This window comes from Dendronephthya gigantea, unplaced genomic scaffold, assembly GCF_004324835.1.
Source record: "Dendronephthya gigantea isolate DGI-Jeju-01 unplaced genomic scaffold, DenGig_1.0 000121F, whole genome shotgun sequence".
Taxonomy (NCBI): Eukaryota; Metazoa; Cnidaria; class Anthozoa; order Malacalcyonacea; family Nephtheidae; genus Dendronephthya; species Dendronephthya gigantea.
Genome location: NW_021163131.1, coordinates 533,200 through 658,422, shown reverse-complemented (window position 1 = coordinate 658,422; position 125,223 = coordinate 533,200). Strand labels below are relative to the sequence as shown.

Below are 125,223 nucleotides of genomic sequence, written 5' to 3'. Positions count from 1 at the left end.
AAATAGCACCAATAATTAAAACCACGGGTAAGCGCTGGTACATAAGAAAATACAAAAAACGCATTCCTGTGAACAATACTCTCTTGAATATGAATATAACACAGACTGTAATCAGAAAGAAATATTCCTTCGTTTGCAAACAGTTTGCATGTGCCGCTATATTGTGGACATTGTCAGTTATTGGAGGCCAGTATGGTAATCTAGGTTCCCATAAAAACCATCCACGTAGAGATTGAGGTCAATAGATCAAAAATTATATTATTTGACCGAACATGCACAGAGAAAGTTATTTAAATTTAACTGCAGTTCGAGTATAGTGAGTTTTCCGTAACTGGCGGTATATTATTGATTTAAAACAAGAAATAAATTAAGTCATAAGATTGTCGGCAAAAAGCTAACTCCATACCATTACCAGAGATTTGCGACATGATAATTTGCATGTATACTAATTTGCATTTAACTTTCAGCATAATGGCCTTCAACATTTACTATAAAATATATATAGTAAATATACAAAACTTAAAAATGCCGTTGACCTAGACCTTGCCTACTGTTTGCCGACCTCTAGATCGGTCGAGCAGCTGTTTAGAAACGTTTTGGTGGCCGAATTTTTTTGCTTGGGCATTTCTGTAATCTGCCAAATTTAAAAATATATTGCTCAAAGTTTTGTCCGTGTTCTGTCAACGAACTTATAAAATCGCTCACATTGATTCGAATATTTCGATTCAGGTAGTTGATGAATTGACGTGTAATATACCAAAAAAAATTGTTAAAGATATTGTCTTTCGTATTTGCGTATAAACTTTTCTGTACGACTCGGATTTTCACTGCAATCACTTTAAAAAATATTATCAGTCTTATCAGGAACTTGAACAATACGAAGGCTATATACACATTTGTTCACAATCAGTTGGCCGAACGTAGAAATACCTAAGGTAAGTAATTCGATCATTAAAACGTTGGGAAACGGCTGTTCTATTGACCCAGAGGTCGGCAAACAGTGGGCAAGGTCTAGGGCAACGACATTTTAAGGTTTTGTATATTTACTATATGTATTTAATAGTAAAAGTTGAAGGCCATTATGCTGAAAGTTAAATGCAAATTAGTATAAATGCAAATTATCATGTCGCAAATTTCTGGTAATGACCTTATACCAAATTTATAGAAGGTAACTTTTACTTTTGTATGGTACAAAGTACAAACAACTAATGCTGTGCATTACCACAGGCCCCACAGTGCTCATTCATAGAAATACAAATATACATTTGGACTAAAATATTCAAATTTGCATTGTATAATCATAAACTAAGATTGAGTAATCTGATTTCCAATTTTGAAGGCAATTCCACCAAATAATTTTCTAAATGCTGTAAACCAACCGTAGCGTATATATGTCACATAGATTATATATTTGACGGTGTTATAAATTATACCGATATAGAAACAGCATCAATGAAATTGCTGATGGAGAAGCTAAGCGATGTTAAGCCGCTTGACATAATATTGAAGGGACCTCAAACTATATTATAGCTTTTCAATCAATCGAGGCTGATATTAGTCATAATAATGAAATAATCCGGTCTATCATGCAATCGTTTTTTCTTTTTAGTAAGAGGGTTCTTCTCACAGTGGTGGGAAAGTCCAAACGAGACGGTAAGTAGCTAATTATCTTATTGTCATAGTGTATAGAGTCATTTTGTACTTGCGGCTAAAGAAAGGAATCCAGTCTGGGCTGTGATTGTCTGGCTTATCTAGTCTGGGACCGACTGCAGAAATTCTAAAAAGCAAATACATTTAAAAATAACCCTTTCCCACACCGTAAACCCTAAAACTAACAAGAATATATTGTAGATTCAATGATTGCAATGTTGAAAGATGTTTAAAAAATAGAAAAATGTGAAAATAATAAACACAATACTGGAGATCAAACCGGGATATTGCGCACACGGCGCACAGTCATTTGACCACCGGAACGCTGCTGAAATTTTCCGTAGTTTAGCTGTACGTATTTATAGTGCTCAAGAACGAATGATGTTTTCGGGAATATCATCTGATTCAATTGCTACATCATTCTCAAGTAGCTCGATTCCAAAATCATCTATAGTGAAAGTTTTGGGATTGTCGGAATTTGATGAAACGTGTTTTCCCGCACGATATTCTTACGTGTATTCCCAAACGACTTGACTGGATGATGCATGACTGGAAAAGACTGGAATGTTACAGAGTTTCTTTGAGGAATTCCAATGATTTTTTAAAAAAATTACTTTAAAAAGTATACAATTGTTGTCGTTAAATAATTTTTTTAAAACTACAGCCGTTTCGCTGTCTCCATTAAAATAATTAAACCTATAAGTTCATCGTTTGTTCACATAAATAATACATATTTAAAATACACTATACAGCGTGTATAAAACGCGGAGAGGAGGAACTCTTCAAACCTAAGTTGTATAGGAAATGAGTTTCCTTGCAAGTTGTCATTCATGCATGCATGTTTGCATGTTGTGTAAGTCAATTTAAGGAAAACGTTTTTATCGTATTAAATAGCTAAAACGGAAAACGGATGTTCAAATTAAAATATTATACACAAAGCATTCCAAAGTTTACAGGGTGTCTCAAAAAAAACGCAACCACTTAAATATGCAAGACATTAATACAGGTCTAAAGCGCAATAGATAAGCACCTCTGGGAATTGAAAATGGCTCATAATCTTTCATTTAAAATGCTAAAATTCATTTTAGCTAAACTATGGTGCAAACCCGAACAATATAAATATTCTTGCATATAATCTATATTCTTGCGTTTTTTTGAGACACCCTGTACATCTGCCCTTACGAACTGTGTATATGAATTCAAACTAAAATCACGATAAACATAACAAAATAAAATAAAACCATTGTTAATAAACAACCAATAAAGAAGTCATACGGGAAGCTCGTTGCAAATTAACATGTTCTAAATAGCAGGATTTTAAATTATTGACGGAAATAGCAATAATAATTAAAACCACGGGTAAGCGCTGGTACTCGAGAAAATACAAAAGAAACGCATTCCTGTAAACAATACTCTCTTGAATATGAATATAACACAGTCTGTAATATTCCTTCGTTTAAAATATTCCTTCGTTTGGAAACAGTTTGCATGTGACGGTATATTGTGGAAATTGCCAGTTATTGCTTGGTAATCTATGTTTCAATAAAAACCGTCCGCGTAGAGATTGAGGTTAATCGATGGGTAGATTATTTTATCGAGTACAAAGAAAGTTATTTAAATTTAACTGCAGTTCGGGTTCAGTGAGTTTTTCGTAACTGGCGGTATATTATTAATTCAAAACAAGAATTAAATTAAGTCATCAGATTGTCAGCATAAAGATAGCATCATACTTTTTATCCACAGCATAACAAGTACGAAAGAAAATTTAAAGAAGGTAACTTTTACTTTTGTATGGTATTAAGTACAAACAACTATTACTCTGCAAAAAACTTATACCACAGTGCTCATTGATAGAAATACAAATAAATTTAGACTAAAATAGTCAAATTTGCATCGTGTAATCATAAACCGAGGTTGATCATTCCGATTACAAATTTTGAAAGCAATTCTACTAAATTTTCCAAAAGCTGTAAACCAGCCTTAGCGTTATAAGTCACATATATATTTGACGGTCTTATATACAGATATAGCAACAGCTGATTAATGAAATTGCCGATGGAGAAGCTAAGCGATGTTATGCTTGACATAATATTGAAGGGACCCTCAAGCTATTAAAGCTTTTCAATTAATCGAGGCTGACATTAGTTTTAATATAATATAAACCGGTCTTTCAATCGTTTTTCTTTTTAGTAAGAGGGTTCTTGTCACAGTGGGGCGAAAGTCCAAACGAAACGGTTAGTAATTATCTTCTAGCATAGAAGTCCGTGTATAGAATCACTTTGTTAGTCGAGTAAATGCCATTTCTGTTAGTGCTTTGAAATGAATTCGACCAATTGCCAATTTGAGTACTTTATTAATCGATAAGCTATTTGTAGTGGTGACGGCTCTATATATAGGTTGGAAACCGTAATCATTGCGTAAATTTTTTATAACCATTACGTAATTTCCAAAAAGTATAAAATCCAATTCATATTGCGCGATAAACATTAACATTTTGTCTGGGGCGTCCCCCCCGAAAAAAATTTCCGCAAGGACCAAAAGTGCCCTTTTCATATATGTATGCTCACTCACACATGCCTATATAAATCTTTTTGTGGAGCATAAATATACACCACACTATAGTGGCGTCCTTGCAACTTTGGCTATCAAACCGTCTCAATATACATATTTTTACTTGCCCTTTTTATTAACCAAAAGTTGCCAGGAAGCTGCTGTCCCCCAATCTCTGGATGCTTCCTACGCCCCTGTATATTTTGTTACGTATTGTTGTTAACTCCCTATTGTTGGGATGACTACACGACTAAGGACATTATTCACAAAGCATTCACAACTATTTTGTCATAAGATGAAAGTCAAACCCAAAATCACAATCAAAATCGCTCGTGAGTGTTTTTAAAGCCCCATTGCGCACGATATTAGTTTTGGTACTGATTAAATTTGTTCTAGGAAAAATTGAACCATCAATTTCAGGTATTTCAAATGTCATCAATGTCAATTTTATCTGTAGCGAAACTGAAAATGAACATATAAAATTGGTACGAGTGAAATTTTATGCTGTAACTGTAACTATATTTAGCATTTTAAAATGTTATCCGTACATTTTTTTTGTATCCTACCACCACATGTGTGTCAATTAATTTAAACTTTAATCAATAAAACCATTGTCAGTAAATTATCAATATGAGGCTCATACGAAAATGAATCTGAAGAAAAGAACATATTCTGGATGCCAAACTAAATGACCCAACAATTATAAAACCACATGCAGGTAGCTAGTTTGTGTTCGAGAAAATATCGCTACCGATCTACAAAACGATACTCTCTTGAAAATGATTGGCGCTTTGATAAGAGAGAAATATTCCTTCGCTCAGTGCATGCCGTTTGCATGTCAATGTTGTTACTTTGTCATACAGATAATATTGTGATGAACGTTTCGTGTAGCGATGGAAATGCAGTATTTGGCGGTATATTATTCATTCGAAAAACGGATTGAGTAAATCAACTCATCAGGGTGTCAACATATTAATTGTTGCACCATAATTCATATCAAAATCATTTCAAGTGCAAAAGTAAATTTAAAGGAGGTAACTTTATGCATTACTCATGGATGGAAGTATAATAAATTTGGACAAAATATTAAAATTTGCGCTGTACAATCATGCTGCACTCATCACGCAGTTGCAAAATTTTAAATACAACTGTGAAAAAGCATTTTCTAAACATTCTTAGTGTATTAATTTTGTGACATATTATTATTTGACGGTATATAATATATAATAATACAGACAATAGTAGAGCATAACGAAATTGTCGATGGAAGAAGCTAAGCAATGTCATGCTGTCATGCTTCATGTAATATTGAAAGGGTATTATAGCTTTCAATTAGCTGAGACTGGCATTACTCATAATATATTTATTTTAGATGAATTAAAGTGCTCTGGTTATTCGATTCACTAAGACTCACATGCATAATTATCAAACAATTTTTTTAGTGCGACGTTTCTTCTCACAGTGGCCGGGGCGAAATCCAACTGAAACGGTTAGTCGATCATCAGTAGTTATATAATAGCTTTATGTGCATACGACTCGAGGCAGTGCTCGAATTGAAAAGTATTTAGACAACCTTGGGTATTTTCTTGATCAATCAGCCTTTTGTGGTTGAGACAAGGGTTGGGGCGCTTTTCAAGCTGTCAAAATGTTCAAACCGCGTTTTTGTAGGTTCGTATACGCACGTAAAAGTTTAAAATATTGTATATGGTAAATATGTAAGGAACGATTGCATACATGAATAAGGTTGAATTCAGTAGATGATTCGCTGTGTTTTTTTCCAGCAAAATATTAATTATACAACAACTTTTTACGTGCGTGTACGTACGTGCAAAAAACCCCAAGGTGGAAAGCAGCATTTAGTTTTAATATGATTTAACGCCCACCTTGATATCTTCTCTTTTGGTGTGACGTCATACGTGGGATACTAAACAATTATTTAATGGTTTCCGTGTTTTGATGGCTTGATCTAAACACGCACATACACACGAATGTTGCGAGAGTTAAGAAAAGCACGCTAAACAGGATTTTGGAGCTCAGTTTTCTTAACTCGAGGAACATTCCGAATGTTTGGATCAGCCCATCCAAACACGGCAATTGTTTTATACAAATAATAACAACAAGGTAGTACGTGTTTCAAGTTTGTTTTCAATCAGCGAATTAAATTCCCGATTGGATGGCCCGATCCAAACCCGGGCTTCGACAAATCCAATCGAAATAGTGTTTGGAATATAGTTCGACCCAATGCCAGCTTGGGTGGGCAAAATAGTCATGACATGAGTTCGTCCTCAAATGCAACTAGTCAAGCAGAACGAGAGCAAACAGCAGGAATGTTTATTAATCTTATGAGAGAGATAAAACAACTCAAAGATGGTATGCATTCGCAAGATGCGGATGTCGATGGCGAGATGGAAAGAAAGCCTTCTTGACGAGGAGACGGCTTTCAACAATGGTGCCCTCGAGGAAGGCGAGATTCGTGAAGATCACGGAGATAACGAGTCTTTAGATGCTCCTGTATTGAAACTCACAGAAACACAATCAACGTCAGATGTTCTCACCGATATTGCTCTTGATTTGAAGATCAATGAGCTGACGGGTGAGCCTTGTAAATGTTGGCCTACCTGGCATTGTGTAAAGCTTGCTCAAAGAAAAGCCTCGGCGAAAAACTTTGGGCTGTACCCGCAGCCTCGAAATATCGAAAGTCTGAAAACACCTGACGTTAATCCATTGATTTGGTCTGAAAACACCTGACGTTAATCCATTGATTTGGTCACAACTATCTGCCCAATCCAGACACACGATTCAAGAGCACAAAAAACACAAACTGCCCTCGGGGGGTCGATTGCAGCCACAATCAGAGCGACAGATTAAACGTTAAAACAACGACAACCGGACAAGGGACTTGTCGCGGCGTTAATTGACTGATTCAGTTGCCTTGGTTCACACGTTATATACATGTTTTTTTATAAAACTATTTATAATATAACATTTATAGTACGCGCGTGCTGATTGGTGGAGAAGCGTGTTTCTATAACTCCATAGAAACACGGGACTTTTCCCCGCAAACTTGACAAGCGAAGTAAAAATGTAATGAGAATTTGTAACTGAATCGAATTATAATATTTGTACAAAATCTTTTTATTGAGTTATATTATAAAAGAAATAGAAAAAAAAATTTCCTGTGTTTCTATACAGTTATAGAATTGCTTGCGGGAGTTTTGAAGAACTCGAAATAACGTGGAAAAACTTGCTCTACGGGCTCGATCGTTTTCTCACTGAATATTTCTCGTTCTCACAAGCTCCCACGCGTGTTTCTATAACTGTATGGAAAAAAACGGAAAATGTTTTCTATTTATTAATTACTACACGTTATGACGTAATAGCTTGGCGCGTTTTTTCGTAAAGCGTTGGCGATTTGGAATTCGCTCAGCCCAGCTGCCAAACAGTTGTCCTCGATTAAACATTTTAAACATTATCTTAAGAAATATTTCTTAATATATTCCTAAATAGTGCCTAGATTGTAATCTTTCCTGTTAACTATTGCATGTATAATTTATAGTTTTAATTCCTTTTAGAAATCATTTGTAAATTAGTTATAAAAACATTTGTAATTTAGTTATGAAAAGCTCATTTTCGAGAACTAATAAATATGTATGTATGTATTTTACAAGGGGGCTTTACACATGGCTATTAGCTAATCAGAGGCTTTAAACAAATAACCAGTTTCTTTTATTACCACGTTTTAGTCCAGAACCCAAATTGATAGATCAGCTTCATCTGCCCTGTTTTCACAAGCACGAATGAAGTCTTAATGATGTTGATCGATAATAGGAATTCTATATTTTGGTCTTGGACATCTAAATATAACATTGAAATAATTACAGCTTTAGTGGAAGTATTTATTCCCCCTTTATTTTTTTAGAGATGTCTCTTTCAAAGGTCACTCAATTGCTCTTTTGCCTAGCGTTTAATTTAGGTAAGTTGATCATAAACCGCGGCCTTTATAATGGTTAGCTTAACTCATCGATAATTAAACTGAAGTAGTGTACGGTAATCATGCGATGGCGAGTACAATTCTGGATTAATAGTAAGAGCGAGTCATGTTTGAAAATTTTGCAAAAATTGGACGAGCCACCGGAGCGAGTTTGCTCGGAAAAGTTCATGCACACCGATCGCCTCTGTTGCTATGGCAACAATTTCATTAAAACATTTTGTTTCTTGGCACATATCTTCGAAAAGATTTTTATCTATTTTTAATAAAATAATTAAAATTTGACTAATTTCGGCTGCAAAAAGTGAAGGCTAACGGTCCGCCACATCTTGGAAGACTATGTTGCTTGCATGCTATGCATGCTTTATATGCATGATACGTCACAAGTGGGATCACGCAACATTTTTATCTCGACTGCCGATGATGAATTTGCCACGAAAATTACACCAAGATAACTAGACTTTCTTTCAAGATAACTAGAAATAGATTCTATGAACCAAATTTTCATTCTTATTTTATTCACTAGAAGCAATTCCAAAAAGTTAATCGCGCATGTGAGGTGATAAAAACTGTAGATAATGTCGTTCATTACCCATGCATAACCTTTAAGGCGTCTTTTAATGAAAGATTTTAAGTTGGCTGTGTTAATTCAAACGTTCGTTAACATATCAGGGCATGAAAATAACATGGCATTGCGAGGAACTAAGAATAAAGAAATCTGTCCTTATTACGCGATTTCAATTATACATGATAGAAATCAGATATTTTGTTTTCTTCTTTTACAGGCACCACGACGTCAACGAATAATACAGGTAATATATTCTCATTTTTGATCATTTGAAATCATGACGTGATGCATATCAGTAAATACAGAAAATTTGAATACTGAAAATACTTCAGAAAATTTGTAAAGTAATAATTAAAAAGCCAAAAACTCTTTGGTACATATTTTTTTTATCTCAGTGAGCTGGCTATCAGGTCAGTTTTTACAATAGGCAAATTTGCTTTTGAGTGTGCTTCAGACAGAGTCACCCTTTATACAAATGCGACGTGGGCGACTCCAAATCGCTGATACAAAAATACAGGGCCGGGTGTGTAAAATATTAATAACACATGCAAGTAACGAATTTAGGCACAGACCACATAGTCTCGGAAATGTCTTGCGTATATATAATTTTCTGGGATCAAAATAGTAGTAGTAATCCATTCAACTAAAAAGAAGTGGATCGTGCAGAAACTTTTCACGCAAGTATATTATAAAAAGCAAAGATAATAAACGCAAATATCGTAAATTAATGCATTGAATTCGCGATTGATTCACTGTCCTTTTTTTACGAAAAACGAAGGAGTATAGTTCGCGGTGCGTGAATTAATTGCTGAAGGCTATATTAATTTTCTCAATCGTTTTTTAACAAAAAGTTATAGAAGAGGATTAGTTATAGGAATCAATCAAACCGTCGGCGATGATTTCCAACTCCCTTTCATTGTCGCAATAAGAAAAATTATTAAGACGACAAAACTTACGTATTACTAATTTCTTTGTTTTCTTTCGCCCATGTCGTATATCTTATGTGCTTGAAGATCCTCAATATGCTCGTATGAATAATCTTTCCAGATTTTTGTGGAAGAAGTCAACTTTATCCTCCAGGAAATCTCACAAGCCCTCTTTATCCCCTTCCATACCCTAACAACATGGATTGTAGTTGGACCATTTCCAGCACCAATGGAAGAAATATTTTACTGCAGTTTTCGTTTTTCTTGGTAGGTTTCTTTTAATCGATGCCATAAATCTTTGAGCGAAAAGTATAGCTACCTTCAGGACGACTGTATTGTCTTCTCAATGTTAGCAAGCGTAGTGAAAAACTCTTTTTTCGTGAAAAACATAAAAATCTTTCATGCCACAGCCACATTGTAAGTTAACTAAAGTTACTTTTTGTGAAAAAGTTATCGGGAAAAAATGGCTGATTCTAAGTATAACAATTCTCGCTTTTTTCTGTATTTCAAAGCAAACTTTCAAGGCTCCATCGATTAAGAAGTATTTCAGGTGCTTTCTTCAAAATTTTGAAGCCTGGTTAAATCCTAATTTGTTCGTAAATGACTAACTTAATTTTATATGTTATATATTAAATTGTACATTTTATACTTGTTTAAGTTCTCATTCGATGTCTTAGACTTTTACAATGTTGTTTCTGGTATCCTTAAGAAAGGGAAGCTTTCTCATTTTCTAAACTTTTAGCAATGTAGATTTTTTGTAGAATGTCGAAATTTAAGCTGGCTTTTTATCATTATGGCACATTTTATTTAGCAACCCATATAGATATTTATAGCACGCGCTCGACTTTTTTTTCTATAACTGCGGTGCTATTAGCTAGCTACACAACCTTTCCAGTCAAGTTGAATGATAATTTTGTCAATTATTATATCGGTAAAAGTTTATGTAAAAATGGATTTACAAGGAATTCATGTCTATGGCAGTAAGATGATATGCATAGCTAGTTTTAACCTCGGATTGAATTGAAATAAATTATTCGCATGGACGATATTGACAAATGATTTACACAAATTGCATCACGTTTTAGCTGGAAAGTCATTCTAGTTGTTATTTTGACTATTTGGAAGTTTATGATGGAGACTCAGCGACTGCGACGAAATTGGGCAGATTCTGTGGAGACCAATTACCAAGAAGCCTGGTATCATCTGGACTCAAACTCTTCATCGTGTTTCACTCGGATAATAGTGTGCCAGCACCGGGATTTGCTCTGAAATATTCAACCCCTTTAGGTAAGAAATGAGTTTCAAAGCTATATCTGTAAGATTATATTAAAGATTATTAAAGTCGGTTCCATTTTCTGCTTGAAAGAAATTCAGGGTCAGTTAAGAACAATACACACTGACATATGGTTTCAATTTTGTACAAGTGTTCCGCAATGGTGGTTTTCTGGTGATGTGATGTGACCCATAATGTTCAATTCTGCTCCAGAGTCCATCCACTTGGACTCTCAGTCGCTGGTCGTGTACCATTATGGTAATATTGGTATTGTACTCTGATTGCTGTGGTGGTGACGTGTTCGTTGAAACATTTTCTAGCTTCCATGTTTCCTTGTTGAACTTGTAGGAGGCCTTGGGGTTGTCTTCGTGACTGCTTTGACTGTGGTGTTGCTCTAAAAACTGTTTTAAATGATCTGGATTGACAAACAACTGCGAAGTGCCCTTTCTTCTTGCAATGATTGCATGTTGTTCCCCGGGCTTTGCACTTTCCTTTACGTGGTGCTTTTTATAGCCACAGTATATTTTGCATACTTCAATTGTCGATTTTCCGTGATGCTGCTTCCTTGTTGACGTCGGTTCGTCTAGTTGTTGTGGTGTCACTTTTTGATTGAGACTATTACTCTTACAAACTGTTGATCTCTGGTTCTGCAGAGTCCATTGTTGTGTTTTTCATGTAGCGGACTTCCGTTGTGTGAGCTCTAGTGCGCGGGCGCTGTCTATAACTGTCTTTAAATCCATGTCCTTTGCAACGATGTCCCGCTGTAGTTTGTCAGATGGTGTGTGTAGAGTGACTAACAGTTTAATTGCTTGATCTAGCATCGCCAGCCTAGACAGCTTTGCCTTGATGTCATTTTTTTCAAATTCACAGTTTTTGCCTTAAATGCGAGGTCGCCGTGAGCAGAGCCGTTTTTTTTCTTCGATTTTCCTTACCCCTTCAAAATTTAGTAATATAGTTCGAAGTTTTCAAGCCATTCTTTCCAACATCTGTCTAAATTTTTACCCGCGTCTGTTAGTTCCTTTGTATTGACCTTCTGTACGCATGATTTGATGCTCGTTAGCAACGTCGTTGCCATGTTTTAACCGCTATTTCCGCTATTTCCGCAGGTTGTGTAGGCTTCCTTGCATGCAGGAAACCTGCGCAGACTTCCAAACGTGGAAGCTATTCGTCTTGTGTTCTCGTTTACTCTTGCTTCCTCATTGTTCTGTTTGCTATTGTTTTAATCCCGTTCTCGTCGCCTATTGAACTGTCTATATTAGAGTTCGGCCATAGTTGTTTATTTCCCGCCTACCTATATATCTATTTACATGACGTATGGTCCCTAGGACCGGAACCGGATACTACAAGTACAATTCGAGATTAATAGTAAGAGTGATATCAGTTTGAAAATCTAACCAAAATTGGACGAGCCGCCAGGTTTATTCAGAAGTTCGCACCAACCGCCTCTGTTGTTATGGTAACGAACGCATTAAAACATTTGGCTCTTTGCACATGGTTTCGAAAAGAGCGTTATCTACTTGTAACAAAATACAACCAATTTCGTTGTTTTGCAAAAAAATGAAGGCTAACGGTCCGTCACATCTTGAAAGACAACGGATAAGCAAAATACGTCGCAAGTGGGATCCCGCAACATTTTTATATTGACTGCCGATGATGAATATTCCACGAAAATTACGCCAAGATAACTAGGCTTGAATTAAAACTCGTAATCGATTCCATCAACCAAATTTTCATTCTTATTTTATTCACTAGAAGCAATTCTAAAAGGTTAATGGCACATGTGACGTGTAGATCAAAACTGTAGATAATGTAGTTCATTGCCCATGCAAAACCTTCGAGGCGTCTTTTGCTGGAAGATTTTAAGTTGGCTGTTCAAACGTTCGTTAACATATCAGGATATGAAAATAATATGGCATTGCCAGGAAAAAAGAGAAAAGAATTCAGTCCTTATTACGCGTTATCAATTATACATAATGGCAATCGAAAATTTTTGTTTTCCTCTTTTACAGGCACCACGACGTAAACGAATAATACAGGTAATATATTCTCACTTTTGATTATTCGAAATCATCACGTGATGCATATCAGTATTTGTAAAAAATTTGCATCAAATTTGTAAAATGATAATTAAAAAGCCAAAAATTCTTTGGTACATATTTCTTTATGTCAGTGAGCTGGCTATCAGGTCAGTTTTTACAATAGGCAAATTTGTGTTTGAATGTGCTTCAGTCGGAGTCACCCCTTATATAAATGCGACCTGGGCGACTCCAAATCACTATTACAATAATACGGCCTGGACGTATAAAAAAAATGTAATTTAACTTCATCACGCTATTTTACGTGATCCACACAGTCTATAAAATAAATTGTGCACATTCGAATCGATCGGGCTTTTAACTATGTATTGGCATGTTTTGATATACAAATGGACAACAAAAAGCAAATACGAGTATGGTACAAAATATTAATAACAATCGCATTTGGACTGAAGCCATTGAAAACTCTCTTAGGATTATATATATATAGGGTTATATATAAATATATATATATATATATATATATATATATATATATATATATATATATATATAATGTTTTAGGGTTACATTGTTTTCTTTCGTTATAAGTACCTAGTTAAGCACTAGGGTTATATGTGCTTCAAGATCCTAAATACGCTCGTATAAATAATCTTTCCAGATTCATGTGGAAGAAGTCAACTTTATCCACCAGGAAATCTCACAAGTCCTCGTTTTCCTTTTTTATACCCTAACAACATGGATTGCAATTGGACTGTTTCCAGCACCAGTGGAAGGAATATTTTACTGCAGTTTTCGTTTTTCTTGGTAGGTTTCTTTAAACTATCGATGCCATAAATCTTTGAGCAAAAAGTAGCTACCTTCAGGACGACTGTATTGTCTTCTTCAATGATAGCGACTGGAGTAAAAAACGCTTTTTTCGTGAAAAATATAATTTTGATGCCACAGCCACGTTGCGAGTTAAGTTACTTTGGGTGAAAAAAGACTTCGGGAAAAAATGACTGATTCTCGCTTTTTTCGGTGTTTTCAAATTAAACTTACAGGTTCCATCGGTTAAGAAGTTTTTCAGATGTTTTCTTCAAATTTTGAAATCTGGTTAAATCCTAATTTTTTTAGTAAATGACTAACTTAATTTTGTATGTTATATGTTAAATGGTATATTTTTATACCTGTTTAAGACTGTTCACTTATTAACCTTTTGGGATTATTTTGCACATGTTCTTTCGTGAAACCCATTTTTATAAAATATTTTACAAACAGTTTTATCATTATGGTACATTCTATTCAGCGACCTATAGATATTTATGGCACGCGCTATAAGCTAGACAGTCAAGTTGGATAATAATTTTGTCAATTATTATATTGGTACGATTTTATTTAAAAATTGATATTCTAGGAATTCATGTCTATGACAGTAAGATGATATATAACTAGTTTTAACCTCAGATTGAAATGAATTATTCGCATGGAGGATATTGACAAATTATTTACACAAATTGCATCACGTTTTAGCTGGAAAGTCATTCTAGTTGCTATTTTGACTATTTGGACGTTTATGATGGAGAATCAGCGACTGCGACGAAACTGGGCAGATTCTGTGGAAATCAATTACCAAGAAGCCTGGTATCATCTGGACTCAAACTCTTCATCGTGTTTCACTCGGATTTTCTTGTTTCAGCACCGGGATTTGTTCTGAACTATTCAACCCCATTAGGTAAGAAATAAGTTTCAAAAATATATCTGCAAGATGATATTAAAGATTACAAAAGTCCGTTCTATTTTCTCTTGTAAGAAAATTAGGATCATAAAAACAATACACACAGACACTATCGCCTGTATTCTAAAAGCTCACTCTCACTTAAACTCATTGTAGGCGATCTTAATCTTCTCATAGGGTTTCCAAAGAGGTATTTCCATGCAGTCGAATAAACGCTTAATTCTCAGTGTTAGACCTTGAATGTTTCCGGCAATGCATAGTTAAGAAAAAAACTTTTTCATTGATCAGTAAAAGTGAAATTTGTATCTCTTATACTCAATGAGTCTGAGTGTGAGTGAGCTTTTTGTATACAGGCGTATGAGTCTGAGTAACTGCCTGACAGTAAAATTGAAGTATTCTAAAAATGTCTATGTAAAATATTACATTTTAGATGTAAATGAATGTTACCTTGGAACTCACAACTGCAGTATTGGGGCATCATGTGTGAATACCGATGAATCGTTTTACTGCATTTGTAAAAGCGGTTATACGGGAAATGGCGTGACCTGTACAGGTATATATTAATTTTATGTATTTGATAGTATACATTGTGCAAAGAAATTGACGAGGAAAACTGAAAATTCCCATACAATGTAATTTCCTCTGTTTAGTTAATAAAATATAGATTTCAACGTTCAAAATATGTGAATTGATGTATGATATTGTAATATCTTAGATATCAATGAATGTGAACTTGAAATTGATAACTGTCATTCTCAAGCATCATGTCGCAATACCAATGGGACGTTCGACTGTTCTTGCAACTTTGGCTTCAGCGGAGATGGAATAGCATGTAAAATGGCTTCATACCTAATTTGCTAGGATGAAATCTAGTCATACAGGGCCTTTTTTAACATATACAGGGTGTATCAAAAAAATGTCCCAAATGTAAAATTTTCGTTCTTCAGGATATTTTGCAGAATTTGCCAAATTTTTGCGTTCCTAGGGATAGTTAAGACTTATCTGGTATAACTAGGCCAAGTTTGGTTTTTTATTAACAAAATTATGTTACCGGGGGGGTTGTTCCTTTCCACTGATATTGAATGAGCTTGCGCGCGAAAATGTGAAGCTGAAATTGAGATATGATTTAGCTGTTTTAAAGTAGGAAAGCTTTTTAACAAACTGTCAAAGTTTCAGGAAAAATAATGCATACTGGGAGCAACGCGCGACCCCTTAAATTGACAAATATTTCATTGCGCGCAGTGGATTAAATGCATCGTTGATTTTAGCGTGACCGATCTCATGCAGGTTGGGCAAATGAATAAATTAAAGCGAGAAACTGAACAAAAAGACGAAGCGATTTATTAACAAGATTTTTATTCGTGATGTTAATCCTCAATATTTCCACTATTTCTTTCTAAGCAAACTGCGGCTCGTCTGAGCATGGTAAACACTGAACGGCGAACCATTTTGTCTGTCCTGCCTCAAATTCTCCATTTCGTTCGAAATTCTTTCTTGCAAATCGCCTACGCTACCACCGGCAAATCTAGGCGAATGGACAGACAAATGGTTCGCTGTTCAGTGTTTACTATGCTCAGACGAGCTGCAGTTTGCTTAGAATGAAATGGTGGACATGCTGAGGATTAACATCACGAATAAATCCCTTTGTCTTTGTGTTCAGTTTCTCGCTTTAATTTATTCATACAGCCTTGCATGAGATCGGTCACGCTAAAATCAACGATGCATTTAATCCACTGCGCGCAATGAAATATTTGTCAACTTTAGGGGTCGCACGTTGCTCCCAGTATGCATTATTTTTCCTGAAACTTTGACAGTTTATTAAAAAGCTTTCCTACTTTTAGACAGCTAAATCATATCTCAATTTCAGCTTCACATTTTTGCGCGCAAGCCCTCTAGATATCAGTGCAAAGGAACACCCCCCCGGTAACATAATTTTGTTAATGAAAAACCAAACTTGGCCTAGGTATACCAGATAAGTCTTAACTAATCCCTAGGAACACAAAAATTTGCCAAATTCTGCAAAATATCCTAAAAAACGAAAATTTTACATTTGGGACACTTTTTTTGATACACCCTGTAGACTATAGCGGGCTTTAGCGCCATGTTCCCCCCCAGTTAAGCATTTCCCCACCCCCACCGCCACCGCTGGTAAAAATTCTCTGTTTAAAAAACATCGAGCAAAAACATGTCGCGAACTAAAGCAATCTTACTTGTGTTCTGTAACTTTTCATTTTTGTATTCTGCCAACCTTTAAATTTGCTGAATGTAGTTTTACTTATATCATCTGTCGAGTGCGAATACATATTATTTTGCATATTATTTGAATATCACGCGACTGATTTCTTCAAATTAAAATTTTCAAAAGTACATCCTTCGGCCGCGATCAGTATTCATACTCCGTTGCGCCAGTGACAAGTCTTCTTTTGGTATAATCGCTCCCTCACTTGAACGGATTGCTTAAGAGAGGCCCTGTTAAGTAATCAAAAAAACTGAGTTACTTTGTTGCACTCCATTGTCGATTACAATACGCAATATATATTGTTAGTTATATTGGGCACTTTTGAGATTTACCAAAAATATTCAACTTTGCCTGTACGTAAAATTTTAAATTTCCATTTCGTCATGAGGATTACTATTCACTTTGCCCATTGCTGTTCTTATCATGTTTCAGGTAGAGAAGTAGAAACCTGCAACAAAACGATTGATCTTGGATTTTTGTTGGACAGCTCTTGGCGTACCACTGGAAGTAATTTTACGAAAATGAAATCTTTCGTCAAAGATCTTACGGATCGCTTTAATGTGACACAAAATGGGACGAGAGTTTCAGTGATTTCATATGCGTCACAGATAACATTTGATATTCCATTTTCCCGAGTGTTTGAGACCAGAAGAGATCTTCATTCAGCAATAGACAGCGTTTCGTACGCCGGCGGATTTAGCACTTACACAGCTTTTGCATTGCAAGTAGCGTACTATCATATGTTTCATGCAGCAAATGGTGCCCGAATTTCAGGTAATTTTATTAAATTAAATTGTTTGCTTTGGAAATACTAAATCTTAAAGATCGATAATCATTCCTTTAGATTTTAGAGTCAGAATTTAAAGACCCGTTGCCAACGTTCGTCAAAATTAATATTGCAGCAGTTTCATTGTTGTTTGAGACATAATTATTGTCTATTTTTTTATGGATTTTGCATGCATAAGATAAATATGCAGAATATCGAATTTCTATTCTTTTTCCCAAGTGAACAGCAATTTAGTTCCAATTTTTTTAAAGAAGTGAATTACGTAGTATAACCATAAAAGAAAGCTATAGGGAAGCACAGAATCTGCAGGGACCCCGAGCCGGGTGTCCTGCAGGGAAAAGGTAGAAAAAGGATGTAATTTTTAATTAAAAGGATTGTATTGCAATTTATTGATAAGTTCCTGCAGCTCCAACGCTGGAGATGCACCTACAGAATAGTCTCAGGCGCCAAAATCATCTCAATCAAGTGAATCAACATCTGAACACTCCATATGCGAAATTACAAAGTGTCCAATCCCAATATGAGCCCCACCCCAATGCTGAGGTTCTGTAATTAATTACTACTCTTTAGCATATATTAGGAAAGTTTAAAATCATATAGTCAAGAAGTGCTCTCATTTCTTGAAACCTTCTAATTATATTAATTAGTTCAAACGCTGAAAAATATCCATCTCCTCACATACACAATGCGGGATCTTTAGGTGCAAAGCAAATTTTGATAGTACTAACTGCCAGCCAAAGTGTCGGAAATGTTTACCAGCCATCACAGCAACTCAAAAACATTGGAGTCATCATATTCTCTGTTGGAGTTGGTTCAGAAGTTCATGTATCCGAACTGGAAACAATGGCTTCCGCTCCTGCAGAAGATCATGTTTTCCTGCTGGGCAACTTTAGTCAACTTTCGAATTTGACACAAAAAATGGCATCGTCGACGTGCAATGGTATGGTTTTAAATTGAAATGTGTGTTACTCTGTAATTAATTGCAATATTTTTCGCTCTAGACGAACTTATAAAATCAATCACTTTCGGCACAAAATGTTCATGGCAACGGCGATTTCTGGAAGCCAGAAATATCTACTTTTTTCTTTATATTCTCCAGAAATACCTACTTTTTTCTTTATATTCTCTACAGTAAAATTTCATTTACAGTATATGAATGAATGAAATGCAAGAAATGGAGCTTAGGGGGATTTGCCCATAACATGATATGACATTGTTTATAGTTTTATAAATTATGATGATTGCTTCACTTATCATACAATTTTGGATCCTGAAACATTTCTTTGGTCAGAGGTGCATGATTGTCACTAGACTCATAAAAATTCCATAATTTCCATTGGCAACTATAATTAAATAGTATATAATATCAAAGAAAATAGATTGATGAAGAAAAATAATTATAATTTGTTTCTTCACAGCGACTTACAGACCACCGTTTACGACACCAACGCCAGGTAACAGTACTCATTAGTAATTGTTAATTGTGAAAATTTAAAAACAGAGCTTTGGTATTGCGTTTCCATTTTGGCATTGAGGTCCAAATGTTTTGGCCTATTTTTTGATCCAAATTAGCAAGATTTCCTTAAAATTAATGTAGATCAAAATCACTGAAATCTAAACCCCAAAAGATAACTCGATGGTCGCTTCAAGTAGCGGTCACTTTTGGTTTGTGTTGTATTAATTTGGAAATAAAAATATTACCTTACAAATGCAGTGTAATATTAATTATACTACATCTGTAAACAGACTTGCATGATCTAAAATTATATTTCAAGATTCTCGACTTCAATTTAACATGCAATGCGGATTCAAAGCAATATAATCAAGATTTAAACGATGATAAAACTGCCCTGCTAGGTGAAACGTTAAATTATGTCTGTAATAGAATTTAAAGAAAGTATTTTTTGTTAACAATCTGCCATATCTAAAATATACACGCTTCAGAAGTTGAAGCTTCCCTACGTTAATTGAATGTACAGAAAACAATTCCGTATCTAGCTATGCCTGATAACTGCAGCATATTCTTAATCCATCTAGCCAACGTTGATGATGTGACTGGGTTATGAGGACTAACATATGATAAGAACAACTTGTTGTTCTGCTTGATGTCATTAGATCTGAAATCTTTAGTGTTATCCTCATAGCACTTTAGGCAATTAACAGGGCATAAGTCCTTAGTCTTCATCAAACGATGAACCAAAGCTAGACTTTGGAGAGTCTCCTGGTTTAGATGTTTCAGATAAGTCAGGGAGCTTAAAGGACACACCTTCAGCGTGATATACCTGAAATCTTATGTCTTTTTTAGCAAGATCTGAAGATTTATCTGGGGCCGGTTGTATGTAAGCCGGATAGCTCCATCCACCCGATAATGGTTTTCTCAATCGCTTTAAAATCGCCCGTTGATTGCTATAACTTTGATTAAATTTTAGTGTTCATAAATCAAGAGTCCTCTTTAAAAATTGTTAGTCCCAAAGATCAAATTTTATCGCTTTTCGAGCATTTTTAAAACGGTTAAAAATATCACTATCCAGTGGATAGCGCCATGCAGTACAACCGACCCCTGGTGCTATAGAGCCTGTTACGTGACCAACTTGAGAGTTAAAACCTTAAGACTCAACCCTTCATTACTCTCCAAAGATTTAATATAAGCTCAAACTTGTGATACCCTCCAAGTATGTGAGTATTTTGGTTCTGGAGGTCTTAATTTTAAAATCCCTTTTAATAATTGCGATATTAATGGCTGAGCCCCAACCCTGCTAGAGTCAATCTCAGGTAAAACTGTCGACAACGCGGAACGATAAACATTAATTGTTCTAAATGTCTTTCTTTCTTTGAATTGATCTTTAAGAATTTCTAATACAGTATTCAAAGATAGATAGATAGATAGATAATTTTAATAGTTTCTCCCAGAAGGGTTTTTCAGAACCTATTTACAATATTTAAGAAATAATTATATTATACTGGATAATTTACAATTAAAACTAAACTATGTTTAATAGAATGTTAAAAAGCTAATAGTATTTACAATGTCGAAACAGGCTAAAATGACAGTAAATGATCTTTCAAATGAGTTTTAAAAGTCTTAAGTGATGTACATTCCTTCAGTTTACTATCTAGGTTGTTCCAAATCACAGCTCCTCTATACGCAAATGACCGTTGACCTGTACTTGTTTTGAACCGGGGTATTTGTACTAAGTTGCAAGACCTAGTTGACCTATTATGAATAGAAGTTCTCTTCTCGAACATATCACAGAGGTATTTTGGCGCTAAAGTGTTCATACATTTATAAGTCATAACCGCATCACGGAAATAGAGCAATTTGTCGACAGTCAGCCACTCCACATCTTTAAGTAATGGGGTTACATGATCATATTTCTTAGATCCTGTGATTATTTTACTTGCAAAATTTTGAACCGATTGAAGTTTCTTCATGTTAGCATTTGTTGTATTTGACCACACTGTGGAGCAATATAACATTTTATTGATCACTAACGAGGATATTATCATGGTGAGTGTGCTCTTATCGAAGTTGTTTTTAACTCGGTTTATCTGGCACAATTTGTGGAGGCAAGATGATACTACTTTAGAGATATGTTTGTCATAACTTAGGTGTTTGTCCATCAACATTCCTAGATCTTTCGCCCAATCAACAGGTTCTAAAAGTTTTCCCATGAAAGGAACCGAGATATTAACATCGAGCTCTTATCAACTGTCTTGTTCCAAGAATCATAAATTTAGTTTTGTCTGGGTTGACCAGAAGACTGTTTTCGCAGCACCAAGTCGCGATCATATGTAGATCTTGTTCCAAGTTTTTACAGCGTTGTCAACTTCTGATAGAGGAAACGATAACAGTAACTTTGTATCATCTACATATGATTCCAGATTGCCATTGTAGGATGTAGCGGGTAAATCGTTTAAGTATATACAGAAGAGCAGTGGCGATAAAATGGCCCCCTGAGGTACCCCATGAGTTAATAATAGTGGCTCCGATATTGTAGAATCAATACGAGTGACTTGAGAGCGGTCAGTTAGGTAACTTCTAAACCAATTTATTGTGGAATTAGAAGCTCCGACATTGAATAATTTTTGGAGTAGCCTCTGGTGATTTATACTATCGAACGCCTTTGAGAGATCCAGCAACACTAGCGCTGTAAGCTTCTTTTTGTCCATGGCATCTAAGATTGAGTCAGTGGTGAAAATATTTAATGTTTCCGTCGAATGGAGTGTTTTGTTTCCACTTTGGTGGGGAGTTAATCGCTTGTAGTTGATTAAATAGGAATTCAATTGTTCAAGAGCTAATTTTTCACACACTTTCGACGCTACTGCTAGTAGTGACACTGGTCGGTTATTAAAGGGTAGTTCATGATCACCTTCTTTATGTATAGGAATGAGCTCTGCCTTTTTCCATGCCAGTGGAAAGGTAGAAGTTCGGAAAGAACAGTTAATAATATCCGTAAGAGGACCCAAAATGACTGGAAGACAGTCTTTTATTATCTTTGGGTTAATTAAATCTGGGCCGGGAGATTTATTGTTAGGTAAAGATAACACCACTCGACGAACTTCATAACAAGATACCGCCCTAAACGAAAATTGATCGTTTTCCGGTATATAAACTTTTTCATAGGGTTCCTGCAGAGCGATGTTATTAGCAGCTGCTAGATGAATAGATTTCTTTGCAGCATTTTCACCAACTGATGAAAAAAATTGATTGAATTCGTTTGCGATAGATTTGTGATCTTTGGTGTAAATTTGTCTCTCTTGGCTCTTTGATGGTACCAGACGGTTTATTATTTTCCAGATAGACCTCGGGTTATCTTTGTGTTGCTGTACTTCATTAGAATTATGTTCATTTTCTGCCTTCCTGAGAGCTTTTTTAATATTATTTCGGTAGATCTTGTAATTTTCCCAGTCCTTAGCGTCACGCGTAATTAGGAATTGATGGTGTAATCGGTCTCTCTCTTTCATTTGGTTTCTAAGATTTTGTGTGATAAAAGGTCGGTTACGAATCGCTGTTGTTTTAATCGGTGCGTGAACATCTAGTGTTGATTGCACAACATAGTTAAAGCGATCGAGTTTGTTATTTACATCTTCCTCTTCCAAAACGGATAAGAGGGAGTCTGACTTTCTAGCTAGATCGGTGAAGAAGTCATTAGGTACATAGTTTTTGTAGCTACGCGTAGTGATATATCTTGTGGCTTGTCTAGGAGGTTTAAGTTTGAGTTCCGCGTACACTGGCAAATGGTCGCTTATAGATGCGTTTAATACCCCACTTCGGCTAACTAACGACTTCGACGACACTATGATGACATCTAGCAATGAACAAGTTGAATTCGTGATCCTCGTTGCGGTTTCGATGATTTGGGTAAGGTTCATTTCATTTAAAAATTTTTCAAGAGATTTATACTCTGCGCAACCACTCTTCAATACATCACAATTTAGGTCTCCTAGGATCAGGATTGGTTTGTTTAATAATAAAGCTTCCATATAGTTTGGCTTAAGAGCGTCTTCCAAACAGTTCAAGGGACAGTCAGGTGGCCTGTAAGTTACACAGATTAAAAACGATTTGGATTTTTTATACTGAACATTTATCCATTGTTGATGGAAGTTGTCTTCAGAGATAGAAGACAGAGACTTTATGACAGATGCTTTAAGTTCTTTACGAACATACGTGCACACCCCTCACCCTCGTTTGTGAAGGCGGTCTAATCTTAAAAGATTGAAACCTTCTATTTTTACTTCAGCAGACGATACACTTGTATTTAGCCACGTTTCTGATATTGTTAAGATATCAAATTTTTCATTTCGCGTCAGTTCTCTCATTTCGGTGAGATGTACATTGTTCCTAAGCGAGCGGATGTTTAAATGAGCCACTTTAAGCCTGTTGTTTTTTAAGTTATACCTCGAATTCTGGATTCCTGATAAACTTGGTGACTGAGTTTTGGACATAGGAATTGGGATTAGATTATTTAAGTTTCTCTTTTTTGAATGAGTGTAAGATAATATACCAGGGCGTCGTAAAGAAACTATAGGGATTTGCTTGCTGACTTTATTCTGCCGTGTTGATGGGTTAATCAAGTTATTATTTGACTGATGGAAATATTCTTCGGGAGGAATGAGCATATGTGTCGTGTCGGATATTACATTCTGGTTATCTGGCTGACTAATTGCAGGTGTTTGTGCCAATTGTTTGGTCGGTGATTCGAACGGCCTGTCCGAAAATCCCTCTTGTTCGATCGCCAGTGATCATTCGGGGACACAGGGTCGTTAAAAGATACTGAAATGGGATTGATTTTCCGTTCACCACACCAGCAAACCCATTTATTCCAAGCTGAGGCATAAGCGTTGATGGTGTTTCGTCTCCATGGTGCCAACAAAATCTCTCTAGTTTATTTTGAAACTTCAGTTCAGTGTTTGGAGACTGAAATCTTCCAACCAGCTGACCTCTTCCAACCAGCTGACATCTTGTAACCAGCTGACATCTTCCAACCAGCACACTGGAGGTTGTTTGTGGATGCGGTTGGTTGTCCTTTATTAAGAGATTTGTTGACATTGGAAATATCAGAGGATAATCCGTACACAATTGGAGAACTAATGGATACCAAGGTTGAATTAGCCACACTTGAGTTATTAGAACTAGATTTCAAATTTCTGAGATATTATCTGGTGCAAACATCGGCAAATTAAAGCAAATGTTGGGAAGGCATATCCCCGAATGTTCTGCCAATTCATTGTGAATGCATCTGCCTGTATGGCTAGGGGATCTGGCTTCCAACTGACAAACTGAGGGAGTTGGTATGTCAGACGAAATGCAAAAAGATCGACTTCTAGTGATCACCATGTCCTCAAAATTGCTTGAAACAGGCACAGGTTTGGTTTCCAATCGCTTGAATTGGTTAAAACTCTCGATTCTCTGTCTTTTCGTGCGTTTAGTATTCCTGGGAGGTATTGAGCTGATACTGTCAACTGATTCTCGAGGCACCATTCCCACAGGGTAATTGCTAGGTTAGCCAAAGCATTTGAACGAGTACCCCGGCCCTTATCTTGTTTATATATGCAACTGCCGCTGCTTTGTCTATCAGGAGTTTCACATGTGCACATGTTTTGGTCTTTGTAAATGTTTTTATTGCAAAATGTCCCTGCAAGCAGCTCGAGTCAATTAATTTTCTTCCTTCGAGCACCATGGGCCCCCAGTATACTGACCCCCTCCCAATATGGCCCCCAACCTCTTCGAGATGCATCTGTCTCCATTATTAGGTCTACTGGTTGATGGAATAATGCTCTGCCATTCCACCTTTTGAAGTGGTTTCTCCACCACAGGACTTCCTTCTTATTTGCTAGTATCAATAGAGCCTCGTATGAATACTTTGCAGCCACTGTGGCGTTCTTCAATTGTTGAAGATGCCTGTACTGAAGAGGGGCCGGAAAAATGGCCTGAATGGAGGAAGTTAGGAGACCGAGGGATTTTGATGACTCTCGAACAGAAATCTCTGTCATGTCTAAAAGATTTTGGCATTTCTTCTAGGGGTTTGTTTGGGGGAGTGATGCCCTGGACAAAGCATTTTAGGTAATCATCCATAGAAGGTGTATACTGCATTAACATCAGGTCGAGGAGACGTCTTTACTAAACTTTTTCGATCAAATTTACTCAGTGGTTTCTTGGTGCTGTTTCAAGCAGAGCAAACAGTTCTTCACTGGCTTCCCAACGAGAATTGGGTGATAGAATATCACCATCAGCTGTCTCTGTGTCTATGTCTATTTTTATATCGTTTATATTGTTCTCTTTAAGCGCGTCGCCTCGTGCTGGCTTTATTTTCTGGTGAATACGCTTCCACCTCAATTACCTGTGTTGCGCTTCGTTTCCAACTTGTTTGGTCATCAGACACTACAGGGTTTGATGCATTAATATCACCCGTTTGATAATCAGATACTCTGGGATATGACTTCTGAGTTGTACCCGTTTGATCAAAAGATACTGCGGGATTTATCGATTCGGTTTGGGCAGGAATCCCAACAGTTTTGGCACTACTAAAGCTCTCAGCCATGTGTTTGAGTTGTGGGTTAATATTCGTCAAAGTTGGTGTCGAAATCGACGAGATGAAGTCTCGATCGGCCACTGTAGCCTGATTTGAAAGATCGGAACTCATCCCTTAGTCTTTGTCTTTGAGGTTGGATGGTTTTGGATTATTTGTCACTTCCATCGTTGTAAGATCTCTTTTGTCCGCCATCTGTAGGAGTGAAATATAAAGACGTAAGATTGGCGCAGGTAAGCGGTGTTGTTGCAAGATGGAGCAGATTTGACGTACAGTTAAATTTTGTTGTTTTTGAAGCTTTTCACTGTATTTAAGTTTAAAAGAAGTGGAAAATAAAGACAGTGCATTGTTAAATTGAAGTCGAGTGTCTCGAAATATAATTTAATGTTTAAAATACGATCCATTGCATAGTTGTCATGACGTTACGATTTTTTTTAAGAAAAAAAAAACTACGTTGAATTACCATTTCCGTGTTTATTTTGTTGCTTTTTCGAGGTTTTTTTTCTGCTTGTCGTCTTTATTAGAACTTAATTCTAATTAAAATGAGGTAACTCATGTTCTTTATAATTTAGCTGTTGGTGGGCACGTATATATTGTTTAGGTATCTTTTGCTGAACGTTTTGTATTCAGCCGGGTTAGTTCAAAAATTCGTCAACTTTTGGCGATATCTATGTTACGAGACAAGGGGAATTTTGTTTTGGGCCAATCAGCGCATTTGTTTACGTTTTAGCTCTAAGCCAATGAGATCGCGTGAATCGTGATTTTACAACAAATCCATAGCTGAACATAGGGGTTCACTTTCAAGCTTCTCTTGCAAGCGGATTTTTAATATTTTAAAATGAGATTGAAATATGTTATTCTTATAAGGTTTTTCCACGAATTCCTCGCGGCGATTTTTGTTTTTTAGCGTTATTACGAAGTTATCCAGCTTCAAGCTTTGCCGTGCAAAAGCTTAAATAATCATGGGCAGCCCAATGGCGAATGGTTTTATTTGATTTAAAAATGTACACTTTGATTAAATTCACACATATGTCATTTATTTACATGCTAATATACTTAAATCCCCTAACGGCCGACTTGCGTGTCTGACAAGGCAATGTAGGTAGCTATTATATAGCATAATATATCCTAAGGTAGGCAACTTCAATCACAATATTCACATGGACACATGCAAACAATCCGAAAATACGTCAATTTATCCCTAAAACTAAGCTAAAATAACAAAAGAAATGAAATTTACGATAGTTTTACTATACACTGACTATATTTTGATAATGAAAATAAGTTATGGAAGCGAGAAAAATGCGAAACGTTTTTGATATTTTACTCATTTTTTTAATGGGCCGATTTGGCCGATGCTGGACCCGCGCTGTTGACTTTTTAATAACGTTTGAAAATGACGAGTTTTTAATCTGATTGGCTGTCACAACAGCGAGAACAAAAAACAGCCAATGAGATAACAAATTCGTCATTTTCAAACGTTCTCAAAAGTCAACAGCGCGGGTCTAGCATCGGATTTTCGCATTTTTCTCGCTTCCATAACTTACTCTAATTATTAAATTTTTTGTTATTTTAGCTTAGTTTTAGGGATAAATTGAAGTATTTTCGGATTGTTTGCATGTGTCCATGTGAATATTGTGATTGAAGTTGCCTACCTTAGGATATATTATGCTATATAATAGCTACCTACATTGCCTTGTCAGACACGCAAGTCGGCCGTTGTAAGTAATAGGATTTAAGTATAATTTAATACTATAATAATTTATTTATAAAACGTTATAATATATAATATATAATAATTTATTTATAAAACGTTATAAGAATAACATATTTCAATTTCATTATAAAATATTAAAAATCCGCTTGCAGAGAAGCTTGAAAGTGACCCCCTATGTTCAGCTATGGATTTGTTGTAAAATCGCGATTCACGCGATCTGATTGGCTTAGAGCTAAAACGTAAACAAATGCGCTGATTGGCCAAAAATGAAATCTGTAGCTTACGGTAATTGTGTGACTAAGTTTTACAAACTGGGTAAGCCTTTCATAACAACATCCTTTGAAGACACGCATTATATAGATAGCCTTATAGATAGCAAGATAGCATTATATCCTCGAGAAGACGGGAAAACGTCAAGATGTTAGATTTATTTTTGAGAAAAAAATGTTTGTCAGTGCAAGTCTTAAAAGTACTAACCCAAATTTAACAGACATTTTGATTTTCCTTTCAAAATCCTCCAGCTTTATCTTCCAGCTTTATCTGTAAGATCTAATTTGCAAAAATATATCTTCAAAAAAAGATGAAAGATCTGTTCTGCATGAATTTCTGCAAAATACAAAATAAGTGTGATCCGAAAAACATTAATACCGACACAAAACGGCGAAACTACACACCAAGGTTGCCACAATGCTAGGAAGGGCACAACCGCATAACGGCACAACGACACATGCAATGACACGCTGCCACTCTATTACTCTGACACAGTAAAACAACGAGACTCTGACTCAATCACACAATGAAACACTTACACCACTGTGACTCAATCACCATTAATGACTCTATCACGCATTGACACAATGACACTCTCACACACTGTCACTTTGACACAATGGTACAACGGCACAACGGCACAACGGCACAATGGCACAATGGCACAACGGCACAACGACACAACAGTCACTCTATTACTCTGCCATGCCACAATCAAACAATAAGACAATGGGACTCTGACTCAATCACACATTGACACATTGACACACTCACACACTGTCACTTTGACACAATGGCCTAATCACACTCGCACAATGACCCAATGGCACACTGACACCATGGCAAATTGTCACCTGCATACTAAAACAATGACACTATGGGAAGTGGAAGTATTTTAGAATTGTTGGAAAAGCAAGCCCTAAAAAAGCATAATTTTTGAAGAAATATACACATACATTTTTGTAGACATATGCGGAGAAAGTCATCTATATCCTCCTGGTTCACTCCAGAATCCATCCTTCGTCCCCCAATACCCGTACAACATGCACTGCAATTGGACTGTCACTAGCACAAATGGGAGAAATATTCAATTGCAATCTTCATTCTTCAGGGTAAGTTACACTTTCCATTCCCTTAAATTAGTGTTTAATTTCCTTAGTCGTATAGTACATACCTACGATTGATATAACATTCTAGCCAGATTTAATGGAAGAAATTCAACACAGAGGTCGTGTTGAGCAGTAAATTTACTTGTACTGATTGGCAAATAGTTCTGGTTAAATACACACAAAATCACCAATTTAAGCAGTGCCGTGCTAATGAATAGGAGCAATGTTAACACGGCTTATCATAATCGGATCTTACCAACAATAATTAATGTTACACTTGATTATATAATATGCAGTGTTTTATTAGCGAATTATCTCAACAGCTGGGCCGCCCAGAGAATTTTAGGGGCAAGACTAAGAAGCATAACTCTGGTTGGCGGCGCAAAATGCACAGCAAACAAAAATTCTGTTAAGTTAGCCAGACCTAAGGCGAATTGAAGGTCCTTACTTAGAATATGGGCGATTTTGGATTCCGCTATTTTCTGTCATATATCCGGGTGCAATTAGTATACTCGCACGGCGCCCCACGCCGGATCGGGTATAATAAAGAAATAAACATTGAAATTGACAGAAATACGGTAAATACCTGTCTAGGGTTGTGTAATATTTTATTGTCCTATGCATATTAATTTTTGTGACTCTAAAAGTTCAATTATTCAAGCATTCAAAATAATGAAAAAATTATAAACGCAATTCGCCCTAATGGGTGACTTGACACGCACGCTTGCTTTGGTTGAAAACAGTAAACACTTTAACAGATATTTGAATCGAATCGAGGCCTCCGACAGCGGTAATACCGGTGCTCTAATTGGAGAGTACAATAAAAATTATACGGAGTGGTTGTCAGGGCTGTTGCTAGAAGCTAAATTGGGGGGGGGTGCATATTCGTATATGTGATTTTTATATCATGCCTGTCTTGTTGGCTATTGTTTCTACGGTTGTACAAACATCAATATATGAATTCAACAACCACCCATCCCCGATTAAGCTTCGAGCGAAGACCGAGGCGGTTATAGCCATTCAGCTGTTTGTCGGCAACCGATAAACCTTAGAAATAGATGAAATATTTATGTAACTACTGCATGTACACAATCAGGGGCGGATCTAGGGGTTGTCAGATGAGTCACGCGACTAAGTCAAAAAATACACAAGTCCAGGTCGAAATATTTAAACTTCAGTCAACGAAAATAGTCATTTGATAAATTAACATTCCAGTTAAAATTATTAAGCTTCATGCAGTTGCTGGTCACTGACTTTTGAGCCCTCGGAAAAGGAGTCACAATAGCGGATACCCGCTTGAATTTTGCCTTATCGACTTCTGATTCTAGGCATTTGATTGGCTTAGAATGAGTTTGACTCATCTTTGCGGGGGTCTGACTCATCTGCGCAATTTAAGCGTTTCCGATTGGCTGGTGGAGGGCTAATACTGGTTCTTCATTGGCTTGCCTTATCTTTGCGGGGGTCTGACTCATTCGCCAAATTTAAGCTTTCCGATTGGCTGGTGAAAGAAAAATATTGATTTCTTATTGGTTTGCTTTATTTGACTTAAAGGAAAAAATATATCCTTCTCAAGTAAATAAGGAATATTGAAAATTTCTGGATGTTTGACAGCGGATATTTTTAAAAATCTGTTGGATTCTACTGCTCGATCTCGCCATTTATACGAATTCGTATATTTATTTTACAAAATGGCATTTCATCGTCATGATTTGAGGTTCCTGCAAGGCCCGATACAGATCTTTGTTAGGAAGTTCACGCTACAAATAGCGAAAATATCGAATAGCTTTCAGTTGTCGTCTTGCCGAGTAATATGGATAATTCCGTTACCTCGTGTGCTCGTCAAAGTGAGAAATCTACAGAGATAATGTAAAGATTCATGTCGATGTTCATATAAACAATACTCCTATAAGTTCGTATAAACTATAGTCCTATAATTTGCTATGTTAACTGTATATTTGAGCGTGGTTCTGTATTAGCATATATTTGCATTCGCCCGTCGTCGTTCGGTCATAAGGTCGGTTATTGTATTGTTTATTTGTATCAAGTATCAACCAAGATTTACTGTATAAATTTACGTCTAACAAATAGCCAATGCATAATACTAGATCTAGGCGCGTAAAGAAGATTTATATATTTGTGAAATCATGTAATGCATGTTTGTATCAAAAAGTACAACGTAATCATGATTACCCACCAAACCAATATGGCAATTATGAATTATAGCGCATTATAAACAATATTGCCCAACTGTGATATTTACTGTAAAGTGTAAGCGGCTTTCAGCACATACTAATATATTTTTTTGGCATGTAGCATAGCTTGGAGCAATACTAGCTTATGCTGTAACAGTTATCAATATTATTCAGTCAGTCTTACTATGGTCTTACAAAATGACCGCATTCATGTTTTTATTCCATGCCCATAGGTGTAATTTCCTATTATTCCCTGTTATTTCGACTCACGTGTTTCTGCTATTAAAACTGGCTCAATAAACATTTAAACGTTTACATTTTTAAAGTTCTAATAAAGTTTTAAAATAATTTTTGAAATGTCATTATTTCGGGGGGGGGGCAATTAAACCACCTCCCCGTTTTTACATCCGATATTTTGACTAACGTGCGAAAAATCCTAGATCCGCCCCTGTACACAATTCCAATGTTTCGTTTAATAATGATTTATATTTCACCACTGTTTTAGCTGCCATATTCCTCTGGTTGTCTTCTGGATTATTTGGACGTGTATGATGGCGATTCAGAAAGTGCGCCAAGATTAGGGATGTTTTGTGGTCTACAATTATATCCAATAAAACTGCAATCAACTGGACTTAAATTGTTCATCCGTGTTCGTGTAGATAATTTTCAAAGAATACACGGTTTCGCCTTCAATTATTCAACCCTATTTGGTAAGTAAAATAACTCATCAGCCATGAAGAACTCATCAGCAATCATCAGATAACGGAATACTGACAGTAGACCAGATACATTAGACAAGAAACTGTTTTTAACCTCACAAAATAAGCTTACAAAAATGATATTAATAGTAATATTCAAAGTGTCGGAAAGCCTGGAATACTGGTTAGTTTGCAAAAAATACGCACGAAACGGACTTTATCTCATTCTTCATTTCATGATGCAAGGATTCCATTCAACCTTAAAAGAAAACGAATTTACAATATTCTTAGATGTCCATTTTTTCTGACGTCTAACGTTATACTAATAATCTGATTATTACACGAAGAAATTCTGTTGTATTAGTCTAGCAAAGAAATTCTTATGAGCTTGCAACAACAATTGAGACCGTACCCACAGTTCTAATGTTCGTCGATCGGGGAAGGGTCTTGACTTCAGCGACCCTTTCGGCAAATCATGTTGGACGTCTATAACTGATCGGTGGTTAATTATGAACAAACACCAAACACGGTTGCAATGGAGACCAATAGAAGTTAACATAGAGAATGTAGCCTAAATATATAGTTAAAGTTATATTGCCATCCTATCTTTACATAACGAGATCAATGATTAAAAAAATAATGTCACCGGTTCATGATATTCTTAGGAGCTGTTAAGTATAACGGTGAAGTAGAATTTTTGACAAAAAGGATTTATTCTACAAACATTTTCTTTCAGATGTCAATGAATGTGAACTTGGAATTCACAATTGCAGTATTGGAAAATCGTGTATAAATACCAACGGGTCGTTTTATTGCGGTCAGTGTATCATCGGTTATACTGGGATGGGAGAAGAATGCACAGGTATGTATATCTTTATCGCTTATTAGTTTCGTAATACTAATGGGTTTGTGTATACTGAATCCAAAGTTGTCCAAATTCTATGTCATGAACGGTAGACGTTGGATGCATTGGGCGAAATGATTATGAACCAGTAAAAACTGGTAATTAAAAGTTTTCTGATTAGTTTAAGGAGCTAGCCAATCTACTGAAAAAGAGTTTAGGTCGTGTTAACAGAACGAAATGTTTAACATAAATAAGTTTTAATGGAAAATATATAGTGCCTCATGCGGAGTTTATGTTGGGGAACAAACGTTTCAGTTATTTCTAGTTGATAGAAATGGTGGTCATGAATAATATTAATAAGATATAAAGATATTGCAAAATATATATAAATAATTAAGGTGGTATAAATCAGTGATTCAACGTCGTGATATTGTTAAAAAAAGAAGACGAAACATGGCTGTATCGTGCATTCTATTAAACTGAGTTTCCTATGAAATCTGCCGCTAAGTTTTTACTATTTTTTTGTAATTATCTTTCAGATATAAACGAATGTGAACTTTATACTGACAACTGCGATAGTCATGCATCGTGTATTAACACCAATGGTTCCTTTAATTGTTTTTGCAACTTTGGTTACGTTGGAGATGGAGTGACATGTATGGATTTATTTTTCATTTATTAACGATGATTAGATTCTTGTCGTATTTTATAAAATTTTGAATTTATTTGTCGCAATGCATCACCACTATTTATATTGTTTATAACTTGGCTGCTTAGGAAATGGAATGACATGTACGGCATTGTCATTATTTAGAAGTTGATTAGAATTTGATTAACCGTACACTTAGATATATTTCAAGGTGTTCCTAGTCATAACTCGAATTATGATATTGTTTTGTCATGGCATTTATTTTTTTAATGGTATTTTCCTTGGAAAAACGAAGGATCTTGTCATTGAGCAAACTGATTTACTCGTCACTCTCTCTTGTCGATTAGAATACGTAATAAAAAATTGGGTACTTTGGGGATTGACCAAAACTATTTCGCCTTACCTGTAAATGACCGTTACTATTCACGTTCCCATTCCTGTTCTTTATCATGTTTCAGGTAGAGAAGTTGAAACCTGCAACAAAACGTCGATCTTGGATTTTTGTTGGACAGTTCTTGGCGTACCAATGGAAGTAATTTTACGAAAATAAAATCTTTCGTCAAAGATCTTACGGATCGCTTTAATGTGTCACAAAATGGGACGAGAGTTTCAGTGATTTCATTTGCGTCACGGAAAAAAACTTGATATTCCATTTTCCCGAGTATTTGAAACCAGAAGAGATCTTCATTCAGCAATAGACAGTGTTTCGTCCGCCGGTGGATTTAGCACTTACACAGCTTATGCATTGCATATAGCATACTTCATATGTTCCATGCCAGAAATGGTGCCCGAATTTCAGGTAATTTTGTTAGATTAAGTTGTTTGCTTTGGAAATACTAAAGCTTAAAGATGGATAATCATTCCTTTAGAGTTTAGAGTCAGAATTTGAAGACTCATTCGCAACGTTCGTCAAAATTAATATTGTAGCAGTTTCACTAATATTTGAGACCTAATTATTGTCTATTTTTTTTATGGATTTTGCATGCATAACGCTGGAGATGCACCTACAGAATATTCTCAGGCGCCAAAATCATCTCAATCAACATAATTATGAACACTCGATATGCGAAACTACAAAGTGTCCAATCCCAATATGAGCCCCACCCCAATGCTGAGGTTCTGTAATTAATTACTACTCTTTAGCATATATTAGAAAAGTTTAAAATCATATAGTCAAGAAGTGCTCTCATTTCCTGAAACCTTCTCATTAGATTAATTAGTCCAAACGCTGAAAAAATATCCATCTCCTCACATGAACAATACGGGATCTTTAGGTGCAAAGCAAATTTTGATAGTACTTACTGCCAGTCAAAGTGTCGGATAGTGTTTACCAGCCCTCACAGCAACTCAAAAACATTGGAGTCATCATATTCTCTGTTGGAGTTGGTTCCGGAGTTGATGTATCCGAACTGGAAACAATGGCTTCCGCTCCAGTAGAAGATCATGTTTTCCTGCTGGGCAACTTTAGTCAACTTTCGAATTTGACACAAAAAATGGCATCATCGACGTGCAATGGTATAGTTTAAATTGAAATGTGTGTTATGAAATAATTGCTGATACGTGGGCATATATAAGCTTCAATATAACATGAGTATTTATGAATATTTTTTGTCACTGAACTCACAAAAATTCCATAATTTCCATTGGCAACTATAATTAAATGGTATGTATCATATCAAAGAAATAAATTGATGAAGAAAATTAATTATTCTAATTTGTTTCTTCACAGCGACCTACAGGCCACCTTTTACGACAACAGCGCCAGGTAACAGTACTCATTAGTAATTGTTAATTGAATAAAACAGGCCTTTGGCATTCTGTTTCCATTTTTGCATTGAGGCCCGTCCGAATGTTTTATGTTAACTAGACGCATATAGAATTAGCTGTCCCAATGAGCGTCTTGTCGAAAATCACTGCCCAGGGGCCGGTTGAACGAAGGTCAAAGAATAGTGTTATTTACCGAATGGCAGGTTTTTCAATCGATCTAAATTATTCGGTTAGGTTAATACCTAAATTCTGCTACTTTTGAACCATTTTTGCGCTGCTTGAAAAAGTAAACATTTGTCCTGTTGAGTAGACACCGAAGATCGTTAAGCGTGGGACGAATAAATATTCATATTTTCATGTTGGGAGACCGTAAAGACAAATAATTTCATAAGAGACTGCATGATTTCCAATAATTGCCGCCTCCCCCACCTCACGATCTTCTGCAGTCCCTGCCTGTTAATAGCGCTATCCAACGTTCATCCAACTCGCCATTAGGCCTAAGCTAATTCAAGTTTTAACAATAAATTCCACTTCGCTTTATATTTCGATATATTCAAATGAATAATCTTTCCAGATCCATGTGGAAGACGTCAACTGTATCCTCCAGGAACTCTCACAAGTCCTCGTTATCCCCTTTCATACCCTAACAACATGGATTGCAGTTGGACTATTTCTAGCACCAATGGTAGAAATATTTTACTGCAGTTTTCATTTTTCTCGGTAGGTTACATTGTTTTAAAATATCCATCCTCTAAAAATAGATTTACGAGAAGATTAGTTACTTTTCTTGTGATGGACTACCTTATTTTCTTCTCCAATAATAGCCAGTGAAGTAAAAAATGCCTTCGTTTAATTCGTCTAAACAACGTAACGGTTTTTTAATTTATACCGAACAACTGCATATTAGGGCAAATGCGAAATAACTGACACTTTTCTGCGATCTTACGAGGAAAGAATTCTTCAATACTTAATGCAACTAATGTATCGGGTTAGAGTTTTCATAGCGGCTTATGCCCTTTCTAAACAACATAACGGTTTTTTAATTTATACCGAACAGCTACATAATTACGGCAAATGCGAAATAACTGACACTTTGGGTAGGGTATCGTTCCTCCTTTCCTGCTCAATCATGAACTTTTTTCATAATTTCTTACCTAATAAATTAAAGGTATCTTTATTAATTTTGCACAAAATTTGCCAGTGCGCGGTCAATGAACGACAGTCAAGTTGTTCTGAATGCTATGAAGGCCCAGGTTATACTTGGCATTTTGATACCGTCGAATCAATCCAAACAATAGATAATGAGATGATAAACCTCATTAAGCTTCATAATCATCTCATTATATATTGTTTGATATGCATCCCACGCGACAAAAGTGCGAAGTTTAAACTAGGCCTAAAGGCGACAGTTTGCATGCGTGTTTTACTTACTTTTAAAACAATTTATCGTTCATTGCAGGCACATTGGAAACCTTGTTATGGGTGCCAGAAAATATCCAACATGTTTGATATCAACCAAATAAATTATGTCACGAATGACAAAAAACCCGCAATTATTCGCCTCACACGAGAATTTTTTTGCGGCAAATTAGCTCTAATTGCCACAAGTGACAATTATTCATGAAACTTTCCGCTTTCACTGGGACACCCTGCATAGGATAATATAGTTTTAACCTATAAAAAGTTTGAAATGAATTTCGCATAATGCAAAATTGACAACTGATTTACACAAATTACATCACGTTTTAGCTGGAAAGTCATTCCAGTTGCAGATATGACTATTTGGATGTTTATGACGGAGCCTCAGCGGCCGCGACGAGACTGGATAGATTCTGTGGAAGTCAATTACCAAGAAGTCTCGTATCATCTGGACTCAAACTTTTCATTGTGTTTCACTCGGATTTTATTGTGTCAGCACCGGGATTTGTTCTGAACTATTCAACCCAATTAGGTAAGAAATAAGTTTCAAAAGTATATCTGCAGGATGATATTGAAAATCATAAAAGTTCGTTCTATTTTCTGCTTGTAAGAAAATTAGGGTCAGTCGGAAAGCAATACACAATGACACACTGTCCCAATAGTTGACCTGCACTGATGGTCTTAACGTAGCTTATATTCAGTTGTGCTTAATAATTTGCTTGTGAACATATGCTAATCTGTACATAATTTGCAAAACCGATGTGCAATATGCAATATTATATAGTACACATTGCCCTTTGTCAAAGTAATTGAGTGAATTGTTCATATATTAGCAATATTCAGCAATATGCATTCATGATCATTATGAATTCGCGATTAGATGCATCCCGTATTGGACGCATTATTATGAAATGATCCAGTTCTTTTAATTACTGAAAAAAATTTAACAAGTGATTTACTTGAACTTTCCACCTCACATATTGGTGATTTTATTTACTATCTAGCTAAATGATTCCTTGATCTTGCATCACTTCGCCTATGAAAACACTATTTTTACCATTTGATTGGCTAATGTGTACTTTTAGGTGGCAAATGCGTCGTGTTGCAGGGATTTGTCGCCTAGTGTGTACCACCCTTCCACCCCTTACCACCCTGCCTTAAGCCGGTTTTCCATCAACGGCTTTCGAAAAATTAATGTGCCCATGCGACCGTGACCGGTCTGAAAGACAAAGCGCGCTTCGCCCGCGCGGGCAAAGCGATTGCAATGGAAAACTCCCTTAAAGCTGGTTTTCCACTAGCGATATTCTTCGCGTGAAGTGACTTTATTCCTTTGTACTTTGAACAATTTGTTCCAGATGGTTGCTCTGAAACAAAAGTAAAATGTCGCCTCGCGCGAAAAATATCGCTAGTGGAAAACCGGCTTTAGGCTAGTACACACTAGACGACAAATCGCTGCAACACGTCGCATTTGCCGCACAAATGTACACGAAGCGATTTGTTGCGGTGACGTGGTGCAGCGATTGTCGCTTAGCGTGCTCCGACCTTTAGGAGTTTCCTTGGGATTGGTTGAAACACGGTAATGGGAATAATGCATTTATTTTTTCTTCGAATTTATTCCCTATAGTACCTCCGGACCTTGGATAAATTTATCCAGTGGATATCGTTATTTATCCATTGGATAAGGTTATTGAAGCCTCGTCCAACGCAAATTCGTGTTGCATATCCGATAGCGATTTATCCACCTTTCGAACAATCGGCCTCTGTACATCCAAATTTTGATTTAATAGTGAGCATTTACTTCTGTTCAGTCACCTCCATCTTGTTTGTTGTGTTAATTAGATTTGAATTTTCTTCCTTTAAACTGAACGGAGTGAGAGAGAATAAAATTGATGTTTTCCAGCTCCCAAGATGAGCCATGCTCAGAAAGCAGCACCACCACCCTAACCCACATTTTTATGCAACTCGCTTTGAAATTAATGAAAATAAAAAAGTCAAAATCACTCTCTGTTACTTGATGCGACGTTTCGGTGTAACTATGACGAATGCCACTGTTTTGACACAAACCCCCGTTATGAATTATTTTCAAAACGTATAATCTTTCAGATATCAACGAATGCGAAGTGGGAATTGACAACTGCAGCGTCGGCGAATCCTGTGTTAATACCAATGGATCGTTTTACTGTGTTTGCGCCGTGGGCTATAGAAAGGTTGGACAAACGTGTAAAGGTACAACATTATCATGCAGTAGCTGCCTGCTTTGTTTTGAATTTTTTCTTAAAATGATGAGATAAATGAGGCTCGCCAAGTGATGTGCTTTTTCTTTCACAGTTTAGATAAATTTAAATAAAACTCCCGGCTACAACAATGATACATGTAGAATAAGATTGTTACGAAAAAGACAGCAACAAACTCAAATTTGCTGGAAAGCTGTCTCTTAAATGAAACATGGCAAAAAAACGCTGGCAAAAAAAACGTCATAAGCTCCTAATATTATCCTAATAATCCAGTCCACCGACAGTAGGAACAATGATATGACAGTATTGAAATAATTAACTATATAGAACCATGATAAACCTGAATTTAGTCAGGATATCCTAATATGACTTGCAACTTCTAAAACCCGAAATTTCATCCAATTATATCTTTCCAGAAGTGAATGAATGTGAACAAGGAACTGACAACTGCGATAATCATGCATCCTGTATTAATACCAATGGTTCCTTCCACTGTCTTTGCAACTTCGGTTACGTTGGAGATGGAGTGACATGTACTGTAGCTATTATTATTTAAATATCAATATTTCGCGTTAGCTTGATGAGATTAAATTATCGTAATAGCTTCTTATTAACCGAGCGCGAGGCCTTTACCCAGAAATATCAGGCCGGAATCTTTTTGTACAAAATAACGGAGGTGCAATGTTTCTCGGTAAAGATCAAGGTTAATAAAATGTTTATTATATATGGCGCCGGAAGGGACGCTTACCATAAATAAGCTGTTACAATTATACTTTCGTTTTAGGTCAAAACATTACAACTTGCACGAAAAGAATTGACCTTGGATTTATGTTGGACAGTTCTGGTAGAATCGGAATATCTAATTTTAATGAAACAAAATCTTTTTTAAAACATCTTAGCCATTATTTCAAAATTTCGCCAAACAACACAAGATTTTCTGTTATGTCTTATGCGACATTTTCCACTCTGCACTTTCCATTTTCTCGAACGTTTGTCTCCCGACAAGATCTTCACTCAACAATAGACAGCATTCCATACAGTGGAGGAGGTACTAACACCGCTCAAGCATTGATCAAAGCTTATACAGAAATGTTCAGGGACAGTAATGGTTCTATAGGTGCGTAAATTACTCGAGATATCTTGTTTTCCTCGAAAGGTGTTTTATCATTAGCATTCATCGTCACAAAATATCTTACACATGATTTAGAAATATTTTTTGGAAAGCGAGATACGAAAACGCGATTGGAAAACGAGATAATTATTAAGATAAGAACGTACTTTAGCAAATATGCCCTGAAAAATTTCGCCGCGTTTAGTCTTAGTACTTATGCAATTATGGGATTGCACCCTTTTTTATATTAGTTTTGCTTGATTGATGCAAAATTTCAGACAATATATTGTTCCACTTTGAAAAAGTTTCTTGTCTTCTGATCTATGATAATTTTATTCAGGTGTTAAGAAAATTTTGATAGTTTTTACTGGTGGACAAATCGATGAAAATATTTACGATGCCGCCCAGCAACTCAAGAACACTGGCGTCGTCATATTTTCCTTTGGAGTTGGATCAGCAATGAATATTTCGGAATTCGAAACAATGCCGTCCGCTCCTGTAGATGAACATGTCTTTCTGTTGCGTAATTTTAGTGAATTCTCGATCTTGGGGCAAAAACTTACAATATCCACGTGCAATGGTAAGCTTTGATGTCATTATGGTATGTTAAGTTGGTATGTTTCTTAATTGTTTGATGGATTGAGACGACAAGGTTTACTAATTCATTATTTATACTAAAACATAACGTGATGACTTTACGATCAATTTTCCTGATGGGTAACTAAGGATGCAAACTGAGTTACTGAGTGCCCAGCCCCGGTTCCCACAGCCAAAACTGGTTCAAAAAACGTGCTGAGCATAGTTCCCTTGTTGAGTTCCCTTGTTCCCTTGGGAATCGTGCTCAAACTACTCATTTAGAAGCGTCGTATTCAACTAAGGCGCCAGAAAAACTGACGGCACCAGTGCCGGAGGAGTCTGAACCAGTGAACTCTATTCAACTGGAGCGATAGCTCGTCACAACATCCCTGTGTTAGCTTGAAGCCAAAATATTTGACGCCAGATGTTGGGTTGCGTGTCAAATTAAAGCTATTGAAAAGTTATATTTGGTGTGGAATTTTCAAGACTTAAAGTACAAATGAAATATTTAAAAAAAAGAAAAACAATTACCAACCTGTAAAAAACCCGGAAATTTTGAAATAATTTTAAGATATTTCCCTTAAGCTAAAATCTCGAAATTTCTACACACGAAAGTTTTTGATAGTTAAATTCATATACGGCTCAACGTTAGGCGTCAAGTATTTCATCTCATAACTGAGAAAAAGTAAAAGCACTGGCTTATTGTTCCAGTTTGTGTATATAGTTCAATGATCTGAGCGCAACCTGGTTGCCATTTAAAATGGCCGCCATGAATCTCTTACGCAAATGGTTCAATTACTTATGCCAAAATAGTGTAATGGTATTCCATTAGGTGCTATATTGATTCATGGCCTACTTTATGCAATTTATGAAACACTGAATTTGCTGGGTCGGTCGAATAAAGCGACGTTGATATAGATGTCTAAAAGTCAAAACAAAACAATTTGGGTGGACCTTAATTTGAATTATTTCCTAGACGATGAATTATATAAAATTCGATGCTTTGAACCGGGTCTAAGATTAAAGATTAAAAATCAGTTCAATTAAGGTGCGTTGAGCAGTCTATTGAGAAAGCTGAACGCGGCTGATTTGTATCGAAGACCTCCAGGATACTGGACCAGATACAGAATATCCGGACCATTGTCCGGATCTGGGTTTCACTGGTCGCTCTTCAACCATTCAGAATAGAGGATTTTGAAAAAGCTATAAAGTAAAATACATTATATTTTTCTTACTTGTAGATAACACCACGACAATTATTCGAGGTAATTCTAATATAGAAACGTAAATTGCTATATAATTATCATTGATATATAGTTAAACACTGCTGTGAAAATTTATTTTGCCTCTAAAAAGGTAGCTATACAAATTTTATCACAACTATTTTAACAGTAGTAAAAAAATACGTTCTCATGTTGACTTGCAGTAATAGTAATAATGAATTGATTCACTTCGGCGAGCTTCGTCACAGTTAAATCTACGAAAATATTACATTTTAGATGTAAATGAATGTAAACTTGGAACACACAACTGCAGTACAATTGGAGCATCATGTGTCAATACTAATGAGTCGTTTTACTGCATTTGTAAAAACCGTTATACGGGAAATGGCGTAACCTGCACAGGTATACATCTCTATATTAATTAATTTTATTTTGGTAATACTGTGCAAAGAAAATGACGAGCATAATTCAAAATCCCATACAATGTAATTTCCTCTGTTTGCTTGATAAAATATAGATTTCAACGCTCAAAATACGTACGTTTTTATATTGTATTGTACTCTTTTAGATATCAATGAATGTGAACTTGGAATTGATAACTGTCATACTCAAGCATCATGCCACAATACCAATGGGACATTTGACTGCTCTTGCAACTTTGGCTTTAGCGGAGATGGAATAGCATGTAAAGTTGGCTTGTGTACTTCAATTTGAGATCTAGTCATACAGAGCCTCTTTTAACATGTAGACTAGATTCAAATACATATTATTTTGCATATTATTTTAAAATCAGGCAACTAATTTCAAAAATTTTCAAAAATACCTCCTTCGACCACGATCAACATTCATACTTCGTTACGCCAGGAAGAGGTCCTCTTTTGGTAATGACCCTCTCCCTTGAAGCTTTAAGAGAGGCCCTGTTAAGCCGTAGAACTCACTGAATTACTTTGTCGCACCCCTTTGTCGGTAACAATACGTAATATGAAATTGAGTACTTTTGAGATTGACCAAAACTTTTCAACCTTGCCTGTAAAATTTCAAATTTCCAGTTCGTCATGAGGATTACAATTCACATTGCCCATTGCTGTTCTTATCATGCTTCAGGTAGAGAAGTAGAAACCTGCAACAAAACGATCGATCTTGGATTTTTGTTGGACAGTTCTTGGCATACCCGCGGAATCTTTTACACGAAGATGAAGTCTTTCGTAAAAGATCTTACGGATCGCTTTAATGTGTCACAAAATGGCACGAGAGTTTCAGTGATGTCATATGCGTCATCGATAACATTTGATATTCGATTTTCTCGAGTATTTCAAACCAGAAGGGATCTTCATTCAGCAATAGATAGCGTTTCGTTCGCCGGCGGATTTATCACTAGAACAGATTTGGCATTACGTATAGCGTACGTTCATATGTTTCATGCAGCAAATGGTGCCCGAATTTCAGGTAATTTTGTTAGATTAAGTTGTTTGCTTTGGAAATACAATCTCGTCCCCCGAGCGTGCGATTCCTCTGGCGAGAAAACAAAGGCTCAGGGATAATCAAAACCGGAATGCAGAAATCCTGGCTTTCGGTTTGTAATGGTTTTTTCTATTTCAAAATTAAAACGGCCGATGAACGACCAATCAAAATCATTGCTGATTTCGATTATCCCAGAGCCTTTGTTTTCTCGCTAGAGGAATCGCAGGCTCGGGGAACGAGATTGTTGGAAATACTAAAGCTTAAAGATGGATAATCATTCGTTTAGAGTTTAGAATCGGAATTTGAAGACTCGTTTGGCAATGTTCGTCAAATATTCTAGCAGTTTTATTTTGTTTTATTGATCCAATTATTGTCTTTTTCTTCTATGGATTTTCATAAGATAAATATGCAGAATTTCTAATTTCTATTCTTTTTCCAAATGAACAGCAATTTAGTTCCAGTTTTTTTAAAGTAGTGACTTACGTGGTATAACGTGGTACATATAGATCACCATAGAATCTGCATGGACCCCGAAAATCCGCATCTCAATCAACATCTGACAACTCGATATGCAAAACTACAAAGTGCCCAATCCCAACCTGAGTCCCACCCCCAATGCCAGAGGTTCTGTAACTAATTACTACTCTTCAGCATACATTAGAAAAGTTTAAAATCATATAGTCAAGAAGTGCTCTCATTTCCTGAAACCTCATTAGATTATAATTAATCTTCTAAGTTCAAAGGCTGAAAAAATATCCATCTCCTCACATGCACAATGCGTAATCTTTAGGTGCAAAGCAAATTTTGATAGTACTTACTGCTGGCCAAAGTGTCGGAAGTGTTTACCAGCCCTCACAACAACTCAAAAACATTGGAGTCATCATATTCTCTGTTGGAGTTTGTTCAGGAGTTGATGTATCCGAACTGGAAACAATGGCTTCCGCTCCAGCAGAAGATCATGTTTTCCTGCTGGGCAACTTCAGTGAACTTTCCAATTTAACGCAAAAAATGGCTTCATCGACGTGCAATGGTACAGTTTTACATTAAAATGTGTGTTACGAAATAATTGCTGATGCATGGGTATAAATGAGCTTCAATATAACATGGGTATTTCAAGCATGAATATTTTTTTATCAATAAACATTTTGATATAGATTTAGACAAATATGTTAGCGATAACAAATTTATTGAAGAACGACGTTTCAAAGTCATCTTGACCTCATTTTCAAGTTCAAATGATTGCAGAAAACGGTCGACTTAATTATGAATAGCGTTTACAAATTGCGCAAGCAAACTAATTTGTCATTATGTGACAGTTAAACGTTCTTAGGCCTCTAATTATATAATTAGTATAATTTTAACATGCAAATTGTCTGACATAACAACAAACAAACAAACAACAACAACAAAAAACAACATCACAATGAACAAGTATGCTAACAGAAATTGTTAGTTAAATAGTTTCGAGCAAATCGAGTCCGATTGTTTGTTCAAACTAGGCTTAAGCTCTTTGATAAATAGCATTTCATAGAGTAGGCATTCAAATTTTCCCCGACATTTTCTCAACACTTTGAAGCTTTTCTCGATGTTCTTTGTGTCCTCGCCGTGCTGTTCTGTCATATGTTCTCCGATAACTGACGACTTGTGTTCATCAATGCGTTGGTGTAAGTGTCGGCAAGTGTAACCGACATAATCTGCGTCGCACAGATCACATTTAAAATGATAAACAACGCATTGCTGATTCACAAGAGGCGGCTTTGTTTCTGCAGCTGGAAAATTTCCTGCTTGTGTAGACTGAGTGTATTTGTTTACCGATGGTCTTGCCAAGATTACGAAGTTGCCGTCTCACCGAGTCTGCCGATTTCTGGTCTTTAAACGGCAGTAAAACACGCACAACATCTGGTTTGGTGATTCTTTCGTCGGTCGTCTCGTCTCTTGTGAATCAGCAATGCGTTGTTTATCATCCCCGAGCCGGTGCGGAGCACCGTGCGAGGGTACTAATTCCGCTCGGATATTTACACCCAGGATGTGCAAAGGCGAAATCAAAGTTGTCCGCCATTATGCAATGGACCTCACGCCATGGACGGTCTTCCACGTTATGCGCATGCGCCAGTGTAAACTACTAAGCTTTTGATTGGTCGAGACAAATATTTGTATTTTTAAACGTGCATAACTGTCATTTCGCAAAATTTTGAAGAAACTTAAATATATTTTCATATTACTTATATTTTCATAAATATGGAATATATATATATATATATATATATATATATATATATATATATATATATATATATATATATATATATTCCATATTTATGAAAATATAAGTAATATGAAAATATATTTAAGTTTCTTCAAAATTTTGCGAAATGACAGTTATGCAAAAACAAAATAACCACTGTTATCATTTATCACCTGAAGAGCTAAGAGAGCGAAAACGTTTGTGAATAAAGTGATATTAAAAAATACAAAGCAGTGGTTATGTTCGAATAATATCTCTCTAGTTGACAAGCAACCTTTTTCTATATATATATATATATATATATATATATATATATATATATATATATATATATATATATATATATATATATATATATATATATATATATATATATATTTTAATTACATTAGTGGGAAACTCGAATGAGGTCAGGACTTTTTACGGTTTAACCAAAAAAAACAAGACTAAATTTTCGACCGAATTCACCGTGTATAATGCAGTCGTAATGAAAATATTTCAAGTATAATGAAAATATTTCAAAATAAGACCCGGCACAGGTATAAAAAGTCATTCTTTAGTGGTAAACACAACTTTAGTATTTCACTACAAATCGGAATGTGTTATGTGATAGACGACATTATAATTTCATTTATAAACTCAGTTTTTTCATAATATTCGCGTGCAAAAACCAGTCGAGACGTAAACATAAAACTTCGGAAGTCGTATGAGACGTCTGATGTTATATTTCATGGTAATTAATAATTAAAATAATTTAGATGAGTAACTTAACTTCCAGGAAATGGTTAGAATCGTGTCGTATTTTTGCCTTTTTTCCACAAAAATATGAGGGTAAACTTTGATTCTTTGAAAATATACGGCCGTTGCAATGTTGCTTGAGAGTTGCTATGACTACAGTGCTTCCGCTTCAAGAAATATATTTCTATACTTCTCTTCTCACATACCGACAATACCAAGTACCCTCCAAACACCTCAACCCACACAAAATTTTCCAACTATCATGTCACCATCCCTATGCTTAACTAATTTCATTTAACCAAGCCGAGGGGTTGCTGCATGCATGTATTTCTAGTTTTAAATGTGATCTGTGCGACGCAGATTATGTCGGTTACACTTACACCAACGCATTGATGAACACAAGTCGTCAGTTATCGGAGAACATGTGACAGAACAGCACGGCGAGGACACAAAGAACATCGAGAAAAGCTTCAAAGTGTTGAGAAAATGTCGGGGAAAATTTGAATGCCTACTCTATGAAATGCTATTTATCAAAGAGCTTAAGCCTAGTTTGAACAAACAATCGGACTCGATATGCTCGAAACTATTTAACTAACTAGAAATACATTGCATGCAAAGTCCCCTCGCCTGACGCAATAAACTTTAAAAAATAAACAATATTTAAAGCTATAAACAATATTTCCATCACTGAAATTCTGATACTCGTTTCTGCTGAATGATCGAAGTCGTAAAGTAAAATCCTATATCTTGGTAGAATTATAAAGTCGACTCTCGAGCTATCAAATTCGACTATAATATAATCATATTATATAATATAAATTGTGCTACGAATAGTTTTAAATACTACAATTCTTAGCCCGAAATTTCAATTACTTTTTAAACAAATTCACCTTTAAAAATAAATACTTTTCAAATATTGTGGCCGCGTATGAGTTGGAGGCCTGGTGACGAGGTGCTCTGACATATCTGAAATAGCCTTCACCTCGCACGTTTGTAAACGTTTTCTAGTTACCAGTTTTAACTCGTCTTATACTCACGCATGCGCATAACTTACAAAAACGCCCAACGCCATGACATAATGGCGGACAACTTTCATTTCGCATTTGCATTCCCGGGCGTAATTAAAATCTCCGGGCGGAATTAGTACCCTCGCCCGGTGCTTCGCACCGGCTCGGGACAATTTCTGTTAGCATACTTGTTCATTGTGATGTTGTTTTTTTTGTTGTTGTTTGTTTGTTTGTTGTTTTGTCAGACAATTTGCATGTTAAAATTATACTAATTATATAATTAGAGGCCTCAGAACGTTTAACTGTCACATAATGACAAATTAGTTTGCTTGCGCAATTTGCAAACGCTATTCATAATTAAATCAACCGTTTTCTGCAATCATTTGAACTTGAAAATGAGGTCAAGATGACTTCGAAACGTCGTTCTTCAATAAATTTGTTATCGCTAACATATTTGTCTAAATGAATATTTTTTTATTTTGAAATTGGTATTTGACGTTTATATTATTAATAGTAATTAGTAACAAAACGATTGTCGATTGTGCATTAAGTTACTATACATAAAGTTTTACTATATACGAAGCCAATATTTTCAGAGGTGCATGATTGTCACTAGACTAAAAAATTTCCATAATTTCCATTGGCAACAAATTTAAATAGTACATAATATCAAAGAAAATAAATTGATGAAGAAAATTAATTATTCTAATTTGTTTCTTCACAGCGACCTACAGGCCACCCTTTACGACATCAGCGCCAGGTAACAGAACTCATTAGTAATTGTAATTGAGTAAAACAGGCCTTTGGAATTGCGTTTCCATTTTGCATTCCGAAAGTCTTATGTTAAAGGCCAAGAAGTGGTGTTATTCACCGAATAGCAGGTTTTTTCAATCCATCTAAATTATTTGGTTAGGTTAATACCTAAAATTCTATTACTTTTCAACAATTTTTGCGCTGCTTGAAAAAGTCAACAATTGTCCAGTAGAGTTAGAAACGTGGTGTCGTAGATCGTTAAGTGTGGGACGAATATATATTCATATATTCATATTGGGAGACCGAAAAGACAAATAATTTCATACGAAACCGCATGATTTACCAATAATTGCCGCCTTCCCACCTCACGATCTTCCGCTGCCCCTGCCTGGGAATAGCGCTATCCAGCCTTCGTATAACTCGCCCTTAGGCTAATTCAAGTTTTAACGATAAATTCCACTTCGCTTTATATTTCGATATGTTCGTATGAATAATCTTTCCAGATCCATGTGGAAGACGTCAACTGTATCCTCCAGGAACTCTCACAAGTCCTCTTTATCCTCTTTCATACCCTAACAACATGGATTGCAGTTGGACTATTTCTAGCACCAATGGTAGAAATATTTTACTGCAGTTTTCATTTTTCTCGGTAGGTTACATTGTTTTGAAATATCGATTCCGTAAAAATAGATTTACGAGAAGATTAGTTACTTTTCTGGTGAAGAACTACCTTATTATCTTCTCCAATAATAGCAAGTGTAGTGAAAAATTCCTTCGTTTAATAGTGAAAATAAAACTACTGTAATGAGGTTTATTTGTTGATTCGCATCAGGAGATAACATAGTTTTGACATCAGATTCGAGAAGAATTCCATTAATAGTCGTTCGGCGACGTAAACCTCAACTCCTCAAGGCAGAACTTAACAGGCATCATGCACCGACTGTTCCCTAAACAATGGGAGAAACTAACATCAGTTTAGAAAATCTGTAGCTTACTGTAATTGTGTGAGTTTTACGAACTGGGTAAGCCTTTCATATTAACATCCTTTGAAGACACGCAGAGCATTATATCCTCCGGAGGACGGAAAAAGGTCCAGATGTTCGATTTTTTTTGAGAAAAAAATACTTTTGTTGCCAGTGCAGAGTCTTAAAAGTAGTAACACAAATTTTAATAGTCATTTTCATTTTTTTGGACAAAATTCATATTTACGCAATCGAAAAGCCATATTAAACCGTTTTATCGGGGTAGGGTTTTATAGCGGTTTATGCCCTTTCTAAACAACATAACGGTTTTTTAATTTATACCGAACAACTGCATCATTACGGCAAATTCGAAATAACTGATACTTTGGGTAGCGTATCGTTCCTCCTTTCCTGCTCAATCAAACTTTTTTCATAATCTCTTACCTAATAAAAGTATCTTTATTAATTTTGAACAAAATTTCCTCGTGTGTGGTCAATGAACGACAGTCAAACTGTTCTGAATGCTAGTAAGGCGGCCCAGGTTATACTTGGCATTTTGGTACCGTCGAATCAATCCAAACAATAGATAATGAGATGATAAACCTCATTAAGCATCATAATCATCTCATTATATATTGTTTGATATGCATCCCATGCACGCCAGCACGCGACAAAAATGTGACGTCGATGTAAGATGTTTTAACGTAGGCCTAAAGGCGACAGTTTGTGTCATGACACCCATGCGTGTTTTACTCTCAAAACAACCTCTCGTTCATTGACCGCCTGCTGGGAAACTTTGTTACTCGTTGCAGAAAATATCAAACACGTTTGATGAAAATATCAAACACGTTTGATATCAACAAAATGTGTCACGAGTGACAAAAATAACGCAATTATTCCACGCACACGAGCATTTTTGTTGCAGCAAATTTACTTTAATTGCCATGAATGGCAATTATTCATGAAACTTTCCGCTCTTGCTGAGACACCCTGGGTAAATAGGATAATATAGTTTTAATCGATAAACAGTTTGAAATTAATTATCGGAAAAACGCAAAATTGACAACTGATTAACCCAAATCACATCACGTTTTAGCTGGAAAGTGCTTCCAGTTGTGTATATGACTATTTGGACGTTTATGACGGAGATTCAGCTACTGCGACGAGACTAGGCAGATTCTGTGGAAACCAATTACCAAGAAGCCTGGTATCATCTGGACCAAAATTGTTCATGGTATTTCATACGGATTTCTCTGTCACAAAACAAGGATTTGCTTTGAACTATACAACCACATTTGGTAAGATCTAAATTGCGAAAATATATCTTCAAAAAAAGAAAATATAAAGTCCGTTCTGTGTAAATTTCTGCAATTAACAAAATAAGTGTAATCCGAAAAACATTAATACCGACACACACATTGACCAAACGACACATCAAGGTTTCCACAATGGAAGGAAATTTTCTTGCAATTGGCAAGCACGAGGGAGGGATTGATCTGTTTTAGAAAAATATTTTTTTGTAATTTTTTCAAAGGTTATTTGTTTCTTTCTTTTTCCATGAGGATAGTCAGACGCAAATAATTTGTGAAAACCCAGACTCACACACTGGCACAATGTAACATTGACAGAATGACAAAATGGCAAACTGACACAATTTCACTCTGACATGCACACTGTCTCAACGACACATTAACACAATAACACAATAACACAATGACACATTGATTTCCTAATTCCGACACAATGATACTCTGACACAATGGCACAATGACACACTCGCGCAATGACAGGCTGATACATATGACAGACAGACACGATGAAAAATCGTCCCACTGCACACCGACACAATGACACAATGGGAAGTGAAGGATTTTTAGAAATGCTCGAAAAACAAACCCAAAAAAGAATAATTATTTTCCTTGTCAAAGATTTGATTTTTACAAAAGCGATGAATTTTCATGTTTAATAAAATATTATATATTTTTGTAGACTTATGCGGAGAAAGTCATCTATATCCTCCTGGTTCACTCCAGAATCCACCGTACCTTCTTCAATACCCTTACAACATGCACTGCAGTTGGACTATCACTAGCACAAATGGAAGAAATATTCAATTGAAATCTTTATTCTTCATGGTAAGTTACACTTTCCATTCTCTTAAATTATTATGTGCTTCATTTCCTTTGTCGTAGGACACTACGATTGATATGAAATAGTAGCGAGATTTAATAGTACTGGAGAGATACATACAAAATCACCAATTTTAGCAGTGCCGTGGTAATGTTAAGAGCAATGTAAACAGGGCTTATGATAATCGGATCTTGTCAACCAATAATGATTCATTTCATTATATACAATGCAGTGTTTTATTGGCGAATTATCTCACAGGTGGGGCCAACCAGAGAATTTTGGGGTAAAAAGCGAAACTCTGGTTAGGGGCCAAACATGCACAGCAAGCAAAATACTTCTCGAGTTAGCCAGACCTAAGACGAATTGAACGTCAATTGGACGTTCAAGGACCATGACATAGAATATGGGCGACTTCGGATTCCGCTATGTGCTGTCATATATCCGGGTGAAATTAGTATACTCGAACCGCGCCCCACCCCGGATCGGGATAATAAACAAATAAACATTGAAATTGACAGAAATGCGGTTAATGTCTGTCTAGTCTAGTGTAATATTTTATTGTCCTATGTATTTTTTTAACTTTAAATGTTTAATTATTCAAGCATTCAAAATAATGAAAAAAATTGTAAATATCATTCGTCCTATAAAGGACGACTTTACACACACACACGTACTTTAGTTGAAAACAGTGAACAGCTTAAGAAATATTTAAATCGAATCGAGGCCTTTTGACAGGACGATCCTCAGACAGCGGTAATACCCGTGCTCTGAGTCGTTATCAGCAGGGCCGTCGGTAGAAGCTAAATTGAAGGGGGGGGGTGTATATTTGTATAAACGATCGTGTTATGCCTGTCTTGTTGGCTATTGCCTCTACGGTTGTACGAACATCAATGTACGAATTCACCAACCACCCACCCCAATTAAGCTTCCAGCGAAGACCGAAGCGGTTATAGCCATTAAGTTATTTGTCCAACCGATAAACCTGAGCAGTTTCAGCTAAAATATTTATGTAGCTACTGCATGTACACAATTACAGCGTTTCATTGAACAATAATTTGTATTTCACATCCGTTTTAGCTGCCATATTCTTCTGGTTGTCTTCTGGACTATTTGGACGTGTATGACGGCGATTCAGCCAGTGCGCCAAGATTAGGGAGGTTTTGTGGTCTACAATTATTTCCAATAAATCTGCAATCAACTGGGCTTAAATTGTTCATCAGTTTTCGTCTGGATAATTTTCAAACAATACACGGATTCACCTTCAACTATTCAACCCTATTTGGTAAGCAAAAATTAACGGGAATAACGTAATTCTAACGATAATCTGAGGATCTATCACCCTCGTCAGATGACGGATACATTAAATCATATACTTTAGACAAGAAACTGTTTTTAACCCTCCAAAATAAGCTTACAAAAATGATATTAACAGTAATATTCAAACTGTCGGGACGCCTGGAATATTGCTTAGTTTGCAAAAAAATACTCGCGAAACGGACTTTATTTCTTCCTTTATTTGATGATGCAAGAAATCCTCTCAACCTTAAAAGAAAATGAAATTACAATATTCTTATGTTGCAACAACAATTGAAACCGTATTCCGAGTTCTAATGTTCGTCGATCGTGGAAGGCTTTTGAATTCAGCGACACTTTCGGCAAATCATGTTGGACGTCTATAACTGATCTTTGGTTAATTATGAACAAACACCGAAGTACGGTTGCAATGGAGACCAATAGAAATTAACATAGAGAATTTAGCTAAAATATATAGTTAAAAAATTACATATACTGCCATCCTATCTTTACATAAAGAGATTAAAATTACTGAGGAAAAATGTCACCGTTTCATGATATTCTTAGGGGCAGTTAAAAATATAAAGGTGACGTAGAAATTTTGACTTAAAGGATTTATTCTCGAAACATTTTCTTTCAGATGTCAATGAATGTGAACTTGGAATTCACAATTGCAGTATTGGAAAATCGTGTATAAACACCAACGGGTCGTTTTATTGCGGTCAGTGTATCATCGGTTATACTGGGGTGGGAGAGGAATGCATAGGTATGTATATCTTTATCGCTTATTAGTTTCATTATGATAATCCGCGAGGGTACTCATTCCACTCGGATATTAGGAATTTTATCTGCGTTTGTTTATACTGAATCCAAACTTGTCCAAATTCAATGTCATCGACGGTGGACGTTAGATGGTCGAAATAATTATGAAAGTTTTAAGGAGCTAGCCAATCTACTGTGAAACATATAATACTAGTATAAGTATCATTAACAGAACGTAAATGTTTAACATAAATAAGTTTTAATGGGAAATATTATGCCTTGTGCAGAATTTTATTCGTGAACGTGGTTATTTCTATTGTTAATAGAAATGGTAGTCATGAAGAATAATATTAATAAAATGTATATTTAAGGTGGTACGTACAGCATCTTAACAAGACATATCTGAAAAAGCAGTCATTCAAACTAATGATATATGTTAAAAAATAGACAAAATATGGCTACATCGTGCATACTAATAAACTAGAACAGAGTATCGTATAAAATCTGGTTGTCTCCAAGTTTTTAATTATTTTTTGTAATTATCTTCCAGATATAAACGAATGTGAACTTGATACTGACAACTGCGATAGTCATGCATCCTGTATTAATACAAAGGGTTCCTTTAACTGTCTTTGCAACTCTGGCTACTTGGGGGATGGAGTGACATGTACTCATTTATTATATATCATTAATTAAAATTAATATGATTCGATTCTTGTCATATAGTATCACCGTTGTAGGATTTACAATTTATAGAGTATATTGTTCCTTTAACATTGTTTAAAACTTTGGCTGTTTAGGAGAAGGGATTACATGTGCGGCATTGTCATTAATTAGCAGTCGATTAGAATTTGATTATCCGTAATTTCAGAGTATATTTCAAGGTGGTCCTAGACATAACTCATCGTTTCTCGAATTATGATATTATTTTGGCATTTATTTTGTTACTTTCGTTTTAAAGGTCAAAACATCACAACCTGTCCGAAAAGAATTGACCTTGGGTTTATGCTGGACAGCTCTGGTAGTATCGGGTCATCTAATTTTAATAAAACAAAATCTTTTATAAAAGATATTACTGATTATTTCAACATTACGCCAAACAACACAAGAGTGGCAGTCATGTCTTACGCGACACTTTCCACTGTGCACTTTCCATTTTCTCGAACGTTTGTCTCCAGACAAGATCTTCACTTAACAATAGACAGCATTCCGTACAGTAAAGGAGGTACTAACACGGCTCAAGCATTGATCAAAGCTTATGAAGAAATGTTTAATGGCTCCCAAGTTTCAGGTATGAAAATCTCTATTAAATACAACAATTTAGGCCCAGACATGCAGGATAATATGGACACCAAGCATGCGTGACTAGCGGTAATTTAAAAATCCAACATGCAATCTTGTATAAGAAATGGGTGCATGGGGATTATTAAAATTTTCTTTTTATGTAACCCACAATTGTGTTGAATTGAGAAGTCTTGTTTGTCCACGTCCATCATCAATTTTATCGATCTTTAACCTACTGATAATTTGAGGACAAGTCGAGATGCCCAAGAATGTTCTCGAGAAAGAATGTTTTTACGATTGAAATTGTATAAGAAAGTGCATGTATACTCCGACCGTAGTATTAGGTACCTTACAGCTCCAAATTCTGCCTGTTGTTGGCAGGCATCGGCAAATTTCACCCCACAGCTGGTTCGTAAAGACTACAGCTTTATTCACATTCAATTTTAAAAGCTATTTATATAATAATGAACTTGAATGTGAACAACATGAGACCACACACTTCACCGCTTACCGGCCTGCATTTCTGGCAATAGGGAGATTTAGCATGAGGACGTGAACGTCAAAGACGACGTGAACATGTCGAGTAAATCGCGTGGCATGTCCATATACGTTCAGGTTCTCATGCTAAATCTAAATATCGCCGAACGTCAGGAAAGTTGCATGGTGTAACACGACCTATAAAGGTGTAATCTTGAATAATGAACGGTAATGATTATTGACATACATATGTAGTGGGGAAATATGGTTCCGCACTTTCTGTCTTAACTTAAAGGGCATCGATACAGTTGCTTGAAATACATTTCAGAAATTAAACGTCTAAATATTTAGCCATTAGCCAATATTGCGTATATCTAATCGGCAACATATTTATATCTCATTTTTAGAATTTGTGCCAGATTAACGTTGTTGTGGCAACAGAGACGTTTCAAAATGCAGCTAAACAGTGTTTAATCTATCCATTAAAATTTTTTTATTGATCGATTTACCTTTTATCAATAAAGCATCTATACACTTTTAAAAAACATCTATACAATAGTAAATTTCTAATGAAAAAAAAAAGAAGGAACAACATACATTCATTAAAACCTGTTTGGCGGCCATTTTGAAACGTCTCTAACAAAACGAATTCGCGCAAAATTTTTACATCTTATTAAAACACTTTAGGAGTAAAGAAAGTTTTGATAGTTTTTACTGATGGTCAAAGCAGTGGAAATGTTTCTCAACCTGCCCAACAACTGAAAAACATTGGCGTCATCATATTTTCCATTGGAATTGGCTCAGGAATTGATGTTTTGGAACTGAAAACAATGGCTTCTCCTCCTGTAGATGATCATGTTTTCTTGTTGCACAACTTTAATGAATTCTCGTCCTTGGTTCAGAATCTGTTATTCTCTGTTTGCAATGGTATGGCTTAGAGATAATTTAATTACTGGAATTTATTATTTCTATTTTTGTAATTAATATTAATTGAAGGAGAGTATTAACCGATTAGTATTGTTATTAACCGAGCGCGAGGTCTTGAACGAGAAATATCCGACCGAGGTCTTTGAACAGACCGAGCTGGAAGAGCAAGGCACTGTGTATAATTATATATGTAATTTACATGCTTTTAGCCCAATGCCATTATTTGATGAAATCCTAAATCCTAACCATATCCTAAAAAACGAAGTCAACAAACTTGTCTGTTTTTTTGTAGATATCAATGAATGTCAAACAAATCCTTGTGATATAAATGCAAATTGTACCCATGTAGATGGTTCGTATGAATGTACCTGCCACGAGGGCTATGAAGGAAACGGCATAAATTGTACAGGTAGAGCTTAGAGACATAATTATTATTGTGGCCTAAATTATGATATCATAAATAAGTACCACTATAGTAATGGTGCTGAAGGTATTTTATGAAACAACTTGTTATTTTCTGTTTGCTATAAGAAAGAAAATAGTCGTTGCCTTCCTGAAAGCAAAAATAATCAATTTATTGTCTTAGATGTGAATGAATGCGAAGACAATCCTTGCCATGTGAATGCAAATTGCACTACTATTAATGGATGGTATGAATGTAACTGTCACGAAGGATATGAAGGCAATGGCACCAGCTGTACAGGTACATCATAAAAGGGTACAATTAGCTGTGTTTAGGGTTACCGAATGGATATTATTTTATACATACATCAGGAGCGGATCCTGATTCGCGTCTTTGAACAAATCACAAACGGAAAAATAAATATAAAATTAGCCAAAAATAAGACTAATCTTTAAAAAGGTACCCAGTAAAACACGACAAAAAATATTAGTGGAGGTCGAATAAAACGAAATGTGGTATATTCTTCCCTGGAAAGGTCTAATAAACTCCAATAAGGTATATTTGGTATAATTATTTTGTTATATGGTATATTTGACCTCAATCACATCGAATATGCCGAAATATATGGCCCTAGAGGTTGCAGTCCCTGACATCAAAGTAAATGCTATTATTATACGAGACAAAAGAAGTTAAAATTCTACTCAATTCGCAACACGTCTCAGTTCAGTTGTAACAAGTGAAAACTAAACAACTCAATTTGTTATTTGCACTGAAATCGAAAGAAAAAGTACAGAATCGTTACAGCCAAATAATAGCTGAAATAATTAATTTAAATGTTTTATCATTTTGTAGATATGGATGAATGCAAAACTAATCCTTGTGATGTAAATGCAAATTGTACAAATGTAGATGGTTCGTATGAATGTACCTGCCACGAAGGTCATGCAGGAAACGGCAAAAATTGTACAGGTAGGGCTTAGAGATATAATTATTATTGTAGCTTAAACTATGAAATGTATATAATACTCTAGCAAATTGTACCGGTGCGGAAGTATTTTGTGAAACAACTTTTAATTCCATTTTCTCATAAGAAAAAAAAAGAAAGAATCGTCACCTGACTAAAAGCCAAAATAATAATTTTAACTGTCTTAAAGATGTCAATGAGTGCGAAGACAATCCTTGCGATGTAAATGCAAATTGCACCACTGTTAATGGATGGTATGAATGTAACTGTCACGAAGGATATGAAGGCAATGGCACCAGCTGTACAGGTACATCATAAAGGCATGCAATTAGCCACGTTTAGGGTTACCAAATAGATATTTATACATCCATCAGGAGCGGATCCTGATTCGCATGAGTGACCAATCACAAACGCGAAAAAAAAAATAGAAAATTGACCAAAATAAGACTAGTTTTTGGAAAGGTACCAAGACAAACACCATAAAAAATAATAGTGATCGTGAAATAAAATGAAATGTGGCATATTCCACCCTGGAGAGGTCTAATTAACTCTTATGTGGTATATTTGGTATAATTATTTTGTTATATGGTATATTTGACCCCAATAAGATGGAATGGCAGAAATATATAGCCCTAGAGGTTGCAGCCCCTGACATCAAAGCAATTGCTATTATTATATTAGACACAAGAAGTTAAAATTCTACTCAATTCTTAACACGTCTAAGTTCAGTTTTAACAAGTGAAAATTAAACAACTCAATATTGTTATTTGCACTGAAATCTAAAAAAAAGTACAGAAATATTACAGATTGTTAATAGATGAAATAATCAATTTAACTGTTCGATCTGTTTGTAGATATCGATGAATGCGAAACAAATCCTTGTGATGTAAATGCAAATTGTACAAATGTAGATGGTTCTTATGAATGTACCTGCCACGAAGGTCATGCAGGAAACGGCAAAAATTGTACAGGTAGAGCTTAGAGATATAATTATTATTGTAGCTTAAACTATGAAATGTATATACTACTCTAGTGAATGTACCGGTGCGGAAGTATTTTGTGAAACAACTTTTAATTCCAGTTTCCCGTAAGAAAAAATAGAAAGAATCGTTACCTGACTAAAAGCCAAAATAATAATTTTAACTGTCTTAAAGATGTCAATGAGTGCGAAGACAATCCTTGCGATGTAAATGCAAATTGCACCACTGTTAATGGATGGTATGAATGTAACTGTCACGAGGGATATGAAGGCAATGGCACCAGCTGTACAGGTACATCATAAAAGCATGCAATTAGCCACGTTTAGGGTTACCGAATCGATATTAATTTTATACATCCATCAGGAGCGTATCAGGAGTTTTTTGCACTGAATTGTGAAGAAAAAGTAAATAATTATTAGCCTATAAGCCGCCTAAATAACCTAATCAACTATTTCATCATTTTGTAGATATTAATGAATGCGAAACTAATCCTTGTGATGTAAATGCAAATTGTACAAATGTAGATGGTTCGTATGAATGTACCTGTCACAAGGGCTATGAAGGAAACGGCAAAAATTGTACAGGTAGAGGCCGTAGAGCTTTGCATTGGGATATATATGCTATTAATTATTAAATATACATATACCACTGTAATGTTGCTGAAACGACTTGTTATTTCAATTCGCCAGCAGAAAAACATGCAGAAAGAATAGTTACTTGACTAAAAGCTAAAAATTAATAATAATTTTAACTGTCTTATGTTTTTTGAAGACGTCAATGAGTGCGAAGATAATCCTTGCGATGTAAATGCAAATTGCACTACTATTAATGGATGGTATGAATGTAACTGTCACGAGGGATATGAAGGCAATGGCACCAACTGTACAGGTACATCATAAAAGCATGCAATTGGCCACGTTTAGGGATACCAAGTAGATATTTATACATCATCAGGGCATTGGCCAAAAATAAGACTAGTCTATAGGAAGCTTGATATCAAATGTGGTATAGCAATTTCCTTATAACAAGCAAGAGGCAAAGCACTTCTCGACGTTTCAACCTGAAAGCCTTCGTACTGACTCTTCTGACGAAGTCCCTCAGGTCGAAACGTCGAGAAGTGTTTCGTCTATTTTAAGCAGTTGTTATACCACATTTGATGCTAAGTGGTTTGAAGACGCTGCCACGCTACGCTGCCACGCTACGCTGCCACGCTACGCTGCCACGCTGCTCTCTGGTTTACTAGGCTTTAGAAAGGTGCTGAGTAAAACACGATAAAGAAAGTGAAGGTGGAATATACCGGAATGTGGTATATTGCCGTAAGGTCGAATAAACTGGAATGTGGTATATTTGACTTCAGTAAGATCGAATATATCTTAATTTGCAAGGTCGAATATACCTCTATATGCATGCATGACCGGTATATTCGACTTTCATATAAGGTCGCATATAGCGGAATTCGGTGTATTCGACATTGGTAAGATCGAATAATATGAATATATAGTTATACCCCCTAGAAGTGCTGCATTATGGTTCAAAATATCGCATCAGTCATTGTCAAAATGCTGCATCTGCCCCCTGATATCAAAGATAAAAAGTTAAGCAAATCAATTTGTTATTGGTGCTGAAAGCTAAATTGACCGCGGAATTATATTAGCATGTTATTGGTCCGATTGATACTGTGGACGGATGATCCGTTTAACAGACATGCACAAACATGCACGCGCGGCCCGACGAACTATCTGGATGAACTACATAATTATAAGACGTTAAACGAAATAGAATCGCGGGTTAAGAAAGTGTACGGGAATTGGGTAATTATTCATGTGTTAAAAGGAGGGCGCAAGAGCCGTTTTATGCTGAAATGTTTGTGTTTCGTACCCTCCCCGTATGATGCGTTAAGACGAGCTACCCATTCAAATTCTTCTAAATAGGGGAACTATGCGGATAATTCGTGTTGACGGGTGATACGTCTCTTTGCTCGTGTTTACACAAAGACGAACTACAAGACGAAGATATATCTTCGCTTGCCCCAGTTCGTCGGGCAAGTATTACCTATCACCTTTTTGCAGATATCGACGAATGCGAAACAAATCCTTGCGATGCAAATGCAAATTGTAAAAATGTAGATGGTTCGTATGAATGTACCTGCCATGAGGGCTATGAAGGAAACGGCAAAAATTGTACAGGTACTGTTCGGGACATATTATGCGCCTAATTATTAAATATAGTTACATAATTATTATACAGTATACTGTACTAGTGCATGTAATAATGATGCCGAAAGTATTTTATAACACAACTTATTGTCTCAGTTCCAGCAGAAAAAAAGAAAGAATCAGTTCCAGCAGAAAAAAAGAAAGAATTGTTACATAATAGTAATTTTAACTGTCTTATATTTTTGAAGACGTCAATGAATGCGAAGAAAATCCTTGCGATGTGAATGCAAATTGCACCAATAATAATGGATGGTATGAATGTAACTGTCACGAGGGATATGAAGACAATGGCACCAGCTGTACAGGTACATCAAAGATGCATTTAACTAAACCACATCGATAGTTATACATCAATCACCAGCTTATCCAGATTCGCATCAGTCAAAAAATCACAAAAGCAAAAAAATAAATACGAAAATAGCAAAAAATAAGACTTGTGGAAATGTATAGTGAATAAAATACGATAAAAAATAGTGAAGGTCTGATATAGTATAATCGACTTCAGTAAGGATCATTATACCTGATATTATATGGGAAGCGTCACTTCCGGTGAAATGGAGCTCAGTGATTGGCTGAGAAGAATTTTCGCATCAGTCAGCAAATGCTGCATTTATCCGCCCCTGATATCAAATTACGAATTTTATACCAAACAATAGAACCTAAATTTCTACGCAATAAAGAGACAATACAAAATTATTAGTTTATTATTAACCTAAATAAACAAATTTAACTATTACTCTTTTTGTAGATATCAATGAATGCGAAAAATATCCTTGCGATGAAAATGCGAATTGTACAAATGTAGATGGTTCGTATGAATGTACCTGCCATGAGGGCTATGAAGGAAACGGCAAAAATTGTACAGGTAGAGCTTTGGGACATAACAATTTTTATTATAAACTTATGAACATTAGTGTTATATAGAGTTTTATGTCTGTCATCTTGTGCGAGTAATCTTTGTACTATTTCCACACATGTTGCCTTTCGGGGACAGTTTGACTTGCCTCGCCAGCTGACTTTTTGAAACGTTTGAGTATGTCTTATGACAGCACCCCGTAAATTGTCTAATCTATTCAATTATTGGCCAACAGCTAAAGTTTTATCTCTTCAGAGAAGATTTCCTTCACCTCTTTGGCAGAGTTCCCAAAAATGAAAAAAGAAAGCAAGATGACAGACATAAAATTTCTCCAAGCAAATATTATATATACGCCCCTGAGAAAAATCGTATTTAAACGCACGTAAAAATATGATATTTTATACGCTATATACGATAATATAAATACATATACTGCAATAGTAATCGCATAATCATCCAAATGGTGCATTTATCCGACGTCAAATTGCTATTTTTATACCAGAAAATTTAAAAACTCAATTTGTTATTTGCGCTAAAATGCAAAGAGACAATACAGAAATATTAGCCCAAGTTAGCAATCATTTATACAACCAAGTTAACTAGTTCACCTTTTTTTAGATATCAATGAATGCAAAACAAATCCTTGTGATGAAAATGCAAATTGTACAAATGTAGATGGTTCGTATAAATGTATCTGCCACAAGGGCCATGAAGGAAACGGGATGAATTGTACAGGTACAGGTTAGGGGATATAAATTATTATGCCCTTATATTATAAAATATTATACACTTAAGGTACGCTACAGAGGGAAATAGTGAGTTTTGAGACTCGAGGGAAAACAAAACTGAGACTCGAGGGAGACTGAGACTCGAGGGAAAACAAAACTCATTATTTTCTTACAGAGTCTACATTAAATTCTTTGTTATACAGGAACAAAAACATACATTTTACACAACAATTTCATTTCATATAAACACTTTACAATCAACAAAGCCTATGTGCATGCATGGCTTAAAAATGATTATAATAAACAAGCCTTCGCATGCAGCCAACGATTAAACCTCGTACAAACAATATAATTATTCGAATAAACCAATTGAATTTAAAATACACCGCACCTATATAACAAATAAATATATTATACCTCACATCAAACTTGTCCAATCACAGAACACCTAGCTTTTATACCACATGCTCGTGGTATTTTTAATGATCATGGTATTTGGTATTTTTATGAAAAAATTGGGGTTGCCATACGGGGCTCGGTATAATATATTAGTTATAGACCTAAAACTTGGAGTATTCGACCAAGAATTATCTCTCGGGATGAAATGTCCCTCCGGGTAGTTTTTAGGTGGATATACCCCTCTTTCAAGGTATATAACTAATGAAGATACCACTGTAATAATGGTGCCTCAAAGATCTGATGAAACAACTTGTTATTTCAATTTGCAGACGAAAAAAAGAAAGAATCGTTCCCCGACTAAAAGCTAAAATAATAGTTTTAACTGTCTTATGTTTTTTGAAGACGTCAATGAGTGCGAGGAAAATCCTTGCCATGTAAATGCAAATTGCACAACTGTCAATGGTTGGTATGAATGTAACTGTCACGAGGGATATGAAGGCAATGGCACCAGCTGTACAGGTATATCATATGATATTCACTTTAAAATGCATGTGAGAGACAGAGTTAACTCTACAAAAATATTTGGGCACGTGTAGGTCGATTTTAAGTAGTATTCACAGCTACATTAGCGCCTCCAAAAAAGAACTTCATCAAGTACAGACCTCACGCTCAGTCAATAATCAGTTAATTTATAGGTGGTTCTCGTGTGACGTTATCTTTGCCATGTTAGATGATTTTGACAGAGAATTTTACCTTTTTGCAATTCAAATGTCATCCAACATGACGAAAATCTCTTTGTCTTACAAGTCTCGAGAATAGTTGCACACCACTTATAGAGGTGCTGTAGTATGATTCAAAATATATCGCCTCATCAGCGAAAATGCTGCACTCATCCGCCGTCCCTTACGTCAATTTGGGATTCTTCTACCAGACATAAGAATTTAAATTTCTACCCAACTCGCAAAACGTCTAATTTCGGTTTTAACGAGTGAAATTTAAACAACCCCATTTGTTATCTGCGCTGAAATCTAAAGAGGGAAATACAGAATTATTAGCCAATTTTAAAATAGTGTAAACTAAATAACGAAATAAATTTAACTATTTCATCCTTTTGTAGATATCAATGAATGCGAAACAAATCCTTGTGATGAAAATGCAAATTGTACAAATGTAGATGGCTCGTTTGAATGTACTTGCCATGAGGGCTATGAAGGAAACGGCAAAAATTGTACAGGTACAGTTTGTGACATGATATTATGCACTTAAATATAGCGCTATGCTAACCATATATCAGTCAGCCCTAACGCTGCTGGGATGAACCTCGACACTACTATTTCTTCAACTCTAAGACTCTGTCAAGAACACTTCACATTACCGTTGTAAGGCAAGATTTCATTTTCTTATTCGCTTTCTATAAGGGATTTACGAGCAATTTTAGATTGTGGCGTAAAAATCAGCATTCACAATATTTAATAATTTTATACTAGTTGCGCTTGCAATCTACCGGCAGTCTGTGTCAATATACTAAACTGATCTAAAATGCTCAATCTACCGACAGTGTGTAATTTAATTATCGTTTATATTCCATTTTTAAAATGACACTACTACCACCAATTCTATGTGCCTTCAAATGAGTGGAAGAAAAAATTGTACTTTGAAAATAGTCAACCAGTTTTCAATGAGATGTGAAAAAATAGTCCCAAAGCTGCTTGAATCACAGGAGACAAGTAAAAATTTACCTTTTTAAAAATAGAATTTAACCAATTCGTGCTTTCTGTCGATAATTCACCATTTCCTGGTGTCGTACTTGTTATATATGATTATATAGAACATAAATTTCTACTCGATTCGCAAAACGCGCAAGTTCAGTTTTAACAAGCGAAAATTTAACAACCCAATTTGTTATTTGCGTTGAGATAGTGAAATGTATAGAGACAGTACAGAATTATTAGCCTATGAATAGTCTAAATAACCAAACTATTAATTTTCATCTTAGATATCACTGAATGCGAAACTAATCCTTGTGATGTAAACGCAAATTGTACCAATGTTGATGGTTCGTATGAATGTACCTGCCACAAGGGCTATGAAGGAAACGGCAAAAATTGTACAGGTACAGTTTGGGATATAATAATTATATGCTATTAATTATTTAATATACAAAACTACCAATGTAATGGGGCCGCCAGGATTTGATGAAGCTACTTGTTATTTCAGTTTGCAAGCAGAAAAATAGAAAAAAACGTTACCTGACTAAAAGCTAAAATAATAATTTTAACTGTCTTACATTTTTTGAAGACGTCAATGAGTGCGAAGACAATCCTTGCGATGTAAATGCAAATTGCACCACTATTAATGGATGGTATGAGTGTAACTGTCACGAGGGATATGAAGGCAATGGCACCAGCTGTACAGGTACATAATATAAACAATTAGCCACGTTTAGGGTTACCAACAAGATATTTATATATCTACAACTCGTTTTGTTATTTGCACTGAAATCTAAAGAGGCTACGTGCAATTATATTAGCTTATAATTTTTTCAACTTTTTGTAGATAAGAATGAATGCGAAACAAATCCTTGTGATGTAAATGCAAATTGTACAAACGTAGATGGTTCGTATGAATGTACCTGCCATGAGGGCTATGAAGGAAACGGCATAAATTGTACAGGTACAGCTTTGGGATAAATTATGCCTTTAATTATGAAATATACTTACATACCACTCTAGTAATAGTGCCGAAAGTACTTTATTTACGAGTTATTTCAGCTGGATAGCAGAAAAAAGGAAGAATCGTTACCTTACTAAAAGCTAAAGTAATAATGTCCTATGTTTTTTTAAGATGTCAAAGAATGCAAAGAAAATCCTTGCGATGTAAATGCAAATTGCACCCATATTGATGGGTGGTATGAATGTCACTGTCACGAGGGATATGAAGGCAATGGCACCAGCTGTACAGGTACATCATATAAAAGAAACATGCATGCAATTAGCTAAGTTAAGGGTTACCGAATTTGTATTTTTTGTTTAAATGAAGGGTGTACCCAGACTCACAGCAGTCAAAACATCATAAGGGCAAAAAAATAAATACGAAATTTGAAAAAGACTTTAGTAAACACGATAAAAATAGTGAAGATCAAATATACCGGAATGTGGCATTGTAGTAAGGTCGGATATACCTGGTAAAGTCGAATGTACCGGAATATGGTATATTTTATTGACATTGGTAAAAACGAATATGCGGAAGTATATACCCCCCAGGAGGTGGTGCAGTATGGTTCAAAACATCGCATCATGCAGTCAGCGAAAATGCTGCATGTATCCGCCCCTGAGACAATACATAAATATTAACCAATAAAGATAACTAATTCAACTATTTCATCTTTTTGTAGATATCAATGAATGCGAAACAAATCCTTGTGACGTAAATGCAAATTGTACCAATGTAGGTGGTTCGTATGAATGTAACTGCCACGAGGGCTATGAAGGCAATGGCACTAGCTGTACAGGTAAACATTGAAATTTCGTTTTAGTCCAATCAGCAGTTTGTTTACATTTTCAATAACCCGATCAGAATGCATAAATATTCAATGCTTAGTTTGAAAAATGTGAACAAATGTGCCGATATGTTCTATGCGAATCTCTTCCTTGTTTATATACAAGAAAAGAAATCAGTTGACAGCGTCGATAATTGGGGCGGGGGGCATATCATAAAATTAATTGTATTCGTGTTGTGGGTAACCAATTCCTTCTCAAATCTATTTATCTTTACAGTCTGTTAACTTGAATATAAGAATATATATCCCCCCTTATTACAGCTATATTTGCAAGCCACTGTTAACCGTGAGAAATGTTTTAAAATGTCACAGCGTAACCAGTAGCCTTATCCATCCCGGCTACGCCTTCTTATTTCGTCGAAAAAACGACAGATGATATTCTTGATATTCACTACCCGCACCCTCCCTCAATTATCGCATTTAGTTTCGTTCTTTTAGATATGTATGGCGTGACTCTTTTCTCTTTAAGACATTGATGAATGTAATGGCGATAATGATTGCTCGTCAGACGCTGTTTGTCAAAATACCATCGGAAGTTATAAGTGTGTTTGCAATGCTGGATATACAGGAAATGGACAGCTTTGCGGTTAGTCTCACTATTTGCATATTTCTGTTTCTTGCTTGCTGTATCAATAATTAATTTACTGTGGTAAGAGGAGAACTGTCCTTCTTTAAATCTTAATATAAAATTTCTGTGAAGAGGATTTTATCAACGTCCTGCTCCTTAAGCTAACTTGCTATTTAATTAATTGTGGTCACGCAATTGTACAGTGAATTTTCACGCAATTAATGAGTTAGATCTTTTCCTGGATACTGTCGATTAAATTTGTGATGATATCAAACGCGTCCCTAGCTTGCCCAATGCAATATTAAACTTGAGTTGAGCATAGTGTAGAGCCGTAGCTACAGCACTTAATTGAGGCGGTATACATATATATTCACATATTCATAGATTCATAGCTCTCCAAAGAAATCAGTCGAGCAAAAGACGGATTCTAGCTTCTAGCGATATATGCGTACTTGGTGTAATATGAAAACAAAAAGCTTTTGTACGTGTTAGGATCACACAACACCACCACATTTACTAACTGTTCATTTTAGCATGCCAGTTTACTAGCTAGTAGACGAAAGGCCTCAATATGACTTCAATCCCCTTATTGAATAAGATGTTTTACTTTATACTAGCTTGTAAGTACACAATGTTTCATTATGTATAATATGGTAGTATGCAGATATGTACGAACAGTCAAGGGGAGAAATAGTGCCAAAGCCTTGAGCATATTCATGCAATTTTTTGTTAATAATATATAATATGTTGTATTTCTGCAGAGGATATAGATGAATGTACAGAGTCACCTCAGAAATGCACTGGCCAAGGTCAATCATGTACCAACCATCTAGGAACATACAACTGTTACTGTACAAATCCTCAGCAACAACTTATTCGTGGTGAATGTATTGGTATGTTAACGGTTATACACTGTTGAAAACTTCGGCTATTAGTATTATCTCTCTAACTCTAGATTATTTACAGTACTAGAATTATTTTTTCAAAAAATGAACGTTTAAACAAAAAATAGATTCAACTTCACAGACGAGATGAAAAACAACAACCCAAAATTTACATAGAGAAGCACGTCACACGACAGAGAAAAAAACATCATGGCGAGAAATTTTGGACACGCACAGGGGGGTTCTAATTTATTCTAACGAATAAATTGTTCTAATTTATTCTAACGAATCACAAGTGAAATACACACGATATATCACATTCTAAATACCCTAAAATGCGACAAAAAAAGTTCGAATATGCCTTAAAACCATGGCAACAAGTCAAGGCTTGGTTGCCTAGCAAATATGGACGATGAAAAATGATTTCAGTTATTTTTTGAAGAGTTTTTTGGGGAAAAAGGTCAGTTTTGATGAAAATATAACGTTGAAATTTGCTCATTTTGGAGCTAAAAACCGCAAGAGATATATATTCTTCACATTTTTGCACTGATGGGTGTTCAAAATCATCGCTCGGAGTTTAGAAAACCGATAGAACATTTTGGTTATCGTGGCCCGATCGCGCGAAAATCTTACAAGTTCAACGGTCAAAACAACTTTCGACGCTATAAATGGTGTTTTTCTATACTTTAATAGCCGTTGGCTATTTCCTGCAAAACCGCAAGAGGTATTAACATCTAAATATCATCCATGATATCAAAATATCAAGTTTTACGTCTAAAAACAGAATCAGATAGAACATTTTCACATTTTTAAAAAGTTTAGAGGTAAGGCCACATTTTTAATATAACCCTAATAAAACCGTGTGATTTCGCGTGGCCATATTGTTTCGAATCTCCCGAAGTCTGTGTATCTACCGCGCGTGCGTGTCCAAAATTTCTCGCCATGTATTTTTCATTATTTTAAAATTTCACTAACTTCCAAATGGGTTTTATCGCATGATTTTACTTAATATAAAATGAATTCAGGTTTTGACGTAGTGAAAGTTTTAAAAAATCAATGTACACTCGCTTTAGGAACAAACGATATGCAAAATTTGCAGCAAAACGCATGTATATTAACGCAAGAGTATTTATCACTATTCTCACAGTGTTAAAAAACGAATATATTACTTCACTGCAAAAACCATTACATTTAGTGAAGAATTCGTTTTGTTTCGTGTGAGCGTAACCCGCGTATTGTATGCAACTAGTGTGCTAGCAATTTACCCTTAGACCGGAATCAGAAATTCCGGGCTTGTACCATTTGCTTTCTAGACCGGAATTTCCGACTCCCCGGAAGGTAAAAATCAAGTATATACCTCCAAATTTGAATATTGCAATTACCTGGGGCCAGTTGTATAAAGAATTAGATAACTTTTAACTTTGGGTTAAGAACAGGATTGGCCAATGAGAGTCGTTTATTTCTGAGTTAACTAGAATTTAACTATGCAAAATGTAAATCGATTATGATTTTTGGCACTTCACTCGATGTAGGTACATTCTAAAGGTTTCAATTTCGAGTGGAATTATGCACACTTCAAATTCAAGTCAGGATCAGTTGATGAAAAATTGAGTCAACCATAGGTCCTCAATGGGAGCTACAGTTGATTCATTTTTCCATCAACTGTTCCTGGCTTGAAAGTGAAGTGTGTATAATTCGAAATTAAGACACTTTAAACCTCTAGAATTTATGCAAAATGTATTTAGAAGTTTTATACAGCCGCGCACTGATTGGTCCAAAACGAAATTCCTTTCTGTTATCGTAGACCTAATCAACTTTTCTTACATCCTTGAAATCTGTCGTTTTACTCAGGTAATGAAGTCTCTGTCCAAGGTCGATTGTTGATCATAAATCAACCATACGTTCCAGCCTTCGATGACACACAAAGCTCAGATTACATAACCTTTACTACGACATTAACATTCCAGGTTCGTTGTTGTAATCTGTTGATAAATAATGGTAAAAGAACAAATTATAGTGCAATTAATTTAGGAATAATCATACATATAGTTACAACGACGTAACTCGCTTTAATAGGTATTATATAACTATTTTCTGTAATCAAAAAAGAGTACAAATACACTTTATTGAACTTCAGTGCAATTGCGTTGATCTTATTCATAATAAATTATTCAACTTTCACAATTATTTAACATTTAAATGAATAGATCTTAAAAAAATTAGCTGACAACTCTTTTATTAATTTAGCTGACTACTCTCTACAGAAGCACACCAAGACTACGCTTTACGTTTCAGTCAATCAACATTTTACGACTATTGTAAGTGACCGTTACAAACTTTATACCTTCACTAATATAACAATAGAGTTGATGTTCGCAGGCATAATTGTGTTTTTAGACCAAAAACACATATATTCCCAAGAATATCAACTGTATTACCATTATAATTATTAACTTTAAGGGTAATTTTTGTATAAAAAAATGCAATAGGTAAACACTCTAGTCATTCTTTTGATTGCCTTATCAGCGGGCTAAAATATATTTCATTTTACACCACAATACCGGCCAAAGTTAATGCATGTAACAAACCTTTTCCATAATGACGTGAAACGCCGAAAGTGTGCTGTTACACGAAATTTGATTGGTTTGTCGTCATTATGGAAAAGGTCTATATTATGAATAATTTTTGAGGTTTCTGCATCAGCTTACATTTTTCAGGCAAATCCAATCAGACTGTAAAATAGTGGATCATGCACCTTTTTTATCGGAGCTACTGAAAATTAATTCTATGCACTCTGGTTGGTTTTTTAAAAATTTGCACAAACTTGCTGATTAGCTAAAGCAAAACGTCTCCTTATTCTGAATATAGGAAACCATACAGTGCGTTGTTACATCATAATTATTATTTTGTTCTTACGTATACCATTTACGAATTTAGCCCAGGATCAATTGGATTCGATTACGTGGCGATATTTAACGATACAAAAGGGATAAACAATGAGAATGTTCAGGAAGAGTTAGCCAGTTCAATAAATGTCACCAATAATGGCACATTTCTTGGCAATGACTTCAAAATCAGCGAAGAAACAAATATGACAAAGTTGGCAAACCTTTTAACCGTCCATGGTAAATAACGAATGCTGTGTGTATCTGCAAGAAAAAGATAATATGATTTCTAAACATGAAATCGTAATAGTTTTTTGCAAGTTACCGCAGCTGGAATCGTATACTTTAGGCTCTCCTGCATGGTCTATAGCCGGCAACGGGTGCATGGTTTTGCATTATAATTAGATGTCGAAATCTTACTGGCGTTGGAATCTATGCACTAATAAGTTGTTTGCCAAGTTTTTATTTGAAATCCGTAAATATGGACCTTGCGTCGGCTGTATGAAAGCCGGATAGTTCTATATCCACCGGATAGTGTTTTTTTTTAATCGCTGTTTGGTATAACTTTGATTAAATCTTAGTATTTTAGATCGAGAATCTTCTTTAAGAGGGTTTTTTGTCAACTTTGCCTTTTATAACGATACCTAGTAAAATTATTTACCCTCGGTCTCAAAATCGTTCCATAGCCATGCAGTGGCCTTGTGCAGCTTTCTGAAACTTAGGAAATATTTTTCTTTGCGCACCTCGCTACCAGTAAATAACATGATGATCAGAAAATTTCATATTTTTATTACTCTTTGGGTATTCAAGTTAAAATAATCATGTGAGTAAAAATTCTGTCAATATTTTTCTTCGAAGATTACGACGAATGCAATCCTGAAAATGGTGTTCATACGGTTGATTGTGAAAACAACGCAACATGTGTTAACACAACACAAGTTATTACTGTGCCTGTAACCAGGGATTTGTAAAGAATGGCACTGCTTGTATAGGTAGGTGATAATTCTACCATTTCCAGCAGCCTCTGTGTGAAAGCATATTTTTTCAGTGGCTCAAAATGTTATTTCTAATAAAATATTCTCTGTTTCGAATATTTAAATACATAGTAGGTACATAATTATTAGCAATATTCATTGAAACTTTCCAGATGTTGATGAATGCCAGAAACAAGACTCACAATTGTCATGAAAACGCTAAATGCATTAATATCGATGGCTCTTTCGAATGTGCTTGCAAATCTGGATACAGAGGGAATGGGACTTATTGTATTGGTTAGTTTAACATTTTATGAATGTCTTGAACGACATTTCTGTCTTATACGTCTAAACATAGGTGGTCTAATGATTTAACTTCTTATAGATGTTGATGAATGTGTTGAAAAGAATCACAATTGCCACAGTAATGCACATGCGAAAATAATCATGGCTCCTTTGACTGTACCTGTAAATCTGGCTTTTTAGGAGAAGGAACTAATTGCAAAGGTTAGAGTATATGCCTCAGTTTGTGGCATCGCGTCAGCAAAATTTAAAAAAATAAAACAATTCCTATTTAGGGTAAGTTTTACTTTCCCCACTAGCTCGAGGAGAGCTGCTAAAATTTTGAACTCGTAGTTTCAATCCCCTACCACTGACAAAATGCCACCTTGCACCCTACATCCATTCAACGATATAAAAGCGGTTCTTCAGGTCATGTTTATTGTTTAAAGACAGTAAAAATTTTGGGGGGACGAAACTTTATTATACCAAAACCAATCTTATGGTTATAAAACTTTGCTTTTAAAACAACTTGAAACCTAACTTATTTAATTTTTATTATCATTCACTTTATAGTATTCTCAATTTTGATTGGTTAATTTACCTTCAGTTAACTGCGTGCAAATAATACTCAGCTGCAAATAATACTCTGAGTATGCGCATTAATGTCAATTTTATAAACAATGGCAACTCGTTTTGCCGAACTGTCCGATAAAACGAGCTCAAAATTGAAAATTAAGTGGTGAATGAATTGAAAATTGAGTGGTGAATGATAAAACAATTATTGAACTCGGTTCTCGCAAAATATCGTGATTTGTGCCTATGAATGCACTTGCCACATGGGGTATGAAAAAATTGGCGTTGGCTGTCAAGGTACACTTTTCAAGCATAAAAATAATTCAAATATTTGAAATACTATGATGAAGCATTAATATTATACTCTTTGGAAAAAAGATTCAAAGAACTCGCTAAACTTCAATTTTCGCTAAGAATTCTGTGTTAATCACCACGTAAAATTGTCTCAATCGTTATTTCGGAAAAACTCGAGACAGCTAATGTGACTGGTTCACACATTTGTTAATTGTAGATATCAATGAATGTCAATCTGATCCTTGCGATGTAAACGCAAATTGTACCAATACTGATGGTGCATATGAATGTACCTGCAATAAGGGATATGAAGGCAATGGCACAACTTGCGCAGGTATTTTCTTGTAGCTGTTATGATGTTTAGTAAACTGATATTTATTAGAGCTTTACTACGTTTCTATTTCCAGGCCTTTTATTGATATTGTATTGAAAATTAAGGTTTTACAATATGAAACTCTGTTATATATTTCTAGATATCAATGAATGCATGTCAAATCCGTGCGATGTTAACGCAAATTGTACCAATATCGATGGTGGATATGAATGTTCCTGCCGCAGTGGATACGAAGGGAACGGCACCAGCTGTACAGGTAGACATTAGAAGCAATTACAATTTTAGTGACCATGAACTAAAGTTGGAAAAATAAAAAATACTTTGGAACGAAATGTTTCAATTGAATTAAAAGTTTCCCTTCCTGCATGAAAATAGCAATAAACATGCACACTTGTGTGCAAAATACTGTAACTTTGGTTTAAAGAACGTCACTGTGCTCATTCCTTGATAACTGATAAGTACAAAAAATTTCCCTGAATTTCTTCAAAATCTTGCAATCAACCAATAAGTCCAAATAAATTATCTAATCAGAGAAATCAGTTCCATTTCACCACCAAGTGGTAAAACGTTACATCTCAGCAATAACTTTATTCCTGAATATTTGACATGAACAGGAGAAAACCAATTCAACTGTGTTTCATTTTCTATTAGATATCAATGAATGCGGATCAAATCCCTGCGACGTAAATGCAAATTGTACAAACAATGATGGTTCGTATGAATGCACCTGTCACATGGGGTATGAAAGCAATGGCATCAGTTGTGCAGGTACACGTTGGAAACAATGAATGATATTAGTGACAAAATTAATTATATAAAAACACATCAATGTCAATAAGTATTTAATGAATTTTTAAATTGTAACTGTGTTGCATGTTTTTAGACATCAATGAATGCCAATCAAATCCCTGTCATTTAAATGCAAATTGCAACAATACCGATGGTGGATATGAATGTGCTTGCTACAAAGGCTATGAGGGGAACGGTACCAATTGTGCAGGTATACATTGGAAACTATCATAGTAATAATGACAATATTAATTAGCGGAAAGGTTAAAACTAAAAGACCTAAAAACAGAGTGGTCCAATTGTCTTGCCTAACATTTACAACCAGATGAACAGGTTGGTCTTGCTTAGAAGTGTCAAATGCGCATATACCATGTCACAAACCATCTGATTTGTTACAGATCTATTTGATTTTACTGAAAAATATTTATTATCATATTAGCCGCTGTGAACCAGAAAAATCTAGATATTATTAGACTGATAATTAATTTAACATAATTCAAATGTTTCGAATATTTGTAGATATCAATGAATGCCAATCAAATCCTTGTGATGTAAATGCCAATTGTACCAACATTCGTGGTTCCTATGAATGCACTTGCCACATGGGGTATGAAAAAATTGGCGTTGGCTGTCAAGGTACACTTTTCAAACTTAAATATAATTCAAACCTTTGAAATGCTATGATGAAGCACTTCGTTTGGAATAATTATGATGCACCGCCTTAATATCATACTCAATATTACACTCTTGGAAGAAAAGATTCAAAAAACTCGCTAAACTTCAATTCTCGCCAAGAATTCTGTGTCATACATCACGTCAAATTGTCTCAATCTTTTACATGTCTTTCAATTTATTACTTGCCATTACTTCGGAAAAACCCGAGACAGCCCATGTAACTGTTTCATACATTTATTTATTGTAGATATCAATGAATGTCAATCAAATCCTTGCGATGGAAACGCAAATTGTACCAATACTGATAGTTCATATGAATGTACCTGCAAAAAGGGATATGAAGGCAATGGCACAACTTTGCAGTATATTTTTGAAGCTGTTATGATTACCCTGGGGCCTGTAGTTCAAAAGCTGATTTACGTTTCACTTTATTTTTTTTCATCGCTTGTTTCCGTGAGTATTTTCTGGTTCAGTGTAAAAGTCATATTTTGTACAGTTTTGAGACGAATGGCGATGCATAAGCACGGAAGCGAACGGCAACCGCGATCGTATCTTTCTTCTAGCAGTCGTTTGCGGTTTCTATCGGTTGACCGCAACCGAACCGCAACAGAACCGCGGTGTAGATGCAACCGAACCGTAACTACAGTATTGTAAAACAGCGGTGGATTAAAATTTGACCCTGGGTTAGCAATAACGTGGCTTTCAACAACTGACCGCTTGAAGTTTTATTTCATTTGAAAAAGTAAAGTAAAATCAATTTCTATATTGGATAGAATGGTAGAGATTTTCTACATTTCTAATTTTAGGCTTTTGAATGATATTGAAATTTGATATTCTATATACAACAGGTACATTAGCCAAAATGTAATAGGCTTTCCTATATTGAGAAGCCAAATTTTCGAAATCTCTACAGTTTAAACTGTCTTTAAAACAGAGCTATGTTTCAGAGGAAGTTTTTGCGACCACTCTTTCTTCAAGTGTTCAATTTTACGAAAGCGTACGCTTATGTTTCTGACGATTTTCTTGGTACTACTTCAGCTCTTTCTTCGAGTATTCAATTTTGTAAAAGTTCATACTTTGAAAACTATAGGCTTGTGCACGCACAGGCGCTAATAATTCCCTATCGCTGAAAAATTTTACGGTATATTTCTTTAAATACCTCACTGTGTGATATGTTTCTAGATATCAATGAATGCCAATCAAATCCTTGTGACATAAATGCAAATTGCACCAATATTGGCGGTGGATATGAATGTTCTTGCCACAGCGGATATGAAGGTGACGGTGCAAGCTGTACAGGTACACAATGAAAGCAATTATGATTTTAAAAATCGTATTACGTATTAATGATAAGATTATAAAAAAATGAAAAATGCTTGGGAACCGACTTAAAGATTGCTCTGCCTGAAAATACCAATAAACATTGTCACTTTGTTTATAATTATTCTAATAAACACATTAAATTTCTCTCAGTTTCTTCAGAGAAGTCAACCAACGGGATTGCTTTTTTTTTGGTTTATGAAATTTACAATTTCGTTTTATTAAGCCTCAGTTAAGGCCCTGTCACACTGTTGCGTATCACATTAGCGTATGGCAGCGTATGATAAATATCACGCATACGCCGGAATACGCTGAAATATGTTGGTGGTACGTCGTGCGTAAGTTATACACGTTCCAAGCACGGTCACATACGCTGGTATACGCCGAGGAAGAAAATTTTTTTTAAGCATGCTTAAAAATCTTGTGCGTGTTTGGACGTATGGTTTATACGGTAAAGATAAGCTAGTCATACGCTGAATACGGCAGAAGGACGCTAAATGTACTGTACTAATAGGTTGAGTACGCTAATCATACGCAAATGAGTAAGTGTGCCGTACAACTAACGTGTTGATAGCGCATCAGTAACGAAGGTCTAACTTATGTGTGACATATGTTTAACGTCTATAGAGGGCTTAGCGTATGACTGACAATTAAGTAACGCATTTACCGTACAATTAGCGTATAGTTAACGCCTGGTCGTCGTATCCTCAGCGTATTGCAAACGTTACGAGAAAGGGTAATATTATAGCATGTCATTTATTGTGTATAAATATATTTATGTTGGATGCCTTCATATCATCTTGTCCTTCGAGGAGGATAAAGGATGGAGTTAGCTGTTCTTGAATACCAGTTTGATCTCATAGCTTTGACGATTCGTCACATAGAAAATAACAGAAGGAAAAGGAGAAAAAGAAAAAGACGTGAGGTATGGATGAGATCATGGATCGGAAGGCGAAGGCAGTTTGGTATTTACGACCAACTTCTGGTGGAACTCCGAAGCGAGGATACGCGATGTTTCAAGAACTTTATGCGGATGGTCCCCGAGATGTTTGATGAGCTTCTGGCAAGAGTGAGTCCCAGGATCACCAAGAAACATACCTGGTATAGGCGACCCCTGGAGCCTGGGCTGAAGCTCTCTTTGACTTTGCGACACCTTGCCTCTGGGAGCACGTATTCAGCCATGAAGTACGGATGGAGGGTCCCCCACAACACCCAGTCACTTATTGTCAGAGAGGTTTGCCAAGCCATCATCGACGAATACATGTCCGAAGTAATGACCTGCCCTACCACGCCAGAGGGATGGCGTGCCATATCTGATAAGTTCCTCAAGAGGTGGAACTTCCCCCATACATGTGGTGCTATAGATGGAAAGCACATTACCTGCAAGTGTCCACCAAAAAGTGGATCCCAATATTTCAACTACAAGGGATTCTACTCTGTTGTACTCATGGGCCTTGTAGACGCAGATTATAAATTCATCTGGGCAGACCTCGATGGTAAAGGGTCATCATCGGACGACAGATCTACAACAACTCTGAAATCAAAGAATTAACAGAAGACGGAACTATAGGATTCCCCGTCCCCGATGCTTTACCAAATGACTATCAGAGTGTCCCCTACTTCTTTGTAGGTGACGATGCCTTTGCCCTCCGAGAGACAATGATGAAGCCATACAGCCGCCGTGGTCTACACCATGAAGAGAGGATATTTAACTACAGGATTTCCCGCGCCAGAAGAGTAGTTGAAATCGCTTTCGGCATCCTGACGAATCGTTTTCAGGTTCTGTTAACTACAATGCAGCATCACCCTCCTACAGTGAAGCTCATCGTTAAAGCTTGTATTGTCCTGCACAATCTCATGAGGATACGCTACCCTGAATTACAGAACCAGCATCTAGACCATGCAGAGAACATGAACAACAACTTCATTCCAGGATCATGGAGACAAGACAGAAATTTGCTCGACACACATACAGTTGTTGGGAGAAACACATCCACCAACAAAGGAAAGGGGCTAAGGAATCTGTTGAAGCACTGGGTCAACTCAGAGGCAGGTGCAGTTCCATGGCAAGACAGAATGATTTAGATCAAATTATTGTAAACGAAACTAAACCACAACAAAACTTTTTGTAGATGTCGAAACACATGTTAATTATATAGTCACTCCAACATTAATACTGCAAGATTTTAGAATATATACAATGTTGTCCTTTAGACAAGGGTGTAAATGCAGTGTGTATTATGAAATTATGAGAAACAAAAAATGAGAATTTAATTTTGACATGTCGATTATCTGAGAGTTACTACAGTAACAAAATAGTCAATACTTCTTTCACGTTGGTGGTCGAAGGTTGAGAACCTCATCCTGAAATCCAATATCATCAGTAGATTCCATGATGTCTCGAAATCCTGAAAGACTAGTAATGTTCGGGTGACTTTGCTCAAAGGCTGAGCTTGGACTGTGCGGCGTTGGGCTAGACGTTTCCGTTATTAACTCTGTTGCAGAAGCCAAAGAGGCACGAACCGGGCCAGAGGTAGGAGTGCATTGTTTCTGAGTTTGCTGAAACGGTTGCTGAGCAAGTTGTTGGGAAGGAGGAATCATCTGCTGTTGTTTAGTGGTAGTCTTGTGATGATGTGGATACTGAAATAACCGCTGGTGAAACTGCTGCATGTACTCCATGGGCTGAGAGCCTCTCACCAACGATGCCAGAGGCATGTTTATAGGCATGTTTAGGTTTCTGAAATGCTCAGAGAAGGATGGTGCTGATGCTCTAAATGAACAGAAGGGAATGCTTGTAGTGGGGTGCAAATCGTGGGGTGGTTGAGAAGGGATCCCTTGTTGGTTCACTTTGATAGATGGAGCCGCCATTGCACTTAGAAATTCATCATCGCTGTCCTCATCCATGAGTTCAGACAATAACCTATTGATGGAGGACCTTGCCTTCTTGTACTTGGACATAGTCAAAAGGCTCTCTTTAACATAATTTGCAAAGACACTTCGTGCTCTAATGGGCTGTTGTTTGGCTTTGTAGATGTCTTTGAGGATGGTGCCAGACTCAGCAACTCTCTTCTGTAGAGTCTCAAAGACGTCACTCTCTGTGTCCTGAGGTCGCTTGTGGGACCTTCCAGCGGTAGATGATGGTATTGGAGTGACTTAATCTAAGACATCCTGCATATCAGCGCAGGCGCTCTCGGCAGCATTAAGATCTCCTCTGTGAAGCTGGATGGTTTCCTTCACCTAGAAAGACCAAAAATATCATGTGGAAATTGTCTCAAATTACTTGGTCATCATGTTGCTAAGGTAATATGGCTGTATACTTACACTCTGCATGGGCTCCGGTCGGTGGCGAGTGACAGTCTTCAGGAAGGCAAACTTTGAGAGGATCCGCTGTTCTCTCTCAGTCAGGTTTGGAGCACTATCCCCGTTTTTCTTCTTGTCAAGGCGCGTATGGGTGTCGCGCAACGATCTGAACCAGCCCTTGAGGATGTCAACAGTCTTGTTCATCTGATGCGCTTGCTCTTCCCAGATCTTCTCTTTCTTGTCTTTCCGCCTATAATCTGTCATCTTCACATTCCACAGCACAGGATTGTCCATGATAAACTCCAGCATCAGCTCCTCTTCTGTGGCGCTGAGGTTGTAGGGGTTTTTCTTCGCCCTCTTCCTCTTATTTCTCTCCTTGCTATCAGCCTGCCAGAAGGAGGTGAAGTCATCAATGGTTTCAGATGATAAAGCCGATGAATTATGGGAGTCTTGGGAAGGTTGTGTTGGGGACTTTGAGAGCTCAGGAACATGTCGCGCATTATTTAAAGATGTCTCAGGAATAAGTGCATCATCATCAGGTGGTTCAACTACACCTGCAGGTGCACAAACACGTTGTTCGTCAGCTTTGGCAACGGCTGATTGTGGAGTCCTCTCTCCTTTTCCTCGTCCGCGGGTAGATGATGTCTTCTTATTTGCCACGGTGTCTTCTTTTTTCACTGTAGGTTTGACATTTTCTCGAATGGAGCCGTGTGAAAATACTGCCGCTTATATACGATTAAAGTCTGTGAATTAACGCCAGTGGTATGCTTGACATGCGCATTCAAAACGCTTCTCGTAAGCTATTCATACGCTGGCATACGCCAGCGACAGGCTACTCATACGATACTCATACGTTTAATAAGTTAATTTTATGCAAAATATCCTATTTTTACGGACTTTTTCGTGCGTATAAAAATGAATGAAATGATCTTTATACGCGACTCATACGTTCCTATCATACGCAACAGTGTGACAGAGCCTTTATATTCAATGAAGAACTTCCTATTTTATCACCAAGCAGAAAAACGTTACATCTCAACAAATCCAAAGATTTCATTCACAATAGCTCACAAGACGAGAAAACGTATTCAACTCTATTTTATTTTCTATTAGATATCAATGAATGCGAATCAAATCCCTGCGACGTAAATGCAAATTGTACAAATAATGATGGTTCGTATGAATGCACCTGCAACATGGGGTATAAAAGCAGTGGCATCAGTTGTACAGGTACACGTTGGAAAAGTGAATGATTTTAGTGACAAAACCATTTATATGAGAAAACTTTAATGTAAACAAGTATTTAATTTTAAAATGTAACTATGTTGCATCTCTGTAGATATCAATGAATGCCAGTCAAATCCATGTGATGCAAATGCGAATTGTATCAATACCGATGGTGGATATGAATGTGCTTGCTACAAAGGCTATGAAGGGAACGGTACCAGTTGTACAGGTAGATTGGAAACTACATATAGCTAACAATAATTTTTTTAAAAATGACAATGTAATAATAAGCGAAAAGACCTAAAAACAGAATGTTTCAATCCACTTGAGGTTTGTATTGCCTGAAACTTACAATTAGCTTACCAGGTTTGACTTGTAGTGTAAAATAAACATTTACCATATCACGAACCATTAATTTTTATACTGATAAAAAATCTATTGTTAGTTAATTCAGCCGCTTTGTGGCAGAAACATGCATCACTCAATTATCTATAGATATTATTACACTGACAATTAATATGTGCATGTAGATATCGATGAATGCCAATCAAATTCCTGTGATCTATTAAATGCCAATTGACATTCGAGGTTCCCATGAATGCACTTGCCACATGGGGTATAATGGAAATATAATATTTTAACCGAATGATAAAGACGAAATGCTTACATTTTCAATTCGAACTGCAGTGTCTTACAAAAAGAACGTGCCAAACTTATATTCACTCGATGAATTTACTGTCTGAACTTGCAATCAATTAAATAACTATATGGCAGCCACATTACTCGCCATTTTGTCGGAGAAACCCGAGATAATCCATGTAAATATTTTATATATTTGGTGATTGCAGATATCAATGAATGTCAAACTAATCCTTGCGATGTAAACGAGACTTGTACCAATAATGAAGGTGGATATGAATGTACCTGCAAAAAAGGATATCAACGAAAAGGCAGAGCCTGTGCAGGTATCTTTTTCTAGATGTTATGATAATTATTAACCCTGAAGGAGTAAGGATCACGTCTCTTCGGAAAGAAAAATAAACTTCCATAATGGAGAGATTTCTAGAACTTTTCTACGCTTCCATTTCCAGGCCTTTCAATGGCATTGAAAATCGACCGTTCACAAGAGAGTTAAATTAGCCAGAATATTGGCTTCATAGGCTGTATTATTGAAGATCCAATTCTATTGACGATCCAATTCTGTCGGATCCAATTCTTCTCTGATGGATGTTTTACAGTCGGAATTTTTAACTCGAAATTTATAATAGGCAACAAATCAACTTAAGCGAATGCAGTACTGCATTACAAATAACATTCCATACGCCAGAAGTGAATTGGATCCGACAAAATTGGATCGTGTGAACAGGCTTTTAAAGTGCTAAATTTTCGAAATCTTTACAAATGATATCCTTCGCAAAGATCCTTCAAGCGTTGTCTTGTGCACACATGTGCTTTTAAAAGCGGATCAAATGAACGGTTCCTGTATACAGCGCATCTTATCAAAGAATTTACAATTATAATAAAGTAGTTTAGAATTATATAGAGTAATTAAACATTTTTAATGAAATTTCAAAAATTATAAAAAATTGATCTTTCTGATATTATTGAGTTTTATTAGTGAAATAAAGTACATATTTTACATTGTTTCTGTACTATTCTGTAAATCCATATTTTTTTTTACCTCGTAGATATAGATGAGTGTAATATGCCACCGGGAGCATGTAGAGGAACAGGTCAAAGATGTACCAACTATCCTGGTGGACACAGCTGTAGCTGCATCATTCCAAGACAACTGCTTAGCGATGGACAATGTGTTGGTATGTAAAGTATATATGCGTTTAGACTTAAAGACTTTTAGGAGAAGAGAAAGCGAAACAGAATTTTGCAGTGAGACCTGTGTAAAATCACCAGGCTAAGAAAATACATATACATTTTAATGCGTTTTTATATATCGCGGGCTACAGATCGAGGTATAGCTGACCAGAGCGAGTGTAGTGCGTATTTAGGATGGTATTGCGATTAGGTGAGACGAAATGTATTCACTCGATGTAGGATTAATAAAGGGTCTTAATTACGAGTATAATAACGACGATGGAGTTGTGTTTTTTAAACTTGCCGTTTATTTTGGACGTCTAAAATTCATTAGCAGGTGATTTTCCTAAAATTATTTATAAATTTCTTCCCTTATTAATTTTTCACGGAAAAACGTCCATCACAGGCTACTGACTTCCTCCGACGGAAATTGTCTGAAAACGATCGATTTGCCCAAGAAAATATTGGGCGCTAAAAGGCATGAAACTGCTGTAGGAAATTATGCGAATACCCCTATTTTAAAGCCAGAACGTTGCTTATATAATTCATATAAAAAAATAATATATTTTTCAATAACTTCCTTAAACTTAAATGGTCCCGTTACACGCAATCTATCTTGCAACTTGCAATGCAATTCTACTTTTGAGAAACGTACACTTGGCAACAACGAAACTTTTGTGTTTATTACACTTCATGCACTTTTCTTCCGCAAGACTCTTCACTAATTGCATCTTTTAGAGGTAGAATTGCATTGCAAGTTGAAAGAAAAATTGCGCCGTGTAACAGGGCCTTTAGGAAAGCCGCTACAACTCAAAGACCCAACTGACTTTCGAATTTTTTTTTCTTCAGATATTGTGGCGTCTATCCAAGGTCAATTGCGGATACAGAATCGTCAATTTCTCGTTGCCCACGGTAACCAAGCAAGCTTTGAGTATTTCAAATTTACTGAGGAAATAAGTAATGGGGTAGGTGCCTGTCGATATATTTTTTTACATGCACAGGCATCCACAAACGGTTTAATTTGTTTGCATTTTGAACTAAAATATTATCTTTATAAATTTAATATGCATAGCTATATAATTATGTAGGTGACTTAATATATCTATATAGTTAACAAAAGTGCTTGAAGCGACTCAAAATTGAGCCTCAAAAAATTTAAAACCTTTAATTTAACCAAATTTTAATTATAACATGTTTTGTTGTTAGTGCCACCACTCAGTTTAGACAAACACAATATAACATCGTGCAAACCTCTAGTTATATACTTATATATTTTAAATTTAGTTGGAAAATCTTTTCAAAAAAACAGAGACATTGGCATCTACGTTTAAAGCAATCACCATTATACGATTATTGTAAGTCGACGTCATTGTATTTTAATACCATAGATACATTGATGAGTTGAAAGCTCTTAATTCATCCAGAAAAATTATCGCAACAAATTTATATCGTATCTCTATTGACAACAATTGGTCATTTATGTTGCGTTCACATTTTTCCCTCTGGCAGGCCGATTTTAAAACAAAACCAAACCAGCTTTGTTGCGAAACACGTATTATCATATACAAATATAGCTCACGTTGATATTATTTTTTCGGGTGTTTAACAATTACTCGCCGATGGCGAAGTAAATATAACTGAATATTAGTCGAGGTTTTTCTTCGGTGATGTTTGCTGAGTTGAATAATTTTTGTAGTATGGTTACAAAGGTGATCGAATTTTTGAAGGAACGAATCTGTGAAAATACATTTTTTACAAAGTTAACGTAAATTAATATTTCGACAATTTTTCGGCAATTCGAATGAAACAGTGTTTTACAAAATAAAGTTACAGTCGTGCCAATAGAAGCTTCTGAAAAATGTTGACCAGTTCATTCCCTAACTTGAAGGAACACTTCCTTAAACTTCACTAAAAAATTCCTTAAAAAGTTCCTAACTTCCTCCATGTTTCATTGACTAATCAGATTGCTCAAAAATAAAATATAAAATTTGATTGGTCAATGAAACAGGAAGTTAGGAACATTTTAAAGAAATTTTTTAATGTGTTGAGAAATTGTTTAGATGTGTTCCTTCAAGTTAGGAAATGAACTGGTCAACATTTTTCAGAACGCTTCCATTAATTGGCACGACTGTAAGCAACGTTCTTCATTGTCGTTTTTAGGTCAATTGACTGCTTTCGTGCTATTAGGTATTATCGTTAAAATGACTTGTTTCTTCATCTGTCGCTTTGTCATGAAAAACCACTCGCTTCTATTTTTAAAAATCCGCTTTCCTTATTATTTCGCGTAGTAGTCCGAGGACGCTCGACCAATCAGAGGCCAGAATTTTCAATGCACCTTAACGCCTGTATTCAAAAAGCTCACTCACACTCATACTCATTGAGTGTGACATATAAATTTCGTTAATGCTGATGAATGAGAAAGTTTTTTCTGAATAGATGAAAGATACAACGTAAATCACTGAAAATCAAGCCCTTACTCGGCAGGAAATACCGCTGTTGAAACTTTATGAGAAGATTAAGATCTCCTACTCAATAAGTTTGAGTGTGAGTGAGCTTTTAGAATACAGGCGTAAGTTTGCCTATAATTATGCTAAAATTTGATTATTTTAATCTAGTGTGCAGAATATGCGGACATTAAATTCTAATTCAGAGTCGTTATTGTTACAGCAACGGATCCGTTGGTGTCGACTACGTCGCAGGATTTAGCAGCGCGACAGGATTGAGTAGTGAAAATATTCAAAATGAAATATCCAGGGCAGTAACGTTCTCAGAGAGTGGCGCGTATCTTGGTAACGACTTTAAAATCAGTGACAGCACCAATATTACTCAATTGCAAATGGAATTAGCAGAATTGTTCAAATTTACAGGTATACAACTGCAGTTCCTACTATCAATAAACAAGGAAATGATAGCTGAAGACAGTGATGATGTAATGATGACAGTATAATGATGCCTGTTTGCGGATGATTTGCATACAGCATTATTTGGCATGCCAAGTAACGTGTCTTCTAATATATAATATCTGAGAAAATTAAAGCTTTATAATTGATGGTTTTTAAACTTTCTAAGAACGAAATACTCGCACTTTTTATCGATATTAGTTTAATTTCTTCTCAATGTATAATGGGGGTGGTGGTAGCTAAATAAATTGGATGACTATATCTTCAGTAGCGAAAGACGTGATTCATGTTATTCAAATTAGTTTCATGCACTTGCTCTGTTGCTGATAGAACCTAAAATGCTTGCCCATGCAGTTATGGCGCGCGGCCAAGAGTTTTTTGCACGCATACAGTTTTCTCATTTTCTCTTCATAAACCCATGTACTCAATCGAAACAATCTCTTTCGCTCTATATATCAATATTCATATCGCTTTACTTATACATTGTATATTGAGCAGGAATATTATAGATATCAAATCTGCTTTGTTCTATATTAAAATGTACTGTCCCTTCACTATATAGTTTCCATGCCATGTTTTGGATTAAAACTATGATGAATGTTTCCCCGCTATAGTTTTCTGCTATGTTTTCGATATTGTACCAAACTATAAAGAGTATATAAAAAAGTGCAGCCTTAACAATCCCCAGAGGCCTTATACACCCTGTAGTTTTTCATTATATTTCCGTCTTGTTTTACGGATTATACCACTTGTTTTAGATTACAATGAATGTGCCCAAGAGACTGTTTGTTGGGAAAACTCGAAATGCGTCAACACAAACACCAGCTATAACTGTGTGTGTCATGAGGGATTTGAACCTGTCGACGATGGGACTGGTTGTATTGGTAAGTTGTCACTATAAACACGTATAAATATCAATAATGGTGATCCAAATTTCGCTGTAGGAGATTTTACACTATGCAATGGCTATTTCTTGCAAGGCTGGCTTTTGTCATATCACTCGGTATAGCGCATAGATTTCTATTCGTTTGCAATTTGATTTTCGTGTTGTCAGATTGAACATAAAGCGTCATTCAGATATCAAATTTCAGATAATTAAAATATAAATTGCGATGAATTACTACATAATTATCTAGGAACATAATGGCATTACCTTTAATCTGATATCCAACTGATTCATTTATTAAACTTTTTTGTTTCATTTAGCTGCGAAAAAAGGTGGTAAGTAGATTTCACTTTGAATTCAGTTCTAGTCGTAGAATATTCAAACTATATTCCCTTCGGGCATCAGATCCTATAGTTATCCTAGAAATTATATAGTTTAAATAATTCAATGAAATATTTTGGTTAAACTAAATCATTATTATGAATATTATATGACTGTTATTATCAGCCCAATAATTACAGAATGCATATTGGTTGAAAGGAGTACAGTTATCTATTTTGACTGTATTAAATTTTTAACAAGAAACAATTGTTTCTATTGACAATCATGGTCCAAACATTTCGATCTTACCTTAAAAAGCGAACAATTATCAACAAATAATCATGCAATGTAGCTGGTATAAGTAGGGATTAACAGTACTCGTTTTGTTTTAAAATTTAACCAAATTTAGACTCAATGGCTTGGCGCGCCTTGTGTATATACTTTGGTAAAATTATCAAACATCCCTCGAACTATAACTTTATCTGGAACTGTACATCGGATGATTAACTATATTTGTAATATTTTTACTGTATCTATATTATAGTTAGTAAAGACGATGTTAACGTTGTCAAGACACTGCTTGTGGCAATCATTGTATGGCTTACCTTGTGTTTTGTGACAACCTTAATCATCACTGTGATAGCGGTGTTCAGGTAAGACATGGCTGACATGCGTATATGCATACCATGCAGTGGGGTAGCCAACCTGAGGTTTTAAGGGGAGTTTTCCATGCAGCAGGTGCTATTTTGCGCGCGGAGTGGAACTTTTCGTTGCCTATAACGGAACTAATATGAGAAAAACAAAAAAAAATTCTGCTACGAGCGTAAAATTCGGCCCAGTGGAAAGCCAGCTTCGATTTTTTCGCGCATAGCGAACTTATTCTTCCTTATTTGAGCGATTTGTTCCAGATGGTTGCAGTTGAGAGCTCTGAAACAAAAGTAAAGTCGGTTTTCGAAGTTTTTCGTCTGACAATCTTTTTAATTAGAGGCCTTTAGTTTGACGTTTACGGCAAACGCCAAACCGCTAACAAAGTTTGTGTTTTAACTCCACTATCTTTAAGTGTGCGGCAATTTCGCTAAATTACAAACGTTCTACATAAAACTTGTGATGTTCAGCAGTAGGGTAAGAAAGCAAAAAGACTATTTCTCATCAGTGGCGTAGCCAGCCTGGCGATTTTGTCCCGCTATGTAAATTTCGAGTTATTATGTAAATTTCGAATTATTCATTCCTTTAGAAATTTATTGTTTTCACAGTCAATGAACACTAAAATATTAGCATAACGGGGCAATTGGTCAGGCTGGCTACGCTACTGTTTCTCATGTATTTATAGAAAAGCAGCTACTTCAGCTTTGCTGTATGTGTTTCACGTTCGCCGTATAACACCATCAGCCGTCCAAGCATTAAAATTTATACGGCGAAAGTGTAACATATACGGCGAAGCTGAATTTGCTGCTTTTCTAAATACATCGGAAATAGCCTATTGATTTTTTACATTACTGCTGAACGAACATCGCAAGTTTTATGTAGAACGTTTGCCAATTTAGCGAAATTGCCGCACACTTAAAGATAGTGGATTTAAAACACAAACTTTGTTAGCGCTTTAGCATTTGCCGTAAACGTCAAGCTAATGGTCCCTAATGTGAGAATTCGACTGTAGCGGATTCCCCTCACCAGTTACAATTAAGCGAAAAATTCCGTGCGAAAAATTCCGCTAAGTGGAAAACCGGCTTAAAATGTCACTTCGCGCGAAAATTATCACTATAAAAAATTATAATAATTTATGCATTTTCTTTAGCGTTTGTAACTCCTTCGGCAGTGAGGCAAGTGCAGAGGAGTTTGGAAAAGATATGGAAGTCGTACCTGTCTCTATCACTACTCCTGCATACAAATCACATCTGGTAATGGATGGTTACTATGTAAACGAGTAACCATCCAGTTGCACCAACACCATGCATTTATTAAATTTCTTTGCTTCACGAAGATGAAACATTTTCGAAGCTCTAATGAAAATTAATCTGTTTTTATATGCATATATAAAGACGTATAATTATGAAGACGACATATCTTAACACGTATTACATAAGTTCCTGAAATGTTTTTTATAATGTTAAAATTCTGCTACTTTGCATGGTATTTTAAGGGATGCACAGGATAAAATCCTTTTTAACACACGAATATATGTCTATTAAACTCCTAACAAGTATTTAATGTAATAATTATATTGCTTTTTAATGTGAGCCTATGTTATATTTACTTGTGCCGTTTGAGTAAAACAGTAAATTTGTTGAATTATTCCCAAATTTCGCTATGAAGTTCTCAAATTTTGTCATTATATTTTTGTGAAAAGGAAGGCAAATTGGTAATAGGCCTTTCTAAATGATTCGAAGAGATCATGCTTGTGAGATGATTTTCATACAATTTGGCTAATTCTAATCGCTGTGACTAAAAGTACAGTAAACATCCTTATAAACGCTTTTCAGGTTTTCAAAACATTTTTAATTTTGAAAATTTTAATACTGTTGAATGAAGATATAATATAAACTGAGGTTTGACAATATATTGCGTGAAATAGAAAAATATCTTCTCTTAGTCGTGTTTAAACGAAATGAATATCGCTAAACATTAACTTATGTGTATCATGGATAAAGGATAAAGAAAGATCGGTGAGCTCAATGTTGGGGGTGATGGGATGATGAGTTTGATGACAGCTGACGGCCTGAGCGCTGCGGAGGAGGTTGGGAATGACCCTTCCCCAGTTCACTGCCCTTCCCTGGGGATGATATTTGGGAAAAAAAAAACCATGACCAGCCGACAATTTAAGAAAGTAAAGTAAAAAGCAAATTCCGAACAAACAAGACATCTTGAGAATCAAAATATAATTCAAACAAGACACAGATTGAGACTGTAAATTTTCGACTTTATTACAAAGTCATCTTCAGACAGAATGAAATACAATACTTTACAACGCATATATATACAACACAGAGAGAGAGCGCACGTGTCAATAGTGATAGTGATAGTGATAGTGATAGTGATTTATTATTAACACATCCCAAAAGGGCTTTTCAGTGATAATTTACAAGTACAAGTACTAAGATGTTTAATACAAGTGGGATACTAATAAAATACGTCTCTATATAAATCTATAAAATTAGCGTGATAAAACGACATAACTAAGCTAAAATGAGTTTTTGAACTAACACGTTCTTAAGTTTATTTTTAAAAGTTGAAATGTTTTCGCAAAGTTTTACAGATTCGTCGATAGTGTTCCATATCTTACATGCACGATATATAAATGTGCGTTGTCCAGAAGTTGTCCTAAACTTTGGCGGGCGTAAATCGCCATCGTTACGTAAGTTGTAATGACGCTTTCTCTGTTGACAGGACATTACTTTTGAACATAAGTAAGTTGAAGTCATATTATTAATACATTTGTATGTCATCACAGCTTCACGGAAATACAACATATCTTTCACCGGAATCCATTTTAAAAGTTTTAAAGCAGGTGTTACATGTTCAAACTTTCTAGTTTTGGTAATAATTCGTGCTGCATAGTTTTGAACATGCTGGAGTTTTGATACATTCTTGTTGGACGTGTTCGACCACATTGTGGAACAGTAAAAAAGTTTACTGAAAACCAGTGATTGAATTATATGAACCAACGTTTTTTGGTCGAAAAGATGCTTTACTCTACTTATCTGCTTTAATGCCAAGTTACATGACGATACAACTTTGTTAGTATGCTCATCATAGGAAAGATTTTCGTCGAGCTTGATTCCCAAATCTTTAACACATTTTGTTGGACGTAGGGTCTTTCCGAGGAACGACAGTTGAAGGTCGACTGGCCTTTGTTGCAGTAGTTGACGAGTGCCGAACAATATGAACTGAGTTTTTTCCGGATTAATGAGCAGCTGGTTAGAGCAACACCAGCCTGCCACCCTATCAAGATCGTTTGTAAGGAGGTTCAAGCCATCCGCGAGATCAGCAACTTTAAGTGCTGCATAGAGTTTCGTATCATCACAAAGGAGTCAATCTCAGATCCAGTGCAGGCATTGGGAAGGTCATAGATATATAAATTAAACAGTAATGGTCCCAGAATGGAGCCCTGCGGCACACCATGAGTCACGGTCCTGGAAGATGAGAGGGTTTTGCCGATTCGGACTTGTTGCTTACGTTGAAAAAGATAACTTGCAAACCAACGTAAGACATTCGGTGAAACACCAACGTTTTGCAATTTCTTCAACAATAACGAATGGCTTATACTGTCGAATGCTTTAGTAAAATCAAGAAGGACCATTGCAGTTATTTGTTTTTTGTCCATGGCGTCCAAGATGTAATCAGTTACTGCAAGGCCCAATGATTCGGTTGAATGTTGTTTTCTGTTTCCACTTTGGTTAGTTGGGAATCTTTCGTTTTGGATAAGGTAATTTGTAAATTGATTATGGACTACTCGCTCGCAAACTTTAGATAAGACAGGCAGCAAGGAAATTGGGCGATTATTCTCAGCTTCTTCATAATCATCATTCTTTGGAATAGGGGTTATCTCAGATATTTTCCATTGACTGGGAAATATTCCTTTGAGAAAGCTTGAGTTTATTATTGACGTGATCGGTTGAACAATGGAAGATAAACAGTCCTTGAGGACTTTTAAATGGACTGTATCGTTACCAGGAGCTTTATTGGAGGGCATCATGGTGATAATTTCACTCACTTCTTCTGTTGTCACTTGTCTAAGTTGAAACATATTGTCGTCCACTGTCGCTGTAGTCGAAGCCTGGGTTTCAATAGCGGGTGGTAATTCAAATTTCTCTGCTATATCTTTAGCCAATTGGGCACTCTTCATTCCCACGGTTGTAAAGAAGTCGTTGAATTCTTCCACAACTACGGTGGCGTCTCTGGTGTATGTAGGTCTATTAGTATCTCCAGATGGCAAACATTGGCGTATAGTTTTCCAAATGCAGTTGCTATCTCCTTTACTTGATTTTATTTGTTCTTGAATATATGCAATCTCTGCTTCTCTTAGCCGTAGCTTTGTTATTCTTCTCTTTTCTTTAAACTCGGACCAATCCCTTTCAGCACCAGATCTACTTGCTTTTCTATGACTTAGGTCACGCGCGATCATCAAATCTTTGATTTCCGATGTCATAAAGGGAATTGGTTTTGCAGAAACTTTAACAGTTCTTAATGGAGCGTGAGAGTCTAATACTGACGACAATAGGTTGTTGAAGGTTTCTACTTTCTCTTCAGTATTATCAAATACATCCAAAATATGCCAGGGTACTTTACCGATATCTTCCGCAAATCGTGAGCTATTATAGTTTTTATAGCTACGCACTTGGATGTATGACTTCCTTTGTTTAGGCTTTCTTAAATTAAGGTTCACCTGTATAAGATAATGATCACTTATAGTTAAATCAAGTATACCACTTTCTTTAACTATACTAGGATTTGACAGGATGATGACATCAATTAACGTTTTGCTATTCTCAGTTACACGCGTCGGTTTGTCTATGATTTGCTTTAAGTTATAATTAGCACAGAATTCGTCCAAAGCTGTAGAATGACGATCATTTTTGAGCATGTCACAGTTGAGATCTCCAAGGAGTACTACGTCCTTATTTAGTGTTAAAACATAGTTCATAATCGGCGATAGATGATTACTTAAACAGGATATGGGGCAATCTGGTGGTCTATATACCACTCCAATGACCAATGATCGTAGTTTGCGTTGTTGACACTGAATCCACAATTGGTGAAAGTTGTCTGATGAAATACTGCTTAGGTCTTTACGCAGTGTAACTTTAAGTCCATGCCTAGCATATACACAAACTCCACCCCCTCCTTTTGTAAGGCGATCAAGTCTATGGAGGTTGTAACCTGGGATGCGAATACTAGCATTAGAGTTAGAGGAATTCAACCACGTCTCTGAAAGGGATAGAATGTCAAAGTCTTGTGAATAGACCAAGTGCCTAAGTTCTGCATGATGTTGTCTATTGAGAGACTGGATATTGAGATGGGCAATGTTCAGATGTTTCTTTACCTTCGAACATAGGCTAGTTTGGCTTGAATCAGTGTGTTGTTGCTGGTTGGAAAATTGATAATTAGTTGGAATATTTACCAATTGCCTATGTGTTCTCAAGTTTGCAAGAGGACGATTCAAGCGAGGCCCCGATTGCCGAGTTCCAGAAATCACAGGAATTGTATATCTTTGTGAATTATTATTATTACACTCTTGGGTGGTTGGACCAGGATTAAGTTCTATATCTCCACTGGTAAGAAGAATGTTGAACGTAGCGTTTGCGTTAGGATAGTAGGAGAACTTATTGTGAGATCTCCTTTTATAAAATACAGTTTGAACACAACACGCTCGACGTCGTCGCGGTTGAATAAAGAACACATGCTTTATGCAAATTTCAATACTGTTTATCGACCACAAACGACAAACAAAATTCTTGCTTTTAAAGAAAAATCTTGAAGCAACACAAACATTATTGTCGCTCAGTTTAACATTAAGCCAAACTAACCGTTCGCCTGTCGCCAATCTATCGTACTGAAGCTCGCTGGGATCCATAGTCAAGCGCCAAAGTCGGCTTTCGTATCTATATTCACTGACGTTCAAAGCCAAACACAACCTCACATGTTTGGCCAGTTTGCCCTGATTTCCTGACGAACAATTCTGCCATTTATTACATTTGAATCTTGTGTATGTAAAGTCACAAATTTCGTTAATTTGTGTTCGGTCATAGATTAAATAGACCGAAAAACAAAGTAAAAATACGGAGCTCACAATATTCGTGACTGCCATAACACCATACATGTAGGCGGAAGGCCGGTAAACCAAGCAGAGCGAAACATGATAAGGTTGTGAATAAAACTAAATATGTATGCTATATTTTATATAACTTTGTTAAAACACCGGAAATATCGACGATTTGATGACCAAATTTATGTTCAAAAAGACGGCGTTTCTATGGGCTCATCACTAGGACCTGTCTTAGCTAATATCTTACTAACGCAGTTTGAGAGATTAATAATAATAGTTTCTGAATTAATTGCTGATGACACTATAAAATTTTACAAACGTTATGTTGATGATACACTTGTCTTAATTAAGCCTTCCGATATTTCCGGTGTTTTAACAAAGTTTAATAGTTTCGATCCTAACCTCAATTTCACAGTTGACACTTTTCCCGATGGTATCGCACATTTTTTAGATATAAAAATCACGGTCGATGGTACTGACGTTTATCGTAAAGACACTCACACTGGTCAGTACTCACATGCATTTTTTCTAGTTTCGAGCCATTCTACCGCAAAACAGCTTGGGTGAAATCCCTTTAATTACCACCGTGCTTTTAAAATTTGTAGTTCGGAAAAGCTTTTCAATAGTCAAATTAAAATCATCAAATCTTTCATGTCTTGGAATGGTTATCCTAATAATGTTATATACTCTACGCTAAATAAACTCAAAACTAAGTATTTTCCAAATTCCACTCCTGTTGTCAATACGGTTATTCATGAAGCGGATGATAATCTATTGCCCAAAATCTGGATCCGTATACCTTATCTCGGAAATCGGGGCGATTTTCTACTTAAATCATGTCTCAATAAAATACAAAGATTTCTTTCCAAACCGGTGAAATTCGTCACTATTTATACGACACTAAAAGGTTGTCTTATTTTGTTTCTAACAAAGACAAACTTCCTTCTTTATCTCGTAGCAATTTAGTATACGAAGTCGCTTGCCCTGGCTGCGGGAAAACCTATATTGGCATGACGCAAAGGTGCCTTTCTGTACGTTTGAAAGAGCATTCCACTAGGCTCTCTTCTAGTGCAGTAGGCCAACATTTCTCTGAGTGTGAGCATGCTCAATTCTTAGCCACACTACAAAACCAGTTCTCACTACTCAACGATATACCATTATCTTTGAATAACCCTTCTCCTATTGAGAACTTAGTTTTCAATAACTATAGAATTCTACACATAACTAAATCGAATAACTATCATATTCTCGCGTTTCTTGAAGCACTCTTAATCAAACACAACAAACCTTTCCTTAACACTGGACTTAAAGCCAGCAAAGAACTACAACTGTTCACTTAATCTCTCTATTTTAATTGTCGGGTCTTTCTTTCCTTAAATTAATCTATCTAACATATTGTTGTAAATATAGCATACATATTTAGTTTTATTCACAACCTTATCATGTTTCGCTCTGCTTGGTTTACCGGCCTTCCGCCTACATGCTGGATTGACACGTGCGCTCTCTCTCTGTGTTGTATATATATGCGTTGTAAAGTATTGTATTTCATTCTGTCTGAAGATGACTTTGTAATAAAGTCAAAAATTTACAGTCTCAATCTGTGTCTTGTTTGAATTATATTTTGATTCTCAAGATGTCTTGTTTGTTCGGAATTTGCTTTTTACTATATTTGGGAAAGTTGAGGAATTTAAAGAACAACTGGAAACACAACCATGATTTCGGTAATTTGATAGCCATTGCCATTTCCACTGTTGCGCATGGTAAAGTCTTTGAGATAAACGCTTCGAGATGACTATACAATTCAAACTTTTGTAGAGTCTTAAGTCTTTAGTCTTTACGTTGAATTGTCATGGCCATGGTGTATCGAGAAGAAATAACATTTATTTATAGGAAGGCAAATTAGATTTACTGTTACTCCTGAGGAAAAATTCGACGTAGAAGTCATCGTAAAATAATGTGAGATGGGTGTATGATTATGAATCTAGACGACAAACCATGCTTCCTGACAGAATTTGGGAGGTACGTTCTGTGGTTGAGACACTTGGAGCTCAGATTTGTCTGGTATTTGTATTGTCTTTATATTTGAGGAGGATATATATATATCGCATTTCGATCCTTTCGAATGCAATTTTGTCTTTTTTTACGTGGCAGGTTTACCATCTCATTATCTGTTGTTTGAATTGCATTCAACACGAGTAAAATGTGGCATACTTTGACAAAGGTAGGTATGTATGTGTTCCTTACTTCATGCAGCTCATGGCTACTATGTGTTTTTAATTTGTCATTTCGTTCAGTCAGTGGACATAAGGGCAGTGTTTACATGAGCCCTAGCTGTAGGGCTGTTTCTCACCTCTGTTTACTTGTAAAATTCTAGCCCCACATCTTGGTGTGAGCCTGGATGCCACGTTCTGGTACCAAAAACAAATTGGCTAGCAAAAAAACTATTTTCACTTTTTCCAATAAAATATCTTTACTTTTCCTAATGATTTTTTAACAATATACCCTGTTATTGCTTGGGAAAATTAACAAGGAAAGCCGGAAACATCAGATAGGACCCTTGCTGTTCTCTGTCCTCTAGTTTGCTAGCGATCTTGCTTGGTAGGGCTAGCCCTCCCTGTAGGGCTCATGTAAACAGCCATTTAATCAGTTTTGTGAAGCACATCAGTAAAGACTATTTAAAGAAATGATAACCAAGGCTATGAAACTCTAAATGATACCTGCAATCCTGCTTTTTAATCTTTCACTATAAATTTAATCATTTTTAATTGTATGGCTCATATCAGGCCAAATGAGGCAGAACCTGTACTGTATACTATAGAAGCCCCTTGGTTATTCTAGTTTTATCCAATGCTTTAACTTCTAAGAGTCTGTGAGGGATATGCAGTAATTATAAATTATATATACAATTGCCCGAAGCATGATAGTAAGTTTACTACCTGCTACAACACTGCATCAGAAATATGATTAAAACTGCCTTCCTTTTATTCATGGTACACTTTAGTGTGCCTACGTCAGCATTGTTGATGACATATAGTCTTTCTTTCAGGTGTCCTCAGGAAGAATGTCTTGGAACTATAAAAATATTATGTTGTCATAATCTTCTCCATGCCTTAACTTTTGGTAAAATAGGTATGTATGTGCTCCTTACTTTATGCAGTTCATGGCTACAATGCTTTTAATTTGTCATTTCATTCAGTCGTCTTATTCAGTTTGGTGAAGCATGGTAACCATGTAGGAATATTAACCAAGGCTATGAAACTCTAAATGATACCTGCGAATGTTACATTAAAATCTAGCTCTTGCAATTTTGTTTGCTTTCATTCCTTTCTTTAATTGTATATATTCATGATTTTTTTATGTAGGTGCCTTTTGTACATTTACTAGCAATACTTCTACTTCATAAACGAATGCCATTTTATGGCAGAAAAGTTTGAGTTTCACAACTCTTATGGCACTAATGAATCCACTGCAAGGTTTGGGTGATTTAAGTGATGCATAAAAGCTACAAGAAACTCTTGGAGATTTTGCAAGTTCCATGCAAGTATACTGTAGTTGACCAACTAGATATCTTATTGGTAAAACAATGGACAAGGTAAGGAGGGGACTTGCTTAATTTGCTTGGTATTTACTGTATATGATTAAATATTAATTCAAAATTTGGGGTTGTTGTATAAAACTCTTTGACCAGTGCCCTAACTGCAAAATTGTTGCTGTTGTCTTCTGAACCCATTATAATAAAACTGCGTGAAACTAAAGTGCTATATATTCCTACATTATACTTTTTTTCTGAACTTATTTGGTAAATAAATTGTAAGTTGGAAGCCACAAAACTTAATTCCTTATACAATTTGTCATAAAGAAATAGCAACAATGTCAAATTTTAAATTGAAAAATAAAGTAGCAATAATAAAATTTCTGAGTGGGGATTGGTAAGCTAATGTGCAGGAACAAATGTGAATTACAAGATTAAAATGAAGTTTAAAAATATGGTCACATCATGATGTCTATGACATCAATACACAGAGTTGTGATGATTATTTATATTTTGTGTTGTAATTTTCAAGGTGTGAAAAAACCCGATTTTGCTAAACTTGGTGCTATGATGTTGCCAAATATGTGGTACTGTAATGACAGCAATTGACCTGTGGAAGGAACCAAATTGAGGTACCAGATTTTCGCTTCTCTTGTGATAGTTCACTTGACAATGTCCAAAGTACGGGTCCGGTTTAAAAATGTTTCAAATAGTGGCCACCAGCTGGTGCAGATAACCTGGTCTTATCTCTTCTTTGTTGACTTTTGTACTTTATCATGTATTCGTGTCCTGCTCCTTATAATTTTTGCGTAATATGTTAAGTCTGACCTGTCTCCGTTTTTATTGTATGTAATGTTATGTATTGTAAGTAATGTCTTGCCTTATGTATTTTGTCACTCGTTTGCTTAGGATATGCTTTCGACTCAGACGTAGTTAATTACACATTCGGGTTTTGTTTTGTTTTTCCAACCGGGAACAACACCAAAAAACACTTAAAAATCGTCCAGCGCTTGTTATTGGTTTAGTGTTTGCTAAAACAAGACTGTCAACAACTCAGTTTTAAATGAGGTGAATATAAAATTTTCAGTTCAAAAAGTGTTCAAAAGAAAATATTGACCGATGGAAATTGGGGAAGTCGAAAAGTACACACTGAGTCTGAGAACTTAAATTAAATCTAGGCCTTTATAAAAAACAATTGGCTTGTCGGTGATGAATATATATTATTATCTAAAGAACTGCAATTGCTAAATTTTGTTAATAAGAGTAAAAAACACATCAAAATTTTACGCTCGATGACATCAAAGTGTTAACTGCCTCACAAACACGTAGCTACGTGCGTTTTCCTATACTTTTTCCTTCCTTTTCTTTTCACATGCACTTTTCCCCTTTCATTGTTGTCCCACTCCTTAACTAGGGATTCTTCCAATTTGAATTGTCAGTTGCTTTATCAGAATAGACATTTGATGAATCTTTTACCGATTTCGCTTTTACCATTGCAGCTATTTTGTCTTTAATCGAGTTCCTTATTTTCCATCAAATGTTAACGACAATCGTCCACTGTACTGAGGTCATTCGAAAATACTGTCTGCACTTTTAAAGCGCTTTGCATCGCCGGCAGGCGATTTCCAGTTGCCTTGTACGCGAAGCGATTGCCGTACAACATCTTCAACATTTGAAGTGTTTTGTTCAACGACCTTTTCTGCATGTTAAGCCTATTCAGGTTGAGCGTTTAACGGAAGTGTTAATCACGCTCGTTGTGCACGGCGTTGCAATGTGACGTTTCTATGGACGTAAATTGACGTTTCTAAGCCGACTGGTTGCATAGTTTATCCAGGAGCAATTTTTTAAAAGCTCTTGATAAACACTTTTATTAAAATGTGAAGTGTTATTAAAAAAGGACGCTTGTATCAGCCAGGAAAAGCATTATCATTACACTTGAGGTCAAGTATTGCAGATAAATACAATAATAAGGGGCGGAAATACATAACAGAAATATAGAAATAACCGAAATATAGTTTTCAAAAACAGTGCATCATTGTGCATTGTGTGAAGTGTTATCGTTTCCGTGTGTTAATCACGTGCAAAAACTCGTTACTATTCGTGGGTATAAATAATTAGTTCCCGCGTATATTACATATTTCTCCCCTTTTTTGTTCCCCCCCCTGGTTTTCGTTGTAAGGCTAACATAATTTATAACTAAACGAAGATTCATAGCCATAAGTTTCTCCGTTCTTTTGCTGCCTCTCTTTTGATAAAGTATATACGAGTAAGCTGAAATATAGCAACAGAGTGATTATCAACTCCGAACATATCTTCGAAGATATTTTAAACTTTTAATATGGGCAATCATAAAAAAAATTTAATACTTACTTGCCTATTTCGTAATTAAAAGAAGGAACTGTAGTTTGTAGAAAAGGCGTACTTTGTTCGTGCTCTATCCCTTCAACGGCTTCTATTCCTTCAACGGCTTCTATTCATGCTCTATCCCTTCGACGGAATGAATTAATGAGGTAAAAAACCCCAAAATCTAGAAAAAAATCCCGAAATATAATTCGCTTTGAATATGTATGAATTTGGTACAAAAATTTGCGTCAAATCATGTAGATTCTAAAAATGGAAGTAACTAGACGTCACAATGTATTGCAACAGCGCTAGCTCCAGTTTCCCTCTCACTTCCGCCCTGAGTAGGTCATTCAGCGGTGAAATTCTATAATAGCGGCTTAGTTAAAAACCCCAAAGTCCAGGTCTAGAACGAGATGAATCTGTATGAAAACTGCTTTACCAGAAATAAGTAGGTTTATAACACAAGTAGGGCAAACTATATATTTTCTGAAAGCCTACAAGATGGAGATTACAGAAAAATAAGTTTTAAAAAAATTTGGTCATTTCGCTGCATTAAGGGGAGGGGGAGTATTACAATTCATTAGAAAATTAGCATAATAATTGCAATTGCATAAATTTGAATTATATCAATAAGTCTTGAAAAGTCATGTTTATTTCACAAATGCAACAAATCACTTCTAGAAGATATAGTAAAGGTACCTACAAATTTTCATCACTATCTAATTTATAATTTCTTAGAAACTAGACATTTATAGAATTATGCAATTGTGCGCAAAAATCCATGGCGGCCATCTTGGATTTCTGAAAATACATTATATTCAAACCTAATGGGTTTTTTTACAAAAACTATGTTACATAAATTCTCATAAAGCCTAAAAGAGTCATTTGCATACCTTTAGCAGGAAATAGCAAGAAATTACATCCTTGCTTTGGTGTGGTAGTTAGTAAAGCAGACTCCTTCACACAAGAACACATCACACTGTGCACACTTATTTGCAGTTTTTGTATCTTTTCTCTTTCCTTCATTTGTCTTTTTACTTCCACAAACTTTGCACCTTCCTCTTTTCCCTCCTTTCTTTGCACCAGTTGCAAAATGCTTTCCTTTCAATCGTGATAGGTCTGTTGGGGGTCGGCCAGGTCCTGGAAGTGAAGAACGAGGGCTACCACCAACACGTAAATCAAGTAAAGGTTGACAAAGGCAATGAGCCAAACTAATCCTCAGTTCTTTGTGAACAACTTTACTATCTTTAAACTTTCTGATCTGGTGCACATTGGTGATACATAATTCGAGCAACCTCCAAAAAACTTTTTTCCACCATTTACGACTCTTCTTGTTCAATGAGTAGTATGAAAGTAATTGATCGGCTCGATCAACACCATTCATAAACTGATTGTAGGTTGCAATCATCTCAGTTTTATATGGGAGTTCATTGTTGCAGGCATTGCCATGAAATGTGGAAAGTGCAAAAACATCCCTTTTGTCTTTCCATCTCACAACTGTCAAATTATTGTGCTTCAGGAATGTTGATTGCCCCCGTGTGTAAGTCGGTGCGGTTTTTGTCAAAAGAGCCTGTGGCATACCCTTCCTGTCTTGTCGAACTGTTCCACATGCTAATGTTTTTTTCTCATACAGCTGTTCATAGAGAGCAGGTGAACTATAAAAATTATCCATGAACAATCTGTGACCTTTGTTCAAATATGGTTCGACAAGGTCCATTATCACTCTATGGGCAAGGCCGGTCTCGGGCGTTCTCTCATCTTTCCCAGTATAAATTTGAAAATTACACACATAAGGCATAATTGAATCTGCAAGTACCCAATTTTTCACACCGAACTTGGCTGGTTTCTTTGGCATGTATTGAATGAAACTAACTCTACATCTGGTGCCTATCATTTGTTCATCAATACTAATTTCTCTGTGCGGTGTCCAGTGTTTTTGGAATAAAGCGATCAAATGATCAACAAATGGACGAACTTTACCAAGTTTGTCTCCTGGAAATTATGCATCATCTGATGTATGAAAATATCTTGAAATCAGGAGGAACCGGTCCCTGCTAAGTATTGAAGGAAACCAAGGGTGGGACAATATTGGCTCAGTAGCAAAATAATCCAGCACAGATGGAAGATTTACTAAGCCCATTGCAAGCACCATTCCAGTATAGGCCAGTAGTTCTTCAACAGTAACATTGATCCATTTCATATTGGATGGTTTTCTGTTTCTTATTTCAGCAGCATACCTGTTAGTCTCATCAACCCATGTTTGAACAAGTGCAAGTGGAATAAACAAGTTGAATAAATCCATTAGTGTTGATAATTGCAGGGCTTGTCTCGATGGGCCAGGAATTTCAACAAATGGAATAAAAGACCCTGTGTTATCTTCAATTCCTCTAAACTTTTTCCAGGGTAGTTCATCACTCTTTCTTTTAGACACACTGGTTCTGGGTTTCCCTTTTGTTTTTTTCTGCTTGCCCTTTTGCTTGGATCTAGCCTTTCTTCCTTTTGAACTTGGTTCAGGTTCATCATCTGCAGTGGATGATTCTGGTGAAAGCTAGAGGGAAAATATAAGAGATGTAAGCAAGGAGCAATAAGGGTTAGAAATTAGGGAGAAGAATTGTGCAACACTAAGATTTCAACTTACAATCTCTTCAGGCAATTCATCTCTCTCGACATCACTATTATGTCCAGGAAGTTCAGGCTAAAAGATAGAGCATAAAACTAAACAAAGTGTATTCGTACATAATAATTATGCTGCCTATTCAAACATATAAAATGTACAAAAATATGCTTCATATTATCAGCAATATATGTACAGTATTTCACAAGAATAACAGACAAAAAGGAGAAATAATTGTGACACTTACTTCGTTCAATTCTAAGTCAAGAAGAAGCAACGGTTCTCTCTCATGTGCTGGCGCAGTTGTCCTCATATCATGCAGTGCCATTGCTTCACCAAATTCATCTTCGACATCGGCAACTAATTTCTCGTTATTATCAACGATTTCATCATTAGAATCGGCAAAAATTAACCTTAAAACATCATCCCTGTCGTAGAATGTTTCAGCCATATCAAATGTCGCAAAGGTGTAATTTTCGGCAACGAAAAACGCAGTTTATTTCACAAAATTTTGATCAAATCTTTCCTAAATTTGCATGAAAATAAAGCAAAACTATCCCAGATTGCATTTCTGGCATCCAAATTCACATTAACCCACAAACCCGCTAAAAACGGCAAAAAAAAAGGGACAGCATCTTGGGGTCATATACGACCCCATCCGTAATTTAAGAGACTAAGATGTATTTTTTATTACCAGACTAAGATGTATTTTTTACGCACAACGCAGAGTTTGACATTATTGATATTATTGTTATTTAATCTTCTTTATAAAAACAACGGTAGCCCTTCAGCATAAATAGGAGCTGTTTTTCCAAGGGACCGTTGCACAATACATATTTACAAAACAGGTTAAATAATAAGATTATATATATTAAATAGTAAGATAAGAAAAGAAATTGTGACAAGATCATGTGGTGGAATTCCTTCTCGCTGCAGAACCCGCAGGATATGTAATCGCTTAGACACTTTAGTGACAATCATTGCAATATGTTCATTCCAATGTTATCATATTCCACTTTTTCATGTCCTTTCTTCCAACTGGTTTCCCACAACTGTAATTCGGCATTGATAGGCCTAAAGTTAGGCATACCATCGCGATAAACGGTCACAAACCTCTTGAACTCGGTCTTCTAATTTATCCCCTAACAATGAAGAAAATAAAAACGGATGAAAAAGAAAAAAATAAGAAAGTATATAAAAACCATGTATTGAAACGTATAAAAAATAACAAAGTATATAAAAACCATGCATTGTAGAGGTTGCACATTTTGGAAGAAAAGCGATATTCAATCTCCGCGATGACGTGATCAATAAGTTGAATGGTTATTATTAATCTGTAGTAATCACGTGCTGTTCTGGCAGGATGATTATAATGTTTTGCTTGAACTTTTCATATCCGGGGAAAACACTCGTTACGTTAAAAAGATTAATCTGTTTTATTGATTCCGCGGTGTCGATTTTTTTCTTCTGTAATTGGACCGTCAATGACAAAGTATGATCCACAACATGTTGGGTGATAACGGGAGCAGCTGCGTCACCAGCTGATCTGGGAAATGGCTCTTCTTGCGATTCTCCAAACTGCATAAAATTAAGAGTTCCTTAGTTCCTAACTTCAAACGCATCTGCTATCCGGAAAACTATCCAGTAAAGTTTTTCGTTCTACGCACCGATGTTGTAGAAGGTTTTGCGAGCTTGTTATGGGCCTTTGGGGTCCAATTTAAATGAGGTAAATTACGATCAGCTCACATTACCTAGGTTTCAATGCATTTTACTACAACATTTTACAAATACCCCATACAAGTTATATATCATTAGAAAGCATATGAATCAGCCTTTCCAACTAACAAAAAATTGATTGACAGCGACACATATGACGTCATTGAATGTTAAGCAATAATATATATTTCCATTAATTTACGTTGATTTACAGCTAATTACATTTCCATACAGTGAGTTGAATTAATTTTTTCCACATAAACTGAGTAATATAGAAAATGACAAATAAGATGATACCAAGTTATTTATATTTTTTCATTATAAATCTAATCTACACTTCCAAGAATGAATGCAGTCTTTTAGAAGCAATCATAGTGTTTTGCGGACACTAGCATTGGAATCTCCCTGAATCTAAACTTCTCAGATGAATGATAGGAAACAAAGTTTTGTTATGCTTTTTGATGTTCTGAGTCTCATTTTCATTATCAATCCACCTATTTGTTCATCACAGGACGGGTGTGGTAGTTTTTGTGGGCTATATGCAAACTTGGGATCATTTGCCTTGTACAGCACCAAAGAATTGATTATACAAAGCTCCAAAAGTCTAAAAAATAATCTTTTCCACCACTTCCGAGTCAATCCATAATAGTGCAACAACTGGTCGCACAGATGAACACCTCCCATGAACTGGCTGTAATCATGAATCATTTCCGGCCTATTCACTTCATCTACTTCATCTCTTGTGGGTGAAATTGCTACCATATTTGATGAGTACCAAGAGGAGATTGCATAAACATCTCTTTTTTCTCTCCAGCGAACCGCAGATAAGTTACCGCAAGGCCAAAATTTTACCTGTCCACGAAAATATTTTCCAGCTGAAATATCCGCGGTGCGAAGGTTCACTCTTTTAGCTTGGAGTTCCACATGCCAATGTGTGTTCTCTCAGCAATTTTGCCACATTTTTGACTCATGAAAAGAAGTTATCAAAGTATACTCTGTGCCACTTGCTCAGATATGAGGTGAGAAGATCAAACGCAAGACGATACGAGAGACCTTGTATAATTGGAATTTATTTAAAGAAATAATGTATGTACTGCTCTTGGAGAGATTTTGTGAAATGAACGAAGAGGCTTTTATCTCGCATTTCTTTCTTATTGCTTCGATTTTGCCAGCTTTATTATCTGGAAGCAACGAACAAAGATCGTATTTTATTTGCATACTTTCCGCCATGACGACTCTAGTAGCGTACGTACACAGTCTCATGCGAAGTATCGCGATTATGGAATTGCGCATGCATCAGTCAAACGCGATATTTTGAATCGCGGTTTGAATCAGTCAGCATCCATTTCCCAACGTTGCATATGCACGAAAATAATGGTTTTTATGACGTTCCGTTGGGAGACTTGGCCAAAAGAACTCGGGACTGTTGCGCCACTGATGCGCATTTCTCTCCTAATGCGACGTAGTGATGCAGTGCTTTCCCAATGTTACATAAACGCGTCCACTGACCGTAATATGATAATGCCACTGAGTCAAAGTGAATGTGAGATATTCCCGTTTCCATCTATTCCAAAAATGCTTTGAACGTGTTCAATTCCTTCCCCATCATACTTGTACGTTAACGGCTATCATTTAAGGTCGCTTCTTCCTCTACAAAAATCTTCTCAATTCATGGAACCTATATAGGTAGCATAACTTTCCCGTCTTTTGGTTGGACACAACCATTTCTAATCTCTTCCTCATTGAACAAGATCGAAAGCAGCTGTGTTGCGTATAAATTTGGTCTCTTTGGCTAAACAGGAACATCCATCAGATTTATTCCGCTTACAATGTATAAACGAAAAATTTGGATGCATTATTTGGATGTCTTTTTTAAAACTATAGGTATACAACACAAGGGTTTTGCACGTGATGGACACACGGAAATGAAAGTACTTTGCACTATGCACAATGAACAATGCACAATAACGCACTATAGTTGTAGAGTATGTTCAATTGGCACTCCGGCGATGTCGTATGCGTTCAGTGTTGGGGTTTCAGCATACGATCGTCTTTAAAGCGCGTCTGCATCTGAGTTAAGCTTTCCTGCCTTATAGACAATCGTAAAATCGTACTGTTGAATAAGCAAAGCCCAACGCGCAAGGCGACCATTAGGATCTTTAATGGACATTAGCCAAGGCAATGCATGGTGATCAGTGTAAATGGTGAATTTGCGGTCGTACATGCAGGTAGTTACGAAATTTCTTTATGGCTTCGACGATGGCTAACGCTTCTCTTTCAGTGGTACTATATAGTTCCGCTCTGCAGTATATATAGTTATAGAGTACAGTATACAAAGCAAAGCAAGTGTTGGCAAGCTGATTACAAATTATCTAGCATTTAGATAGTAGGCCTTGATTGATTGTGCTAGTAAATTCATTAAAAATTGCTCAAAAATAGGAGAAAAAGTTGCTCAAAATGTGCCAAATTTTAAAAAGTAGCTCGCAAATTACAAAAAGTTGCTCAGTGGGTTGCCAGTTTATTATATGGATAAACAACAGAACAATAACGCTTTTTCAAGTTAAGCGATACAAATATAAAAGTACCAATAAATTTAACAAAGGCATACTAATCTAATTATTGTTCAAGAAACTCAGAATGCTCTTTCTCATGTCATTCATCTCACTCTATTCTGATATCTGTTGACCCTTTCGTGCCCATGGTATCTGTTACTTCTTAGTTGGTATTACTTGCTTCCTCTTAGCACTATTGTGCCTTATCATAATCGAGGCCTCATGCAAGGTAATCTTCAAGTGCAGACTCTTCTCGGGCATTAAATGAATTGTTCACGAGGATGAAACCTCTCTCTGCAGAAGCTGAGCTTGGTTGTAGAAGAAACAACTTCTTAGACTACTAAAATAGCGGGGAAATCTGATTAATATATGATTTTATATGAGTATGCACTGCCTGATTTATGAAAATATGATTTATTTTACGATTTTAGTGATATGAACAAGGATTAACAAGACTCATTAAGGCATAGTAGAATACAGTAATATACACAGTACACAGTCTTAAGAGTACAAAAAGAAATACTCATCAGTGTTTTTTCATATAATACCACATCACGCTGACAGGCTCTTGTATGTTCTGTACTGGCTTGCCATCCCTTCAAAGGTTGGGGCAATGTCTGCTGGTAGCTACGTGCTTGTCCATCAACACTGTTGTTTGCAGCGTGAATGCAGCAATTCAGGTGTTTTCTTTAAGGGCTTCGGTCGGGGAAATAACTTTGTCAGCGTTTTTAACACATGCACAATTTTGGAACCCGTATAAAATGTAATTTATTGCAATGAAAAACATTAGCAGATATTTTGTACTGGTCATGTCATGTATTTCATTATAACAGATAAAAAATTATTATCACTGACATCAAAACAAGGATGGATTTTCAGATTTTGCCTTGCATGGTTGCCTGAAGTCAAGGAGATACGCATCCAAAAAAATATTAGATTATTAGAAGTCTCTGCAATGTGCTCATATTCGGATGTTATTGAAAATGACGATTATATCATAGTTCACGAAGTTTGTTTAGGCCCCACACATGTTCTTAGGTCCCATACTTGTTTTTTGAAATTCCAATTATGTCATTTTGCAAGAAGTTCGTTTTGGCCCAATTCATGGGGTCGAAACAGAACACAGGGGCTATTTTATCACCCAATGAGCTATTTTGCCCCCTATTCTTAGTGCTTTTTTAGCTAAGAGTGGTTGCTCTTACCAACTCAGGGCCAATTCAGTATCCTGCCCTAGAATACAAATTATGTCACTACATTTGGCTGTATGCATATGCTATTGCCTGTTCTTACCCTAGCGATAAGGTAATATTATAGGAAGAATTTTAGTATCAAAGTGTCTGATTCCAAAACAAATTGACCAAGATAAAAGCTAGTGGCATGCCCTAGAAACTTAGTCCACAAAACATACAACTGTATAACCCCATCCCGTCACTATAAGCTAAACACTTTAAATTAAAAAATTCAAGTTGAGACACTTCATATTACAATTCCAGTTATGTAATTAGGTATAATATTTAATAATAACATAGATCAGGATTCTAATTACAATTGTAACTATCATATTTTGATAAAACATGAAGCTGGTTTTGTATGCCAAATGGCATCACAAAATGGAGTGGTAGAAAGTATTGCAATGATCTCTAAGGAATAATTTTAAATTCAGGATGTACAACTTTCTTTACAATGTATGTACGGTAATCTTCACAAAACTCCTCTGTGTGTAAAAACCTCTTACCCTAGGGTAATGCTCAACAGTTACAGCATGGGACACTGCAGAGAGCCGTTCATAGCACGAAAATACTAGTGGACCGTCACCTTGTACGTCGCATTAACAAAATGAATCCGCGCGTCAATTACTGCAGCAAGCTCCAAACAAAAGTCTTGGGCATCTTGTCGATTGTCAAAGATTTCCAACAAGTGTTGTCAAGTTGCTTTGGACAATTCCTCGTTTTCTCGTAAAAAGGCTCTATAAATCCAAAGACACTAAAACTTGAACAAGAATCTCCCATTTGCTCCACCATCTAGTAGCACGATCCGAACGCATTGACTGCTCTTTTTTCTCTTTCCAAAAAAGACGAGCATTGTAGCTATGCGCAAACAGCCTAACTCAGTGTTGTGTCAATGAATCTAAGATTCAAAACACAAAATGGGCACCAACGTTGTCAATCGTGTGTGAGAAACACGCAATACCCATTAGTTTGGGGTATAAAAATTTCAGTTGCTTTAAAACTGAACCATTAACTGAAGCTCCATCACTCATTCCTCATTCCAATTATCATGTCGGTGCCAAATTTATGGTCAACTGCTAGGCAAGACATCAATCTTTGAGCAAGTTCGGCCCCCTTTAGGAACTTTGCGAGTACCTCCAGCCGAATTAGGCGCTGTGTAGGTTGGTTGAAAGTCTTCTTGTACATACAGAAGTAAAACAGCAAGAGCCTCACCAAGTTGAGCAGTTTCATCAAAGATGACAGAAGCTTCTTTGACACCCTGAGCTCACTCTTAATCTTTTCTCTTTTTTTCTCCAGGGTTGCTGCGGTTGTTTCGTGGTCTCCAGGGTTGTTTCGCGGTACTCGAGCTTCCTCGTTTCTCGCGTACGTTCTTCGATGGAATGAGCTATCTGTTGGTTTTCCACTTGTGAAGTACACGGGTAGGTGCCAGTGTGTTGTTGGCTGTGCAAACAGACGCCCGCAATCAGCGTTCTCTCGTCTGCTACTAACGATTCCGACCACGGACTTGTGTTTTCTTTCTCTGACTTCTCTGAGAAGCGGATTGAAAAGATTGGCCATCGACTCGTTGTATAAGTACCCATATACTTGTAGATTGGTGTAATCGATGCTGTCTCCGCCGCGCCGTGCGTAGAAGTTGTACTTTGGCATTTTTCCGTTGTGAATAGTTATCGTTTTGTTAATTGTAACGGCTTCGACTGTCGGTTTAGGTTTAATCCAGCGATTGAGTGGGGTTTTGAACGCAGAACTGCTTGTGCTATCCGGTTTGAGCTTAAATCGTCCAAGTTTTGTTGTCTCAGCCGCCGTCTGCTTTTTTGGTTCAGGATTTTTGCTTGTATCACCGTCCTTCGCCGCGGCCAGTTGTTTGGCGTTATTGGCGATCTCGACGAGTTCATCTTCGCTGATTTCGTCTTCTGATGGGTAGTATTGGCTATATTCTTCAAGCATAGCCCGTCTCTCCTCTACGACTCTTTCTTCTATTAAGCGATCTTCTTCGCTCATTGTCCCCAATAGTCTTCGCTATTGTTGTGGAGCAAGTGTCCTCCACAAGGACGAATGGCTTTTTGTCGCTGCGCTGCTGATTATATAGCCTGTTGCTCCGCCCCTTTGTTGTGATTAGTTGTTTATTTTTAGTGGCGCACCCCCCCCCACCCCTCTGAGACCCCCACGACTACCCCCTTGTGCTTACGACCCCCCCACTGAGGGCCGTGGGACTCCCCCCCTAGATAATCATCCGTGCATGGGGGTCTCAGAGGGGTCCTATTTGCGGTGTTGCTCTTGCGCTTGTTCTTCACTATGGACGAGGTTCTGGTCAGAGTCGGTCCTGAACGTTTTTTTCAGGCTGTTGTCTCTGGCTTCGCTGCTGTCAAGAGTTTACTTACCGCCTCCGCCGTTCGTGCTGGTGTTCAGCTTGCTGAGAGAGAGATCGCTCGTATTTATCATCACCCTCCCAGCCGTCTAGATTTTCCTTCTGGTACTGCTGAGATTCCTAACGTTGGTGTTTCTGATACTGGTGCTGCTGCTCCTGCTGCTGGCATGGCTGATCGGGTTTTGATATTGAAAGGTTTGAATATGAAAGGTTTGAATATGAAAGGTTTTCATATGTGGCCTGAGCCACAGACTGCGCAAGTAGACTTGGGGAACACTCTGAAGTATGTGAAGCGTAATCTTAATTTTTATTTGCATCCCAGCTACCAGTTCGCGCGTCAGGTTGATGAGGTTAATGTCACTTGGACTAACCCTATCTCTGAGTTCGCTAGTTATGGTATCCCTTGGGCTACCAATATTAGTCCTTATGCTCAGAAAGATATTGGTGATAGAATGAAACAACGTGGCGTTGCTATTGGTTCTGTTGCCCTCGCTAATTCTTGGCTTCAGTATAATCTGCTGGACGCTAACTCTACTTTTGGTGGCATGTCTACTATGAATCCTACCTATGGTTATTGGTATGAGAATGGTGAGAATTCGTCGTATGCTGTTCATGCCGCTAACTACCCGCCTGTTGCGTCTGTCGATGAAGGTGGTACCCATCCTTATCATATAGTGATAGCCTTGTTCAGCCGATGTACCCTAGTGTTTATGGTCCCCAAATGTCTGTGGAGAATGATGTTGTCGATTGGGACACTGGTATTAATAGTGTTTCCACCAATATGTTTAATGGTTTGCCTACCCTTGGCCACCCTCCTCAGCGTGTCATTCTTAAGCCCGAAGGTGTTCCTCTTAATGGTGCTCAGGTCGAGTGGCATTGCAAGGCTGAGTATTCTGTTTTTGGGTCTTGGATTTGTAATACTATGCGTTACAACCCCTTGTCTTTCAATTTCCCTTTCCCTGGTTGGTCAGGTGGTAATCGTTTTGGTCTCCGTACCGCCGCGAACCCGTTTCATGGCACCCCTAAGACCCAGTTTGGCTATCACTCTTCCGATTATCGTGGAATTCTAAAGGTGGTATGACGTCTAATGATACTATTATGGTTGATACTGCTGATGCCCCCAAGTATTTTTCTAATCCTAATGGTCATTCCTGTGTCAAGGATTCTTCCCTCCCCGATCACCTACAAGAGTTGGTCGACACCCGTCGCCGCAAGTTACTTAGCCTAGAGAGAGAGTTGGATTCTGTCATGCGTGATGGTGATATCCCTCGCGGAGCGTTGGAACATTATTGCGCTCAAATGCAGGAGTACATTGATCATGTGTGATTATATTTTAATAAAAAAGTTGATCTTCTACAGTTTCTATTTTTAGTTTGTTTTTAAGATATAGCCGTGCTAGAGGACTCAGTTCTTTGGTATATGGTTTGAACTGGTCATGTTGTTTGAACTCAAAATAGTAGAGTCGATTACGTAATGTCTCTTCCTCTTCTTGTACGAATTGCCACGGTTTATAATTAGAGCATGCGATTACTGGTGTCCTAGTTAGCATTACACCGTCTCTACATTTTTGTTTACGACCACGTTTTCGCCCGCGTAGATCCTCTTGATCTCATTGATGTTATCAATGCAGATCTTTGCTTCCTCGGTATATATGAGATTTACATTTATACACTGTTGGAACGCGAAGTCCGCACTGGTCATCTGCTGCCAGACGCAAGGCACGGCATTGATGATGCTATGGGTTACCTTCGATTTCATCGTGTTGCTCGGCCCGAAGATATATAAGGCGTTCTTTTTTGTGTCTACTTTGTCCACGACGTTTATGACGGCTTGTATACGAATTCTCTTAGTTGTATGGAGTTGGCTTGGCATATATCGGATATCAGCTGCGCCGACGCTTCTGTGTCCATCATTCGCCCCGCCGCGATGTTGTCTTCTATCTGTTTCCTTCTGGTTTCTAGACATTCCCAGAATGTCATACAATTGTAGCTTCGCTGAAGGTCGTCATTTATCTGCTGTTCTATTCTCGCCCTGTTCACGCTGTATTGAAAGCTGGCAAATGTCCAGTCATTTATGTGTCGTTTCGCGTAGTTGAGGAAGCTGTGGACGTCTTGACATCCGTAGGATTGGATAAACTCGCTCAGCTCCTCCGGGTTTTGCCCATGGTCTTCCCACTAGTCAGTTGCTTTCCATCTTCTTTTGTTTTCTCGTTTCTGAAATTAGCAGAACTTTAGAAATAGAAATTTACTTCTATGAATTCTGATAATTACCTGTATGTTGTCTCTCACTTCTAGCCGCGCTAGTTGGTCTCCTCTGTTCTTCCATGCGTCGTCCACATACCACGTACTTCTCTAGGCTTCTAGGCCCTCGCGCCGGTTGGTATTGCCAGCTGGTTCCTTGCTCGTCTCGCCGGGCGTATGTTCGTCGATGGAAACTGCTGTCCGTAGGTTTGCCGCTAGTGTAGTACACCAGGAGGTGCCAGTGTGTGCATGGTTTTCGGAACAGTCTGCGTTGTCGTGTCTGCTGCGTACGATCCCGACGACGGAGTTATGTTTTCGCTCCCTGACTTCTCGTAAAAGCGGATCGAATAGATTGGCCATTGTGCCGTCGTAGACGTACACGTATACACGTAGGTTTTTATAATCGACCGTGTCTCCGCCGCGCTGTGCGTAGTAGTTGTACTTTGCTCGCTTCGCGGACCCCCCGGGGGAGTCGCGAAAATCCCCACCTGCTGAGTTCCAAAAATCCCCCCTATATAATATATATATATATATATATATATATATATATATATATATATATATATATATATATATATATATATATATATATATATATATATATATATATATATGTGTGTGTGTGTGTTTTTTACCGGTTTGATTTTTTTTAACATTACCTCTGAGTAGCAGAAAGAAACTTGGGTATTATATATCTGCTATCCTTTTCTTTCCATTGATCATTCGCCTACGGTCCGGGTAGGTTAAGGCCATCTTTTTGGCTATTTTTTCTTTGTCCAGATTTCTTTTCTTCCACTCACTCTTAAGCCACTCCGTATGTAGTTTCATGGATGCATCATCCTCTCCCTCTGGCTCCCAATTTATTCATCCTCTCCTCAGCGTTTTTGCAACCTTAGGTCCAACAAATGTCGTTTTCCTCTTATTCCTTTTTTCAATGGCTTCTTGACTCATTGAATGCCTTCGTTCATTGCGAAATTTTTCATATATCTGGGCGTACCAGGAACCCTTGTTGAAAAGTACCAATAATAAATAATACTATATACATTAAATTATATACTAAAAATATAGTAATATAGTAAATAATATTAATTAACACCTAAATAACCACCTGTATAGAAAAGTCAACATTAATTTAGCAACCATTTATTGGGAAAACAGTTATGGAAAAACATGAAGTTAGAAGTAATGAGTGAAATTTAATGCTTACATAGCGATTTCCAATTGTCATGTCTTTAAGGATCGGGTAGCTTTGTATGATCGCTTGGGTTACGCAACCAGTTGTTTTCTTCTAGGGTAGCTAAAATAAATTTAAAATTAGAATTTAAACAAATTCATTTAGAGTTGGCACAGCACAGTTTGGAACTTACAAGTACATGCATACTTACTCTGAGGTTGTCAATAATTTTAATAATATTATTTTTTTAAAGAAATAAAATTAAAAAGCAAGGAAACTTACAGAGTGTAATGAGAGAAGTGCTCGAAAATCCTTGTTGCAAAAATCTTCCTTAGCTTAGTTGTCATAAGCTTTGGATCTCTGGACTTCAGGACATTTATTAATTCTGGCCTAAAATTTGTTGGAAGGTTGATAGTGGAAGGCCATGGCTTTTTTTACATTGATGACTGGTTGTTTTTTGTATGGGGTTGTTGGTTGGAATACAGCAGGACAACTAGGTGCAAAAATTAATTTTAAAATTAATTGATTTATATTTATATTCAGATGAAAACATCCAGTAATATCATATTGTTTATAAATATATAGTCAAAGAGCAATACATGTAAGTTCAAGATCCAAGTGTAAGTGCCAGGTCCAAACCCACTAAAATCATGCATGCGGTCCTCCACGTGCCAAGCGTCCCTTTACCAATGAACTATAACCCATGTCTTGCGCTGCAGCTCTTTGATATCGTTGTGTTCTGTCCGATATTTCTATTCTATTTCTATCTAAGTATAAAACTATTAACAATTGCCATATCTACAAGTTGATAAAACAAAATTTTCCACCACCTATTTCCTACGAATATTGTGGCTTGCAAGAAGCTGATCACATCTGTCTACGGCATTCATGTATTGTTTGTACCATTGGATGTAGTCAATGGTAGTCAACACTGATACAGGCTTGTTGTCAACCCACTGCAGTGGTAACACTTCTGACTCCCTAACCCACCGTTCCCCTCCACGCTTCTGGGTCTTGGCCCAGGCTTTTACGTCCTTTAGACACTTCGGGAATCCTATCCTATTTATTCTGACTGTGCCCGTGGAAGAGGTACCATGCAAGAATAAGTCCCTAACTAATTGGTGGGAACTGTAAAAATTATCCAAAAAAAAACATGATAACCCTGATCAAAATATTTATCTAATAAACTGATCACCACATCGTAGCCCAACCCATAAACAGGTGAACCTTTGGCCGTCTTCCCTGTGTATATCTCAAAGTTACAAGTATAACAATTCAGCAATGCCCCACTTGGTCCTTCTTTGTGTAAGCAGATGGTTGATTACCTACTTTTATGTGGGCATAAGCGTTGGTGTGGGTAACTACCTCCTGAAGCATTTCCCTTTTGAGGAAGAGCCGAAAGAAATCAACTTCACGGTTCATACTTCTGGTGAAAGCAAGATCTAGGTGAATCCCAACAGCTTTGCAGCGGCCAAAGTCTGCATGGAAGAACATTCCTAGTGTCAGGATCACAAAATCCCTCATGCACTTTGGGGCCTGATGTGTTGCAAGACAGGGAGCTGTCACCTTGGGTCCTAGTGGGTTTACCCCTTTCTTTTCCCTTCTTTCTACACTTCCCTTTACCCTTTAAGGTGGCTCGATAGGCAAAATCAGGTATTTTCGATAGCTTATTTCACAATGAAATAATTTATCCGGCATGTCGACGATGATGAAATTTTACTCGAAGAGTGTTTACTATTATTATGCGGCTGGTTATCGGCCTTGCTAGCTTTAGGTATCGAAGATGGCCCAGGGTTTTGAGCAATATCACCAGCCAGCAATAACAATTGAAATGTAGTTGTGCCATTTGCATAGTAAAGAATACGAGAGTTTGTTCGTTTGTGCTTATTTCTCGAGCTAAATACTAGCTTTCGATTAGGTATAAACATCTTGCAGTAAAACCAATCGAGACATTTGTGTTTGTCCCAGTTTCTGCATGATAAACAAAGCAGCTTTGACCGTTGAAGGCCAATGGTTCTTTCTCGTTACAAACCGTTGTAATCAAAGCAACGTTGCCGTTGTAGGATTTGATCGCACATATCTCGATATATCTCGTGATTCCATCGCTAAATACCACTTCTATCGATGCTTGATCCCTATTTGATACGAATTCGCTGGATACATCGAAGTTAAAAGTAAACGTAATAGAAAGCATGTAAATTGTCAGCGCAGCTATTAAAACTCGTCTGACCGCCACGTTAACTCCGCAAGAGGAGCAAAACATGCTTATGATATTTCTTTGTAAATATGCTTCGTTTCCTCAGTCAAATTTTTCAGTCTTTTCTTTACCAATCCAACCAATACACTCTCTGCATTCTTTAGACATCACCTCAACATCTAACACTTTGCCTGTAATTAACGAAGTACTGCTAACAACTCCGTATATGAGGATGAGTATATCCTCTTCGTCTTCAGGTTCCATCAGCAGAAATGCCAATGTCATACACACCATCATCTTTAGCCTCATAAAAGTGTTTTACTCCCTCAGCTGCACTCTTCATACTCGCCTTGGCGACAACTTCAGCAGCCCCATGGATAGCTTTCACATGTTCACTGTGTGTATGCATTTGCATTCATAGGTGACAACATGTTCATCACACCACAAAATTTTACCAGTCTTTGGTGGCCAACTCCAATATTCCTCATAGCCAACACTACCCTTACCCTACCGATTTACTTCAAAAGCTTTGGAAGTATTGTTCACTCGACTTGATGTATAGAAATTCAAAGAGTATACACACAGCAGGGCAGAACATTCCAATGAGAGCTGTGAAGCAAGGCCCATTTTGCCATTCATGTTTTCCTTCAACACAATGTGACCACATTTACATTTGGGGCAAATGAAGCCTTTGAAAACAGACATCAAAATCGCAATATCTATAAGTCTGAATCCTTCATCACATTTATCTTCAACTTTTCTTGATTTTTTTCCTATCGAGCCACCTTAATCTTTTTGTAATAGGGGAGTGGTGTTCTGAAAATGTGTCAGAACCACAACTTTCCTCAGCAGCACCAGCAACATCTGTATAGGACCAGTAACTTCGTCACTAAAAATGTTTTATATAACTAATTAATTACAGATTTATATAACAAAATAATTACAGATTAGTATACTTGGGTCTAGGTAATAGAACACACGCCCAAAGGTCACTTTGGTTTGCTTACTAATGCGGTTATATTCGTAATCTGTCTTAAATTTTCGACAACGATATAGTATACACAACTTACATTTACTAATTCTGGCCTATAGAAAGGTTATTTGGAGAAAATAATCTAATATTGAAATGTGAAAGTAACGCTCTTTGTGCAAATGAATAAAACATGATCTGAATATTTGCCTTGAAGCTCCAGAGATGATGCCTAACTCTCGATTGATGTACTCTTCTTCGTCCGTTGTCTAGCACCGTCAGAATCGGTTACTTTTAAAATAACCTCCTTTAAAGTGAACGTACTAGTGGAAGCCGTGTTTACAATCTGACACGCCATCGGAAAATTAGACTGGAACGCCTGTGCGCCTAAACAGTCTACCTCTACAGGATTCTTCAAGCAAGGATAAAGCTCGAACAATCTTGGACATCCTTCTGTTGGCTGCATTTTCTTTATTTGGCTCGTCTTGGCTTAAATTCTTGGTTTAAATTGAGCAGGAATTTATCACATTGGACGATGGCTTGATTCTCTTAAAACCCTTTAAAGGTCAAGTTAATTTGTAACAATTTTGATGAAAACCAACTCATGCAGATTTACAAATTATAGTCGTGTCTATGTTTTGAAAATCCACACATGTTATATATCAAATGAAAGCTTAAAGAGAGATGAATGCAAATGTGCTAATACATATATTAATATTTCATGTCATCTATCATAAAATATATTTTAAATTCTCATAATTAGTTCTCTCGATCACATGTTTACAAATGCCTAAAGCAAAAACTAGAAGAGGTTCAACTTCCAAAATGTTTTCTATGTCACTATGTTATAGGAAATTTGTCTAGGTCTCTAAAAATATATGACATATCTATGTAACTAACAGTATTTCATAGAATATTTCCCTGAAACGTGCTCATATGGTATGCATTTTGTTCCTAGATTGTATAGTATTTGGGTAAAACAGTACAACACATTGTTTGAAATACATCAAACATTGTCACTGATTAGGCATTAGGGTTTTGTGTGATACTGCCTAAAACATGGTGCTAGGCAAAGTCCAACTTCACAATCAGCACACCAATAGGTTGGCTTCTTAGAGCAAATTGAACATCTTCGCTGCATCCTGTTACCACTATTATTATTAGGGAGACAACTAGGAAAATGTCTTTCAATAAATCTAGAAGGCATTTCCAAAGATCTTCTCCCAACAACCTTTCTGCTGGAAAAATTTCCAATCAGCTGCTTCACTAAATCAAAACGAAACAACTTTTGGGGACGCTTTGTATGGTTTGGGGATTCACATCCCAGTAAATAAGTATTGATAATGCCTCGGTCGATCAGCTCGTAGAAAATTCTTGGCCACCATTTCTTTGAATTGACAACTATTTGATAATATGACTTTAGTTGGTCATTTTTTTCAACACCAGCGATAAATGCATTATACTCTTCGTTTAACTTCTACAGTTGGATTTTCTTGTTCAGGCAAAGTTGACACAACATGAACAGATTTGTTGTCAAGCCAGGTTACTGCCAGGAGGGGCCCTTTCCTCATTTCAATGGTATCTCCCCTTGATAATGTTTTCAACTTTGTTTTGTCAAATAACTCATTTGGGAGGCCACGACGACCGGCTCGAATTGTCCCACAGCTAAGTGTTTTGTTGGCAAAAAGATCTTGACAAAGATCTATGCTGGTGAAAAAATTGTCAAAAAATACTTTGTGCCACTTTCCATAAATTTGTTGACATAGGTTTGTTACAACTTTATATCCCAAGCCATTTTCAATTGCATCAGCAGTTTTACCAGAATAAATATCAAAATCGAACAGGTATCCAGTTTTTCCATCACCACGACACCACATTAAATCTAAGGCAGAAGCTTCCTTAGGTAAAATATTCGTGCGTCCTACCTGTTCCCTGAACTTTCCCCTTGCTTCTGAGGCAGATTGATCCTTCTTAACTTTACTAGACCATTTGGCTTTCGAAAAGTCATAGGTAGAAAGTCTGCCAGCCTGTTGTGATAGTCTATCAACATCAACAACATCAATCCCATGAATGTTTTCAAAGTCAGAAGTTAATATATCTTTGGAAAATACCAACAGCTAGGAAAGTTGCCAGTTCTACAGTTGGCAAGCTTGAGTGTGTCTTTTTGGCCACCAAATCTGCCAAATCAAAGCGTTGAATGCCTCATTTTGATTTTGCGTTCCACCATGGAGACGACGACAGTAGCTGACTTTTGCTTAGATCAGTAAAAACTGGCTTTATACAATCAGACACTGCCTCTGCTAGAGAATGACTATAGGAGTATTCTTTAGTAGCCTTGGCCAGATCTCTCTGATATCCACACCAACTAGTTTCTCCTTCAGGGGAAAGGTCGTGGTCTGGGTTTGTGTCAGTGGATCTGCTATGGTGCCATATCGCCAAAACTACATTCTTCATATCTGCAATGCTGTGTGTATTTCCTCTGATTGCTTTACCATAGTAGACTTGCAAATTGTCGATATAACCTTGTCAGTTAGCCGACCCCTACCTCCAATACTTTTGCCATCGCTTAGGCGAGTCTTTCCCAAATGTTTCTTTAGGGAACGAAGTCTCGACCCCATTCTGTTCTGCACGTGCCCAACACACCCAGGTTTGGCAACTGGCTTCTCTCCATAAACTGAAGTTTCTGTTATCTCATTGTAGGCTTTACTATCTCCATCACCTAGAAACTCCACATACCGTAACGAATATTGTTCAACAGACCGTTGAAAAATTCTCACACAACCAGCAGCATCCATTGCACCCGAAGAAACTTCAAAATTGGCATGGCAATTGTGTTGATGGCCTTCCCACCAATGTTCAAATTCCTCTGAACCTTCTTTGCCGCTCCAGCTACTACACTCCATGCATTCTTTCGACATGACATCAACGTCTAGCACTTTTCCCGTAATCAATTACATGCCAGCAACAACCCCATAGGAAGATGAATATCCTCTTCGTCTTCAGGTCCCGTCAGCAGAAATACCAATATCATACACATCATCTTCTTCTGGTTCATAAAACTGCTTTGTCTCCTCAGCTGCACGTTTCATGCTTGCTTTGGCAACAGCCTTAGCAGCTCCATGGATAGTGAGAATCAACCCAAAAGTGGAGTACATTTTACCCATTACAAGCGCTAAAAATACTCTGGTTTAATTTTACTCTTATGTCGGAGTAAAAACATACCAAAACTGGAGTAAATTGTATTCCTTTCGAGGGTGAAAAGTACTCTAGGTTTGCCTATTTTACTCTTATTTTGGAGTCAAAAATGTACGAAAAGTGAAGCAAATTTTATTCCTAATGGGAGGTGAAAACTACTCAAATCTTGTTGGAGGCAAAAATAGTAAAACACAACAAATACTGTAAAGGAAGAAAATCTTAATGAACAATTTTATCATACATAGGTACAAATGGGTCAAGGTAGCAGTATTACCAATGTTAATTACATAATGACTTAGGCTCAGTTCATTTAAATAAATGTCATTCCAGTTCTTGCAAGAATTTATTGATAGCGACCCTCTTCTTGGCTTCTTTAGTCCTCTGCATCATAGCAGCTTCAAGAAATAGGCACACGTTCTTGCATGAGGCTGGGTACTCAATGTTGAAGATATAGTAGCAACTTACAAGCAGGCCCAATGCATTTACCATTGTCGTTGACCCATTTAATTTCATCGCGCCACGAGTTTTAACGTTTAACTGTGTAGTTTCATGCTGACGCAGTTTATGTGTGTTTTTCAAACGAGTAATCTATTCCTGGTATGGCCGAAGGTATATTCGCTAGGTGTATATTCTTTCGAATTAGAAGACATTTTCTCAGAGCAACGCAGTCACTGAACACATGACCCGCCTGGCAGGGTAACCCTACCTGACGTGTTTAAATGGCTTATCCAAACAAAAATATAGCGCTACGGTACTACTCCTGGGGTGATCCTAGCGCGCATGTAAACGGAAACTATCAAACATATTCGAAAAGGGTAATCCGCTTGCTGGGTATATGAAGGAGACACCTTCATACCACCTTTGTTGTAAGGGTTCCTTGCTTTTCGAATTTAGTGCGTTTTCCAGTACACTTTTCAAGACATCTTTTAACTCCCCGTACACCAAGCAGCGTCAAGCTTATAGTGATTTTCCCATACCCTTGTGCAGGCTGTACAACATTCCGATGGAACTCTCGTCTAAAAGTACATAAATCGAACTGATGAATTATTTGAATTTTTTAACTGGAAATAGAGGTTTACATCTTATTAGATTGACTCCTTTTAATCCGAAGGTTTTTCCAAAAGTAGTCAGATGCGAAAAAATGATAAAATCAGATTGAATCCGTTGAAATTTGCAATGCGATCGAAGAAATTTCTAAAATCTGATCTAAAATTCACAAATCTGAACAGCTGTTATAATTATACAGTTGGATAAATATAAATTTTTTGTTTAAATTTCACTGGTGACACTAAACCAATGACTCGCGGGAAACAATTTTTTGTGGTGTTTTGAAATTGAGATATAAATAGATTCTAAAACTTTTTAAACAAATTCAATTGTAGCCTCCAATAGTAAAAAAATTATGAATCTAATCTGAATCCTCACGTCCACTTTTCAGTCTCTCGATTGTCCGTTTGCTTTTGTGTTTTTTTTTGTGTGTGTGTGTTGAAACGTTTCTTCCTGTGTCGTTGTTTTTTTCATTTTCACATGCATTCTTCTCATTTCCGGACACGATTGATTCTGTTACCTGACATTGTCTAATTGTGACTATCGAGTTGAGTTGCGTTAATTTGTACCAATAAAGCCCGCATCTCGTGCAAAGCCACTTAAATGTTCAGCTTGGATGGAGAGCCTCATAAAGCAGACAATCTCGCATCAACGAAGTACATTTAACGAATCCGATTGCCATTTCCTGAAAGAAAACGTTTTTCCACCTGAAGCTATGATGTGACATTCTTCATTACTCTGTGGATCGTTGACGAGTTAGGGTCTTTATAATCATTATAAACATTTGAAGGACATGCATGATGTTTGAAATATAAATAAATTGTTGAAAATTCAAGAAAATTTGTCACTTGCTGTAAATGATACTGTCATTAATAATTTTTTTTGTATCCTTTGATTCTCTCGTCGAAAGTTTGTCTAAACAAACCATGCATCTATTTTTTTTTTAAATGGTACAATTTTTATTTTAAAAAAATCGGTCAAATACTTGCACGAGAATCGCAAGAGTAAGGGCTAAGGTGCTGTTACACCATGCAACTTTCCTTGCACCTTGCAACTTGCAATGCAATTCCACTTTTGAGGCATCTAAAGTTGTCGGATATGAACATTTTCCACGATCTACTAAAGTTTCTCTTCGCATTTCGAACACTCTTTACAAATTAACATGCCTCAAAATTTAAAAATTAAACGAGACTTACCTGTAAGTTGAAGTTTGATGTGGATTCTACCGAGTCATAGTCAGGAACAAAGGAATTACGTGAGATTGCGCGAGCAAGCTCCGGCAGTGTTTAACCAGTGAATGAGCACAGACCCAGTATAGGGCGGGTCAATGTATGATTATGTGGTGTAGAAGATTTTTGGGTGGGCACGTAATTCCTTTGTTCCTGACTATGACTCGGTAGAATCCACATCAAACTTCAACTTACAGGTAAGTGTCGTTTAATTTTTAAATTCTACCTCATCATAGTCTACGTCACAAAGCAATCACGTGAGATTTTAAAGCCTGTGGTCATGAAAAACCACTTTATTTCTTTGTAACAACCCCAACCCAAAGTTTGGTAAAACATCAATTTTCTTATGATAGTATTTTGCAAATGTCTCACAGTTCGACCATCCAGCTGAGGCGAGGATATTTTCTACGGGCACACCTGCTTTTGCTGCTGCACTGGTCGAAGCTGCCCTTGTACTATGAGCAGTGAATTTTGAAATATCAATGCCTGCATCCTTCAGTACCGTTTTAATCCAGCGTGCTATGGTATCTTTACTGACACGTTTGAAGGGTTTTTGATAACTCAACAGCAGTTGATTGCTGCCAGCATTGATGCGGTGCTTTTTAGTTCGTTCGAGGTAATCTTTCAAGTGGCGGATGACACACAAACTGTCCTCTTGATTAAAGGCTTTAAGTTCTATAGGTTCCGTGTGTGTCCCAGGCCTAGAGTGTTTTTGAAGGCCTATTACATAAAAAATACAGCATTCGTCTGTCATATCCATGTGACGTACATCCAAACAGTGGATGGTTTGTGTTCGCTGACCAGTAAGCAGCGCTAGTAACATAACAACTTTCAAAGTCAGTTCTTTGAGAAAAATGTTCTCTAATGGTGGGTATGTCTGGAGTTTGTTTAACACCTTATTCACATCCCAAATAACATGATAACGTGGCAACGAAGGATGTAGTTCAAAAACACCTTTTATGAAGCGTTTCACCAAAGGGTGTGTTCCAAAAGTCTGAGTCACGAACTGTCAATACGGTCGAAATAGCTGCCCTGGCTGTGTTGGTAGCACTGTACCCAATGCCTGAATTCACTAGTTCTGCCAAAAAATTGATACCTTGGGTCACAGAAGCTGAAGATGGATCAAACCCTTTGGTGTTGCAATACTTTTCCCATTTGGTAAGATATGTGTGGTATTGTTTTTTAGTTCCTTGTCTCCAGGCACCCATGATAATGTCTGAAGCTGCTTGTGATAAGCCTCTTGTGTGCAGCTGTTGCCTGACAAGTGGCAAACAAGTAGATCCAATTTTTTGTGAAGAGGATGTAGTTCCTGAGGGTGACTTGGTAGAGCCAATAGCTTGTTGCTGTGTGGTAATAGTACTGGATGATGGGTTAACATCCTCATGGCCTTTGAGAACCAAACCTGTGTTGGCCACAATGGGATTACCACCACACCAGTTGCTCGATCTTGCTCCAGCTTCTGCAGTACCTTTGGTATAATGCTAAAAGGTGGAAAGTAATAGCCATTAAATGAGTTCCATTGAGCAAAGAAAGCATCTATAGCTATAGCACCAGGTTCTGGCCTATATGCAATGTATTTTGGAAATTGTGTATTTAATCTGGATGCAAACATATCTGTATCAGGGCAAGCCTGAAGTATTTCAAGTGCTTTACTTAAGTATGTTGAATTTAACATCCATTCATTGCTTGTATCAATTTCCCTGGATTCCCGGTCTGCACCAACATTACATTTGCCTGGAATATGCTCTGCAGATAACCAGAGGCTCCTATGAAGGCACCAATCCCAGATGGTGACTGTTAACTCATTACATTGCAAAGAGTGGCTTGTGCCCATGTTATTAATTGCTGCCATTGCAGTTGTGTTGTCAATTTTTAGCCTAATGTGCATATTATTGCTCTCAGTTGCTAGAGCTTGGAGTGAAAAATATGCAGCCTGCAATTCTAGAACATTGATATGCTTTTGTGATTCTTCAGGAGTCCAATGTCCTCCACAAGTCTGGGTGTCTAAAATACCACCCCATCCTATTTTGGATGCATCCGAGTTAATTGTAGCTGAGGGAGGTTCATGCTGAATGACATTGAAAGATGTATCAATGTTATCAACCCACCATTGTAGCTCCATTTTTGCCTGTGCAGAGAGGGTCATGTATGCATCATAATTGCCATGACACTCTTTAATGGCAGGGGATTTTTCCCTCTCTATTTGCCTGTAGTGTAACCGTCCAACCATTACAGCATTGAAGCTAGAGACTAGCAGGCCTATCACATGGGCCACTTCACGAATGGTAGGCTTTGCTTGGGCCTGCAGTGTCTTGCAGGCTTTCATAATTTTGTGTTTTTTCTCTCCAGTTAATTTAATGGTCATAGTAACTGAATTGAGAACATGCCCAAGAAAGATTATTTCTTGGGATGGTACAATTGATGATTTTTCAGGATGCACACAGAATCCCAGTTCAGTCATCAATTTCATGGTTGTAAGTGTAGTAGTGAGGCATTCACTATAGCTGTCACCTTGGTTATAATTGTCATCAATATAACCAGCAATAAGGTGCCCGTCTAACCTCAGAGAGGAGTGTATAGGTTTCATAAGTTTGGTAAACTTTCTTGGGCAAAAACATAGTCCATTAGGGAAACAGGTAAATTGATAGTACTTCCCTTTCCAGGAAAACTTGAGGTACTTCCAGTGTGCTTTGCACACTGGTACAGTATAATATGCATCCTTAAGATCAATAGTGGTCATGAAACAGTTTGGTCTCGTGAGTGGTACAATCGTATTTAGAGTATCCATTTTAAAATGGTGGTAGGTGATACATTTGTTTAGGGATTTGAGATTTAGGATGAGCCGATGCGAGCCGTCTTTTTTGGCTCTCAAGAATATGGGAGAGAGGTAATCACCACTTTCCCGTGAGGTCTCTATAAGGACCTTTTTATTGATAAGTCTGATAATTTCAGTGTCAATAATATTTCCCTCAGTCTCTGAAAATGCATGAGTGGCCGGTGGCCTAGTTTGAGCCGGTAGGCTCTCAAAATCTATGGTTGTACCTCGCACCATATTCAAGATTTCCTGATCATTTGTTAGTACTTTCCATTTTTCAATAAAATTGGAAAGTTTACCAGCTTTGAATGCAGCAGTACTTTGTTTTAGGCTTGTAATAATGTTTGGTAAGTGATCATCAAATTTACTTACATCATTTAGAACTGTGTTCAAGGTGTCAGAGAGTGTTACTTGCTCTCTTCTTTCTTCTGGCGTGGGGTCCACGACTTCGTTTTGAATGGCTGTGAGCCCCGGCGCTGGCCTAAAAAAGGCTTGTTGTTATAGCCGTGAGGCGGGCGTGAGCCCTGTAACTTGGTGCGCCTTTGTAGTTGTTCCTTTGCTTGTAATCTGTTCGAGGAACAGCTGAGCTGGTGATCTTGTTACATTCTTTTATTGCTTTTAGGCGCGCTTGGACATCGTCCCCGAACAGGTAGTCTGTTACTGGGACTTGTGAGCTACAAAGACCGCGAAGGTCTTTGTTTATTTCAGGTCGCAGGATTTGCCTGCGTCGTAGGGATAGGTCGTAGCTGGCGTGGCCTAGCAACGCCAACGAATCAGTAAGGCCAGATATTATCTCATTTTTTCCTTCTAGTGGCCCTTTTATTTTGGTTATTCGTTTCGTTGCCTCTGTAAGTGCAACAGCTGCTTTAGTCATGGTTTGCTGGATGTTTGCCAGTCTTAGATCTTGTGTTCTGACCGGTGGTCGAAGTTTGCCCCACAACTCGTGGTTTACAATTGGGACTTTCATTTTTTCGCAGTTCCCGGGTCGGGCATACTGCTCAAATTTTTGTTTGAGCTTCTCATCCTTTAATTTCTCTGAAAATCTTTTGTTTGCAATGTTTGCCAAATGCTTATTGACGTCTGGACCCGTTGGGTCACCGCCATTGTACTCTTCTTCGAGCTCTTGCAGTAGCTTGTCGTTGGCGCCATCTTGGCTTTCTCCTTCGTCTTCGTTTTTCGCAAGCATAGCTGATAGTTCGGCGTCTGAACTGCCAGAGTTTTCGTCATGAGTTGGCGAAGCAGTTCGTTGTTTTTTACTCCGAGGCCCCGGTGGAGCGGAGCAGTCACGTTTTGATTTACTACGTTTCTTTCCCCTACTAGCATCGGTGATGCTTTTGGTAGAGGAGCTGGGCGGTGTCGTTAACGCTCCCGCCAAAACTTCAACTTGTTTTTGCAGCCCTTCGATGGCTTTCCACATTTTACTGGACATCGGTTGTTTGTCGCTTGTGTTGTTAATCTTTGAGGCTCTCGATGTTTCTTCCTCTTCGTCTTCCAATAGTTT

The 125,223-nt window shown here is 36.6% G+C and overlaps 2 protein-coding genes and 2 long non-coding RNA genes across 5 annotated transcripts; all 4 read left to right on the top strand.

Moving 5' to 3' along the window:
* The first annotated feature begins 8,121 nt into the window (after positions 1-8,121).
* LOC114535596 lies at positions 8,122-64,581 on the top strand. Its single transcript, XM_028556874.1, has 37 exons — positions 8,122-8,173; positions 8,974-9,000; positions 13,653-13,798; positions 14,504-14,705; positions 15,139-15,261; positions 15,424-15,540; positions 17,380-17,721; positions 18,435-18,674; positions 19,153-19,188; positions 28,718-28,863; positions 31,558-31,762; positions 32,487-32,612; positions 33,134-33,250; positions 42,678-43,019; positions 43,825-44,064; positions 47,749-47,784; positions 48,281-48,426; positions 49,836-50,037; positions 50,729-50,874; positions 51,947-52,151; positions 52,803-52,928; positions 53,475-53,591; positions 53,886-54,215; positions 55,373-55,612; positions 55,905-56,021; positions 56,199-56,315; positions 56,868-56,984; positions 57,170-57,286; positions 57,834-57,950; positions 58,134-58,250; positions 58,427-58,543; positions 58,731-58,847; positions 60,029-60,145; positions 60,364-60,480; positions 60,924-61,040; positions 61,650-61,766; positions 64,457-64,581. The coding sequence occupies exons 1-37, from the start codon at positions 8,122-8,124 to the stop codon at positions 64,579-64,581; spliced, it is 5,538 nt and encodes a 1,845-aa protein (XP_028412675.1).
* Positions 64,582-65,556: 975 nt separating this feature from the next.
* LOC114535601 lies at positions 65,557-69,130 on the top strand. Its single transcript, XR_003688330.1, has 4 exons — positions 65,557-65,669; positions 66,187-66,303; positions 67,047-67,178; positions 69,021-69,130. It is a non-coding gene; the product is annotated as an uncharacterized LOC114535601 (long non-coding RNA).
* Positions 69,131-72,146: 3,016 nt separating this feature from the next.
* Positions 72,147-87,918, top strand: LOC114535595 (fibrillin-1-like). The gene is made up of 14 exons (XM_028556873.1): positions 72,147-72,180; positions 72,395-72,511; positions 72,651-72,767; positions 73,163-73,279; positions 73,395-73,511; positions 80,671-80,787; positions 81,511-81,639; positions 82,484-82,599; positions 82,919-82,989; positions 84,302-84,501; positions 85,293-85,418; positions 85,741-85,755; positions 86,286-86,394; positions 87,537-87,918. Exons 1-14 carry the CDS (start codon positions 72,147-72,149, stop codon positions 87,667-87,669), a joined length of 1,518 nt encoding a protein of 505 aa, XP_028412674.1. The 3' UTR covers positions 87,670-87,918.
* A 6,355-nt stretch (positions 87,919-94,273) lies between these two features.
* LOC114535574 lies at positions 94,274-98,483 on the top strand. 2 transcript variants are annotated; one of them, XR_003688320.1, is made up of 5 exons: positions 94,274-94,523; positions 94,656-94,725; positions 95,551-95,633; positions 95,867-96,096; positions 96,569-98,483. It is a non-coding gene; the product is annotated as an uncharacterized LOC114535574 (long non-coding RNA). The 2 variants fall into 2 exon arrangements; XR_003688319.1 differs by having other exon boundaries at positions 94,656-94,729.
* Positions 98,484-125,223: the final 26,740 nt, after the last annotated feature.

Bases quoted from the DNA above. Each gene is read 5' to 3' on its own strand.
- LOC114535596 (XM_028556874.1), top strand. From the start codon at position 8,122: ATGTCTCTTTCAAAGGTCACTCAATTGCTCTTTTGCCTAGCGTTTAAT. The intron at 50,038-50,728 runs GTAAGATCTAAA...ATATTTTTGTAG, and splicing joins GAACTATACAACCACATTTG to ACTTATGCGGAGAAAGTCAT. The intron at 58,251-58,426 runs GTACATCATAAA...ATCATTTTGTAG, and splicing joins CAATGGCACCAGCTGTACAG to ATATTAATGAATGCGAAACT.
- LOC114535595 (XM_028556873.1), top strand. From the start codon at position 72,147: ATGGGGTATGAAAAAATTGGCGTTGGCTGTCAAG. The intron at 80,788-81,510 runs GTATCTTTTTCT...TTTACCTCGTAG, and splicing joins AAAAGGCAGAGCCTGTGCAG to ATATAGATGAGTGTAATATG. The intron at 81,640-82,483 runs GTATGTAAAGTA...TTTTTTCTTCAG, and splicing joins TAGCGATGGACAATGTGTTG to ATATTGTGGCGTCTATCCAA.